Source organism: Apis laboriosa, unplaced genomic scaffold (genome assembly GCF_014066325.1).
Source record: "Apis laboriosa isolate Shangri-la unplaced genomic scaffold, ASM1406632v1 scaffold108_cov151, whole genome shotgun sequence".
Classification (NCBI taxonomy): Eukaryota; Metazoa; Arthropoda; class Insecta; order Hymenoptera; family Apidae; genus Apis; species Apis laboriosa.
The window spans coordinates 258,227-402,405 of record NW_025220781.1 but is presented as its reverse complement, the minus strand read 5'-3'; the positions used below and the strand labels follow the sequence as shown (position 1 = coordinate 402,405).

Here is a 144,179-nt window from a genome sequence, read left to right as displayed (position 1 = left end):
ACTACTTCAACGAATAAAGTAGGAATTAAACGTACTCGTAAGAGCAATTAGAATTTACAGAAAGAAACGTTTTCCCAATTTTTAATGAATTTTTTCAGAAGAAATATTAATCGATAAACCTGTTTTCACGAAATTTATCGTCGAAGCAAAATGGTACAAAGATATTTCACTTTTCACGGGGGAGGGGAGCAAAATTAATTCTGTAAAACATAAAATTCAATTTTAAACAAAGCAAACTTTTAGCAAAGTTAAACAACGTAAAGTAATTCCACAGAAGAGGGAAGAAGAGAGAGAAGGATAAAGATAGATATTTTTTTTTTTTTACTTTTATTCAACGATATATTTCAAAATCGTTCGTTTCCCTGGAAAAAGTGGTAATGATTTCCCTTTTATTTGCTTTCCAAAGAGTATTAATTTTTAAAGTAAAGAGGAATGTTATTTAATTGGTAGTTACAGTTATGATGAGTAATCACAAGTTGGCGCGACGAAACTTTGGATTTCCTTCGGGCAATAATTTTAACCTCATATTTCTCAATCTTCTTATTTCACTTGGCGGGAACTTGCCGCGAAAGTTTCACGATCTGTCCGTGGTTGGTGCAATGCAATATAGAGGGACGGAGACAGATAAATAGATCATTTATAAGAATGTCAGGATTGGAGCAGAAAGCATGGACAAAAGGAGAAAATTGAAAAAAAACGCGTAACTCTGTGGACGATTTTTCAAAGTTTTCAATTAATCATGGTGAATTGAACTCGCCATAGCTTTAATTCCCTTTTCGAATTTGATATTGTTGTATCATAAGTGATTGAAACTATTGTTACTTAATTTTTTTTATTATTTATATACTTTAAGATAAAGACGATTGATCATTTTCTTTTTATTTTTATCCATATAATTTAAATCCCCATAACATTTTTCTCGTAAATCAGAAAATGTGAATGAAAATTTTGAATTAATTACAATCCATTTAATTAAGAATTAAAATTAGAAATACTTTTCTTGAAAAATTTAAAAATTGTATCTAAAAATGAAATAAAAAAATTATTAATCTCTTTTTTATATAAAAGCCTATTATTCCTATAGATAAAAATATTATAAATAATAATGATCGATATTAAATTGCATAATATTAAAAACCAAAAGAGGAATAGTAAAAGTGAAATAGTGAAAAGATAATGTTCTACTTCGAATAAAAGAACATTTGATTTAGGACAAAAGAAAAATCGAATTCGATGTCGAAGTCACGGTTGGATACTAGTGTCGAGATATCGTGATTTAGGGTTGCGGCCCTGGTTCTGTGGAAGATGAGGGGTGGCCGTGAAACAGTATATTCAAACAACTATGGGATAAAACTAGGGGTTGTAGATATCCAGCAGCTAGCGTGTTTGATATTCAAAACCATCCCTCGATGCCAAGTAATACGCGTAAATTTTTCCATCCCTTATCAGACATTTATGAATCTCACTATTTTTTAGTAGAGACGTTTAGGATGTATTTATTAAAATCTTCATAGTAAATCTATAAAATTCGTAAAAATTAAATAAAATTATTTAAAAATTCTTTTTTCTTTACTTTTTAATAATAAATAATAAATTTATCAATACAATATCATTTTTATCGAGTCTAATTTTCAAAAAGTATAATATTAAAAATCTAGTTATAACTATAATTTTTTTTCTACGCTGTAAACATTTATTATTCTTTTCTTACGTTAAAAAAGGATTAAAAAAGAAGGAATTAATACAATTTTTCAGTCTTCGCGCGAATAGAATAATCGCGTTACTTATTAAGCGAATAGTAATTTCGCTCGTTGTCGAGCAAGCAACCAAGAAATGCTGAATCCCCCTTGCCCAGGCCGGCTCTCTCTCTCTTGTTACTCGTAAAAACGGAAGTTTCGTGTTATTAGAGAAGTTCGTGCTCTTGAATATTTTACTGGGACAGGGGCGAAAAAATGCTTTCGTCTGTTTACGAACGTACGAGAATATGTAGTCCCTGGATACGGTATGAAATATAACACGCCTCTGGGAACATACCCGCCGATGTTTCTTCAGCGTTCAAGAAAACAACACTTGCCTTTGCCAATTTTCTTTTATATACATATATATATATTTTCCCCTTCCTTAATTTTATAAGTCCTTATTCTCCTTTCGTTATTTTAATAATTTAATAATTTTTATATTCTTCTTTTTTCGATTTGAATGCTCGCTGTCATCCTTACGCATTAAAAAATCAATAAAAAATATTATCCCAAGATTCTATCCAAATCTACTCTCAAAAGATAAATAATTCTTAGAAATCTGAATTGCAAAATATTCACTGAAATGCCATTTAATGCTCGCTGTCATTTTTACACATTAAAAAATCAATACAAATTTTTCTTCAGATTCTTTCAAAATCTTATGCTATTCTCAAAAGATAAATAATTCTAACAAATAATTCTTAGAAATCTGAATTGCAAAACATTCACTGGAATGCCGTTTAATACTCGCTGTCATTCTTACACATTAAAAAATCAATACAAATTTTTCTTCAGATTCTTTTAAAATCTTATCCTATTCTCAAAAGATAAATAATTCTAACAAATAATTCTTGGAAATCTGAATTGCAAAACGTTCACACGTGAATGTGTTTCATCGGAAGAAAAAGAAACTGAGAAACAAAAAATACACATTGGAAGTGAAACGAAATTCGTGACGATTATCGGTACGATACACGCGCGTCAAACCGAGTGGCCGTAGCGAGGAAACAAAGAGACGTGACAACGTAACGGGACGAGAGACAAGTTGTTTAAGTTGGCGGTGAAGCGACGACGACGCCGGTCTCGTTATTAGTTACTGCCACTCGGGGTGGAACTCTTTTTGAAAGTGCGTCCCGCCACGTAGGAGTTGTGATTAACTCGGGAACTTTCGGTCTAATAACATGCGACACAGGACCCAACGATTTACGAGCGCGGTTGCGGTTTCGCGGTTCAACCTTCCTAGAAAACTAATTCCGTTCGGCATAAATTCCATTGCGTTTCATCTGCAACTTCGCTGCGGGATCTTTGGGAGCGGAAATTTCGGGAACTTGCCGACGATTCCGCTTCGACGCGTGCAACGCGCAAGAATAATCGTCCCCGTCCGTCGTTAATAATACTCGTCGATCCTCTTCTGCAAGGAGCATGCAGTGTTTCGTTAGTTTCTCTAGAAAATTTCAGGGGCACGATTTGTGACGCGAGAAGAGGAAATGCGTGGGAGATAGGCAGGAAAAATTGTACGGAAACGTAATATTTTTGGTGTTATCACTCGGTCTGACTAGCGTCGCTTCGATCCACTTGTTCGATTATAATTATTCTACGCTACTTGTTCGTCCATAACTATCCTGTTCCACTTATGTTGCTTGTTCGATTATCTATGCAGAAATTCGTTAATTAAATTATTTGTTTCACTCCTTCGTCAATCTATATACATAGAACTTATAACGAAATCGATATTCCATTCTTTCCAGTATTATTCTTATTACAATTACTTTCAGACAATCGTTCATTTTCATATATATATTTTTATATTTTTTATTATTATTTTTGCATATATATATTTTCGATATAAAATAGAAAACAATATAATATTCGTAAAAACGATTTATATATAATCCACTATAAAACAACAATTGAATTCGTTGGACGAGTTTGCGCAAACATCTCTCGCAACAGGAAACAAGAAAACATGGCAGAGGTTCAAAAATGATAGGGGAAGCAAACTATGAGCGAGCGCCGGTCGATTTCTCGAGACTTTTATTCTCGTCCCTTACACCGTGTCCACGAAGACACCCTGTCAAACCCGATTCCTTTTCCGGCGTATCATCTTTCGCCTGGAAAAAAGATGTCGCCAGACGATCATGGCCACCGGACGTGGAAAATGGAACGACGAAGGCAACATCCCACCGGGATTCCTTTTTACCACCGCGTGAAAGTCTCGTCTCGGGCAGGGCTTGCCAAGACGTTGTCGGGCACAACTGATCGAGGAGCGTGTCGATAAATCAAAATCATCGACGCCGTGGAAAAAAGGTCGCAGCGTTGGACCGTTTCAAGAAATAGTTTGACGCTCTGATGAAATATTGGCCGAAACTGATGCTCGTTTGATCGGTAATTAACGCGAGATTTTTTGCGAGGGATGAATTTTTACCTTTCAGAATTTTATCTTACGTAATTGATTCGAATTGAGGAAAGATATATGATGATAGATGTTTGATATTTTTCACTGTGAATCTTTACATCTTCGAATTTTTGGTTTTGAAAATTTTCCTCGTGGATCCATTAATATTTCTTTAAAATCCATTTTTAGCTTAACTTTCGTTAAATTCTTCGTTAATCGCAGAACAGCCAATTTTACGAATAATTGCTTCGAATCATCAATGTTAAAATTCGAGTAAAATCATTATACACGAATTCATAATAATCCTTGGGGAATTGGCCGACGCGGTTTATGCCAAATTAACCTGAAATCCACAGCAGTTGATCGGAGCATTAAATAAATCCGACAACAAAAGATCGGGTATTATCGAAATTTCGATAATCCAGGCGGGATAATGAGAGTCAGTTGCCAGACAAAAGAGAGATCTATATACTAAACACCGTATCGATCATTCACAGTTTTTCTCCCGGATTTATGAAAAATTATGAAAACGACCAATTGAAAAACCAATTTCTTTTTAACAATCCATCTTTCCTCTACAAAAAAAATCATTTAATAATTTTATTAATCATTCATGAGTAATAATAGTGGAGAAAGAATCGAAACGAAATATATCTCTGTGGTGACAAAAAAAAAAAAAAAAGAGAGAGGAACAAAAGAGGGTGAACTGGAAGGGTGATGTAAAGGGCCAGACTAATAAAATGTTATTAACCCTCGCCGTTGGACTTTAATATCGGTGTGCCTCGTTAATTCATCGAGCGTGGCGTATGATTTATTGTCGGCCGATTAGAATATTGGATTAGCGTGTTAAAACGATGATGAGGAGTGTTCGTAATGAACGTGGTCCGAACTTTTCGTAATACCCGCGATGAGATACTTTAATCCTCGGTTAATTAAAAGGAATAAAATACGAGGGAAACGAGTTGCATTTCACGAGACGGATATTAATTTCGACAGGTTCCCCGTGATCGTGGCCGACACCATCTTTGATCCGTGACGAATCGTCGAGGGGATTTTGGTCTTTCGAAAGATAGAATAGAGATTCGAGGATTCTTTTCTATTGAACGTTCTGAGTGAATTATAACAATTTCATGATTTTTTTGTTAGATGATCGCGAAAAAGTGTGAAAATTTCGAATGAAATTGATAAAAAAATTGATTAAAAATCTTACGAATCCTAATATTCTAATATAAACAATTTAACGATAGAAATTATAGGAATCATTAAAGTTGATATTTCTCGATGATCCAATAGATAAATATTAATTAATTAAACATAAATTTGTTCTTGAAAAATCAAACAATGGAAACATTTCACGATTCAATCTAAAAATAAAAAAAAATTCATTTACCTTAAAAAGCTTCAATTAGCCAAACAACCATCAAGAGATTGAAATCGATTCAATTATGCTAATTAAAGTTTCCATCGAACAAATACGACTTCCGGGCTACTCAACTGAAGCCAAGAAGGGAGGGGGGGGGGGAAAATCCACGTGGCCGTGAAAAACACTGGGCAAGTTTGCCGACCTTCGACGAGGGATGGTGGTGTTCAGGTGGCGTAACCAGGCTCGTGGCGAGGGTGGGTGGCTGGTGTGCGGTCGACCATTGGTTCAAGCCTGGAAAGTTCATCGTCGACGAGCGGCGACAAAACCGCGGGTGGCTTTTATTAAAATGTTGAATCCAGACCTCCCTCCCCTTCTCTCTTTCCGCCTGCTTGCCCTGACTTACGTTTCTCATCCGCCCCCGCAACGGGGAGAAATCAATTTGACCCCCCTCCCCCTTCTCTAGACGCGATATTACCGCGTCACACTCTTGAATATACTCCCCTCAGAGGGATTCGCGTGTGCCCCTTCCTTTTCTTTGAATTTCGATTTCGTTCGAACTGTGCCCTGACGTATAATATATAATATTTTAAATAACGCTTCGAAGTTATTAAGGTGAAAGTGAAGGGATTTTATGGGAAAAAATAAATTGAAATTGTGTGAATGAAAACTTTTTTCACTTCTGTAATATGCGTGCACTTACCCTTTAATCTTACTTTTTTTTATTTCTAAAGAATCTCATTTTCTGAATTAACATCATTTTAATCACGTTTTAAGATTTATTTCTCGAGATATGCTATTTTACTCTACTGATTTATTTAACCATTTAATCATGATTGTTTGACTCTACTTGTTCGATTAAAATTATTCTATTCTACTTTACAACGATCGTCTTTTTCTGCCTGTTAAATTATGAATATCTGATCAGTCCGACTATATCTTATATTTTTACATTACAACAAATAATTCACAAGTAATTTTAAGAATAGAATACAACTTACCAATCACTATCGATTGTATAAGCTTTATATAGAGAAAATATTACCTCCCCACTTTCACGCTATATTTTATATTTTTTACGTATCTCCAATCCCTTTCCGAATCACATCCTGTACGTACAGGATCCAGTAGCTATCGACTCGCACGATGGATTATCCAAGAACGAAAGCGAGGTATCGAGCGTAGGAGAAGGTAAGAAACACGTGGAAGGTCGAAATCGTAAAAGGAGCGAAATGGAAAGACATCGTGCACGAAGGGGTGGTGTGCTCACAAGAATCGAAAGGGTAATCCGCCGCGATCCTCGCTTGCACTCTGACACGGGGAGGGAGGGGGGAGAACACGCCCTTTATTTCCTTATCTATCCTCCACTACCTATTTCTCGAGATGTATTCGTAAATTGACTTCCATTCTGTCAGGTTTTACACTTCACGCCGTATTGCGCGCCGATGCTATCGCGAACCAAGGGGGCGCGGGAATAAAGAAGTTGGCTACGCCTACTTTATTTTCGTGATTTCACTTTTCCATTTTCGAGAAATCGCGATCCGATCGCGAAAGATCTTCGACGAGGATTTTCGTTGAAAATTTTTTCCCTTTCCGATGGAAAGGAAAGGAAATTCCCGATGAGATAGCCTGCCATTATTAATAATAATATTACATTTTAAGAAAAGGATAGAAGACGAAGAAAAATTAGGATAATTTGTTTGTAATAATATTAATAAATATATTATAATTTATAGATAATCATTTTCAATAATTGCTAAGGAATTCAATGCATCGTCAATCCTATTATTTTCCAGACTCATTGCACAAATATTGAAATACTTTTAGGGAGTTTAATATACCCGTTCCAACCAACATTGTAACTGCAACATTTGATGGAACATCAAATAAGAAAATTACACGAAATTTCTTCCACGAATCCGAACGCGAGTTCATTTCAATCTTGCGAGAGACTCACCTTCTCGGCGAATTTTCTTTACAAAGCTGTTCAAGTAAGTAAATAAGACGTAATTTCCGGCCGAGAACCACAAGAGGGGATACAATAATCCAGAACCGCGATTTACAACACGCTTGCCGCGGAATATTAATTCAAATTGGCCGCACTCTTCGAAGAAATTAGCCTCGCGAAAGCTCGATAAACGGAAGTCTCGTTGATTCGTTGTTGCATAATTGAACATTCTTTTCATGGGATGAAAAGAGCTGCCCTTTTTGGGGAACGGAAGGAAGTAGAAATCGGGATGTAGAGCGAGGGGTCGTTCGGTCGGAATAAAATTTTTCGCCGAATTTTTCGTACGAATTTCTTCCATCCCCTTGTCTCGTCGAGTTTCTCCCTTCCTTCCGGCGAGTTGGAAACCCGATGACTTTGGATAGTTGGATGGAGGTTTTTGAAAAACTGCCAAACGAGGCGAGGAAGAGGGGAGAAATTTCTTGTCGGTTATTTGGGAACCCAAGTTGGGAAAGATATTTTTAATTTTTAATTGTTTCGCAAGAGGGGTAAAGTTTGACGTCGATGAAGATTTTGGAGAAAGATTTTTATTCGAGGAATCGATCTAAAACTATCTAAAATTATTAAAATATTATAATACGTAATATGTATTCGTTATTTAAAGAATTTTTGTATAGTAATGAGGATAGAAATGTAATCTATCATACTACAAAAATTTTTTATTCTTTCATCTTTGAATTGCAAAATGTACGATTGAATGATAATCGAATAACTTGTTGAAAGACTTGGAAAAATATTTTAGAAGAAATTTCAAGATTAATCGTCGAGAGATTTTCAAATTTATGAACTGATACGTACTACTGATAATATATTACCTACATTCCCTGAAGAAACAAATTCCAAATATCTCATCTCTCGAAATCGATGTTAAACACATCCTCGTCTAATCGTCACGGGGCTCGATTCCCTCCCACGGAATTCCTATTCCTCTCGAAAAATTTCGCAATCTTCCACTAAGGGAACGCGTGGCCGACCGTAGAAACGTGAAACGAAAGCGGATGTCGCCCATCGCGGCTACCGCGACGCGGATGGTAGGAGGAGTTGAGATCGCTAAAAGGAATGCGCAGTCGAGCGAAAGAGGCCTCGGGGGGGCGGTAAAAGGGAGATAAAATAATGTAGGAAGAGGTTTAAAAAGGCTTGGAGGAAACGAAACGGAGCGGAGCGGAGGACCTCGAGGGGGCCACGTTTCCCTATTTTTTACTCGCCTTCATCGTTGCTTCGGCTCGATATCGATCGATTCAGGAAATGGAGGAGGGGCAGGGAAGAGGGGGGAGATGGGTCACGGGAATTTCACCGAGGAGGGCGGAGGCGGGGTGACGATTCCGTTTCTTTCGACGATTTACATTCGCCGGTCGAAAATCGCCGCTGATTCCATCGAATGCATTATGCATGACCGAAGTTTTGTCTTCTGGTGTCGTTGGTGAACTGTCAGAGTCCTGGCTCCAGAGGAATATTCTGTTGCCGAGACTTTGTTCAATCTTGGCTGATTGTGGGACGACGTTGTGGAAACGTTGTACACGTGTTCTTGTTTGACGTGTTCTTGCCGAGGTGATTTCGAGAATTGTGGGATAGTTTGTAAGATTGATGATGGATTGTTGTTGGAGTTCGAAGAATTTTAGTTAGAACGAGAGAGAGATTTGATTGGGAAATTTATTTTGTAAATCCATTAAACTTGGTGTAATTTATTATTGCTTTAAAAGTGATCGATGAAATGTGAACTCTGATAAAAAGTGCTCCACTTTTGAGTATTTTTGTGGAGCCATTGTAAATACGAAGAGAGAATATAATTTTGTTTCCCACACAGAAGGCAAAGTAATTAATTGAATCGTTAATTGATTTGATTTTTAGAAATTTTAATAATCACGTAATGAGATATTACTTGAAATATGAAAATTGAATTTAATAAATTATATTGGAGATGGATGCTTAAGATCGATAAGAAATTCAATAGTACGAACTACGAATGTGATTTCAACACTTTGATATCAGATAAAACAAAGTAATCATTATACATTATGCTAATTTTAATATATACTACAAAAATTAGTAACTCATTTCTAATTTAATCCTCTAATAAATAAACGAATAAATATTTCGTTGTAATTGAAATAATATTGGAATAAAAATCAATTCAGAAATAGAAATACAAACTTATAAATTATAAATTATAATTTTTCATGAAAAGGAAATTATATCTATGTTCATATCTCGTTAAAAATAAATTTAAATAAAATAATAGTTTAATAGAAAATAAAGTAGCAATAAACGACATCCTCCATTAATCAAATAATGAATGTTAACGAGGTTGTCGAATAACATGATAATGGGATACATAGTGTAGCAAACGCTTTGACGTTTTCTTTCCGGAACAGAGCGGAGGAACAAGCTTAGTTTGCGGGTTCTTTCTTGCCTCTGGGAATCGGAAGTTGTTTGACTAGTTGGAAAAGCTTCGTCGAGTATTAAGAGAGTGTTTAATCGGGAATTTACATCGCTTCCCGTCGAATGGTAAATTGTCGAAACGCCGGGAAAGCATATGTAAGCAGCAACTTGTTGCGCGTTGTTCATTTTGAATTTCGGCGCTTTCGTTTCGAATCTTTTGAAGATATTATAAAAAAGAAATTACGGTTGATTGATTTGCCGGAACAGAGAAGAATTTTCTAAACGAGTTTTAATATTAAATCACGATTTGAGAATCATATTTAATTTAGACGGCTTTTTGATCAGTAAGAAACATCAGTGACATAAATAATTGAGAATGGTCCGACATTGTGATAATTGTGATTTGTATTTATTTTTATATTTGTCTTTTTTTTATAAGAAGTTTAATTATTATTTAATCATAAGTCAAAGAGGAATTAGTATTAAAAGGATGACAAGAGATTAATAAAATTTTTCTTTAAATCTTAATCTTTTTCCATCAAAATTTAATAAGATGTAAATTCCTTTCAGAATTTAATAAGATGTTCCATCTAAAAGAAAAAGAAAGAATAAATTCTTCGCTGCTCCCTGTATTATAATTTAAACGATTGAATCGATTATATATTTTAATTCGCTTCAATTTTTCTCAATTATCCTCTATAAAATTTCTTGAACTATAATTATTTCAATCGAATTCCAAAATCATTGAAAAATTCCATCCAATCAATCGAATAATAAAACTTTTGTATTAATAATTTATAGACACGTTTCCTCAAACGATGGAAACGATTAAATTCCCTTCCATGATCGATTCACTCTCGTACGAACGCGTCAATTCTCGATTGTTTGTTAGCCTCGAGAAACGAGAATCACTCCTGTGGTCGTCAAGTTACTAGTATCGACCGCTCCAACTCTTAAGTAGGGTTTGAAGGTGTTCTCGAGAGGCTCGTCTTTGGTTTATTAAGGCCGTCTTGGATCTCCAAGAGGTCGAATCTCGCTTATTACCTCGGCCACCGCTCCAGGATGTGTGAAACCGCAACATCGTCCTCGATCCTTAATTGAAACGTTGTCTGAACCGTGTATAAAGATTCTTCGCGTCTTCGAAGGCGAGAACGCGGTATTCCTCAATTTTTCAATCACTGAATTTTTGAAATTTCTAAAAAATTAATAATTGAAGTTTCACTACGAGTTTCTAAATTTTCCAAGCTTCTAAAATTAAAAAGGAAAAACCAAAATTTATTTATATTATTTATTTATATTATTTCTTCAATTTCCAAAATTATTAAATGTTGTTAAATTGTTTTCACAAATTTCCTAACCTTAAAAATAAATTCCAAACTTACGAATTCGAAATATCGATTTTTCCAACCCAGTCACCAAATAAACCATAAGCTTGGTACCACTTGAAATCGTATTCTCATCGAAGCTTTGGCCTCCATTACAATCCCATCACACCATTATCTTACTGCGCAACAATCCAATCTTATCTCTATAGTTTCGATCAAAACCACGAAAAATCAAAGGCGCCGTGAAACTTATGAAACTTATGAAATGCGAAATTGTTCTTTGTTCTGTTCCATGATAGTTTCGCGTAGTAAAATCGTGTCCAGCATGATGGAATGGAAGGAAAAAGCGGCGTGAATTTCCGTCGAAACGAGGGGAGAGCCTCGTCGAAGGGTTTAGCGCCTGCAGCCGCGAACGAAAAGAAAAGCAGCCTCGTTAAGGTGACTGTTTCAACCCTTGAAAATTCTGCAAACGGAACGGGTGAACGAGAGGAAGAAACGTGAGCTTCGACGCGCCAAACTAAGCTCGTGTATTTATTTTAGACCGTTCTACCGCTCATTAATCGTTGCGTGTAACGTTTTAAGAGCTGGGAAGAGAAATGTATCTTTGAACGGCGAGTGAAGAAGAATAATAACGTTGATCGGGCGTTAATTAGGCCGTTTAATTAATAGGGAAAGAGTTGAAATTGTAGCAGATTTTTTTTTTAATAGTTGGATATCGAAAAGAAATGTGGGTTAAATAAAGATCTTAAAGAACTTAATTAAAATTTAGAGAAAAAAACTTTGAACTTATATAACTTCGAAGATAGTTACTTTTAATCGTACGAATGAAGGGTGGAACTTTACCCTTTAAAACGCTTTTTCATTCATTTCTCGATACGACTTCTAATTCCCGAGATATCATTGTGAATAAGGAAGAGGGTAATTTTTAATCGTTCGATATCTTCATCCTTTAGTTGCTTATTCGGATCCCTCGTTCGTAGTTTTCCCCCATTGATCTTCTATTCCAAACTTTAGATAAGTGACAGATTGTTGGAAAAACGTGGTACACGATTCCACAAGAAAAATATATAGGCCACTAAGTTGTGGACTTACTCGTAATCCTTGCACTTTTGTTTTAAGTATAGAGAATACTTTTAAGTTCTTATATCTCCGAGATAAAAGAAAAAGAGAATTTAATGGCACAGTTTCCTTTATTTCTTCTGAGTAGATATTGCTAATAAAACTTTTACAATCTTCTCACGTTTTTTCTATTAAAAATCCAAGTTTCATTTGTGATTGCATTGATCTGTTATAGTAGTACATAACAGAAGTATATAGAGTAGTTAGGAACAGTAAAATATGTATAATGTAAATATATCTTCCAAACGATAAGGTTAAAAAAGGAAGAGATAAAAATGAATTAAAAGTCATTTCCACAGGAATTGAGGATGAAAAAGAAAAATTCCATTTTAAGGCTTGTCAACGATAAAAGTAACGGGCATCACGAGGTTTAATATTGTGTTTCCACGAGGATGATAGACATTTTTGTCTCGTTTAGTTAATTTTACGGAAGTCGTTAGAAATTTTTTTGGGCCACCGTATTTTCAAACGCGGCTCGCGATTTTCAACGCGGTTTTTCGCAGTTTTAGTTTCGCTCGCTCGTTTCTTGGCGCGTTAAACTTGCTCGACACGAGATGCGCGTTAATTTTTTACGGGTCCATGAATAATAACACGCGCAGGAAAGTTTGAAGGATCGTCTGATTAACGAGCAACCGAAATTTTTTGGTAATTTTCGTGAACAATTTACAAATATTCTCGCTTCTTAATTTTCTTTGTTGTTTCTTTATAATAATTAATTCGAGTCCAATCTTTTTTTTTTCTTTTTTGATCGATGTTAAATTTTGTTTCTATATATTTATTTTTGATGAAATTTATCTTTATTATTAATCTGCATCTGAAAAAAATAAGGATAATTTGAAATGAAAGATATGAAAATAATTATGTTAATTAAAATTTGTTGAAATATAATCGAATGTGAAGGAAAAATGGTATGAGATATTAAATGATTAGGAAAATTTCGAGGAGAAAGTATTATTCTGTAGAAATTATTATTATTCGTAGAAGTTAGCACGTGAATGATAATATTTACATAGAATATTTGAAGAGAAACATTGAAATCATCGCTTTCATAAAAGTGTTTTCATAAAAAACAGTTGAGAAAATCCATGATATATATAATCGTATAATTTTCTTCTTTACACAAATTTTATTTGATATTGTTTTTATTGAATGTTGTTTAGTAACTAATATACATAGTTTTAGTTATACATCAAATTTCATCTCTATCATGTATTGTCAGGAACTGAAACAACATTAGAGATTAGAATATGGAAGACCACATGATTCAATTAAGATTTAATTTAATTTTTAAATTAAATCAGAATATTAGAAGAACTATATGAATAATAAAATAAATTATAATTTATCTCAACTTTTGAAAATTCAAATGTAATGATAATAAATAATAAACAAACAAGAAATTTCTATTCTAATTTATAACGAAACAATTTTTATTTTTACACGATCAAATTTATTTCTTATTATCTATGATCAAACAATTCATCTCTCTTTTTTATTCAGTTTATGTATAAAATGACTCACGTTTATTATTATTGGAAATTACGAAAGATTTAAATGAATAATAATTTTAAAATCGCAAATATCGGAAGGATGCAGAAAGAAAATTTCTTTTTCTCGATCGATCTCGAGGAAGGAAGTTTCTTCGTTCCATGTAATAGTAAGTAACCGGTAGTTTTGCCATATCCGTTCTTTACAGTTCTCTAATGATAAACACTGCCAGTAGTAATGCGCTTCTTGGTGCATTAACCTAGACCTGCACACAAGCTCGAACCAACACACGTTCACGAGTGTACAATAGAAGCTTTCTGGTTTCACTCAGAACCCTGAATTTGAAACCATCACGAAAGATCTTCCTCCTCGATGCACGTGTTAATTGGAATCATTAACACACATCTCGTGTGCATGTTCGAAATTAATTTTCGATTTTGCCCATCTAGATCTTGCGAATCTTTTGAATTATATAAATGCAAAATCTCGAGATCTTGATAATACAAATAGAGATTAGAATGGATTGATCGAGTTAAACAGATGTGTATTGGGTGTAAAGTGAATGAATTCCGGTTTGAAAATGATCGAAGTAGTCTCGTAGTCTTTTATATTGTATTCGTGGTTGTTTAAATATTTCCATGGAAACGATTTTATATCGGCAAAATACGAAGAAAGAACAGCAACTAAAAAAGAAGATGTGAATGTAAGATAAATTTGTTAATATCAAAATTAATTTTCAAAAAAAAAAAGAAAAATGTAAAATATCCATTAAACTTTGAATGTATATATATATATAATGGATAAAAAAACCAGCCAAAAAATTATTGTTTTCTAAAATATTATTCCATTAAACAATAGAAAAAAATATATGTTATCGAAGAAATGTCAAAACCATAAACTATTTCGGACCGATTAAAAGAGTTGACAGGAGTATTTCCACGAGAATGGACAACCGCTCAATTTCCGTCAACATTTTCGCGAGATTTAATGTTTAACAACGTTCACGATCGGTATTTGCTTTCACGGTGGATTCATGGCTTTCCTGGCTGCCTGTTCCCAACCTATAATTTCTCGTGTCGACTGACTAAGCATTTCCACCCAACGTGGGCACGGCCATCCAACGTGGCCGACCAAGCGTTCTCGGACACTGCCAGATCACTTAACCGACTTGTTCCGTTTCGTTCGCCGACAATCTGCTTCCGATTATCATTAGAAATTCTCGAATCTCTCTCGTTGCGTTCGATTTCTCCGTTCGCGCCTTTCGTTATGGAAATTTGTGCCACTCGCTTCGTTTCTCTCGCTTCTTCATCCAGCTGTACACGGTGTTCAGAGATAACGAGGATCACTAAATAATCAGATGAAGAAATTTTATGTATCTTATATTTCTTATTATTATTCCATAAAAAAGGATTAATAAATTCATTCTGGAAGGTTAAAATTAACTTTTGTGTCAGTATCCAAGAGTATTTTAATTCCAAGATTACAATTTTATTATTGAAATTTGCATGGAATTGCATTAAAACTTTAGACATGAAAATTTAGGCTTAGAATAAAATATTTTCGACAATATCTGCAATATCTGCCAATCATCAATCTCACTGTATCTACAATTTTCCAAAACAAAGCGAAGCTATTAGACAATTGACTTGCATTCTCAAAGTAACACAATTTCATTGTTGGAGAATTGGCACAATGCTTAAAATGAATCCTTACTTTGGCATCAATATCATTATACCTGTCATTCCCCCGGACCTCGAAAAATAATTCCAAAGCAAACTTCCCCATCCATTTCAGGATGAAGGATCCTTCAACTTTACCGTTTCAGAAAATAGAGAATAATCTTCTCTGGTGGGGAGGCAGCGTTTAAAGCGCATTCGCGCTAACGAAATGGAGGCTAAACTGTGGCCACCGCGCCTCCCCAACCCCCGCGTAGAAACGAAACAATTACAACTATTATCCCCCAACAATTTATAATTCCTCGCAATCCTTCGCCCTCTTTCGCCACGAAGGCGCAGTTAAACGTTATTACTTGAGCCGTTGCAGATAATTTCCCGCCGTTTATTCGCCGGGGCATTTAGCGCTATGCAAGCGTCCCCGCTGACGAATTCGCGCCACCTAGAAACGGGGACGATGAATGTAATTCGGCTTTAACTCGGTGGAAACGAGACACCGAGGTGAATGAAGGAATCACGAAGCGAGGAGGTGTGGGCTTGTTGTTTGATGGAAGGTAAATGGGGATGGCATGTTCGAGGAAGATTTGATAGACGAATGAATAAAATTATAGGGAGGATTGGGGAAGGATTATAGGAGATTGAGAAAAATAATTTTTAATGAAGAATTGAATAAAAAATATGATGATGTTAGGGAGGATAATTGGTATTGGATAATTGGAGGTTGATGGAGAAAATTAAAGATGTTGATAAAAATAAGTAAGTATTGGAGGAATGATGAGAAGAGAAAGAAAGAGATTAATAAGAAATGGGGGAAATTAGAAAATGATTGAACGAGAATGAAAGGAATTCATAGAAAAATTATGGAGAGAAAAAAACTAATAAAAAATCGTAAATAGCTCTGTTATTAATATTAATATTATTAACAATATTTTGATGGTATAAAAGTGATTTTATGAGAACATTATTAGTATCATTCGTATTTATTTTAATATTCATGTTTCTTTATGTATATTAAACAATATTTATGTTTTGAATGAAAATAAACGTGATTAAAAGAGAAGAAAGAATTTATTGATAAACACCTAAATGACTGAAAATGTAAATGATAAAATAAATAATACAAAGAGATTTAATTAAGCTCTCTTTACGTATGCATTTATACTTTCGTGTATGAAATTATATTTTTTTTTCTTTATGAATATTTTATTTATGAATAATTATTCAACATTTTTTTAAAGGAAAAAATTTATTTTAATATGAAGATTTAACTTACTGTATTTTTCATCTGCAATTATAATTGTCAGGGTATTCAAATGTGTAATAATAATAGATCAGATAAAAACTAAAACTTGATGATCATATTTGTGATAATTGTCGTTAATATCTTTCATTTTATATTCTTATTTTTTCAAAACTAATTATATATTTAGAAATTTTTTTAATAACATTTTTTCACTTCGTATCTTTCTCTGTCAATTCTTGATATTTTAAAACTTTTCCCTTTCAACTTTTATTATTCCGATTCTTTTCTATACGTTTTGATCCAATTTCCATTCTTTTCCTGTGAATTTCTATTATCTTTCCATTAGTTCTCTTGACTTTTATACTTTTTATTATCTTTCCCTTTCCAACTTTAAACTTTTTTCAATTTATATTATGACTTTGTCATTTATCTTTCAGTTCCTATTATTTTCTTCCTATTCTTTCTTTCTTTTTATCACTTTGTCTCATTTCGATACTTTAAAACTTTTTTCCTTCCAATTTCCATTATTTAAATTTCTTCCTGTCAAATTTCTCTTGTCAAATTTCTTCTATCTCTTTTCCATTAAATTTTCATATCTATAAATTTTTATTATCCTACCGTTATATCTTTTCGACTATATTATCTCTTGCACCACTACTTTCCCTTTCCTAATTTTAAAATTTTCTCCTAATAAAATTCCAATACTTGTATCTTAATTCAATTGTTAATTATTATTTGTTCGAAGTTGTTAAAATTTTTTCTAGATTACAAGTTTCAAGTTGTTTCAATATTTTGTGATCTCCTCTCTTTTCATCTCTAACTTTTTGATCGTTTAATTTTGTTTGTCTTTACTTTAGACGTAATCGTTTTGAAGTTTCAGAAGAAGAGTTTCAAGAACTTGGAGCAAGTGGAAGCGGATTAAGAAAGAAAGCGGGAAAGACGTCTTATCGATAAGTATTAAGTAGTTATCGCGCAGTTCGAAGTCGTAACTCTGCAGATCTTGTAACTCGCCATTCTATCTCTTGCAATATATCAAACATAATAAAAAAAAACCTGAAAAAGCATAGATATGAATAATATATCTATATACGAATGTGACAAATTAATTTAATATCCAAAAATTTTGAAGACAATTGTAAATAAATAAATATTACAAATTAAAATGTAAAACATATGAGCCCATCGATATTTCATTTCTGCCATTTTGTAAAATTTTCAAGTTGATCCGATGTATGATTGTACAAACTTCCACTAAAATATTACAGAATATTACATTAGAATTAAATATTTATTACAAATCTCAATCTCAAATCAATCATTTCATTAACCAAAACTCTAGAATCTTAATAATTAAGATAATTAAAAAATTCTCAACCTATATCAATGCCCATATCAAGTATACCATTTCACTTGACATAAAAATTGTTTACTATTTACATTTTTAAATACAAAATTTCATCACGAGACGAGGAATGCAAAGAAATGAAAAACTTTTCTCACGACAAAATTAAATCCGCAATTTCGAGAATCCAACACCTGCCGCCACCACTAAATCTCCATCAATGAAAAAGACATGCATCGTCTTGCCCCAGAAAAACCTAAGAAATTTTCCAAAAAGTTCGTCACGTACCCCGACCGATAAAACTGGAACCTTTGGCGGCTGTGGCCGGCCAAATTGCGACAAATAAATTCTTTCCAGGCGACACGATATATATATATATCGCGGCTGCACGGAAACCGATTGCTCCGTGCCTCCCCTGTTATTGGGGCTGGAGAAAATCGAGCTCGTATTGCTTTCGAGGGGTCGAGGCCCCCTTCGCTTTGATGTTCCGCAGAAGAACTTTTTCGGCACGGCAGAGTGTAAGGGAGTTCCGCGATATTGTATCGATTCCGCCAATAAAACGTCACGTCTGGTCGGGCACGCAACTCGCACTGGAACACGGACAAAAGCCACGTCGCTTCGGGTACCTGTTTTCATTTCGCAAAGTCAAACCAAAGTTAGACGAGGAGGGGGAGCCAACACCTGTCTGTCGGAAATTATCGCGTTGCAAATGGCTTTTGGCAATTTATAGTTCGGGATAGGGAGGATGGAAAGTGTCGAGAGGGATGAGATAGAATGGGAAAGTTGGAAAAAGGTAGGGGAATTTGGTTATTTTAAAAATAAATTGGTTATAAAAATTTTGATTATTTTCAGTTGATTGTTTCGGATTGAAAGTTTTTTCTTTTTTTTTTCTTCTTCTTCTTTTTCTTGTCATTAATTGTAATTAATCGAGGATCTTCAACATTCGATATTCTGATGAGTCTGATTCGTTCTGAATTGTTTTATTGTTATAGAAACAAAGCTGGCTAAAAAAAGAATTCTGGATGATAATAATAAGAACAAGATAAAGGTGATCTTAGAAGATAAAACATTGAAAATCGTATTATTATAAAAAAAGTACAAGAGTGTGTGTCAAAAAGAATAAGAATAAAAAAGTCCAAAATATTTCAGCAATTGTGAAAATCTTCGAACACGAGAAAAGACGCGAACGTGTCATCCAAGGTAATCCCACATGAAATTTAGGTAATAAACCCAGGGCCAGGTGGGCGTCTCTCAAAAAGATATGAATCACAATTCCCTGGGCGAAATAAGGGACATCGATCAAGCGGAGAATTCCATAGGATTCCAAAGAAATTTCTGATCCAAATTCCACGAGCTGCGAGAGGATTGCACGGCCCTCGAGAATCGAGAGGAACGAGATCGAGGTCCAGTAGTAAAGCTCGATATAAATCAGACCGATCCTTCGCTTTCGAGTTTCGACCACGTTTTACTCTCTCTCTCTCTCTCTCTCTTTCTCACTCTCTTTTGGGTTATCTCTCGCGTTCATCCTTTTTCTTCCCTCCACAGTGGCCGACCTGTACGCTACGGACATGTAATTACGAGCCCTTGCAGAAGAACTTCCGGCTTCCGCCGCTTTTACCTCCCCCAAGCGTGATTACCTGACGATCCACGAGGAAAGGAACGCACGAAATGAAAACGAGACTTTAGACAGCGAGGGTATCGCCTCTTTGTAAATTCTCCAAAATTCTTTGTCTTGAAACATGAAGAATGGAGAATTATATTCTTCGATGGCGGGTATTAATTGTTATTTTTTTTTTGTTTAATTCGAGGGTTAATTCGAGGACTCGAAGATCTCGCAAGACGAGAAGGGATAGTTTGCATTTTAATTAATTTTTCTGTTTTAGAGATAGATACTTTTCGATTATTGGAATTGGTTCAGAAAAAATAGTATATAGGGGAAAAAACGTGAAAATTAAAGCTTTAAGAGCGATACGTAAATTAAATTAATTCGCTCTGGGGATTAATCTTTATTGTGTAGTCGAAAATATGTACTGCCTTTGTGTAAAAATTATTAAAACAACGTATTAAAAAAAATATACTATATTTCGAAGAATAAAATTATATATATATATATATATGAATGATAAATTTAAGCACAGTATATTATTAAACACGATATATTCATAAAAACACGTATAAAATATTCCTTAATTTACGTATATCCATTAAATCCAATTCCAACGTTTTCCATATTTTAATACCCATTTCATTCGAAATCAAAAATGTATCGCCGGAATAACGCGGGAAATCGAGCGATTAAACGCAACGTAATAACACACAAAGTCTCCAAAAAGGGAAGAGAATTACATATTCGTATCCTCCCCCCCCCCCCTTTAAGCGCTGTACCTGATTAATCCATCTAATGGAAAAATTGAGTAGAGACTTTGAAACACGAGCACGGGGGGTAACACGAGTTAAATATTCACGGGTACAGGGAGAAAAAGTATTTTCCCGGGCGAGTTTCGAGGGCTTTTACATTTCGATTAAAATTTTGTTCGGAATACCGGTGGATTTTCAACGAAATTTATATACATATACAGCCACCGTGTATACGTATATTTCTCGCGTATGCTCGCTGTATGAAATTGCCGAGCTTTCCGCGTGCTTATATCTTCGAATTCACGGCGTGGAACGTACACGGGCTTCCTGCGAAATCCGCCGGCTGGTGTACACCACGAAAATAAGAGAAAGAATCGGGGAGGGAAAATGGAGGAAACGGATCCGCTGGCGTGTTCTGCATGACTTCATCACGCGTGTGTCCTCTGCACGGTTCGAAACAACAAGAGGAAATATTTCGCCGCCGATACACCCATGAAAAATTCCCGCAATCGCGACGACAATGATAAAATCGTTTCGATTTTTTCTCCCTCTATCGTACTTGAAACGATCGTTATTCCATGCGGTTCTTCGATTTTATTATTAATATTTGTTACGAGTCTGTTTGGATTTGTTCTTTTATTTGATGTTTCATTTAATATTGGAATTGTTCCAAGTTTTATTTTATATATGTAATGATTGTAACTATAAAGTTATATGAAAAAATAAATAAATAGATAATCATTATTTTAAAAGTATTTTTGCATAATTATTATTATAATTATGATATTAATTATAATAATAATATATTGTAAGAATATTTGAGAGAAGAATAGAATTATTAATGTATTATATGTAAATATGTAATGCAATTTTGTATATATTAAATATTGCTTAAATAATTGAATTAATTTTTGATCAATAATATCCACTTTTCAATATCCTTATCTTTGGAACTATATTGATGTGCTAGTTTACATTTGATTATCATAATTCATATTTGACTGCACATGGTATCTAATAATTAAATATGCAAATTGATTGACTAATCATTATATGTTAATATTCCTACAATATCCTTGTATATGGATGATTTTCATAATTCTATTTCTCATATTTTTATTATGAATATGAATATTTTTCAAATATTTTAATAACTTATAAAAAGATTCGTCAAAATTGGATCTTTCGTAATTCTAGATTTAATTTCCCATAAATATTTGACAAAATGACATCTTTAACAATTCCAATTCCAATATTCCGGATGTTTTAACCCAATTCTTCTGAGGAGAATTTTACATAAAACTAAACTATGTTTCCAACTCTCTAACTTGGCACAGAATAAAATCACTACGATAAAATTCTAAAAATTTTACAAAAGCTTAAATCCAAAGGCAGATTTCTCTGTTTGCTCTGTCTTATCAAACGGAAGTCGGAAGCTTCTCATGGAAAGAAGTCGGGAATCGATAAATTGGTCGCTAATTACAGCCGAGGCAGACGAATTATTTGGTAGGAAATCGAAGGGATGTCGCGTTTTATTCTTCCGCTCGAACGACGATCTCATCCGACCGATTTTTAATCGAGCCAGCTCAGATTCATCACGCGTTCAGGAACATCAGAGTTTTCCTGAATATCCTTTTTCTCGATTTTCCTTCTATCTTTCACGTTCCTCGTTCACGCATTAGATTTTATCCGAGTAGAAAGATTCATCGATACAGATTCGTCCATTTTGTTATATTTTTTACTATTTTTCGATCGATCGGATATCTGTGATCACGGAAATGTTTAATTCCATGATGCAATCTGAAAATGGAAAAGAAGAATTAAAAAAAAGACGTAGGATTTTTTAAAAATTCTTTGATTTGTTATAAATTCTTGTTACCATTCATCGTTAAAATATTATGTATTTACATAAATGAATAAATAATTTTATCAGAGACAATGCCTTTCTCTCTTCTTTTTAATGTTATATATAATTATATTATTTATCGAATTATTTATAATAATTAAATTTATACTTGTTCAAACTGTATGGTTTAATAAAATTATATATTATACTCACGTGATAATTGTAATTTTTATTCTTGAATTTTTATTCTTATATTTATAGATTAATTTTATCAGTTTATAATATTTTCAATTTTTTTACATTCTTATTTATACGTATCTATAAAAAATCATTTTTCTAAATTTTTTCGGTGAGGAATTTTGTAATATTTTCTTATCACCAAACAGAATTTTTTTTTATTTTTCTAACACTGTTCAATATTGCAGAATGATACACTTTCGTTGATCCCTTCACTTTCAACAATTAAATATATCAGTTCTGAAATAGAACTTATTCTTTAATTGAGAATTTTTCTATAGAAAATATCTATAGTTTTGAAACTCTTCCAATAATTATTATCATTGAAAAAAGCTGAAATATTACGCAAAAAACATATAACACTTTCGCGCATTTACATAAATACCATATCATAAATACTCTAATAGAAAACACAGATAAACAATTTACACCTTTCCTCGGATAATCTCGAAAAATTCCTCCCTAAAGAGAAGGGAACAAAACCGGAATAACCAAGTAATCCACTTTCATCGCAAAAGCCGCCCCTATCCCATTCAAAATGTACACGTTTTTATTTAATAAAGCGATTCATCTCCCGAGGAAACAGTCTCTTGAATATTAAGAAGCCGCATCATTGGCAAAGCTACAAACCTCCCCAAGGAACAAAGAAGCAACTTATATATATATATATATACATGAATATCCGATTCCAAAACGATTCATGAATTGTTCAGGCGCGATTCTCAGTTTGGAGGATCAAGGATGTTGACTTTTCAACAGGGGTTGAAAGTGAGATTGATACACCGTTGATATTTTTCACATCTCTCAGGAAAAGAAAGAAGGTTGCAAACTCGATACGTGACCGGTGAACGAACGACCTTCGGATTTCGGAAAATCATCCTCCATTCTTTTTCCACCGCCTCTCTTCCGCTCTCTCTCTTAGCGTGTTAATCATACACGTTTCGTGTAATTTTTCACCGGATTAGAAGGGAACATCATCTTTTTACTTAATAACACTTAGATGAGATTCTTCTTCTACGAACTTCGTGTTATTTTGAGAAAATTTTTACGAATCGCTGCTGCGATTTTTTCTCGGCTTTCTTTTTTCAAAAAAATTTGATTTGATTTCTTTCGTTCTTTTTTCTCTTTGAAGCGTTGAGGAGAACATTGGCGAAATTTGGGTGGAAAAAAAGATTGTGTTAATAATTTAAATTAATTAGCGTTTTCGTTTCGTTCTTTGCTTAAATGCTGAGATAAAATTGTTGAGAGAATGTGGAGCTTTTGGCGAAAGTTATGGAAATTCTTCACCTTTTAATTTGGAGGAGTTTTTTTTCTTGTGATTTTTTTTTTTTTTTTTGGAACTTTCGTACGAATTGTAAGAATTTTCTTACTTTTCTGTCCTGTCCTTTTTCAAGGGGTAAATTGTCGAGCCCATGAAAAGAAAATTACCGAGAAGAAGAATGGATCCTTTGCTAGGGATGAAAATAAAAAGATTTTGAAATGGCGTTAAATGTACATTAAGCTCAGAAAATTGCTCCCTTACTTTCTAATTTCAACGGATCCCAACATATTTCTTTCTTCAACCCGATTTTTTTCTCTTTCTTTAATAGTCTATCAAGAGGTGATTATTAAAGACAGATAGAACTAAAGAACTATTCAAATTTTCATGCAATATCGTATTAAATTTTGAAATAACTTTTTAAACGTTCAACTGCTCTATCTTTTTTCTTTATTCGTTTGTTTTTCAATTTTCGAAGGATTCCAACTTTGCAAAGTTCTTTCTTCCTAAAGTATACCTTTAACCTTGTTATCACGAAAGGATGATAAAAAAGATAAAACTTTGGACAAGCGTTTTCAAATTTTTCAACCTAAAACGCGGTAATAATTTCACGTTCGTAATAATGAGCCATTTAATGATATAATTTATAGAAATGGCCAACTTTGCTCGACTTTGATTTCGCATGAAAGCTTACCACTGAGGAGAAATAATCCACAGGCCACCAGAGTTCTATGATCCGAATAACAATGTCCAATTAAAGCTGAAATTGTAGCGGCGAGGACTAGAGCCACAGCAGCTACTTGAAACGGTGCTGAGATCCTGAAATGAATTCGTGTGTACCATTAGTCAATTACAATTAAAACGAAAGTTACATAATTGCAAGGGAAATTATATTTAATTAAATATCCCCAATAATAATCATGTTACAAAATTTTTAAATTTCTTATATTATATTTGATTTTATAATTGTTTTTTTTTCTTTTTTTACATTTCACAATATTACGAGAAATATATAACAAAGCATGACAAATGATATAACATCATTTTTCTCTTTTTTTTTAACGAAAAATGGTAATAACAGAACTGTTAAATTATTACTACCGTTGAATTTTTCATTTTATCTGAAATTTCTCTCTTCAATTGTAAAATATTTTCATCGAAAACAATGTCGTGAATTATTATATACATCGCGTAGAAAATGACATCTCTTTAAAAAAAAAATTGAAAAATACGAATACAAATGATTGCGCGCTTTTAAATACAATCGATATTAATCGCACGAGCGAAACACTTTATTTACTTCAAAAACCTGTTTATTGATTTGGAACAATCCCTGTTGTAAATAGCGCGATGCACAATGGATATTGAAACGCGATATGAAACAAGCGACTACAATGGTTACTGTGTGATTGGTCGACAACGGCACACGTCGACGTTGGAATCTTGAACATCTATTGTCGCCACGTTCGCATATTTCACGTGGTCCGCGGCGGGAAGTGAAATCGGACATAGTTGTCGGCCGATTTATTTATTAGAGGCGAATCGCGTAAGAATAACGTTGCCATTTCCATCCAATTCGGTTCTACGAAAAAATTTTTCGCGATAATAATCTTTGATCGAATGAATGATTTCGATTTATTTTTTCTTTTCTTTTCTTTTCTTTCTTTTCTTTTCTTTTCTTTCTTTTCTTTTCTTTTATCTCGATCGTTCATGACAATTTTATTTTGTTTTGGCGAATCAAAGTCAATATAGGAAACGCGAAACTGTCACTTGATTACACGCTGTGGCAAATATCTCTTCTGTTTTTAATTTAATGAAATTTAATTTTGCTGATGTTTAATTCGCGCTGTTTCCATTAAGTGAATTAAATACAAACGTTAAGCTATCACTCGATTGCTTGAAGTTGGCGATGGAAATATATATCTGCGTTGTGAAGTTAAATAAAACAAGTTTTGTGTATTTGGGTTGAAGAAAATTAAAACGAATTTTTGTTAAATTAAAAGAAAAGACATTATTTTTCTTTTTTTTTTAAATAAAATTAATGTGTTAACGAGGTTATTACCACGTCTCGTGCATTTTTAATCGACCAATATTTTAATGAAAATTTTCTAACGCCTTTTCTTACAATATAGTTTATAAAAAATTAAATTTTATTAATTCTACACACAAATGCAAAGCATTATATAATAATCTTTGTGTTCTTCAAAGTTGTATACAAAAAGTTGACTTAAAAATGATGTGCAACACACGTTTAATTATATTTTTTTCAGAAACACAAGTAGCAACAGTAAGTAAAAGCGTTGACAGAACCTATCATTGATTGAGTGCACGTAGATCCAATTTGGACTGTCACTAAAAACACATAACAAGAATAACAAGAAAACCTTTCTTTTTACGCTAAATACCCTAAAACTATTAATTATAAATCGTACAAATAATTAAAATTAAAATATCGTTGTGAAAATAATTGGATTCTTTTATCTCAATAAACTATTAACAATTTTACCTAACTTATGCATTTTTAACATTATAATTGTAAAAAGATAAAAATCCAAATTAAATATCCATAATAATTCGATAATTCTAACACTAGTGAAAATACCGTACATTCTAAATTCATAAAGAAATAACAATAAAGATCGTCTCGATATTTTTTTAAAATAATTTGAAATTTTTCTATAAAATTTTTTTCGAAAAAGAAAAGAAAAAAATGAAATTTCCAAACGAAATAAGTCAATATTTGTTTCGCGCGAGAGATATCTCCTCTCGTGAAGCTCGACGCAATTCTTTAAATGCGATCCTATTAAGCGACGAACGGCATTAAAGACTGAAATCGCATTTGCATTATTAAGCGATCAATTCGACGCAGCTCGGATCTCTACGCCACACACCTGACGCTCTTTTTCGCCGCCAATATCGACCCATTAGCTGTTTATGGACAGTGAACGAGTGGTTGGGGGAAAAAAAAAGAAAAAAAAAAAAAAAAGAAAAAAATAGGAAAACGAAACACAGAGCAGGGATATTCCAATTTGAAACTCTTAATTGACCCATCCTGATTGCACACGTGGTATTCTTATCTTTAAACTTCTGCACATTGCACGCGACCTATTATTTCCGCTCGATTTCGTAAGATGATGCATTTAATAACCGAGTGCTCCTATCACGAGATTCTATCATTGAGTACCTGAGAACTTCATTTTTCATCCACTTTTATGTTTCTTTGAAATATTGTGGATTGTGAACTGATCTGAATGATTTTAAATTAAAAAATTTTTCATAATCCACCTTTTATTATCTTAACTTTTTCCTTTCTTCGAAGTAATCTGAATTGTGAATAATTATAAATTTTGTGTAATATTTCCGTAATTTTTAAATTAAAGTTATTTTCTATCCTTTGTCTTAGCTTTTCCCCTCTTTTACATGTCTCTTTGAAATAATCTGAATCGTAAAAATAATGAGAACGTTTACGAATAATTGTGATTCTAATTTTGTTAAATTTTTATGAAAATTGAAGTGTTCGTTGTTTCTTATTTTCATTTATATATCTCTATAATTTTATTATCAGTCAATAGTATTAGCAATTGTATTAACAGTGTAACATTTTTACAATTGCAAATTTCATATATGCAATCTATACGATATAAAATTGAAATATCCATATTTTCCTTCTTTTAACTAATTTAAACGTTTTCTATTTTTTCCATTGTGCCTTTGAAATATTCTTCATTGTACCGAATTGTAGAAAATGTTTTAACAATTGCAAATTTCGAATTTTTACATTTACGAATTAAATAAAATACGGAGATTAAATTATGCCCAATTTTATTTTATTTTATTTTATTTTATTTTTTTTCCTTTCACATTTAAGCAAGAACATTGAAGAGCTCGATGAATGTACGATGAATTCACTCTGTGTAACCGCAAATAACCAAAACTGTTTGTAAAAAAAAAAAGAAAAAATTTACCCCCTATTTCACTCTTTCAAACGGCTACAAACGATTCCAGCAAGGATCGCCAGGAGCTAACATTCGTAATCGCAGACGGTGAAAAAAAGCTCGTGAACGGAATTTCGCACCTCCGAACTTTTCCTGATCTCTCTTTCTCTCTCTCAATAAAAAAATACCAGCAAAAAAAAGAAATGAAATAAAACGAGAAAGCAAAGACACAGAAAATGATTCAACGAAAATAAGAAACAAATCATGTATCCATTCAATAAATATACATATTAAAGAAGAATAATATAACGATATATACATAAATACATAATACGTCACAAAAAAATGATCGATCCACGAAAAATTTCCAAAATTCTCCAAGCGAAAGTACGAAATCTAGCAAAAATCTAAGTTTTTTTATCGTCTATAAAGAATTGTGGAACGATTAATCATAAAAGTCTTCTAGTATAGTATATAAGTTTTCTAATATAATATATTAAGTGAGAATGATAAAGGAACAAGTTTTATAAATATTGTGAATATAAATAGACGATAATGGGTTTTCAAGTTCGCACAATTTTTATCTCTCTAATTTCAAACGACAAAATCGCGAATAAAATTTTAAAATAGAAGAAAGGAGAACTGTCTGTCCACAGTTTTTCAAAAGTTGTATGAAATTTTCGCGATATTGTCTCGCAATCGAATCGTTTGTCGCGGATGGTTGTCGTTCCAGATAAAATGGCCGGAGTGCAAGGGTGGCGGAGGGCCACAGCGTGTTAGGGTGTGGAGGGAGGAGCGAATTTCGATACAGCGACTGTAATACACGTATTCGTAGCTATCGGGGTAAATGGAGCATGCCGGGTAACGGCACATCTCGCTCTAAGGGGTGCTGCTTGCCGGGATACGCAATCAACTCCCTCCCTCTCTCCCTCCCTCCTCCTCCCTCCCCCCTCACCAGAAGCTCGAGTTTTGAACCGATGCTCGTTTCACGCGGGTCATGTCGATCAAAAATTATCCGGGGATCGAAAAAAAAATGATTGTTCCAATCGAAACATTTTTTCTCTTTTTTCTTTCTTTTTTTTTTTTTTTTTCAAAAAATGGAGAGGATCGGAATTTGAAGAATTTGAAAAATATTCGCTGCTCGTGGAAGAAGAATTCTTTTAAGCATGCGATTATACGCGATTTTTTTAAATGGCAATGATTGAGATCGTTATAATTTGATATTTGTGCAAAAAACTAGAGATTCTTTTAATCATAAGTGATATAATCGTCTCTGTAATGAAATAAATCTAATTAATATAAAATTTATTAATTAAACGACTATCGATATGTCATACTTTCTTCTTAGAATATTTTAAAGCATTTAAAATATGATGATTGGAATGAATGATGGTTAAATTCTTATGCATAAAACTAGGAAAAAATTTTATTAGTTATACCGACAACATTATTAATTCTCATTCAATCACGCGACACCGTGATTACGCGTTAATCAACCCCACGTCTCATAAACGTCGTTTATAATGGCTCATTCTTCGTCATTCACAATGGCTGCCACATCTCGCTATAATGACACCGACGAGGCGATTGCACGCCCGTTTCATCGTCAATCTATCCATCTAATAGCCAGCATTTATTCCACTTAATGATCCCTGTTAACAATCATCAATGTTCAACGTCCAATCGTCTCGTTCTCGTTTATCTTTCCTCGTTTCAAATGTTTTGAAAAAAATCTTATCCATCCGATCTGAAACGATTCTCTCTTTCATGAATTAATAAATGTATATAAATACATCGGCGAGAAAAATTTTCAATAACTGTATCTCTTTATATATTGATCAATCAAATCAAACATTTTACTTGAAAACCCATTATCGTCTATTTATATTCACAATATTTCGTATGAAACTTGTTCCCTTATCATTCTCTTAATATACTATATTAAAATATACTAGAAGACTTCAGTGATTAATCGTACGTTCCTCAATTCTCTATAGACGATAAAAAAATGGTAGGAAATTTCGTTCCAAATTCGAAACAATTCTTTTAAAATCGAATATGACTAGAAATATCTGGCGCAGGATTAAAAAAAGAAAAAATGGAACGTTTCTCTAAGACCACACAGACCCACACATTTTTCACACTTCTCGTTTGAAAGTCACATCTCTACGCGTAAACGCGCCGATGTGCCTCTTTCTCGCATTTCCTCGTGCCACGAAAAAGGCCTTTTGTCATCGACCTATCGTGAAACGTATTCCGATACACTTTTTTATTCGAGAACTTTGTCGAGAAATCGGAAAAAGTGCGATTAGAAACGAGTTGTTTGGATAATTGAACGGGGAATATGGCGGGAAATTTGAACGACGTCGATTGCAAGGAATGGGATGGGACCACGTGGAAATATTAAACTGCGGAATTAATAACTAGTTTTTGCGGAAGCACCGTGAGATTGCACGGGATTGTACATAGTTAGAAATATATTGGAGATTGGATGTAGATTTTTCGATCGATTTCGAAGGAGATTGAAAGGGGGTTGGTTGATTTGATGAAGTTTTATATATGAGAATTAGAAATTGTAATAAAATTGTATCTAATAATTGATGAATATCTTTTTATATATTATATTTTTTTTATTTTATATTTTTTTTATTTTATATATTATATTTTTTCAATTAAAATAAAAGTTGTAAAAAGTAGAAGAATAATTTTCATGCCGATATTTTTTACGATTCTATTATTAGAAATCTATTATTATCTGAAAAAATTTGCAACGATACACAAATGTATATAGAAATTTCTTTTCAGAGACAACTTTCCAATATTAATTACGTTTCCTGATCGTATCTCGTAAATTCTAAAATCAGATATATGTATATAATATTCGTATAATTAATGAAATTCCAAATCTCTTTATCGAGTTTATTTCCCCTTTCAATCATCATTCTTCTGTCCTTCGTTGATCATCGTCCAAGCGAAACAATGTAAAATTGATTAAAATTTTTGGTCGATTGGTGGAACAGTTTCGCAAATTTACGCCTGTTCGTAAATTATTATTCAATTTTGTTGTTATCATGTGTCATCAGCTACCACGGCCGCTAATTACTGTCCGGTTTTAATGTTGTATTATGTTTTAACCGCGATACGTGCCCATTAAATCCAAAGGGGATGGAGGAGTATGCGTGTGCATAAAGGTATACGTTTTAACGAGCAACACTACCTGGCTGGCTTTTAATTAACAACGCGTGAAATGACCCCCCGTGTCTCCACGAGATTATTACGCCCTCGTTTTTCGCATCGTGTGCACCATGGAGAAGTTTGTTTCGAGTTTTCATTTCGATTGGAATGGTTTTTGGACTGCAGATTCAATTCGAGTTACGATCGTCTTGATATGTATTATCTGTAAAGGATTAAAATTAAATTTTGATCCGTTGGTTAATTTTTTTAATTGGAATAATATTTTGCCATCAGAATGATGAAGATCAAATATCATTCTTCTCATTTGGAATATTTCTATTCAAATTTCTTTCGATTACGATCGATATACGTGAAAATGAACGTATATCAGGATGGAATGGAAAATTGAATTTCCTATTTTATGATATGCAGGGAATGTAATTAAACTTGACGATGCAACTTTGATACGCATAATGAGACAATCTAATTGTCACTGACTCTTGTTTATGTTGCCCTAAATGGGACAACTTGCGTCGTACTAAACGATCTAGCTGTTTATATATGATTCTATTGAAGTTAACTTACCAAGATTCATTACGTCGAAGTAAATTCATCTCTGAACTTGTAATAATCTGTTTCTAATTACATTTATTTCAAAAGCATTTAGCAATTACCGAATCTTATTATATTCATTTCTGTAAATTTTCCTCATTACCAAAATTATATTCCTTCCATACATCTATAATAAAATATTTAATTCATTAACATTTTTCACGATATAATTCGTACAATGGAAAATATTTACACGAATATTTCAAATAATCAACATTCATCCAAAAAAAAGAAAAAAAAGATTCCTCCAACATTATTGTTTACCATCCTTCAATTTTCAAATTTTCTTCTAACTCCTCCCCCATTTCTCCCAAAGATAATTCATCAATCACCACGCTGCAGTGCTTCAAAAACACTCGAACCCCTCGGTCGATATCTCACCCCAGAAATTAGTCCAACCAACGGTACCAACGCGGTATACACCCTCTAGCAATCACCACAGCCCGATCCAACGCGATTTTACAAAGGCGTCGTGACGCCAATCACCTGCCAAAAGATCCAAAACTGCGCCTTGGTATCGAAACATTATTCAACCGCGACGTCATTTTCACTTGCACGCATTGCACGACAATACATTCGATCGTTTACAAATTAAGATAAAATTATTTCGAATCCTACAAAATATAAACATGGCGCTTTCGAAAAAATAAATAAAGATAAAGATGATAAAAAATAAATAAAGATAGACGCATAACTCACTATCACAAGAAATAAACTCTGGAAAAAGAAGGAACGATGGATCAAAGTTGACCAAGTAGTAGAGGAGGATCAACAATTCGGTCAGTGTCCAGGGGGTGGTCTCTCGTTAATAACGGGCCGTTGTCACGATAAATAACAATAAAACTCTATTAATGTGGTGGTAGCACTAGTTACCGGAGTTGGCTGCCGGCCAGAAACATACCGGGACGGGTATTCACCCCACGGTGAGGGTGGGCCTGGCCAGGCCTTCGGGATCCAGCTGCTGTTGTTGCAACTCGCATACCTCACTGGCCGTGTGTAATGCAGCACGGTTATATACAGTATTGCACGGGGTGGAATGGTCCCACCCTTTCGGTTCGATCGATGGTAAGATGCACAAGATGCTGAACGCGAAATTGTGGGAATCGATTCGAATACCTTTTGCTACTGCGGAGTGAAAGAGAATGGGGTGGATGTTGCGATGGAGACGTTGCGTGGAAGGGAGGAAGGAAGTCTTGGGATTAGATCTTGGGTTTAGTTTGGGCTATGAAAGAGCTGTGTTTGATGAGATAATGTTTTGCCTGTTAATAGACGATGATTTAGTTAGGGGTGGTTTTTGAGTTTTGTACAACCGTGGAGGTTAAGAAGATTGAAAGAAATGTAGAAAGCGAAGCATTGTCGATTGCTGACGTTGGATAATGATATTGATTAATTTCTATGGGGGTGAAAATATTATTTAGTTAATCGAATTTAATAAACCAAAACGATAATTAAAATTATATGATTATTGTAATGGAATATCGAATATTTTTAAAAAATAATATATTTTTACTGAAATTGAATATTATATAAATTGTGAAATATGCACACTCAAAATTTCTCATTGAACGAAGAATTAAATCGTAATCTTATTTTATTTGAGATACATAAATTAGCAATATCAAATGGAAATTATCGTTTAATAAATTAATGTTTATATAATAATAAGTATAATTTGATATAGTAATAATGAATCATTTTCATAAGCATGAACATTATTACATGCACAAATATGTTCACACATGTAATGATTAAAATATTTATTACAAATATTTAAAAAAAAATTAATGTGCAATAATTTTTTGCAACAAGGATCTTTTCACGATTTTAAATAAATGAGCACCTTGTTTGATGCGTGTTCAATCGCTAATGCATCAATTTGTCCTCAATAAACCGAATATAAGTTAGAAATTTGACTTTGAGTTCAAAGAAGCCAAGATGCAAAATCAAGAATATTTGCTGCTCTTAGCTTTCCTTTCATTTAAAAATTCCGTTTGCTATTTAAAAATAAAAATTATCCCTGCTAAGAAACGATTTACAGAATTCCATTGAAATTTAATCAAACAAATTTCGACTTTTTCTTATTCTCCTTTTTTACTATTAAATCTTCCTTTATATAAAATATTATTTTATACCTATAAATTAAATTTAATTTATACATGAATCATTCTGTATTATATACATATTCGTAGTGGAAAATAATTGAAAGGTTCGCAACAAAAAATAACTTAATAATCTCGATCATCTCCAAAGTTCCAACAACCACATCTTAAAAAGAATATCATCTTCTTGTAGCAACGAAATTACGTCTCAATATTCTTCTCGGCGAGACGAAATATCGTAAAAATATCCACGAAATAAAACTACAATCGTATCCACCATCCTCTTACACGACTCGTACATAAAACGAAATCTAATCAAGCTTTGATCGATACACGGTCCATTTTTTTTCTGCGCTCATCGTGGCCGAAAGTTAGCTCGAAGGGGCGCGATTTCGCAAGACGAAATGAGGAAACGTCGATTACCACTCCCTTACCCTCCCACTTTTAGCCGAGTTTATCGAGGTTGGAGATCGAGAGAGAACTCGAGGACGTGAAAAAGTTTCTTTCCCGGTGGGTGGCGCCGACGACAAATACCGTTTCCATCTCGATCCGATAGCAATCGAGAGAAAACAAACGCCTGTGCTCGAGCAGGCCCGTGATCTTGGACGACGGATTGCTCCAAGCCCTTTCCTTATTTCATCCCACTCGCCGACTTCCGCCGCTTCGGGGCTGGTTTTTTGCGGACGCTCGTTCTTTGCGCCCCCTTTTTTCGCTGGAAATTATTACTTTCGATGGCTTGCGTGGCGTGTTTGTTTCGTCGTGTTTGATGGAAGTTGAATGAAACGAAAATGAAGATCTTGCAATTTGGAAAAATATTTTATCCGTTGAAGAAGCGTTTGTCAAGAGAGAGAGAGAGGGGAAGTTTTTCTAATTTTTTTCAAGATTTTTGGCTTCTTTGAATCACCCCTTGTTTACTCTTTGAATTTATAAACGTGAATATTATAATTCAAAGGGAGGAAATTTAATAGGAAGATATACAGGTTCGAATGCGGGAAGAGAAGAATGAAAATTCGATGAAAAATTGGAAAATTTACGAATAACATTCGTAACATCACGTTCGCCGAATTATCATTTTGTTAAAAATCTCTTTGTGATATCTCAGAATCAAAGGGATCGAAATCTCTTACAATGATGATTTTGCAATTTTTCTGCATTGAATACGACCGATGTCAAAAGGCGCTGTACACGGAAAAATGAAAACTGTTGCGTTGGTTGGGCAGCCACGTGAAAAGGTTTTTCTTTCGTTGTAAAAGGATAAATGTGGATGAATGTATGTGCGGGCTTGGAAAGCAGGCTTTCGAGTGCACTAAACCATTGTTCGTGCCAAAATACAGCACGCTTAAGTAAAACACATTTTAAGGAAAGTCTCGGCTTTTAAGCTCCTTGAAATTGAAGTTTCTCCCGTGCATTTTTATTTCGTCCTTCAACAAAGTTTAATGAAAATATTCAAGATTCGCATTATTATTATAAAAAACAGATTTCCTATTCGTAAAAGATTTTTATTTTCTGAAAGATTGTACCGTTCTTTTTTTTTTTACAAATTAAAAATCATCCAGATTCTTTCTTTCTCCTCGCGTTTTATTAAAAATGAAATATATTAAGCACAAGGAATTAAACAAAAAAAAACTTCGTATCAATGATAATTTATGAAATAATCCTCTGCAATATGTTACAAAATCGTAATAAATCAAATGGATTAAGACAGTCAAGGCTAGACTTAATGGAACAGTGTCTTCACTCAAGTAGAATAAGATAATTCGAGCACCGAACGAGCAATATCAATCGATCGTGACGAATAAGATAATCGTAGACAACTGGCGTATGAAAATTACAAACAAACAAGTCAACCGCGGATATCTATTAAATTTTACAATATAAATTCGATACACATTCACGAAACTAAATTAAATCTAACATAAAATACACATTTCAGAGAGATTTCATTATAATAACGCTTACAAAATATCCATATTATTGTTAAACTATTATTTCTTTCAAATCACTATTTATTTCTATTTTCTTTTCTTTTCCTTCCAAACCTTTTTCCACTAAATATAAAGCACCACAATCTCGTTCTCATCGGCATGTACACGTCGTTTCCTGGGTCGGGAAGCGAGCTTTATTCTTTCGATACGGCAGAGAAGGGGTCGTTACAAGCGTTTCTCAATATTACATTATATATCAACCGACCTTTACACGTTTCGACTTTTAAAACTGCGGCAGCAGTTCCAGGGGGTGGAAGCATCGTGCGCGGGAAGATCAATGGCTCAATCTCGAGCCGCGAAGGCGCCTGAATTTTTAAACCGCGTAATCCTGTTTCTCGAGCTATGGACGAGCGAAAAGGGGAAGTAGCATGGCAGATAAGAAGAGGGAGGATAATTGATAAGCTTTGGTCGTTTCGAGATTATATCGAGCGTGACGCGTGGTTAAGCCCTTAATAAGAGATTTCGAATAAAAGATTCTTCTTTTATTATCTCCGATTTTCTTCGAATTTTCTTTTGATTAAAGAGAAAGAAAATGGAAAACTATTTAATGCTTCCGTTTGACGAAGACAAAATGAAAGAGGTGGAAAGAAAACTATGTTCTTGTGATTGAGAAAATTTTGTCGAATATAGGTAAAGAATATTTATAAAGATTTTTCGATGAAAGAAAATCTTTCCTTGTTTCTTGAAGATGAATTTCGACAAGATGAATGCATAGTATCGAAAAAATTTTTGTGAAAGATTATGAGGATAATGATATATTTTGTTGAAAACAATTAGAGAAAGATGTATTATTATCTTTAAAGCATTATTTAAAATATAAATATTTTCTTATCATCTTTCTAATATTTCTTTTGATAATTATCTTCTATTCATCTAATCGTGTATTCGACGTGAAACCAATCCACAAAACAATCATTTGCAAAAATCACCACTAAACATCTAATAACTCACGATAGAAAGCCACTTGTCAACGTAACATCCATTCTTTTCATGCTTGATTCGATAAAAAAAAAGTCATTTTGCGAAACATCTGTGGAAAAAAGTTCGCAACGAATCTCCCAGGTAACGGTGGACACAAAGGGGAAGGGGGGAGGGATTCACTCCGACAGGCTTTCGAAACGATGCGGCGTCCTCATCATCGCGCACCCTTTCGAACCACGGTTTTATTTCACGGTGCACTGCACCAGCGCGGCCTTTTCCAGAGTGTATTAATGGGCTTGGATGCAAGTTATACCGGCCACGAGGCGAAATACCCGTCCGTGAACCGTTTCGAAGTATTTATCGCTGGATTTGCAATTCTGTCGTCCGCACACCTCTCACGTTGAGAACAGCCTTGAGATTTAATGGAAAAAGTCGTAAGACGGGGGGCATCGATTTCAGAGAGGATGCCAACCGATTCCATTCACTTTGTTTTCCTTCCATTCCTCTCCTCTCCTTTTATTTATTTATTTTTTTTTTTCGATTATTCGGATCGAAGTTTCTTTTCGCCACGTTTGTATCGTGCGAAAGCTTTTTGGTTGGGGAGGAGTTTTTGTTTACTTTTGGAAAGAGATGAAGGGGAACGAGATGGTTGAGAAGAATATTTCTTTTTCGATAGTTTGATGAAATGAAACATATTTTAATTGAAACATGTTCACATATTTTATGATTTAAAAAAGGAATCATTTGTTCGTAGCGACACAAAAGGATGTAATGCTCCTATTTTTTTGCCAGGAATTTAATTAAAATGAAAAACATTAATTCGAAGAACTGGTTTTTGCGGTGGAGGGGAATGCTTGAATTACAAAAGAGCGAAGGCATTTACATTTGATCACTTCGGTTTTAATTAAGCTAGTAAATTTCACGTCTCTCTTTTTTTAAAGTAGAAGCTGAACTGTTTTAAAGTTGGATTAAATTCCATTTTAAATTTAATCGAAATGATGAAAAAGAAAAAAAAGAAACTGAGTAAGTAAAATTAAATATTTTAAAATTTATTTTAAAAAACTTCCTTTCGATTTTTATTTTAAAAATATCCGAATTATTCAATATTGGTTTATTTTATCGATCGATAAAATACACTTCTCTATTCAAATTTCAAACCGTTGAAATATTTTTAACAACAGAATAAATCGATATATTCGCATCATCTGTATGAAATACACCCTACCATCATTGCAACGGTTGGTAACCGAGTAAAGATACGACTGTAAGAAAGATTCGTGAAAATTCTCGAGGATAAACTCGATATTTATAATCTGAATATACATAAAATTCAGTGGTTGTCGTTGCCAAGATGCCTAGTCGAGGTTGTCGGCCGAGAGCAATGCGCTTTATTACTACTAAACAAGCCGCACTAGGCAGTATATTACTAGAGGACGGGTCTGATATATTACTAGGCAGGTCTGCCAACCCACTGGCCAATATCCATACCGAGGTCCCATCGGCGGCCAGCTCGTTGCCCCATCCTCTCCCCCCTCCTCTCCCAGAGCGTTGCCTTTCCTTCCAGGCCAAAACTATTAATTTTGGTTTCTCCTACGCTCTGTTCAACGGCTAATTCAATTTGCGGCTTGATCACCATGGATCAGTGGATTATACCGAATTTGTCGCCGCCTCGCTGCAATTTATCTTTAATGAAAAAAATGTAACAACAATTTTCTTACTGTTTCGTTGACTAAAAGTTTCAAAACTGTCTTTAATCATCGAATTTGAATCCAAAAATTCGTCTAGATATATTTATACAGCTCTGAACAAGTAGCTAAGAACAATGGATCGATTATAGTTAGAAATATTATAATGAATCAAGTAACGTTTGGTCGTAATCAAACTGTACGAATTAAGAATGGAGACGAAGTAGTATAACGCGATCATGGGTAGACGAGTAGCGAAGACTGATCGTATATTGGAATACATCACTTAAGATCAGACACGTGGAACAGGATAATTATGGCCGGACAAGTAGAACAGATCAATCGTAATGAAACAAGCGGAATGGAACGAGGGTAGCCAAATAATTCCTTTTCTATTTACACGTAAAATTCTAATGCGGATTAAGAAGAAACACGGATTGGAACTTTTCATACTTTAAGCCCCAAAACTAACGACAAGTTATTATTATTCGACCACTGAACGTGAAACGTCGAATCCTAGTAAAGCTCGATTTCGTTGAATTTCCTCCGGATTTCGTAATTGGAAGTCTTAAGAGGTTTTATTGAGAAAACGTTCTTTCATCCATTTACATTTCTCAATTATTCCACGATGCGAAATTCTCGAGTACGCGGCATCTTAATTACCGGCAAGTGGGCACCGTATAATTTAAACGCTTCAAAATTAGACTCCCTTTTCCAGTTTGAACCGCTTTTTCCCTTCATTTTTTCCCCTCTCTGTTTCCTCGGTTTCTCCAAGCGATCCTCCCCCTTCTGGTCTTCGTGGAGGAATTGCAACAGAACATTCGCCCCGCGAAAAATACGCTTAAACATTTTCAAAAACTCGGTGAACGCGCTCCAACCTCGCTTTAAGAATTTAATGAAATGCTTTCTTTAAAATCAAGCAGCTTGGGTTCAAGATAGAAGAGGCAATTAAAATAAACCGTGCAAGGGAAAAGTATTAATGCTTTCAACCCTTTAACTTTCAGAAGAAAGAAACTTCTTGAAGATAAATAATATTCTGTACAAACATTATTATAACAAATTTTGTTGAATTTGTTAATTCTGTTAATTTTAAAAATTGATTTCTGAAACGTTAGAGAATCGATCAACAATGGAGAATTGTATAAATGTATTACACGTTTTATATAAAAAAATATTTTCCTAAAAGAAACATCGTAAAAGAATAAATAAATGAAATCGCGTAACTACTGTATTTAAAAAAAAGAAAAGAAAAGAAACAAAAATATTTAAAAATGGAGAAACAAATACAAGAAAGGAAACACAATGCATTATACGTACATTAAAAACCTCAAGACGAAAAAGATCCTTTCATTCACACAGTGAAAGCAGATTATAAATCGATCGATTTCATACCCTCCTTAATTCTATCGTTTCATTTAATAATTCAGGAAACCGGTATAGATAGCACAAGGTATCGTGTAATACACAATTCGCGGTTCAACCGATAATTAATAATCTTAACTTTCATCAGACATTCAATCGAATGGATTCAGGGGTGGAACGATCGGAATGCCCCGGGATAATACAACGAATTCCACGGTCGAATTCTATTTACTTAAAATCACGAGTTATCGAATAACGGCCATAACCCGTTCAGCTTTCCAAACTGTTTTCCACTAATTACTCGCCGGCTGATCCAGTTTATTTCGGCTCGATTACAAGGGGAATTATCTTGGAAATTTTTATGCAACGCGGCCGCGTGATAAACGCGATTCATTTTTCTGCCGAATAAATTGCGAGCGCGATATCTCGTGTCCCTGATGAACGGGCCCAGTAACAAGTTGTTGGGCGAGTTCAAAAGCTGAAATTCCTGGTAGGTAACGATGGACGAATTTTTATTCTTTAATCTGGCTCCTATTTGCATGCCAATTTTTTTTTTTTTTTTTTTTTTAATACATTCGATTCGAGATAATTTTTGGGGAGAATAGGAATTTGAAACTTTATAAATCGATGTGTTAAAATTTGTGTTTACGTGTGCAATTTCTTTTGGCTCGATTTGTATTTGAAGTAAGGAGGTACGGATATTTTATTAAAAATGCTTTTTTACGTGAAATTATTTTTAATTGAAGCTCCTGTGCGTTAAAATTTCATGGTGGTGCGAGTGTCCTCTCAGAAATTGCGTTTTTAGGATGGAAATTCTTTCGTATTGCCAAATTGGAAAATATAAATTTTTATTTATTTTTAAAAAAAATGTACGCGAAGATGAATTTATAAAGTAATAAAAAGTATAATACGAATTCCAATAATTTTCTCATTCTGTGATAATTAAATAATTAACACAAATATAGATATATTTACTTTTAAGTTGGATTCAAAGATGAAAAAATTCTATCGCGAAAAAATATCAAAACTATCAAAATTAATCTAATTTAAAATTTTTTCTAACTAAAAGGAAAGTTTCAAATCGAATCAATTTTTCGAAAAAAAAAAAAGTTTCGAACAATCTAGTGTATTCAATATACTGTATCCTTTCAAAAACGAAACGAATTGTTAAATTAAAAAAGGTAAATTACGAAGGTGAAAGACTCCCTCCTTTCCAAACGATTTTTGTTCGTCGTGCAATGGAATCTCGTGTCTTCCAAATTTCATGGAATTTTTATGGATTGGGTTTTCGCGACACGAAATACAAGACACGCTCGCTTGTTCATGATAAAGTTACAGCTTCTGCAGCTGCTCGAACCCGCTTGCTATTCCGGTTTGTACGTAATCCGAGCACCGCCATGCATTTCCATTGGCCACTTGCTGCGGAGGCGTTCATCTTCCCGGAAGCTACTGAAAATGCATAGAGGCCTGGCGCGAGCTTTATTTTCGATTAAACAGAATGTTGCCTCCCTGGATGCAACTTTTTACTGCGCTCCATGTCGATATCACGTTATGTCGATAAGCTTCAAAGTGCATTTCGTAGCGAAAGCACTTCTTCTCTTCTCCTTTCTTCCTTTTCTTCTTTTTTTCTAAAAAGAATTTTTATTTTAATATTTATTGCGCCATTAACCCGATGTTCCAGTTTCAGTCGATCCTCGAAAGAAATTTATGACAGACGATTTAATTTACTCATAGATCATTGTTTTAATCCATGAACTCTTGATTAATTAAAATTGTATTTCAATAAATTTCCCAGCATCCCAGTTTCGTGAAATGAAATTGAATAATCTTCATTTTAAAATATTCAAATATTGTGATTCAATACATACAACGATACATCAAAATGAATCAAAATTTAATTAATCGCAACAAGCTTCGAATATTTGACTCACTCCAGTTTAATAATTTTTTCGGAAAATGTGAAGAATCAGAGGAACGCTGGACAAAATTTATATATCTCTGTTCCGTTTCTAATATATCAGGGACAAATGATCCAACCGAAGCGCGGATCTTTTTTTCCCAATTTGACGTCTCTATTTTCGCGCCCGTTCCAATTACACTTAAAGGCTCGAATCCCGGCATATTTCAACTTTCCCGGAAAATGGAACGTTTCGAAACGTTCACGGCGTACGCGAGTGGCTCGACGACAAGCTGTACACCGTTTATAATATACCGGACGAGCTCCATGGTAGGCCATTAGCGTCCCATGAAAGAGGGACGTCGAATAATTTACGCGCTTTGTCGGCAATTTCTGGCGATAAAGCTACCGGATATTGTTCACGTCGAAAGGAAAAAAAGAAGAAGAGAAAAAAAAAAAAAAAGAAAAGAGGGAAAAGAGAGTAAGTATGTTTTTATATAAAAGTGTGAAAGTCTTTATATCGGGATGGATCATTGAAGAGGAAACATAAATGAAACATTGATTTTTCTTAATAAAAAACGAGGGGAAAAAATTCTATCATCGAAATTCACTCGAAAAATAGAAAAAAATTATTGAAATAACTGATTGATTCATCATGATATCTCATCTCGGTTTAGAGATATAAGGATTCAAAAATGTTTATAATTAAAATAATATGAAAAATGGTATATTTTTGCTGGAAATTCGTATGTTTTCCCGAAAGAATCGTCACTTGTCTGGAATTTAGGATAGATCAGTGACACGAGATAACAAGAATGGTAAACGATTAAAAATTTTCTTTTTCTTTGCACGACGATACCTCGAGAACCGAAAGTGATATCGAGATAAATAAAAAAGCATTTTAAAATAACTTTCACGTTTTTAATAATCATTGGATAATGGTTTGAAATTTTTCTTAAAATAAATATATTTATCTCTAAAAAAGTATACCTCATAACGATCATACTAATCTATTTCATTGAAGACTCTGAATTGATTTAAAACTAATTTCGAACCGTTCGTTTGAAGTAGAACATGCTACTTCAAACTTGTTTAAACTTAAAAAAGCAAATATAACTTTAAACTTTCATATATTCTTAATCATTAAACATCCTCCTATCACACAGATCAAACAATTCATACATGATCAAAAATGATAAAAAATTTCAAACTATAAATATAATATCCAATAATATTTTCTATCCAACTCCTAAGTAATGTAAATATCGTCGTAATAAATATCAAGTTCGCGCAAAAGTTTCAGTCTTGTCGTAAAAAAAAAAAATGGACGAAACTTTATCTAGGGCTCGCATTAACGCTCCAGTCCCATCCAACCCCGGAAAAGGGAAAGTTAAATTTTAATTATCCCCTCCGACTTTACACCCCCTCCCCCGCCCCCGATTATACACGAGACAACAAGATACTCGACATTTGTCGGGAAATATATTTTTATCGAGGACGATAAAAGCAAGGAACGAAAGCACGGTGACACGTTTCAGAGGGATACTGGTAATGCTAAAATCCAGCGGAATGTTTCAATTGCCCGCGTGGTTTGCCGCTGTTCCACGTCCGATCCTTATAATCTATTACCACCCACCCCCGCCCTCCATGCAAATCTCCGTTATCCGTTACACGGGAAACTGTAACGAGCTTTCTAATTTCGAAAATATTCGAGAATGGATGGGCGTGCGATTTCCAGCAATTTCAATTTGTATTAATATTGTAATCGTCGTGTGCATCGTAATTTTTGAATAATAACGCGATATAAGACGAGTCGTAAATCGTATTTGTGCGAGAAAATAAACGACGAGGAGAAATTTATACGAATTTCTAAATTCGTATAAAAATTGAAGGGAATTGTTGAATTTTTACAACCATTAACAAAAGTCTTCGTGTATATTTTTTATTATTGGAATATTCCACATTCAAAAGATTAAGAATTGTTCTATTATTATGTCATTTTATTTGATTATACTAAGAAACAAATTTATAGTGCGTATATTAATATTATATATTGTTTTAATACAATTTTCTTTTTGTACGAAGACTTTTGTTTACGTATAATGATATGTAAAAATTCTATTATTGTAAATAATTGTAATTATTAAAATAATCAATTTTGTTCGATTAACTTTTGATCTTATCAAATTTGTACGATAAATTATTTTAAATTAAAAATATTATATTTTTTTTTTATCTCGAGTAGAATCTATACACACAGAAACACAAAAAAACACTTCAATATCGAAACTTTTACGTTTCACGAAATAGAATCGAATAAGTTTTCGCGAGCGTACTTTGTAAACATACCGCGCGAATCTCCGTTGGCATACTGATTCGTCTTTCTCGAATAACAGTAGTCTTAAACTAGACTATCCCCTCCACGTTCGATTGTTCCACGCGATAAATTAATTAAACCAATTCTTATCTTTGTCCTTTGTTTCGTTTTTTTTACGATTGTTTTAAAATAAAAATATTTTCCATTTTCTATATAAAATTCTTTTGCCTTAAATAAATATAAATATAAAAATACGTAATTTATACGTTTATGCAGTTTTCTTCTTATTCGAAATTTTCCTAAAAAAATAATTTATCGATTAAAAAATTAAACTTTTCCCGTATATGTATTTATAAAAAATAATCTTACCTTTTCATTAATTAAAAATATTTACTTTACTTTTTATACAAATTTTACAAATTTTAATTTATAGTTAATTTCATTAACAAATCGATGTGTAGAAGTGAAATTATAAGCTATTTGTTCCACGATTCTAATAAATCCTTGCTCGACGTGACATCATGTTACATGCAGATTTTCGTGCGTCAAAGATTTTACTTTAATGAGAATCACTCGTTCACGTTGTGAAGTTGGAACGTGCCCGTAAAACGCAATTATAATATCTCATTAATGAGTCGATCTGGAAATCATTATTTCAATCACTCATTACATCTATCGAAAATATATAAAAAGGAAAAGAAAATTTCATATTACACGTCTTAATTAAGAACTTTCTAATACACGTTTCGAATAGACGTTTTAATTCAATCAAATGTTCGTTTGTGTCAAAACCTGAGATCGATGATTTTTAATTCTTACTCTTCAACTTATTCATTAGCTTCACACTGTTAAATTATCAGGCCAAACCAGAACATCCTCGAACTCACCATCACCATCTACAATAAAACCAATCAGATCCAAATTCATTCCACTCCCGATCACGTCATATTAAATTATCAAACCAAATTATAGACAAACGCAATTAAACAAATTCCAACGGATTGAAACAGATCTGGAAAAAAAAAAACAAAGATTCCCTTAAATCTCTTAAATGCGACCACGTTTCACAATTTAATAATAATAACAACGTTTCGCGGCAGATTTCCGGGCGAGGGGTCCGCGGTTAATGAAAACACGAGCCTTTCTGGCCTCGTTTTTCGCGGATTTCTCCCGTTAATTCCCGCGTAAACCGTGACTTACTCGAATCGCAGCAGCAGCCGGGACTCGTTGATCAACGAGCAAAAACAGCGACGAGCCGCCACGCAACCGTAACCCATGGAGGAACGTTATACCTCCCCTCCTCCCTCCCCCTCCATCCACCCCATCCTGGGACAAGGAGAGAGGCTCGTAAACAAATAAAAGCGGCCGTTGAACGCCGCCATCCGGTTCTCGTCGGACGGCTGGGAAATGCTTTAATTTTCCGCCCCGTGTTTTCAACCCCCTACGTTCTCCATTCCCCCAGCGTCATCAACGGCTCGAGCTCGCGTCTCGCTGCGAAAATTTCGCGCGACAACAACGACCAGTCATACCGCCGCTATTCAAAAAAAAAAAAAAAAAAAAAAAAAGGGACGCGTGTGAGCTTCGGGAAACATCTGTCTGGGACGCCTTTTTGTTCTTCTGTCCGGGACACCTGTGTGTTGGGAGGGGAAACTGTGATAAAAAAGCGATAAGTCTGCAAATTGAATCGTAAATTGACGCCTCGATATGGTACGCTGCTACGTATCGAGAAAACTATGGGTATAAATCGTTGATCGTTCTTTTTTTTTTTTTTTTTTCGTTTTTTAAGAATGAAGTTTGGAAACGTGTACGATTTTAATTTGGATTGGTTGATGTCGGTTCCGTGAATTTATTTGATCGTTTATTTGATTGATAATTCTTAGTTTTTGTGTAATTGGAATGGCTCCTCGTGTGTGAAATGTGATAGGAAGGTATAATGCGAGAGACGAAAGTTTTGGATATTTTTAAAAATTTTTTAGAATTAATGGAGCAAAGTGGAGGATCGTAATATTTTTTTTGAGAAAGAGATTCTGTATTTATGAAATATTTTCAATCAGAATTGGTATGATCGAAAGCGATTGGATATTCGAGCTTTTCCATTCTCTTATATTGTTTTTTAAATATTCTGTTCTCGGATTTCATTCTACGAATCCAATTTCTTTTATCAATAGGCGATGAAATCTAACGTTACCTACGAAAGCCTTGTCAACCTCGTGTCGTATTCGCGAAAGAAGATAGGGTTACTCGGATCCAAATTTGATATTCCATCCCTCTCCTTTCCTATTATTTCTTTAAAAGATTTTCCTTCTATCGTATACATCCTCTTGTTCCACGAAAAATTCGGGAAATAACGTATTCATCACATTATTTGACTTCTTCTATTCTTAAACAATTATACATAATTCATAAAATGCATTGTAATGAAAAATTACCATTTTTCTCAAAAGTTTATCAAACAAGAAGTAAATTAATTCCTTTTAATATCAATTTTCATTAAATCATAAGTGCAAGAAAAGCCTCAGTATCCCAATATTGTAAATTCTTTTTACCAAAGTTCAATTACCAAGCGTAAAATCAAATTTCTTTGTCGATGTTCGAAATAATCGAGGAAAAAATGAATATTCGACAAATTTCGAGTATTGAACATACGTGATTGAGAATCATTCATCATATTACAGGAACAACGTTGTCTGTGGCCAAGAATTTGGAAAGAGCCTCGACGCTTGGCACGACTCGACACCAAGCAAAGTAGCACTCGCACGAAATCGGAACCGTAGTGTCTCTAGTGACACACTCCAGCAACAATCCCCCTCTTCTGAAATTCCACTCTAAGGTAAAAGGAGTTGCGAGGTACAGTTTATAAACAGATACTCGACAACAAGATCCTGAAAGATGTATATACTCACTCATCTTCCTGAAATAGATCTTACTCGTTGCGCTAATTAATTTCCATAATTAGTTTGCACACACGTTTGAAGGATCCTTGTCAATTTATTTCAACGTTTCAAGTTTTTACCATATTACGACGTATTTAAATTTTCTTCGACAAAATATTCATCGCATAACACGTTATACACGTGTTGTAAATCTTCCTTTGTAATTATTGCAAAGAAATCAAATTTCTTGAATTCTCCTAAAAAAATATTATAAATACAATTCTGAAACATTCTAATTTTTATAAATCAGAATTTAAGTATACTTACGTAACGCATTATTCCCTATATTAACGTTTTTTAACGAGAAAAATTATTACCAGAACTATCATTGATATTAACAACAAATTCGTTCTAGAATTCGAAATTAAATCACGCATAATGATCGTCGAAAATAATCGGATCGAAATTTCGCAACACGCGGAACAACAATCCTGCTAATGTAATTAATAACGAGTCGATAACTTCTATAACTAAGTCGATAATACGTAATTTGTCTTCATAATTTAGCGGCCAGTATTTCATAATTCGCTTGTCCCGATATCCACGCCAATGATCAAGTTAATGATAATTAGATTTTCGCGGCAACGTATCGAAAACCTTTCTAACGGTGATAATCGTATTCGGTGCGAATTTAACACGACCCCCGAACGAGATCATCGATGTAATATTCACGATTCGGCGAGATATATATATATATATATCCCTGTGCATAATTGTCACAAATTTATCGCGAGATACCGGGCGATGCATCGGTTGCATCTACTTATCTAGAGACGTTCGAGGGAACGTCTTAGCACACGAAATGCGCGGGTAAATTGCGCTCGCCGAGTTAAATGTTTCGGAATTCTCATTTATCATTTACGAAGCATGCGACGTTCCACTGAATTCATGAATCTAGATGCAACTATCCGGGAAGGGAATAATTACTCGTCAATGGAAGATCTCGAGATAAAGAAATTGCATCGCATAATTTCTCTGTGCTGTTGTAATTGGATGTGGTTAGTATATGATTAATATTCGAACGAAATATATTCGAGACAGATCTGGAGGAGGAAATGAGTATTTGAATTATATTAGGTTATTAATGTCATTTTAAAAAAGGATAACTTTTATAGATACACGATTTTTATTTGAAAGCAAATTTCCAATTCTCTTTTCAATCGAAAAACTTGTTCAATTTTATTTTTGGAAATAAAATTATATATTTTGTTGTTAATTCAATGCTGGTACAAATATATATTTGATTTTGATTCGATAAACGTATCATATGTTTTAATTATTTACGAGGTTGCTTTGGAAATTATTAATTAATCTAAACGCCTCTCTCAATATGAAATGTTTATTATTAATTTTAACGAGTAATATTCGTACGTTTAAGAATTTTTAATTAAATATAATTTCTATTTGTGCCGGCTTATTTATTATAATATATATTTACGTCATGTTTCAAATATTGGATATATAATACTTCAAATAAAAATTATGAATTTCAGTCTCGATAAAACAGTCATTATCAAACAAAATTAATCGAATTAAAAAGTTTTCGAATATTAATAAAACCTCTCGAAAATCCACTTCCTCTCAGCGTGCAGGCACATCCGCAATCGTACGTAAATTTAATTTCCACGAGGGTGCTTCGCAATCTCGATCTTCCTCCACAAAAAAGAAAAACCATCAAAAATTTTTCATTCCGCCTGTTTAGAAATTTATTCAATTTTCCGAGTGGCGGCCAATTTTCTCGCCTCGATTTCATCAAGAAAGGGAAATTCCCCGACCCCGCCGAATTCCACGAACGTTTCACACGGGAATGTATAATAATCTCATTGTTGCGGCCATGTTGCAACTCTGAATGCGCTTACCTTGAAAAGCAAGCCGCGGAAGCTGAAGATATCTTTTATCGACCGGAAGAAGCCGGAAGGCTTAGATGTTGCCTCGTGTTATCTGACTCTCGCAATTCTCCAGAACAAGAGAAATTCGCGCAGACTCCCGGCTCTCAGCTTTGTTCAAAGATGCAAAAGTTGATTTTCGAACGTACAATTGTTCATTTCGTGAAAATTTTTCAATTCTTTTTTATCATGGAAGAATTGTTGCTATTTATATTTAGTTTTATCTGCTTATTTATTAACACGTTTAATCCGTTTGTAATTAAACCGTTGTAAATTTTGTATTATTTCTAACGAAAATACAACCGATAAATCAATATTATTCTACAATACAGATTAAATTTCGAAAACATATAAAATTCAATAAACCAATTATCAAGATAAACAATTTGCCTATCTGCAATTTATCTTTGTTTAAATACATCCAAATTTCCTTTTAATTACAGATAAATAAAATTCTATCATCTCTAAAGGTTCTCTTCAACAATATCCTTCGATCCTAAAAAAAAAAAAAATAATCAATCTAAAACCAAACGAACAAAGAACCAACAGACTTGCCTAACAATAGAGCATCAAATCCTCATCAAACATCGTCACACTTAACAAATTAAAAACCGTCCACACACCTACAAGCCCAACCCAATCTTTCCAAAGTCTGTTCAACGTCCACCATAGAGCAGACCTTTCTACCATTCTTCCGGACCTGCTATTCACCTACACCACAGTCGTACGTCCAACAGGGTGTGTGTACACCTGCGTTCTACCGTTTCGAAAAGGTAGAGAGCCGGCTCGTCATTTGTCCCGTTTCAAGCATCCCTCTTTTCACAGGCCTGGTGGCTTGCCAGTGCCTACAGCCATCTTTTCCACCCCCCCTCCCTCGAGGCCATTGTTGGCCAAGCTTTCATTGTCTCCGCGGCGTTATCGGCCGTCCGCTGGAGGCTGGTCGTGGGCAGATTCGAAACCGTGTCTCTGACCCAGTCGCGCGCCTAGGATGCCGCGAGCCAACACCCGCGGCCCACGATTCATTCCCTGGCCCGCTTCATTCAACCGTGGAATGAATGGGGAACGAAAGGTGGCGCGTCGCCCTCGGCCGAGAATAACGGACGGGATTGGACGTGGGGATGAGTGGACGTAGCCCGCGGTTCCAATGGGCCGTCGATTGAAAAAGCGCGGAACGGGGATTCTGGTAATGGACGCGGCCAATGGGAATGGAAAGTGACGAGAGTAATTTGCTGGACGCGGTGGCGACTATCCTTGGATTAAGGGGGTGTTACTGGAATGCGTTGGGTTTTTTTTTTTGGAAAATTTGCGTTTGTTTTCTTTTATTTTTCTTTGTGTGTGTGTGTGTGTGTATTCGTTCGGTTTCCGTGTTGGTTTAAATGGATAAAAATGGATAAATCGTTTGGTCTTTTGTCGGTGAATTTATGGGTATGATTGTGAATGGAAGAGTGAATAGAAATATTGGTGTAGATTTACGAATCGATGGAATAAAAATTGATAAGGATGAGGGAATTAGTTTGTTCGATTTTGAAATAGATCTGGACAAACCTTGTCAAATGTTCCATTCGATATTTGCATGGAATAGGAAGATATTTTGGGATTAAAAGTTTTGATGAGAGCATCATAAATATATGCAGTAAGAATTGAATTTTTTTTCTTTTTTAATTAAGTCGAATGAAGATTTTGAATCTCTCAAGATTATTTATCACAGCGTAGCTCTGTGGAAAGGAAAAATGTAAAAAGTTTGATTTGTTTTCAAAGAAGTTTTTTCAGAAGCTTCATTTATTTTTATACAGAGTTTTACAACTACGTTTAATAAAAATAGCTACAAACCATCATATATATTGAATGGAATCCATTATTGGATGGAAACGATTTTCTAACGACGATTGATAATTTCGATATCAAAGTAATATCAAAGAATCGACGCAGTCGTGCAATATATTACACTTTCATTTCAATCCATTTCGAAATAACAGATAATTGTCGATATATAGTTGTAAAGATAAAAAAAAATATCTTTTAAATCGTATAAAAATTTCTCACAAGCAATTACAGATCTATCAAACTCGAGTTCTGTTCAGATAACTCGAAGAATATTGTTGAAAAATTGTCATACGTATCGTGTTGAAAATCCACAGTGCAATATTCTTGTTTATTGAAGCAATGCATAGTTGGCAGCGTGGTTGTCAACTTTTTATTCCTCTGGATATCGCGAAACTTTTTCGATAAGACATTGAATACAAAATGGAGTTCAAAGTTTACTCTTTGAGAATTGAGAAATTGTCAACACGAAATTTTCGTTGATAAGAAAATTTCCATATTTATATATAAAACAGTCGAACCTTATATCAGTACCGTACCTTCTTTGATTTAGAATCAAACTCAAAATTCGTCATCCTCCGATCAAAAGATTTTTAAATCTAGTTTCAAATTATTCTTCTTTCCCATGATCTTTAATTATCTTTAATATATTCCAGATTATTATAAGACTACTCAGATATTCTTTGATTTAGAACCAAAAAATTTAAAAAATTCAAAATTTTGATTTATTCAAAATTTATTATCTTTTATTATCTTATTATTCCCACTATCGTAATTAATTTTCCTCCTTAAGTGCATAATTTGGGTGCAAGTGCATTCATTGCACTGTAAATTTTAACGACTCTTTTGAAATTTTGTCTCCACCATTTGAAAGATATCTTTTTTTAGGAACAATCATCAAAAATTCATCGTGATGATGTTGATTGTTCAGAGTGTATGCTCGAGATGAAAAATACAATGGATACAAGTTTGAGCATTCGAGCCTTGCTTGAAAAAGTCAGCCTTGCTTGAATGTGAGTATGCATTTTAATTAAGATAGATATATAAAAGTAAATCCTTGGTAAAAAATTAAATATTTTTGATTGCTTCTCATCAAAATTTGCACGTTGAATTTAAAATATCCCTTGTAATCGAAAACTTGACAATTGAAAATTTTAATTTTATAATTGTTATTCCTTTAAGTGTTCCAATGATAATAAAAAAAGATTTATATAAATAAATATATAAGTTAAGAAATATCGTTCTAAAATAAAATGCATCTTTAAATTCGAAACATATAATTACAGTTTCAATTTATAATTATAATTATAGCTTCGTGAAATTTCAAACATCGAGCTAGTTTATAGACCAGAGATTGGTCAACCTCGAACCAAACGAAATAAACTGAATTTCCATAGAGGTAAACCGTTATGGTGAAATGATTATCAAACTTTGGATTCACGCAATGCGAAATATCAAGCACGTATAGATTTACATGAGAAATATAAATATAAATTTCAGCTTTCTTTCGATATTCGAGTGTCTTCCTTTCAATCAAGTTTATTTCGATAATAACTTAACATTTTATGAACCTGCAAAAATAAGTAAATAAGTAAAAGTTTTTGATATTTCAAATATAAGCAAAGAAATAATGAATAAAAATGTAATATAAAAAAAATTAGGATCAAGAAATGTAACAAAAGTAATATTATTTGATAACAATATTTCGAGAGTTCGTCTTGTTTTAAAACCGATGAACAGAATATCAGAAACGTGCACGATGAAAATTGCGCGACCCAAAAGTTCGCGGTTCGATTCAAAACGAGTTTTCACCGTGGTTAGTGGTACAAATAAATGGGCAGAGAAAGACTAGGTAAAACGACGATGGTGAATTGAAAACAGATCGATCAATACGATTGATATCTTCACCAACTATGATGTGAAACATACAACCTATTTTCTATTTCCATCACAGAATCTTTTCTTTTTTTCAAAAATAAGAAAATTTTAATATGTAAAAATTATTAAAAATGATTAATAAAATGATATTAATAACATTGATGAGAAATTCAATCCTTCTATTATGTTTGGGATTGTATGATTTAATTATATCTTTAGATATTTAAAATTTAAAAATTTATAACAAAAATTAAAAAAAAAAGAATCATAATTTAAAGAAAAACAAATCAAAATATATATTTCTACATATATCTTGCAAGAATTATACACGAATCCTTTGAAAACTAAAAATTTTAAATAAATTACCTTGATATATTAAAAATTCATTTTACATTTAAAATTTTCTAATTTTTTTCCTTTTCCTTCCTCTTTAAAAATAATCTCACAAACGTACGACCAATGATACCCCCGGTTCCACGACATTCGAAAGGTCTTGCATTTTCGCTTAATGGGAGGCCACCGATTTTTTCCACGTCGAATTTATTGCTCGCAGGATAATCCGATAGCGGCCAATTGCGGGGATATTTTGTCACCGATTAGATGCCGATTCGGCGCGGTAAATTTTTCCCTTGGACGCGTTGCCACCGATTAAAATGGAAATTCCTACCGCATTTGCATAAATAACGGAGAAGTGGCGAGCACCGTTCAATGAAACTGAGAACCGATCCTCCGAGAATTTATGTATTCGATTGTTTCCTTTCTTTTCTTTTTTATCGACGATCGGTATCGGTCACCCTTCGATGCAGGGATCTGATCATATTCCATTAATTCGCGCGCCCGCGATTTCGACCGGAAGTTTGCGCGCTGCTGGCAATTGTATCGTTGAATTGCAAATACGATAACTTAATTGAATTTCGACGGGCTGGAGTGGTGCGTGGACCGCACAGCGTTGGCGTTACGTGTTATTTTAATGGATGAAAATAAAAGCCCGGGAGTGATTTCGAATCAGTGATTTGTGTACGATTCCCTTTGTTTCCCACTGTTCGTATTTGATTTTCAACGTTCAAGCGTTGCACTTCTTTTTATTTTCGTTTCTTCGTTTCACCGAAGATTAAGAGAGATAAATCTTTCCAAGATTATATCGTTTCCTTCTTCCCGCAATTTAAAATTTTCCAATGCAAAAGATAAAAAGAATGGCTCTCCGTATAACCTATAAATTTTATCCTCTACGTATTATCGAATTTTCAATATCAAAACGATATTTATTTTCACAGATATTCGCGATTAAAAAATAATTTGAATATTACAAATTACAAATTTTTCTCCACCTCGTCAAGAAATCTCTCCTTTCTCCAAAGAATCGTCGAACAAAAAATCGAGAGAACAAGCAAAGGACAAACAAATCTCTGTTTCCAGGGTTATCGTTAACGGATAATCCGATCCGTGCCGGTCTTAATTAAAATACTGGTGTGGCGGGGCAGGAAGGGTGGGCTAAAATTCGCAACGCCGGTTGAAAATCGAACGCGACGCCGTCGAGGGGTCGGCTAATTCGAGTCTACCCTTTAATTATGGTTGTGCGGGCCGCGGGCGCATCACCAGGGCCCGGCCTAATTAGATCAAACGTTCACGACAATTTCATTTGCCCGTGATTCCCCAATTAACGTGGCACGATCTCCACTCGCCATACCCCTCCGATTTTCGCCCGCCTTCGCAGGCCCTTTCCACTTTGAGGACGCGCGCATCGTCGTTCATCTCGATTTCCACGTGTCCACTTTCGCGCTGGAAAATTGAGTGCTCGGTTTTGCGAGCATCGATAAGTGGCGTGAACGTGTTTCGCGCAATTAGAAGGGGGTTTCAAAGCTTTTCGAATGATCGATGGCGTCAGGAAAGTTGGGGTGGCGAATGCGCTCTTGGTCAAGGTGTTCAAGATCGATCGGCGAAATTCTGGTTAATTTGGGATGCTTGGGTCTCTCCGTTTTTGCGACAAGAGTTTTCGTGGTAATAATGCCTCGTTGGAATGTTCCTCGTAACTTTCGTGACAATACAATGAACAAGTTTCGACGTATTAGGAATTATTTTATCCGCGGGAAATTCTGTAAAAATTTCTTTTAAATAAAAAAGTTAACAATAACTTGTCGTGTCTTGCAAAATAATTCGAATTTATCGAGTTTTAATTTGTTTCTGATATGAATTAATTAATTGAGGAGACACTTTTTATTATGAAAGGAGTCCATGATTTTATAAATTATCAGAAATTTTGATACGAATTGTAGAATTGTAATTCTATATTTTTGTTTAACGATAAATCCTGTTATTTTATTCTCTCTCTCTCTCAATCATTGATTTCCTTTCGAAATAACCGAAATAACATTAAACGACAGATAGTAGATAGCGGAACGAGCCACATTAAATCAGAGGATCGATCTAAAGTGCAACTTTCAATTGGTCCGATTGCATTTTAATAGCTGCGGGCGCCATTAAGTTTCTATTGCATTTAACACGAGCATCCAGGCCACGGGACAATGCGGTTTACAGTTAATGGAAAACTGAACCCAGGAGAATTCTGGTCGCAATCAAAAGTCCACCGTAGCCGAGCTTTTTGTCCCGGCCGATGTTTGTTCCCCGCATTCGTCGCGCATCCTACTTTTTATCCTCGCTCGTGGCCGTGATTAAATGCGAAGATTTCAATCATTTTATCGTTCAATTTCGTTTTGAGAAACTTGTTCCCTCCTCGAACAAACTGAAAAGAACAAACGAGTGAGATTGAATTGAACTATCCGGTCTTTTATTGTCTATTACCTTTTATTTTATTTATTAAAATTATAATATAATTCCACATATTATTATTCATTGATAGTTCGAATTGTACGAATAATAATTTTTGCAGGAAACAATAATAAACGAAGCAAAATATCAAGAAAGATCTTTTCTTGACTTTGATTTTTCACCAGAAGACAATAACAGAATCATCAATTATTATTCCTCTTTTCAATTTTTGTGATTTACATTAAATTCCATTCCAAATAATTTTTCTTTTTCTTTTTGAAACGGATAATAATTTATCAACGATTTTATTAAATCGATCACAAATTTGGAAAGATAAAGTTCACGATATCAATTTCTCATTCCTCTTTCTTTTACGATAACATAACGATCATAAAGTGTAACGTGATCACAGCGAGATTACAAGGATGTGTAATAAATAGCCACATAAAATTTCATTCTCTATTATGGTTTGATGTTACATAACGAGGTTTCGTGTTACGGGGTCCTGGCTTCAACCGCGGGGGTGAATTTAAGTTACCCGGAAACTTTACTCGGAAGCTACCAGCAACAATTATTTCCAGACGTAGGCGTAGGTTCGATGGGGAACTTCGGTTCGAAACTCTTCTAATGGTTATCCCCAAACTCTTATCTCGTGTTTGATCTCGTTGATCTCAATAGCGATTACTTTTAATCCTCGTTTTACTACGAAAATTTTTCTGATGTCTTTGTTTACCTTTTTGTCTCTTTCTTCAACTCCACTTTTCTGATTTTTTTCAGTTGAATCTTTATGACGTTGCAAAATAGATCTAAATCAAATTTGTTTATGTCACAATTAGAATGTTTTCGATTGCTTTCTTTTGAATAATTTTTTTCTTTTTTATATCTTGTACTATAGCTTTATATTTTGTTGTATTTCATTTATCTTGCAGTTGTAAGATTTAAGATATCAAAGTATCACAATACATTCATATTATGTTAAAGATTGATCTTTCTTTATGTTTTTTTTTTTAAATTGTAATCTTCTGTAATAAAACTATCTTCAATCGTATAATTAAAAATATTGAAAATAGGTTTATAATGCTATCAATTGATCTACGTTCAAAAAATATTTTTAATAATGTAATAAGATATTAACGGACAAGAGGAGAAGTGTATAGAATTGAAAAATGTAAATGTATTTAGTGATTGGATCCACGTTCGTCGGAGTTTGGATATCGAATAACTATATGTCTGTGGTATTGAGCCATCTCGGATTCGTGGTAAATGAGATAGAAAGTTAGACGAGCCTGGAGAAGTTAGGGAACCGACTAGGAATTCAAGTTCAGAGGGCTCTCTCGTGATTATTATTACCGGGAAGAGCTTAGGTGAATCGATTTTAGACATTCAATCTTATTACACTGGCTTATGGTCGTAGCAAATATGTCGATAACGAATAATATAGATACACGATACATTTGTTGAAAAACCTATGGAACGTTGTTGCAAGTACTGCTTATAATAGAGATTCAATTTAAATATTAATTTCTATATTTATATTTTATTCTTTTTACTCTAAATTTGCAATCTAAAAAAGATATATCTTTTTAAAATTAAAAATATTACATTACCTATACATTATTTTCTCTACCAAATAGATTATATTACTTTTAATTTTATAATTCTCTATCTGGATTTTCTAATATTACAATAAATCTTGAAAAACGAAGAAATAAAAGATTAAAAATTACTTGATTGAATTATTTCATAAAAATAATTCAATTACGAGATAAAAGAAATCTCATTTCTCTCAATTTGTGTTTCGTTAAATAATTTCTATAGAAAATTAATTAAAAACATTAATTAAAAAGAAGAAAGAAAAGCATCGCAACAAACACATTTAATTAAATCAATTAAATTTCCAGCAATCGACACCTCAGCCACCCCTAATTCGAGGCTGTACAAGGTTCGCCCTAATGCAACCCCATCCTTCATCCCCCTCCTCCATTTTACGTCAAACTAATTGAAACGAATCGTAAGGGTTGTGAAAATTTTCCAATGCGCGCGACAATAACTCGGGGATTGGAACATCGATCGAAATCATTTGGCAGGGGGGGGAGGGAGAGGGACGGATGGAAAGGGTGGCCATTATCACCGTGATAATTAGTCCGGCGTGTGGAATTTACACGAATTCTCGATTACTCCCGACCTGCTAACAGCTTTTAACTTCCCTATCTAAAGCTCGGATCTGGAGAAATCGAGTAACAAACTTTGATGAAGCCGTGAAAGCGGCGAGGAAACAGGCGGTTCCGCAGCTTGTATTCAACCAACTTTCTATGACAAGAAGTTAGGGGGATGACTCTTGGTCTTTGGCAACTTATCCCACAAAACGCCCCATACGGAGTCCACTATGTTTCAATCGTGGCTACTTAATCTGGCAATTTATTGGATAATTGAAAATCAGAGGATGCCATGAGGATGCTATGATTATATATATATATATATATATATATATATTGATTTTTCGAAGAGTTTGATAAATTATCTTTTTGAAAAGTGTAAAATTTTTGGAGTTAATAAAAATTACAAGAATAAAATAATTCGTTGTTTTTTTTTTCTTTTCCTTTACAATTATTAAAAGAAGGCAGATTTTATAATATATTCTATTTTTAGAATGGAAATCAAATATTAAGATGAAACGTAAACTTATTATACTTTTAGTATTATAAAAATTACTTTTACTTATCTAGCATCTAGCTATATTAAGTAAAATGAAAACAGACGATTTTCATCGCGTTAAATTTTCATTATAAACACTCGCAATTAAAAATAGTACTTCGCAACCTCGTTACAAGGCACAAAATAAGATTATCAAGACTTTCCTGAAGGAAAGTTTCAATAAAATATAAATCACTTTTACGTATTACCGTTTTAAAATTGAATTGAAGTTTTAAGAGCACTCCAAGTTTCGAACATTTTAAATGTTTCGAGACATTGTAGGAATTAAGGAGGTAACTCTCTGTGGTGAACTATTAAAGTATTAATTATTATTATCGTCCCCTCTCGCATACTTTCGCGACAACATAATCATTTTACGCGGTATTAAGATCCCGAGAGACGTTCGGCAACTAAGTTTCAGCACCCTCGAAACTTTCAAAACGTTTCTCCGTTGTAGACGATTTTAAATACTTTTGACACTTTTCGTGTAATAGATAATATTTAATTATTTTTCGAACCTATTAAAAATAACATTTTATCTCGACTTGAGAAAAGAATGAAAAAGATAATGGATTTTCCAAACTTTTATATATCCTCGAGATCTACTTTAGAAAACGATCATTTCGTTCATTTGTTTATCACTATTTAACATATTCTAAGAATTCACAAATTTAATAAAAAATTAAATTAGAATTTTGTTACTTTTTGAAAAAATTTCTATCGATACGAATAAAATTATTGTTAATATTTTTCAATTTTTAAATTTTAAATTAGTCGAAGATTCAATGAATTCGACGATTGAAAAATTGAAAAATTATGATTCAAAATTGTACAAAAGTACACATGGAATATTTAGAATTTGTTTTCTATTATACAAAGAAATATGATAAAAGATAAATACTTTTCAGATATCTGTAAAACAAACAATCGATAAATAAAAATAAAAAGATACCAAATTGGATAATATAAAACGTATATTTTCCTTTTTTTTTTCTTTTTCTTGTCCATCCTTTTATGGAAAATATATTTCTCGTAAAATTCACGAATCCTGTTGTTCGTTTTACATAACAAATTTACCACAATTATAATGGAACGCATTGCACGAAAAAAAAAAGAATAAATAAATAAAAATAAAAATCCAATAAAACTTCTGTCACAACGTTAATGCAGTAAAACTGTACTCTGTGCAGCTACCATTTTCCAAATATTGTCAAACGAGAGCAAATGTAATAAATCTAGCGTTGAAACCAGTTACATTCAAATATTTAAAAAATATGAGAAACGACATTCAATTGACAAAATCGTTATAATAATATCTATTTCACACTGTGAAAAATTTTAACATTTATTCAATTTAGTGATTGAAAATAATTTCTAATTATTTAAAAAAAAAATAAAATATTCAATTATAATTTATTTATTGAATTCGACAAAACTTTTATGAAAGAAAATGAGAATTTCGAACAAAAATTATTAATTTTTTAAAATAAATTAATTAAATTGTATCGTATATATCTAATACAAAATGATAAATTAAACAAATGACGTTTAATTTTCAAATACGAACAATAATATATTAATTTTGCTTCTTTCTCTTCTCTTCAATTTATATTTCTTAAACCTTTATTTCAAAATCCTTCAGATAAAAACTAAATCTCTAGAAGCATCGTCTCTACCTGCCACAACGTCACAACTTCTTGTTGATGATGATATTGTTATAAATCACGTAAAAGTATGGGAATCATGGTGACAAGGGTGAATTTGGTAGGCAACCGAAGGCATTACGAGAGACAGGGCAAAGTTAAATCGTGTATCACTAATGTTGAATAAATGTACTGTAAGCAGAACAAGAGCGAACATCAACTTGTCTCGATGGCTGAAATTACTTGGTTTCGTAGATATCGTCATTAATCTTGATCAACCGATATCCTGCGCTTGGCCTCTGTGCGCGCATCACCTCGACATTGATAGAGAACTTTGTTCATAAATCTAAGTCCGTCACAAGTATTTTTATTTTCTTTTTATTATCAGGGGGGACGAATTTAATTGCAAAAAAAAAAGTGCTTCGTTATTGTAAAAATTATTAATATTCAGATGGGAAGTGGAAGAAATAACAAATTCGAATTTTCTTTCAATAATAATGGTAATAAATTAAAATGATTTAATAGGATGAAAGTAACACGATGAAGTAGAGAGTTTTTAAACGTAACAGGCTGTCGATCTAAAATTTAAAAAGAAAAATTGGGGAAAATATCGAATGATGCTTTTGAAAATAAGTAAAAGTATTATATTGTTGATATTTGTGTAAAAAATTAGCACGTAATTTATTATGTATCGTGTATAATTAGGGATTAATAAGATAATTTATACCAAGAATCTTTGTATTTACTTGGTAAATAGAAAGAGAAACACACCAGGAGCAAAAGTGTTTCTCGGTCGCTGTTTCTGACCAAAGTTGGAAGTTTCTACTTGCGCCCGCTTGAGGACTGTTTCAACTGAAAACAAATAAGCGCGGAAAGTGGAGACGTGCGAATAAGTTAATCTTCTTGTTAACTTTCTGCTCGCAACACTTTCAACATTTTGAAACGAGTTATTCAGTTTAATTTAACTGCTTTGTTAAGTTCTTCAAACTTGTAATTTCTTACACACTGCATTATTACTTTAATTATATTTTTTAAAAAATTTTATAGGGAAATTTAAATAAAATTTAATGCGATATATTTTTGCGTATAATTATCAAACTGATTGAATCTTCTCAAAATAATAATAAAAAAAAAAATTTTTACGAAATTGTTCGATTAATCTAACACTTTAAAATGGTTTAGTTATCAATATGATGAAAGTTATCCCTGATAATGTGGTAAATCGATAATTTGTGACAATTAAAATGGAAATCTTTCGATAAATTTGAGTTGCAATTTGAGTCTGGTCCTATTCCTCAGAAAACTCTCTTTGTCCAGCGATTGGAAATTTTATCAAAACTACGCGTCATCCATTCCAATTCCACTTTCTACGGAAACATCGATCAAATTTAAATTATTCTATAAACAACGTACAAGTTTTGAAGGATAAGAAAAATAATATCTCGATCGATTAATGGAAATATTGGATAAATAAAATTATAATAAATTATTATTACTTTAGATTAGATTTCTTTCTTTCTGATTATTTTAAAAATTTGTCATCAGTATTGAGAAGAAAATAATGCTTTAATGTATTAAAGAAGGATATAAAGAAAAGAAGGATTTGTTTGCGGGGTCGTTACGTTTCTCAACTTCACGACTTTCAGAATTCACGAAGTGTCGTAAATGGCAGACTTTCGAGTGTCAATTTATAGCAGTCCCAAATGTTCTGAACGACAATCACATTAATATGCGGCTGATTGCTCGATTCCTAAGTATTCTAAGATCTGACAGTTCTTCCAGACGTTTGAGTCCAACTCGCGATTAAGTTTTCGAGACGGAAGTTCGTCAAACTCAATTGAACTCGAAGACCAAACTTTCTTAAATGTCTCTTCTGACCAGACAATTAGCAATTGTGAAAAATGACGACGAAATAAAAATTGTAGAAAAATTATTTTTAAAAATTTTTGTTTTTTTTTAAATTATTATTTCTGATCACGATTCTTCTTCAATGGTTTATTATTAATCCCCTAGTAAAGAACATTTTGGAGAAGATAAAATGGAATCGTAATGCACAGAGTAAATTTCGATGCATTGGTAATTAAATGATACACCTTTCGAATAAGTAAGTTTCCACATTGAACCAATGAAAACAAAGAGAACCCTTTTCATGTAATGAAGGAAAACGACTAGAAACCTCTATATGGTTAAGACCGTACCGATTAATTAAATTATACAATGCCTAACTTCCTCCATTAATTAATGGAAGAAAAAATAAAATTAAATAAAATTAAATAATTTAAATAATTAAATAAAAATTAAATAAATTAAGTAAAAATAAAATAAAATAAAATTTAAATCGTTAAGAACATCTTTAAATTATTCTTTTTTTTTTAGTGCAAATTAATCTAATTCCTTTTCACGAGTTTAAACAATATTTTTTAAAAAAACTTTTAAATTTTACTTCTCAAAAATATTTTCTGTTTCCAGAATAAAATAATAAAGTAATCTGATAAAATATTTCTTCCATTGATACATTCAACCTTTGTTCGAACCTTACTGACATCCTATGAGATCGTACATTTCACTGTAGTACTTGAAACACAATGAACTCCCCAACTCTCGTCCATTCAAAGAATCGACAACCAAGTCTTCTCACAAAACCAGCATTCAAACTATATATATTGAATTCTGTCACTCTTATTTCTACCCCTAGAGAATCCCTTGATCGTTATAATGGAATAAATTATATGTAGGATATAATTTATACACGTACATGCATGTACATGCACAACTCATAACTCCTATCCAATTGCATATAATGTGACTCTATTGTGTCCATAACTCCTTGTATTCCAAAATGACCAAAACTCAATTTTAAAACATTATTATGCAATGGCAAACAGGGCAATTAACTATTGATAATATCATTTATTTAAAAAGGTAGAAATATAGACTCTTTTATCTCATTCATTCCTCTCAATATTTTTTGTCTCTTCTATCCTCAAACAGAAAATAATTCAATTCTTACATTAAATTCCTTGGCCCAAGAAGACAATGGTCAATATTAATCAGTCAAAAATAATTAACTAGCTTACAACTTCGCTCAATCAGCCTTTCCTTCATCTTACTATACCCCATCTAACCAAGTTTATCGTACAAATACTTACATCTTCCTCATCTTATCCAAATACACATAAATACATCCTTTTACTGTTCTCTTCCCACTTTCACCGAATATAATAACTAGATCCTTCCTTATCCCTTCGTTTCTCTCTCGCCAACAACGTTAAAACATTGCATAATAAATATAATAGAGAAAACATCCGATAGAATTTTCGCCTCGTCAGCGATACTCTCGAGGAATATTCTCTCTCTCTCTTTCTCTCTCTCTCTCTCTCTTTCTCTCCGTCCAATAACCGAGTTATCACCGATGGCCGGCGGACGATACACGAATAGGGCGGTTGCGCGTATCCAGTCGGCTACACGTCATATGGCGGATCCCTTTGTATCAGCCCATTCAAGGGAACATCGGCAATACCGGCGTCGCGTACATTCTCCTCCTGGCGTACAACGAGGCCGGCTCGCGCGTAATTCGTGATGGCTCGCTATGATGATGGTGGTGGTGGTGTGTGTCGAAACGTGAGCAGCCCTAACGATGCGGAACGCTGGAATAAACCGTGTCCCCTGCGTCTGGCAGCTCGTCGTTCCATTTCTCTCCCCCCACCCCCTTTGTGTCTCCGCAATTCCGCACCCCCCTCCCAAACAACCGTCATTTCTCGCCACGCGTCCTCTTTCTTTCGCCCTCGTTCGTTGTTAGCTTCTGGGAGGAGGGGAAGGGGTGTAAGAATTCGAAGATACGTCGAAGATAAATAGAGGCTTCTTTCTTGAGGTTTTGAGAAATAATGATAGAAATTATTATCGAATTCGATCGATTTGTAAATACTCGAGATTCTTTTTTTTTTTTTTTTTTTCAATCAAATGGCTGGAATGCGATACGATTCTTAAAGTTCGGCAAATTGTAAAAGATACAAAGAACAAATATCGAATGTATCAATATTCAAAGAAATGCTTTTGTATTTATCTACTCAACAAGAAAGCTCGTTCCAAAACCATTTGATTCGTGTTCTCAAAGTTTCAAGAATCCTGATATTTGTGTCACGAGATACTTTCGAGCATCGAACTCGAAATTTTCGAGTTCTGGCATACTTCTATCCTCTCTTGATTCCATCCCCCTTCCCCTGGCTGGGTAAAAATCATTATCGATGGGTCCTCGTCTGGCCGAGGAAACGATCGAGTCGAGTTCCACTTTCTACGAGGAATTGGGTTAAGCCCGAAACGAGTAGCCGAGGATCGCTCTTCCCGAAACATGCCAATGGAATCGGTCGAAGATACAAGTGCGACGTAGTTCGTTGCTACGGTTACCCGGGGATTCGTCGTTTTTCGTTTCGAGGAAGTTGGAAGTTGAACGACAATCGACAGAGATGGCAACCTCTCTCTTCTTCTTTTTTTTTTTTTTTTTTATTATCAAGGAAATATCCCCGTTTGGCGGGGAACGAAAGTTTCCAGAGTAAGATTTCTCGACGAAAAAGTTGCGAATGCGTCTCTACTTCTTCGATTGATCTTCGTTTTTTTGTTCTCTCCCCTCTCCCCTGTTGGAATGGGTATTGCTCCGATTCAAAATTATTTCTGGTTGAAGTGTGAAGTCGTAATTATTCCCTTGAATGGCTTGAAGGAGGATAATGGGCAATGACGAAAGTTTTCCAATTTCCATTAAAGAAGCTGGTAGATTCTTCCAACGAGACATTTAAAGTATTGCAACAACTGGAAGACTCGTCGAAGACCGAACTTCTTTCGTGAACGTTTTTTTTTTGAATGAGAAGGGGGAGGGGGAGAGTTTGTGGTGATAGCTATAAAATCTCACATCGATTTCCAGAATATAAAAATTCTTTTTTTTTTTTTTAAAAACTTTTTTCCCTCGAATATTGGTTCGCGCGCGCACGCGTGTTTTCGAACTTGTTGATTTTGTATTGGAAATGTTTTTTTTTTGTTTTTTGTAAATGGAAATTATTTACGAGCAATCGCAATGGTATCTCTGTATATCTTGATTTGATTTCGTAACGTTCTCGCTTATTTTGTATTGCATAAGATATCACAGAAAAAAATCTTGTTATCTAATAGAAATATATTGAAAACGATCATGTTTCAAGAGATAATTGAATCAACGTTCTGAAAAATATCGAAAGGAAGAAATATGATTGAAAATAAAACTAATTCTTTGTAAGAATTCTTAAAAAAAAATTACTTACATTAAATTATGTTCCATTGAAAAAATATATATATATTCCATTTAAAATTATTTTTTTCAAATAAAGAATAATTTCACACCCTCTTCAATGTTTCTTGATTATTAATACATTCTTAATTGCTCTATTATTCAACAAAGATAAGACAAACCACTAATTTTCTATCAAAAATGATAAAAGTATCGTCTCGAAACGCATATTGATCAAACATCATCCATCGTATCCAAAATCACAATATGTCATCGTTCAATTTAAGGGGGGTGTGTTTACTTGCTCGTTGCGTGGATTTTTTCGAATTTGCCCTCCTTGCAAATTTTATATCAAGCGCGGGAGACCGCAAATAAACGGGACAACGAACATTCTCCCTGATCTAATTTCGAAGGAAGCCACTCAATTTAAATGGCCACCTCTCTTCTCCTTTATCGTCCCCGCCGGGAGACGGAATTAATTGCTTCTTAAGAAATTGGAATTACGTTTTCAAAAGCCACATCCCGTTGGAATTTTCCACCGCCTCTTTCCCGCGGCTTGGACACGTTGGATGTTGCGGAAAATTGATGCTAAATAAGTCTGTCAAGCCGGTGTTTTCTCGGCAGAATAATTAGCCGTAATAATAATAAACAGCGTGGAATAAATTCGAGCTTGTTTCTTGCACAAAATCTGTTTACAATAAGAGAAGCCAGGATGAAAAGAGTCTTAAAAAGGTTCGAGAGGAAATGGCTATTTTCGAAAAATACCTGTTACGATGATTATGAAATAAATTACGAATACGAATTATTATAATTATAATTGTAATAAATAGCTTGGCTAATAAAATTAACGATAGAATTGACCAATTTCAGGTTTTTGTTTTTTCTTTTCTCTTTTTCGTTACTACTAAAAATTTCCAATATGTATTCTCGTTCGAAGAGAAAAATTATCCAATCGTTTTTATAATAATTCTTTTAACGACATTTTCTTCGTCTACAGATAAAGAAATTAGCTTTCGAACATAAAACGTACAATAAACAACGCAATATGTAATCCCGTATAATCCTTTACATGCCATTTATCCCGTTCAAACGCTTAAAGACGCTCCGAAATTGATTGGAATACGAAAAAGGATTGAAGGTATCCCGTAAAATTTCCCGTCATACCATCCTTTCCAGTTTTCTTTCCATTTCTCGCGCCTAATCTCTCGATTAAACCTTCTTTTTTCGCCCATTAACGTAGAACGTTATTAACGTTATCCGTATTTCCATTAGAAAATAAAAAAGGAAAAAAGACAAGAGAACTGTAGCTGGATACATCGAGGTGTTGAAAGGTATTCCTTCGAAGGGGTGAAAAGGTATTCGAGAGAATCGTGGAAGGAGGTGGCGCGAGAGAAGTGGGAGCAGAAACGGCGGAGAGGCTCTCTCGCATGGGAATTGCAAATGCAATCACTGGAATAAAAATTGGCTGTCATCTGACGTGAAACGGAGGGTGGGCGCGGGGGGGAGTGGAACAGTGGAAGAAGCAGAAGGAGACAGGAGGGAAAAATATACGTAACCGTTAGATGAATCGAGCGGAAATCGATTTCGGGTAGCGTGACGCCTCGACTGGATTGCAAATACGAAATTGCATATGTGTATCGCGTGAACGAAGTTTATCGGATTCCTGCCCGACCGACGTTTCATTCCTTTCGTAATTCAGCGGATGCTTTGAATGAAATCCGTGGGAAATTTATACGGACAAATGTCGCTTTGAATTATTTTTCTTTCTTTCCCTTTTCTTTTTTCATTTATTTTTTTTTTTTCCCTCGTACTTTTCTATCCGCATCACTTTAGAGAGATTACATTCGTGCAAATTGGAGATAAAATTTGTTGAGGTTATTCGGATTTGTGTGGAAATTGTGTGATAGACAATTTACAGCGGATATAAAAATGGCGATAAAAGAGAGATTGGAAAGAGTATATATATATATATCGATTCATTCGTCGTTTTACGCGGCAATACCCGTTTAAAATTCTTTCGAATCTATTTACGTTTTCAATTTTGCAATTCTAATTTCGCAATTCTGATGCAAAAGGGACAACTTCGAGATAATATTTCCCCGAAGAGTAAACAATTCGCACAATCACTTACATCAACGTACGAAATAAACTGCAACAACGGAAACCATTTACCTCGGATCCTCTAACTTATTATCTACGCTTACAACAATTTCACGATTAAAAAAACTAATGCAATTAATCGTGCAACGAGACAGGCAGAAATTCTCTAAGTGTGAATAATTAAGATACCCATAATTTACAAGGGATCCCAAGGAAAAGCCAAGAGAAAGAAACTCTTTTATTCTCATTTTCCACAAATCCTGCCCACCCCGTATCGTGTCCAACAATTTCCACTCTGTGCACCATCGTCGAACCGAGCAACAACCCTTTATTATTTAACCGGCGAAACAAATGTGGAGGAGAGAATGGCTGGTCCACAGGATTCGAAGCCAGCCAAAATCCGGCGTCTGATAAATCGCGTCGAAGGGGATAGGATCCGTCGAGCGAAGTCTTACGCCTCTGGTGGTCCACGAGGCGAGAGACATCCGATTTTTTCCCCCTCTCATCCTCTCCTACGCTTCTCTCACCTCCACGTGTGGAGGCGCGCCGATGAATCTTCCAAGTTTCCTCCGAAAACCGATAAGGTGCCGACTGCGCCAGCGAAAATGAGTACGTTAAAGCGGCGGGCGTAGTCCTCGATAAATTTCGTGGAAATCTTATCTTCCCGGTCGGATGCGGCATGGCCGACTCGTAGAATGGATGAACGGGGAGAGAGAGAGAGAGGGAGAGACACTCCCCCTCCCCGTGTATGGCTCTGCTCAATAAACTACGGGAGAGCCTCGTCGAAACGAGAGATCCGTAATAAAGACGAATCGCTGTTGGAAAGTTGTTAAGTGGGGTTATCGAGGTGTATGGTGTACGGAAGAGGGTGTGTTGAAGCGGAAAAAGTCGAAAAATTGATGGGAAAAGAAGGAGAAGCGAGAAGATTCGTCCGATATGACAATAAAATTTGTATTATGGCGAATTTATGAGATTGATCGTATTTTTTTTTTTTTTTTTTTTTTTTTGTATACGTTACGTTGTTCCATTGTTTGAAAATTGTTTGAAAATCATTTACGAGAGAATGGTATTTTTATTGGATATTAAAATTGAATTTAAAAAAGAAAAAAAAGAAAAAGAAACGAAAATTCAAATTTTCATATTTTATTTTGAGTTTATTTTTTTAATCACGTTATTCGTCACTTCGTATTTAACCATTTATTTTATTTAAATGATAATTTTGATATTTATTTTTATGAATAAAATACTATATATATTTAATGAAATTACTTAGTTATATAATTAAAATATAATTAACGATGATTGTTTAGAAAGAGATCGACAAAAAAAACAATTGAAAATGTTCATTAAACTAAAAAATAAGTAATCAAATAAATCGTCGTGAGAAATATATATGATCCTCGTTTCCGACTGATCCATCAGCTGTAAAACTATAATCGCGTGTTAGATCTCCTAACTTTACCATTACGCCTTTCAGTGGTTGTAAACGAATCGTTATAAGATTGTTTGACGAAGAAAAGTCGTATCCGGGATGATTTACTATTGGATCACACGCGGTTCAATGGTTCCTTTAAACGCGTTCTCATTTATATCGCGTTCATACGATTTTTAAAACCGATTTAATAAAAGAACGATCTATGAACCACAAAACGATTCAAGTATAGATAATAAATCGCACGCGGATCCTGCAAATTCCAAAATGATACACGTAAAAAGAATTTATATATATATATAAAAGAATAAAATTCGTCGAATTCTTTTATTTCAAAATTGAACCTATATAAGATAGAACCGATATTATTTAAAAAATAATTCAACCATAATTTATATGCGTCGATCTTATCATTCGAGAATTAAAAATTTTCCAAAAATTTCACAATTTCGTAAATATCATGTCGAATGAGTGAAGAACACGATCAGCAGTATCTCGTACAATCCAATCCTTTTTTCTTTTTTTTTTTCAACGCGCCGGTTTAAAACGTTCTTGACTGTTTGCATTTTAATATCGCATCCGAGGAGATGCATCGCATCCGCGCAACAGGTGACACGATTCAAAATTGTCAACATTTCGTTTGACGATCGAATCAGATCGAAGTTTGCATGTTACACACTCCTTCTTCCTGAGGAGGATCTTAGACAATTTCTCAAATCGTTCCACGTCGATCATCCGTGTTTCAACATCGCCGTTCACATATCATCGCGTGACGCGTTTGAATATCGCGCAATTCTTTCTTTTTGTTACTATTCGATAAAAACTTCAATAGAAGTTGTACAATTGGAGGAATTTCTTCTATTTATTTTTATATGATTGAATCATAAATTTATTTTATTTGATGGTACACTGTTATACTATGAAGGATGTTGTGACAATTAAATTGAAATGTCTGTAAATATTTCTAATTATTTATGGTTTTAATATGAAAAAAATATCGTTCACTTTCACATGTATTTTTTAATATATCAATCCATACAATTGCTGATCATAAATTTTTCTGATAGGATAAAAAAAAATATGGACCGAATTCTGTAATTTTATTAAACAACTATTAATAAAATTACGACTCTTTATTAATTTCTTCTGTACAATCAAAACGATTAAATCCAGACCCGAAATCGAGAATTTAAAAATTTCTCGAATTAACGAATAAAAGTAAGTTTTGATTATCAGCAAAAATGGAAAATTTCGCGATATAATAAGTAAGAATATATAAAAATTGCAAAATGTAAAGCACGCTGCGAAGCAAATAACGAATATTTAAAAAAATATTTGCAACGAGCAAACAACGAGAGTGTTTTGTAAAACAATGAAACGCAACATCCGCCTCGTGTACACGCTCATCTGTACATGCAGGTTGTGGGCAAAGAATGATTAAAAGGAAGGGGGAAAAATAGAGGGGGAGCGAGAAGATCGGCGAAAAGGTAAATGAGACTGACTCTGAAATATGTGGCCTCGCTATACGAAGACTATATACTATCCCGACCAACAAAACTTATCCTTAACTTATCCTTATCCTCCTCAATGATTTGTAATCGTGTTAAAAGCATTAAGTGTTCATCTCTGCGTTTAATATAGGAGAACTAAGAAGGATTCATTTTTTTCAAATGAATTTCCAATTATTTTTTAAAATTAAATTGAAGAAAAGAATTTTCTATTTTTACGCAATTTAAATATTTATATGCAAAATATATTGTGTAATTTAATTGAGCAAGATTTGTGCGCAAAATTTTTGCAACAAAATTGTTTTATAACTGTTATCAAGGTATATTAAAAACATCTAAAAATTATTAAGATAAATAAAAATCTGGAACACAACCTAAATTCAACCTCTTATATATCTCGACGCAAGTTTCGCGGAAAGATTTATAAAAATCCGTGATAAAAATTTCCAGTTGGTAAGTATTTCCCCGAGTTTTTCGGTAAATTAAATATTTTCCCGGTGTAACATACAGGTTTTCGCCTATATGTCTATGTGAAAGGATTTTCGGTGTAAGCGGGTCCGCGATGAATTATTGACGGGTCTGCGGTCGACTTCGTCTCGTTGGAAAAGTAATTTATAGCTGGGTGCAAGCTCTTAGCGAGGCTTGTAATAACAAGCGGGGCTACGATCGAATATTCTTGTGCAAAGTGTCACCGACAGCGTGAAAATATCGCGAATCTCTTCTCCAACGAATCGGTCAATTATTGAAAAGAGAAAGAGGAAAGGAGAGAAATTCTATCGAATTATTTTCGAGACGCGTCGAGATGGAGCGAAAATGAAATTTTTATCTGTATTCAAAAAAAAATTGGACGAATCAGATTTCAGTCAAAAAATTGTTTCATCAAAAATTGTTCAGTCAAAAATTTAATTGCTTTACCAAATTATTACCAACTTTCTTCTCACTCATCGTGCAAATAGTCAATCTCTGTCCAACTTTTCTCAATAATTCTCAATTCAATAATCAAAATTAATCCAAAAAAGGATAAGGATTTAATTGAAAAAAGCTATTTATAAAATTTCCCACATATCGACAACCCGCCTATTTTCTATTCGATTTATCATCTTCGATTCCCTAGGAAAAATATTCCACGAGCCAATATCAATTCCAAACCTTCCTTTTTTTCCCTCCTCCCCTTCCAAAAATCTATCACGATCGCTCAATCAGAAAACTGAACCTGTAGATATCGCGCTCGAGCGATCCAGCATGAATTCCAGATAGATTCAAGAACCTTCTGCCCTGTTAAATCCGTTTCAGATTTCCATCGGTCATCCGCCGCGTAACAAAAACGAAATACGGCCGACAAGAAAAGTATCTTCGGTTTGGTCGAGCTGGTAATATCCGGTGTTCATTCGACCCAGAAAATTCCCGAGTTCCAAAAGGAAGGGGGGGGGGAGATGAAGGAAAGCACGATCCTCTGACGCAAGAGGGACGAAGGAACGCCACCTTTCGTTCCAGGGTTTCGTGCACAATGGGGGTTGAGGCCATTCCAGGGGGTGAAATAACGGCTAGTGCGATTTCCAATCTTCGGTGGCCGAAAATCGCGCTTGATCCTCGAGTAGAGGAGGAGAAAGGGTGTTTGCAAAGCCTAGAAAACTTCTCGACTTCTGAACCACGAAGAAAGAAGAAGCTGAGTAGAGGTGGTGGTTCACTTGGATTAAAAATACGTAGAAATTCTTCTAATATCGATTTTCTTTCACGACTTCATATTGTTTCACTCTGGTACGATGGATTGGAAACTGATTTTGAGATTAACGTTGAGTTTAACGAAATTATTTTACGTTGTTATATTTTCATAAGGAAAATTGAAAATTTAAGCACGGAAGAAAGATTTCGAATTTACTAAGTTAAATAAATTTCCAAAACAATATAGAATCAAATAAGAATATAAAACCGAGTTCAAAGATTTCTTCGATCGCACAAAATTTAATTATCTATTTCCATGAGAGTTATCCAATTATACTCTCATCGATTGTTCTCGTTGAAGTAAGACAGTTAAAGCGATCGAAGTTGACAAAATAAACGGCTGAACAAACTAGCTATATTTCTAAGTGATCTGAAAAGCTAGCTACTCTTCAAGAACGCAACCACTGTTTTGCTTGCCACCACTTTCCCAGTTTTCCACCCTAACGAGGATAAACCTCCCTCGAGAGGATAAAGACGCGGCGAGGAAGAAGTTGAGAAATGAACACGGCCGGGGAGAGGAGAAAAGGAAAAAGAGGAAGGGTGGATAGTGGCGCACAAATGCAGCGGAGAAATAGATTATGGCCTGCGGCCGCGAGAGGGACTCCGTTATTCCTCGAGGAAAAGAGATTACAAGATGTATCATCGGCGATGCTTGCCAAGACTTTATGGAGTTGTAAGCGTTGCCACGATCGAGACGTTAATGCGATGTAATAACTTCGACCTGGTGAATTTAACTCGCCCATTATGCGGAGGAAAAATAATTCTTTTCGAGTAATATTTATCGATCAATCGAACGAAACACGATTTGGAGTGATCGGAAGAAAGGAAATTGATCTTGAAGAAGAATTTTACGAATTCTTATATTAATTACAACTAAAGTGTAACACTATAAATATATATTATAATTTCAAGAATAAAACGTACAGAATAGATATGGAATGCACAAAGCACAAGCTAAGACCCAAATTAATTATATAACTTTCTCGATTGGTGGTTCAATAAATCCAAGTAAAAAAAAAAAAAAAAAAAAAAATGAAAGAGCTTCAGCTTAAAAAAGGATTTAGAGCATAACTCCTTAATAAATGAGACTGTATATTTCATTTAAAAAATTACACGAATTCCTTTCTCTGGAAAATTCACTTGGAAATATATACGATGTACCAAATCCTCTTTAATTCAATTTCTCAGGATCATCGCATATTCCATGCATACGTAATACAAAAAAAAAAAAAAAAAAAAAAAAAGAAAAAAGAAAGGAAAGGAAAGAACAAATTATAAAATATTATAAAAACTATAAGCATCGGAATATAAGCCTGGAACCGGAGCATTATTTTCATGCCTCTCTAATACAATTTCGTTTCGAACACCAATGGCGCTTGACGTCCAACCCGATTCGAGAAAATAGGATTTCCAACGGGATTCTATTTTTGCTAGCGACAACACACTGGACAATGTACTCACGATTCGAAAAGCTGATCGTGTTTTCTGATAATGATTTACGGTATGTAATATTCGGGCTTCGACCACGGATTTTTGGTCGGATGTCGCCGAAATTGGTTCTGCTACTCTTCAGAGAAAGAGAGAGAGAATTTTCCCCGCGTCTGAACCGTGAATTTTTTTCCGATGTATTTTTTAGTAACGTCTAAAGTAAATATCAACCGCAAATAGTGGCTGTGGATGCGGCAGAGGTAACAGTAGACGATCGTCGATAACCTAAATAAAAGAGGTAAAGCTGCCGGTATATTTATTTTTCTTTAGTCGAAAACGTGGATACACACAACAAATAATTTAACATCTCTCGCTTTTTTCCACCCTGTATACTGTTTCATGTAAATTTGTTCTCTCTCTCTCTCTCTCTCTCTCTCTCTCTCTCTCTCTCTCTCTCTCTCTCCTTTTTTTTTGCAAAATGTTGGCAAAGACCCACCGATTTTAAAAGTTTAGTAGATCCATGAGAAAATGTTTTTCTTTCGAATTGTCTAGAAAATGAAATAAATTGATAATATAACATAATATATTGAATCTGAATTCACAGAATCACTTGCTCTTTTGAAAAAATTCACAGATACAGACCGTGTCTAAAATACTCACGATATTCTCCCAAATTGGAGGAAGAAAGATCCTCGAACGAATAATTCTATCGACTCGTGGAATCCACGTGGAATCGGTCTGAGACTTCGTACGGTATCTTCATCCACCCCCACCCCCGCTTAAATCATTAATCCCTCGCATCCATTCAACTTGGCAAACAAAAGAATCCAGAGTTGGCAGCGATGCCGGCAAGAAGCGACTTTTAATAACCAGACTCGGTTAAGACTTACTTAAACAGACCGAGAATGGAGTAGAAGAAAGAAGGGGCGAAGAAAGACATCGATCCTCGACGTTTGTTGCCAACGCGTATCCGAAGGGTTGAAAGGAGGCAGGGAGCGGATCCCTTTTGTTCTTGGCCGCCGTTTTGTTTCAGGATTACGAGCTTATGAAGTATTCGCGTTTATCTGCACCAACTACACGATACGTGGCGGCGGCAGGGTGGTGCGTGGTGGGTAAGTAGAGCGAGACAACTAAAAGCCGGGCTCGGCTGTCTGTTAATCTCCGGCTGGTTCTGCTGATTTCGAATTAATTATCGCGTTAAACCGATATTCGCGTTTAATTCATGTTCACGGAACTGGTGGATGGTTACCTTTGTCGTGAATAATCGATACATTGATTTGTTTCCTTTTTTTTTTTTATAACGTTTCCTCGAAAAAAAATTGGAAATTTTAAATTTGACGAGGAGTATTGGTCTCGAAGGGGTGAGAATAATAAATGAGAATCGGAGTAAAGATAAATGAATAAATGTAATATCGAAATTTCTTTTTTCTTCTATTTTTTAATTCCTCTTCTGATGGAATTATTGATTATTTTCATAAATGATTGCACGATATTTTATAGATTTTTTTAATGTTTCGTCAATGGGATTTTTGTGAAAAGAGAGGGAATCTTTTTGAGGGTGATATTGAAATATTTTTTGAGGGGTGGGAGAGAATTTTTTAACAAACCAAAGATTTGAAGGGATGAGGATGAATGAAAGAAAGGATAATGTGGATGGGAATCGTGGAATTATTTGAGAATGGAGATGTAAATGGTATTGGAAGATATTTTTATATTATATTTGTGAATAATCATATAGGGATTTTTCTGAAAAGAGGATTGGCAATTTTAAATTTGAAAGAGTTGGTTTCGAAGGATTGAAAATGAAAAAAAAAAAAGTAGTAATGTGGATTGGAATTATGGAATTATTTGAGAATGGAGATATAAATGATATCGAGGGAATTTTTTTCCTGTTTCTGCCGTTCGTTACTTTTATCGTGAATAACCACATTTCGCTGATTTTTCGTCGGTCTCGTTGATGGAATTTTCGCGAAAAGGGGATGAAATGTTTTCGGGAATTTTTAACTTGACAGACTAAGTTAAAAAAAAAAAAAAAAAAAAGAAAAAATAACGTATCGAAATTGTAGAATAATTTTGCGAACGATAATATAAATTGATATTGATTTTTCTTACAATTCGATTCGAATTGAATGGAAATTTTTCTCTACTCCTATAAATAATTCTTTAGCCTCAATTTAATTAGAACACGGCTCTAATGTCGATTATCATTTAATTAAACGCTGTAATAACGACACGCCACGTAATTTGTTCGCGGCAGTTGAGTAATTACGGGATTAAAGAAACTACAAAGAACGAAAATCCGTGACGTGAATACAATGAACACCCAGACACGCGAATTTCGAATTCGTGCTACCATCTAATCACAGAGACTCGACACGCGCTCTTTAATTAAATACCTCTTTTAATTTACATTTAATTAAATCCATCTCATTTTTCATACTCTAAATTACTCTATTTTTCTTACAACAGCTCTTCTTTCCTGCATAATAATCATATTGAAAAAACTCTGTAAGCTTATTTTTCAATTATATTATTACATATATTATTATTATTTCGTGTTCTACATTTATATATATACGATATAAAAAAAAAAAAGGGAAAAAAATACTATTATTAAATCTCTCATACACGTGTAAATAAAATGTAGAACAATCATTTTCCAATAAGTTTCATCTACAAAGAACTCGCCCTCTTTTAAAATAGATTTTCCATTAAACGTGTTTCAGAAAGCATCGTCATTATTCCAGTAACAAAAGGGTTATTCAATTCCGATAAAAATGCATCATGTAAAAAGGGTGTTATAATAGACCTGTTTACGGTGAATTAATTATTGCATACGTGTCATAGGTCAATCAACTCTTACCTTATTTTCGAAACGACGATGGGGGTGAACTCCAGTCGTTGAAATCCTAATTCCTGCGACCTTACATCCTCCAGGCTGCTGTATCTCACGTAAGTACAGGGAGGTGTAGAGATAGAAAATTCTGAAACAGAAAAAAAATTCCAATTTGTCAATAAATTTGTTGTCACAAATTTATTTTTACAACGCGATTAAAAAGACCACCGTCGCGATTTTTTCAAGTGGTCATCCATCGTGGTATTGAGCATTGATGCAGCTTTAAAAAAAAAAGAAAAACTTGTAACTCCATCATTCTTTGATGATTTGTAACATATAAATAATCATAACAATATATATTTTAATTGATATTCAAAAATATAGATACGAAAGGTGATTGAAATTGGAACTTTGTTCCAATAATCCATAACTTCGCGATACCTGGAATTTATTTTAACAAATATTGAAATGAATTTTCCATCGTTATTTGTTCTCCTCAGATGCTTTCAATTCCACTAAAATTTTGCATCGAATTTATTTAAAAATCGAACGAAATTATCCGCAATCTTTTATAAAACCGGGATTAAATTATTTTTATATCGAGGAAAATATAAACAAAATTTACTGCAATAGTTAAAATTCTATCCAATCTAAAAGTAAAGAATCTTAAAATAGAGAAGAATGAATTCAGGCAAATAACTATATCAATGAATATAAATCAATTAATAAAAAAACAAATAGTAAAAAAATATAATAAGAAACTTTACATCACACAAGAAACATAAATACGATCAGAAAAGTAATTTGACTGATAACTGGACTAAGATAAACTAGAAAAAGAATTTTTAAATGAGCATAAAACATATATATACTCAAGCAAATACAATCATTTACCATAATCACAAGTAGCATAAGTTAATCATAACCAAACCTCTTTTAATACGATCTTCCAACACGATCTTTTAATTTTTCTTCGTTCATCAAGTCCCGATTTCAAAAGTCCAAGGACAAGTCTCATTTCCATTGTTACACGAAGAATCAAAATTGATTTATTTTTATCACTTCGACGTGCAAAAATCCTCCCCACCATTCGCTAATTTCGTATTTGAATCATGGTCCACGGCCATGAAATTGATCATCACGCATTTTGGACTTTTGCCGGCTAGGCCCGCTTTGTTCGTCGGTGGAATCGCGTGAAAAGCTGAAAGGGGGCGCGCTCGAATAACGAGGCGGCGGCGTTAACGTCGAAAAATCAATAGGGTCGCGTACATTCCTCATAAATAAATATGAATATCTCGTATCCTTTCCCTCCATGGACGGGTGGTATCGAGGGTAAATTTATTATAACCACTGTGTTGCGCGCCATCATGCGCCGATCCTCGATCCCATTGTCGATCGATCGATTCGAATTTCGATTTCTCGATTCTGAAATCGATCACACGCACACCGACAATTCGTCCACGCCGAGCCGACGCTTTGGCGCTTTGACGCAAAAGTGAAAGCGGATAACTAAAATTTCAATCGATGTTTTTTTTTTGAAATTTAACAACGATGTCATCGGTCCATTTGTGGAATTTTCTTTAATTCGTATATCGACGATGTTACGTTTTTCATTAATGGGAATCGCGCGGCATTAATCTGGAATTGTTTCTCGACGAAACGAGATGTAATTCCGCGGGGATAAAAGTTCCATTTTATTTTTCTTTCGTGAAATGCGGAGGATGATGCGACGGTTCAACTTGAAAATTCGAAATTCAGAAACAATTGTATGGATAGAAGGTCGGAGAGTGGGGCAAGGATTCTCTTGCAAAGCTTCTTGTTCTTAAATTCCCAAATGGGAATTCGTGGAAGTAAATGCAAGGGAAAGAGATATCGATGAGGAAAAAGGATAGATTTTGATTCAGTACTTTCAATTTCTTTTTTATTTTGTACATGGAATTTTCATCGTTTTTCAATAAAATAGTGATGAAATTAAAGGATTTTTCATTCTTGGTATTTTGAGGTTATTACTTTGAATAATTTTTATCTTAAATAAATTCAATTGGTTTTTTAATTTTCTCGTAAATTTTTATCTGATGAAATCTTCTTTCGTTTTGACTTATTGTTTCCAATCTTCCTCATCTTGCAAGTTTTAAAGGAAATGAACACTCCCTTAGCACATAAATTTTTTTTTCGATACATAAATTTTTATCGAAGCGTGACGTTCCTTCCTTTAATAATAAAATTAAAACATTTCTTTCTTTTTTTCTTTTTATATATCTTCTGCAATGAAAAGAGCCACTGACGATGAGAAAGGGATGAAATGTTGATTGATGGAATGCTTCGTGATGAATAAATTTTCGTCAAAGCGTGGCATTTCTTTCTTTGATAATAAAATTAAACAATTTATTCGAGTTCTTTTTTAGTCTTCGAATGGAGCGACAAGAGTTACCGATGAGGAAACGTGCCGAACTTGAAACGAAATGAATTTTATTCATTTGTAACATTTCATCCGTGAAATTTTCGTGACGTTTCGAAACAAATAAAGCGATAAATTGGAAACAATTTATTCTTAATTTTCTTTCTTGTTTCGAATTGACGAGGAAAGGGAATAAAAATATCCATTGTTTAAAAGGATCCATCATTTCCTTAGATATACGCGAATTTATCAAAATCTTTTTTACACTTTTCACGGTTCAACGATCAAATTATTTTTCTTTTTTAAATAAACGTAAAAAATATTCCTTCCAATTTCAAACTCGATTCAATATCCATGAGATCCAGCAACGATAAATGGAAAGTACGAAAACCATTTTTGCTCGAACAAATAACTATTGAAACAAGGAAGAACGAGAAGAACGATAACTCGGTAAGAACGATGCAACTATATCATCGTTTCACGCATTGTTTAAGTATCTCATTGTTATTAAAGGATTACGTACAGAAGAGATAATTATTACAACAACAAGAATGAAATGAATTCTTTCACGATGAAATCGAATCTTACTTTTCCTTTCTTTTTTTTTTTTTTTTTTTTTGTTCAATTAAAAGTATCCTTAAATGTAAATTACTCGAAGCTTATAAATTTTACAACCTTTTCTGGATTCCATTAATCTGAAAAGTGCCTACAACACAATTCAACGAGGGAGAAGTTTTACGTAAATCTAGATGAAAAGTACTTAACGATAGTAATCCATTACGCGAGAATGAATTTCGTCTCACTGGCATCACGACTTCGTAATTATCATTACGAGAATCTCGTTATGAATTGTTCACCTGGTTTTACGTGAAGCACGATGAAATAACGAGGGAGGGAGAGAAAGAGAGAGAAAGAAAGAGAAAGAGAGAAAAAGAAAGGAGAAAAAGGGAAACAAAAGCTGCGACAACGAAGGAACAGCGAGCAGCTGCATCGGATTAAATCGCGATAAATCTGAAAGGATTCATCGACTGTACACTCGAACGGATTGAAACTTTTAATTATTTCGTGCATCGTGCTTGAAACCGATCCGTACCGTCCATTATTTTTCTTTCGAAATTCATCATTTATCCCGGGCAAACATTTATCTTGACGAACGTTAAACTGAAAGGAAAAAAATTGGTACACCTTTGAAACACCAATTTAACGCAATGATACTTCGAGAAAATGCAATTTTTCTTACTTAACGATTCTTAGATACTTAATCTTCTTAGATATTTCACATACAATTTGAAAAACAAGTGAAGGAATCGAAAGATTGGCTGAAAAAAAAAAAAGAAAATTAGTTACATAAATCCATAAATTTTAAAAAGATGAATTATAACATTTCTCTCAGAATAACCTGTCTTAAGCTTAAAAAAAAATTCCCCTCCCGTGAATATTCACCAATAATCCAAAAATGGATTTCGATCAACAACCAATTGATTCTTTATTCAGTACAAAAAAAATCCAATTCACTGGACCATCTTCGTACTCCATTCGTACAACATCCTCCCTGTAACCCAAAAATGTATCAGTTAATTGATCGATTATACTCTGACACAGAAATGATCAACATCCCTGATCTAAACTTGATCGATTCTTCTAAACCGAGTTTATTCCCATCTGTAGATCCGTCTCTCGTTTCGCAGCACGCGCGAAACAACTTCCCCCACCCCTCGAGTTCTTCTTTCTTCCAAGTAGACGAGAAGATCGGTTCCACGAGGAAATTTGTCGTGTTTTAAGCTGGCGAAAAAACGAAGCGATCCCTCGATTTCGATGGCCTCGAAAGAAACCTCGATGAACCTGGCTCGCGCCAGACTCGAAAGAACCTCATCGATTTTACAATCTACGCCCCCTTCCCTTCACAGGCTATTACCTCCTCCAAGTCCCTCACACCTGATAACTCCGTGTCCCGAAAATTCTCCTCTTTCCCCCCCCTCCTGTCGCTCCTCTCTGTCCCGCGCTTGTCCCGTCCTCTTCTTTTTCCATGCTCCTCCTCCTCCTCCTCCTCCTCCCTCGTCCTGTCCATCCCCCTTGGAAAGCTTCTTTTTTTCCATCCGCCCCTCTCTCTCTTTCTCTCTCTCTCTGTCTCTCTCTCTGTCGGCTCGGTATTATGTTCCGCTGATTCGCAGTTAATGAGGCGAGAACAGAGCCGTGAAGCTATCCTGCATAAACCGAGGGTGCTTGCAAATTATGAAAAAAAATTCCTGTCCCTCTTCCTCCCTCTCGAGCTTTTTCGCTCGAGAATACTACGCCTCGTTTTGCGAGGAGGTTTCTCACCGGAAAATCGGAGGAGAATGGTACAAGGGTGTATAGTTTTTTCTCGCGATTATTTTCCTTCTCTCTCTCTCTCTCTTTTTTTTTTTATGGTTCTTGAAGATTTTGTTTCCTCCTCTTTTTGTTGATGTTTTGATAGCAGTGTGGAATCTAGTGGAATTCTCGATATATATTTAATTATCGAATATAGTTTCTAATTTCTTTATTTTTAACCATGGAAAATTATTGATCGTTGAATTTTAGAATTTTTCCCGATTTTTAAATATCGGGTTGATCGAACGTATGCTTAAAAAATTTATATAAGAATATAAGTACTTTTTATCCGTATTTTTTGGAAATACAAATAATAATATTTAATAGAATAGTTGAAAGTTTATGTTAACGAGATTTCTCAAACTTATATATCGACGTATTAAATTTCACTTACTCGAAAATTATTGCCCATGAAGAAACAGAAATTTATGGTTACAATTCGAGCAGAAGAGTAGAAAAGTTTCTCTCTTTAAATTTCGCTTCATACTCGACGAAACGACTTGTCATTCATTCCCCGCGTGTTTCCGGGGATCCATTAATCCCGTCGCAAAAATGAAATAAACGGACAACAATTGAACGCGGGGCGAAGATTTTATTTGTTGAGCGGAATAAATTTCGTTAAGTAACTTAATATTATCGTGCACTGGCTGGAGAGAAATAAGCGGGCGGCCGGGCGAAATTACACATCCCTATCCCGTATTTTCGTGAAAAACTGCGTGATGCAATAAAACTTTATACGTTGTGTAAACGATCATGAAAACTACGTACACGTTCCGGCGCGTGTGAGGCAATTTAAAATTGTTTGCCCTGTAAACGCGTCAGAGTTCCAGACACGTATTTTGCCAGTGAAGTTAACAATGCGTTTCGGGCTACATGTTATTTTATGCAGTTTTCCGAAAACCCCGTCGAAAATTGACCGACCGACGCATTTCCCTTACCATCGATTCGAAGATCGAACCGATCAAATCTATGTCCTCGATCCTTTCGATGCAGTTCTTTAAACAAATTGAAGCGAAGTTATTTTATTCCTCGAGATGGAGGAAATAAATCGATCGATTGATCGTTCGAAAGACAGATACAGTGTGAGGAATTTTACTTCTGAATATTTTATTAAAGTAAAAATATTTATAGTTTTATAAAAAGAGGATGGAGATACAATAAATTGGAGATGATTTCCAGAAGTCGTGTAATTTTTTGATGTATACTTTAGGGGATTTAATTTCAATTTAACGAAATAATCTCTTTTATCCTTCGTACATATTAAATTTCACAAGTCTTAATGTAATTTCGTAATGTAAACTCTGATAATACTTTGTTAAACGTTACTAAAGATTTGATTAAAACTCCGTTAAAAACTCTCGTTAAACTTTATCAAACTTTCAGGACACTGATGATGTATACTTTAGTTTTAATTACGAGTTTTGTATCTTTCTTTCTTTGATAAAAACGGAAAAAAATATATTTTTCGATGACAAGTAAGAGATATTTCTAATTTGTAAGAAATTAAAATTCATGTGTCTGTGTTTCGCCAGGTGTTTAAATCTTGGATGTGAATCATGAGCGCATCTACATACGCGCATTTAATTATTTATTCATCGATCTACCACTGCCTCTTCCCGTATTTACTTCTCGTTAATGTTTCACACTCGACACGTTTCTATCTTATTCAAATTCGATTCCACCTGCTTTTTTGGCTTCAAATCCTTCATCCAATTCAAACGAGAGAGAGTTAGAATTATTCGAGTATCATCAGATATTAAGCTTGCAAAGATAACATTGATCAAGACGAATTTCGACAAAAATCCCTTTCGACTGACTTCATTCGTTACATAAGAGAGAGAGAGAGAGAGATCCTCTAGGAAGCATCGCCACGTGAAAACATCAGACAAGAAGACTTACCGCCTTTCACGACCAGGTGACGACGTTTTATTAATTACAAACTAAATCACCACTACGTCTCCTGGTTGAATTAAACATAAGTAAAATCTGTAAAAATTATTTATAGATTATTCTAGAAAAGAATCGAAAAGTTCTTAATAAATTTAGTCTAATAATTTAATAAAAATCTATACTCTACTAATCTGTTTAAAATAAATTTCATATTAAAGTTATTATTGAAGTTGATAAAAAATTATTATTTAAACTGTCATAATTAAATCTTAAAACTGAAGAGGGAATATTTTCAGGCAAAATCTATTAATTAATTAAAATTGCCATCGATATTTGTAACATTAACTTCCAATTAATTAACAAAAAGTTTGATATAATTAGAATTATTATTAGAAAAAATGATTTCAAATATTCTTTTCCATATTGATTATAATCAAAAGCAAAGTGATGATAATATTAATTAAATATATAATACCTGAAACAGTAAGAAATTAAAAACGAAATTTTTGAAAATATTCGTTAAAGTTGATCGAATTTCCACGAATAGTTCAACGTCTGATTTTAAGGGCGAACATTATACCAGCGAAACTAGCCAAAATACACTTCTCCCCTGCACAACTTCTATCTCTGCACGATCGTGAATCATGTTAACAATTAATTGAATACGTTGCACCCATGAGACGAGGCGTGCACGGTGGACGAAATTTCCTCGCCGACATTTCAGGCGTGTAACGCGACACACGTGCGTTACAGCGTGACATCCTGGCCGAGGGTAGATTTTCATGAAGCTTTTGAAAATCCAAATTAGCTAGACCGGTGACAGGTGCGTCATCCAGCGTAATTTAAAACGTGGACCGGCCCTGTTCCATGGAATAGCTGGTAATCACATGAAACTGGTACATCTCAGCGCGAATGGAACAAGAAAACAAAAAGTGTTTGGATCAATTTCTAACTTTTATACGATAATACCTAAAATTCCTACAAATTTTTAAAAAAATTAATAAATACGTGACAGATAAATTTTAAACGCTGCAAAGGATTTTGAATTCGTTTCAGCAATTTTTTAAAGAGAGATCCGTTCATCTAAAGATTATTCGATTAATTCAACGAAAGGTATATAATTTTGCTCATGAAATATAAAATCAATTTAATACGACGTTACACGAATCACAATTAAACCGCAATACCTACAAAGAATAAAATATTGTGTTAAAAAAAGCGAACTGTTCGTCAAATCAAATTTCGTACTTATCATTGTACTTATGGAAAAGAAAAAAAATACTGCAATTTTCACGATCAAGCACTCGAACCAGTCGATCCATCGATTCAAATTCAAAGACAAAATCTCCGAAGAGAGGAGCTGTTTTCTAGCCAAGTTGCTGGCGATCTGGCATCAAAGGACGGTCTGCTGCTTTCAAGAGCGACGTTTGGAAAAGGCGCAACACGCCACCGAAAAGGGGTGGCGCGGCAAACGATCCCCTTGAAGGCGGACAAGCCACTGCGCGCCAGGCCAGCCAATTTTTGTGAGTGCACCTTGAAATAATCATAGCTTTTCGAGCTAAGTGGAGTCTCTGGTACCCTTCTACACACGTAGAAACGTGGGGTCTACACGTGGAGGAGGGGTCTGTGCGGCGAGAGAACCGAGGTGGAAACACGTATATTTCGTCTTTGCGCAACCAGGCTACGTGGACCGCACCGCGAGACTACTACTCTACCCTCTGAGACGGTTGTAAAGATCGAGTATCTGGCAGGATGATGGTCGTGCGGATGCCATATAATATTCATGCAACGATATTGCATCTTGAGTGGTGCTATTAGAACGGGGGGGAGTCAGGCATCGCGGTCTCATGGCGGTTTGTTGTTCTCCTGGCGCCTTACTCGCTATTCAACCACCCCTTTCCACGGCTCGTCCCTCTTCCAACCGTCGTCGTCAGAGTTCCTCGAGTCTCTTTGGCATTCGTGAAAATGCCCCTGGAATTAAATTTATTACCGAAGGGAATTACCAAGCATCGTTCCCCCTGTGAATATTATTTCTTATTTAAAAAATTGCATCCCTCGTAATGCTTTGGATTCAGAAATTTTATCTCTGAATTTCTTTTTATCGCGTTATGAGACGAGGTATTTTCGAAAGTTGACGATAAGGGTTGGTATTCTTGATAACTGCATTTTTGGTATTTTTATTACACGATACATCGATAGTGGTACGATTAACTTAAAAATTTCGTAACGATTCATCAGAAACATCGTTAAATGATTGTTCAAGTTTTATACATAAGATAATATCGAAACAGCGGTATGATAAAGTCTCCAATATTTTTCTTCATTGAATTCGAACGTTTCGCATAAAAATTTCAAACTAGATCCACGCGACAAGAGAAATTATTCTCGAAATTATTCTCGAACGTTGCGTTAAAATTACGCGGTAACGAGGGGGCATTAACGCGTCGCGTGACGAAATCCGCGTTAACGACGAAAAATCGTTTCTTATTTTTCGCGTTGGCGTGGAAGAGGAGGGGCGCTTCCGGGGATCAAAAGCGTTTTCGTCCCGCGCAGTTCTTTTTTAGGGGGGAGGGCGTTTAAGCATTCATCGGGCGTTTTCGCGTCTTCGTGCCTTCTCGTCACTCGCCGCGTCGTCGTGTCTTCGAAAGTGGGATCTCAGAGGCACTCCGCCCCTATAACCGCCATTATCGCTCGCTTTCCACCCTCGATTCTCGCTTCCTCACCCTTCGACTTAACGCCTCCTCGTCCGTTTTCAACCGTCGTCGCGTCACCGGCTCGATATTACTTATGATGTTATTATTCTCGAACACATTAATTCCAAATATTTTCATATATATATTGCAACAAGTTTTTGCGAAATTCTTAATGTAGATTCATAATGTAGATTTTTCACAAAGTTATGAATATCGAACATTGTTATCAATATATGGAATACGATATTTAAATGGAACAATAACTATTTCAATACGTTATAATATATATAGATTATATTAGGATAAAATTGATTCGATTTCTTTTTTTCTTTGTATTGATTTGAAGAAACTGATTTAATCATATCGCGATAATTTCCATACAAAAGATATGAATATAATATAAATTTTTCCAAATCAAATGATTGAAATGGAACAATGGAACAAAATAATCGGAATTAATTTTATCCTTTCATTCTTCGTGAAAAATACGAATAATTTTTAAACCTATTTTGGAATTTTTCGATACGTAACCAATTTTCGTCGTATTCCTTCAATTAAAAGTAATATTAATAAAAGTTTAAACACATCGAATAACAAGTATTATATATTTCCCTATAAATAAAACAAAAATACAGTCAAATAACCAAGAAACAATTTAATCGCGACAGCTCATATTTTTTTACAAAAAAAAAAAATCAAAATCAAAAGTTTTCATTAAATCTACTCACACGCAACATGTCGACGTTGTTTCACAGTAATTGCAATCTCTACTCTCAACCTTTTTTCCATCTTCAGCTACAGCAGACGACGTATCGCAACAAATAATTACGTTTTCACTCGGCCCTCTTAAATCGTCCAGCTCCATTTGCCGTCCGCCAGATAACGCTGGATTGTAACGGATGCCGACATGCTAAGAGCTTTTCATTCCACCGCCTACTCTTTCCAGGTTTATAGGATTTCGTGGCTTTTTACGCCGGCTCCTGGGTTACAAGGAAGGAGGAGGCGGTGGATGGATGCTGGAAAGCTTCCACAACGAAATGGATTGCGGGGACGAAAATCGTACTACTGGCAAGTAGCGTCAGAAGGAGCCTCGTCTGTCAAGTCCAAATACTCTTCTACGAGTACCCGCGCATTCTGTATCTGACGTCCTTCGAAATTCCTGGAAACTCGTGGAATAAGAAGTTGGCCGAAAATCTGACGAAAATTGGTTACGTATCGAGCGTACGTTTCGTTCCGAATTTTATCCCAATAATTGAACGTGTCGACGTTTTAATTACGCACGTGATTTCTTTTTACAACGATTGAAAACTGTATCGAATTTTTATTATAACATTCGTTTTAATATCATTTAGTTTGATATTGAAACCACTAACGTGTTCCAACAACGGAAAGTTGTTAGGTTAGGATTTCATAACCTCAAAAAATTCTCTCGCGAAAAATTTATAAATATATATAAACGAGATTATTTGGCCGCTAATTCAATATTTTCAAAATTCCACAAAACACCGAAATTCTGTTTTATTTAACCAAAAAAAAAGAATAATAACTATTCCAACAAATCTGCCATCAAACGTAATTACTCTCCTCCCGTCGACCAAAAATCACCAGCTACGAAGAGAAAGAACGGACCCTTTTCGTCCAGAAACAACCTCGCCAGGGACGCATTATTCGAAGCATCATCCCAGTAAAAATAATCGCAAGCTAGAGAGGAACGTTCACCGGGAGAAGAGTTCCCTAGTCGTTCCCTATCCCTGAAGCGGCAAGATGGCTGGCCGAAACAAAGAGCTGGGAATGACGTTGTTTACGAGGCACGATTGTTTTAAAAAGGGACGAAGGTCGAGCATCGCTCCCAGTTGGCCCCTGTGGGGCAACGAGGGCGAGGAAGAGGGCGAGAGAAGAAAGAACGAGAAGAATCGTGGATAGCGGGCGGTCGAAGAGGGTTGAAACTAGGAGGAGGAGGAGGAGGAGAAGAAGGAGGATTTTTCTCCGACCTCATCGACTTGAAGACACTGCAGTCGCGAGGAAGGCAAAAGAAAAAGGGGTGGAAAAGATCTCGAGGGGTGGTCGATTGTTTTATTGGGTCGGATTAAAAAGCATACTCGGGACCGATTGTTTGTAATTCTGATGAAAAAGCTGGCCGATAAAGGAATCGTTGCCCGAGGGCTGCACCTGGTTGCATCAGGATCTCTCTCTCTTTCTGTACAGCGTGGCCGCGAATAAAACGCGCGGATTTAAAGCCGATCTATCGGGACGTGGAGCTCCTCGAGGGCGGATTGAAAAGAGGCGTTATTGGTAGAGAGATTTTGAGGGAAATTTAATGGAAGATGATGTGCTTTTATTTTTTCGATTAATATCTTGAGAATATATATCATTTCGTTTTGTAATAAAAAATGTAATAAATTTTATGTATATGTTGAAATTTTGTGTGGTTTTTAAGAGATTAATAATGAAAGGGATAATACTATTTTTAGAACTGCTTTGTAAGATTATTATTACAAGCGAATTGTATAATTTTTTTTTTAATATTTTTCGTGGATTCATTGAAAATTTTGCGAAAGACAAGTGATGAAAAATTGAGAAGAGATATCATTCTTCTTTTTTTAAAATGTTTTAAGTTCCATTTTAACTTCCTTTAATTTCTGAATGAAATTAGAAAGATTTATGTAGTTTTTAGAAATTTTTCTAAAAATCAACTCTATTATTTGTTCATAAAGAAAAAACAAAGTTATAAAAAGAAAAATAAAACCTTTACGTTTTCACGTACAGTTTTGAAATACTAGATAAGATATTTTAAGTAAGGAGGTCAGGATACACCTTCGGTGACTTCTATACGACTTGGTTTAAACCAGGCTATAGTCTGTAAATCGTTGAGAGGAAGAGAAAGGTAGCAAAAAAGCACGAGTTATAAATCAGAGCTTTGCTCTCTCTCTCTCTCCTCGCGACTACTGTTCTTGGTTTACGACATTATCTAATTTATTATCTCGCGTTAAATACTTCTCTGGAATTGTTCCTGCAGTTCAAATTAAATCGTTTTGAAATTAAATTCCGTTTAAAAGGAAATTTTAAAAGTACTCCGTAGAGATAATTTTTTACATTATTTCCTATCATAATCTATGAGATAAATTTAAATATAAAAAAAAGAATATAAAAATTTTCGATCCATTTCCATCATTTATTAATTCGACAAATTACGGATGCAATTTGTAATTTTGCACAACGAAAACGTTTTCTTCGACCATGGACGAGACCATCATCGAGGTCGACGCCCCGTGAGACATTTATTACCGCAATGAAGGATCGTCCAAGATTATTATGCGCCGTGCTGCATTCTTATGCAACGCTTAATCGCCTTTGTTCAACACTCTTGCGCCCCGCCAATTCATTTTGGAGCACGATCGTTGGAGAAGAAGCTTGGCATCGTAAAAATTTCACAAAGCGAGATTAAACATTAACGCCTTTCCTCCCTTTCTATTCTCTCACTGGGAGATGAGATACAAGTCGAAATATTGTTACAACTCGAATATCGAATAATTCAAAAACCCGTTGAAAAATTTCTCTGTCTATTTCCGAATCTACTGAAGTTTCGTCGTCGAAATGGATGTTCAACCATGTGTTATGATCCTCTTATCGGGGAAACTTCGTCCGATTTATCCGCCATTTCTCTAATGAAAAATTTTGCACTCGGGAAAATTGGAACAGTGCACTCTTTCCAAGGGTATGTATTTCCAAGTATCTGCCACGGATCGGAATTATATATATATATATATGTACATCGGTGATTTGACGATTTCACGAGAACGAGTTTAAATGCCTTCCTTATTAATCTGCAAGTTTCACAATTCGAGACGAGCTTATGAATACATGTTGCAATCACTGAATGTGGCACAGCAGCAGGTGAATTTTTATGCCGCATTTAAATGTCGTGGCTCGCTACTACCGTGCTATTAATCCCCCGGATCGTTCCGCTTCGAGCTACGCGAAAAAGAAATGGCAAAAAAAGAAAAAAAAAAAAAAAAAGGAAAAAAAAAAGAGACGCGACGTTGGAATTAAAAACGCTGAAATATCTGTTATAAAAGCTGCCAACGAAATGACGCCCTGTATACATTTGATGGATCAATTTATTCGCGACTGGACTCGAATTGAATTCCACGAAACGTTTCGATTCGAGACAATTTAATAAATCATATTACTATGATTAATTTAATTTACGATAATTAACGGGAATATTAAAATATATGGAATTAACGTTGTAATTTATAACAATAATTGAGAGTGTAAAAGTGTAAAAAATATAAGTGTAAAAAAATTTTTAAATTTATAAATAAAATGTTGTCCACATTTTCTTTTTTTTTTTTCCTTTTGATAATTTATACACGTGGAACAACTGTACGATGTTTAAAGAATTCTACATTTTGTCAAAACTTTATAACTCGCAAAACTATTAAAATCTCTAAATCATATTGCCCAAAATATTTGTGCAAATAAACACTCTCTATTTAATTTCATAATATTTAAAAATTAGAAATACACTGTTGAAAATTTTACAAATTAGATAGATTATAATATAATCTTTATATTTCAACCACAAACGAAACCCACTACCGACCAGTGAACAAACAGAGAATCGCGGAAAATTCCCAGCAATTAAAATCCCTCGAAATGGACGCAAATAATTTATGAAAACGTCCACATCCAAACTTCCTACGAGCGCATAAACTCGCAATACATTTAACTCGGCTTCGTATTTCGAAGTTTCCTTCGAATTAAACACGGATGATGTCCCGATATAGGCATTAAAATCGAGGCTAACTCGCGAGGGGGTGACCACCGCCAATCCATCGACGAAAAGAGAGAGAGAGAGAGAGAGAGATTTCAGCAAAGCGTGAAATTTCCAGTAATTTCGCCCGAACAATGAATAATAATTCAGGAGTCATCCACTTGTCGAACAATTCACGACGACCGTATGGCGCCACCAGCGTCCCGCCAATACATCGCAGGGGCTCTCGATAAAAAGCAACGACTCTCTTTCCCCTCTCCTCGCGCGTGTATCTGCAGACAGGGCATACCGTTCCGCAATCACGCACACGTGGAATCAAGCCCCCCATTGAAACGGCCAGTCATTATTCACTGTGTGCCACGACTCTGTTTCCGCTCCCCATTAAAGACAGAAAATTCACCGAAACGCACTCTTTTTCCCCACCGATGCACCTTCGAAACGAGAGTTATATTCGCGCCACCCCTTCCGCCCAGCCGGAACCATCGATCACCCGGAAAGCATTAATTAAATCTTGTTAATTGATCAATCGATGCAGTAACCTGAAATTACACCGGTGTGATCTAACACTTGATCATTGTGTCTCGTATCTCGTCCGACACACTATTTTAATTGGCTGTGTATGCGTGTGTGTATGTGTGTTTTTCCTATCAAATATTCCTCTAATTTTTCTTTTTCTTTTCTTCTCGCGTTCCAGTTTCTATCTTTATTCGTTCGATTCGTCGATTAATCTGATTTTTCGAAACGAGTTGTAATGGATCGAGTTGTAAGACAAAGAAGGATTAAAAATATCCTTGTTCTCCAAGTCTCGTTGTTGTCACGATGTGTATCGATAAAACTTGAGCGATGAACTCGTGGCACCATTATTTATGATTACGCCGATAATTATGGATATTCTCCGTTGTTCCATCTTCTTAAGATTACGGTCTTTGTTCAATGAATATGTAGGTATCGGTTGATCCACTTTCTATGGAATTTAATTATACACGTTTCGTAAGTTTTCTTTCGTTTTTATCAGAACAACGCGAATGATTATTAATAATAGTATGAGATTGAAATCTCGAATAGATATTTATATATACGTATTTTTATTAACCTAAATTAATTTTGAAATTTTATACAAATTCATCGATTTTCAATTTTTTGTTTTCTTCTTTTTCACGAGACGTAAAATTAATCCATCTGATGTTTCTATTCTATTGACGAAGAAAGGCTTGAAATACTTCAACTCTCAAGCGCAGATGTTGGAAAAAAATGAATTTCTTACTATTCAAAAAAACCTCGTTTTCTCTTTACGCAGAAAGAAATTACTTCTTCGTCCAACAGAGATTGAAACATCAAATCGAAAACCAAATCAATGCTTCAAAAAATATATAAAGCAAGAAAAATAAAATTTTCTAAGATCAAGGAACGTATCCACGATATCTGGAATAACGTCTAAACGCTCAATTCTGTTGTCAAAAAAAAAAAAAGAAGAAAGAAAAGGAAAAAAAAAATCACGGGAATGCGTGCATCGCGTTATCGATGCACTTTTTGATTCTATCCTTGACACGGGTGACCCGGTTCAGGGAAGTCAATAACTCAATAACCGGACGGGCCTGGCAAACAAGTAATGGATCGATATGTTTGTTCGTCATCCGCGTGATTGATGATGACCAACATGGAACGATGGAGAGACACGAGAATCTGGCCGGTCGCACGTGACAGACCGATAAATTTCAACCTTTCGCTAATTCCACTTTTTCCCCTCCCGGCTTTTCCACGAAATTGCCTAACTTTTCACGCGTTCATCCACCACAGATACATCCAGCCCCGACTTCTTTGATCGTCACGATGAGGGATTACGGTTTGCGGTTCAATCTCGTTTATTCCCTTTTTCTTCCGATTCGCCGAAGGAGAACGTAATTGGATTAGCGAATCTTCGAGGATCGAGTAAATTTTTTCTTTTCTCTTCCATTTCACGAATGATGAATGTTTACTCTTTACCTTCTAACGAATAAATCGGGAAAAACGGTTTTAATCTTCGCGCGCGATGAGCGTGGATTATTAAATTTTACCGCGTTACAGTACTCTCTTCTCTTTCTCTTTTTTAATAAACCGAAGAATTGTTGAATCTGAGATACGAAATATCCTTCAAGATCGAACGAGACGCCATCTGGAAGTGGAATAATTAATATTCACGTATTTAAAATCCCCTCCTAACTCGATTATCCAATTATGAATTAACAGCTCGTCAACGACTGTTTCAGAAATTAAATCAATCGATGAAGACCGACGTGGCGATCGCCTCCTCCTGGATCCAAACCATCCCCGAACCCCCATCAATTCCTCGTAGATGGTGGAACAAGGAAGGAGCCGATCCAATCGGGATCCACGCGTGCCCAGGAATTTCTCCGGGTACGTGGACAGCGGATTATGGCAGCTGGCATCTCGGTGGACTCGTAAAAGTCGTCGTTCAAGGTGGCAGTAAATTCAAAGTGCGGAGAAAGATTGCTGAGCTGGCCGAGAAGGGGGAATCGTCCCGATTCAGCGATCGGGGAATAGAAGGTGGATTATTACTCTCGTCTACTTCCGGCCTATCTTCACCCGACATTACCGAGCCGCGTTTCGGTTAATCCGGTGACGGTGACACTGATTCGTTTTGGATTAACTCTTCTTCAAGGAGGCGTCACATCTCGGCTGATGGTGTTCCCGTGTCAGGTTAAATAACACAACGGGGTGCGGCCTCGTATCTCGAATAAACCAATTTTAGAGTCTTGGTGTTTGTGAGAGGAGATACTTCTCGTGATTCGCATAGGAAGTTGAGATTAATATATTTCGTAAGTGATTCTCAAAATTATAATTTAGAATCATCGTGATCTTAGCAATATGATAATATTATAAGGTAAGTCACTTTGAAAAAGAAATTTCTGAAAAAGAAAAGGATCATTATGTATTTATTCTCAGTTATGTTAAATTATAGAAGAATGTTCGACGCGAATATAAATCGTGTATTATATGTTATTATTATTATTATTATTATTATTATTGATTTTAAACGTATAGATAAGCATAAACACGGTGAAAGCACTTCATCATGCGATATTGTGTTACGTGGGAAGCATCCTGAGATTCATTGGTAAATAAACCACGGGCCGGAAGATAAGTTCTCCGGTAATCATCAATTATATACGTCGGGGAGAAAAATCGATACCGTGCAATGCGACCTACAACAGCGCTGGACATCTGAAACTTACCACTTGCAATTACTAAACTTCGGTATTCGGTTTCTAAAATATGCCGCTACACGCTTCTGATGTCTCTGATGTCTTTTTTTAATATTCTACCCATAAAAAAGTATGCATATTCCGCGATAATAGAACAGCATCACAGAAATATACATATCGCAAATAATAAATGAATTTATTTTTATTCCTCCAAGACTTCGATTTTATTCTTTACTTGATAGTCCAGCACTTGTAATACTGAGAAATTTATAATGTTATAATATTATAAATTATTTATATATATAATATTATAAATTATTTATAAATATTGTACGTAACTTTTTAAATAAATCGTAATATAAAAGATAATACGATTGTCACGTGATAATTTGCGGGCCACGTCATCGCCTTTCGTCACCGTATGAATCCGGGGCGAATAACGCTAATCCCGGCCTAACTTGTTAAACTAACAAGTGTACCGGTAACAGAGACGCGGGGATCTTCTTCTCGTGGGAAAGCCGATTAAAGTAAAACGCACAAATAGTCGAGGAATCAGAGAGTTACACGGGGGATTGTACGAAGCGATGAGTCGTGAAGGTAACCGAGCGGAAGCGCGTTGGATGAGCGCCAAAGATCGAACACGAGTGTCTCGGTTGTTGATACCGCCCGATGCCCCCGACAAAAGGGATTACAACCCGAGTTATCCCGAAAAGAAGCGTCGTCGCGACGATATTCGCAATTTATTCCCGTTATACCGCGGATACGAACAGATGGCCGGGTGCTCGATCACGGATCGGATCGAGCCTCTCCCGGATTTGCCAGATTTTATGCAGATTTAACAGATAAATAGACCCCCGCCCGATTGCGCCCGATCGTTCGTGCGTGTTTTACGCGGATCTACCGTTCATGCGTCTGGCAATATTTTAATTTGCCGTTGCAAATATTGTTTCGAAAATCTGCTGTGGAATGGGGTATTTATCGATTTTATTTTTTTTTCTCTTGTTAATTGTGGATGTGTAAAATCAGTTCCTTATTTCTCTCTATAATAAATTGGATTGATCAAAGTTAAGTGGAAGATTAAGTATTAACCCTCTATTATTTTAAAAAATAAGAATGTTATTATTTCATGATTATTTTTTATTTTAGATAGACTATTATTTTAGACACGATTATTTTAGATAGATTAATATATATTTTTTTCAACTTGTTGTAAAAATTTATGCAATAGAGGGTTAAGATATTTATTTTTTGTACACAATCTGTTATAGGGAAATTGAAATTCGTTAAAAAAGGAAAAGGTAGATAACGGATCGAAATTTTCGAAAATTCTTCCACAAAACAATTGATATATAATTTTGCAGATCAAACTTATCAGAACATTCTGCTATATACTTTTCTCTATTATACATATTTTTTACTACATACCTTGAGATATAAATCTGGATACAGGAGGAAAGGAATTTTCTTTCTCAGTTAATATTCGCTCGATCGATGGATCGATCGATCAATCAGTAAAAAGCAAAGCATTGCCGTGCATTCTGTCACTCTATTTTGAATGGAACGAATCGACGGAACTCTTGATGGATATCTCCATCAAGCTTTTGTAAGAAGAAAAATAAATAACGCGCATAAAACTGTGCTTCTCTTTGATCCTTCGATGTGTAGCAAGTATGTACATTAATCTTACATTGGTGGCGATCCTTTGAAGAGAGCGTTCCGCATATTTTAAAATACAAAAGGGATTTCAGACCTCGTCCTCGCTCTCAAAGGATTAACATTTTTATAGCGTCCGGTATATTCTATACTGGTAAATTCGTCCTGTTAATTTGCGCGGCCAAAGGACACCAGCTGGACGTCCACTTTTTTTCGGTAGCAAACGTTTTTTCATACCTATGAAATCACTGTCTCTCCCCCTTTCCTTCCTCTTCTTTTTTTTTTTCCTTTTCGTTCACTCGCTTTCCAAAAAACTTGATCGAGCCAATTACGAACAAATAATCCATTTATAATTCCAACTCTTCAATTCCAATCAAATCAAAATTAAACCTTCATTAAACCTTCTTAACATTCCTTATCCCAATTCTCCTCCTCTTTGTAATCTCTAGATCACGAGTATCTCGCCGATGTCTCGAGTCGGCGAAGGGAAGCGCTGCTCACGAGTTTCGAGACGGATAGTCTAAACAACCGGAAACGGAAGGAGACGACGCGGATAACGATCAGAAGGTTCATTAAGAGTAGATCGATGGATAGGCAAGCGGACATTAGCCAGCGGGCACGTGGCTATTGCGCTGAGAACACACCATCTCTCCCGGCTTCATCGATTTCCGGATTTGCCGACGACGGTAACGACTCAAAGCTCGCCGCCATTTCTCTTCTCTTCTCTTCGAGAAAGAGAGAGAGAGAGATGCTCATAAATTCTTTGAGCGGGAGGAGGGATTCGTTCGAAGGACATCGGCATGAATAAGACCCGCGCCTCTATCAAAGGATGATCAAAGGATGACCGCGTGTACACACAATGAGCAACCCTTGGTCTGGTTACGTACACGGCCGTGGCTGTCGTTATGGGCCATATTTGAGGTGAACAAAAGGCGAGGAGAGGTAATTGGCTGCGTCAAGAGTACGAGCAATAAAGTCTGGTTACTGTTGATGGCCGGTTAACCGGGATCCTCGAGGATGTTCGCATGGGTGTTTAGATGGAAATGAACCAATTTGCTGCTCACGAGGGCTGCAATTATTACGCTGTTATAGAATTTTTCAAGCTTTTCGCTAGTCGTCGAGTATTGATTTTGCCCCTCTCGGTCTACGCGCGGTCTGATAAGATTTTCGTTTAATTGGAACTTGGTGAATGGGTCGTGATTGAATTAGAGGGGTTTGAGCTGAGAGTGAAGGGTGTTCAAGGGATGCTCGTTGGTCACGTATCGCGGTACGCGGTTATGGGGTTTTGCCCGGTATGTATCTATACGCGTGTCGTTTGCAAAAACAAGTTTAAATCATTTTTTAAAGTTATATTATCTGTTTAATAATGAATTGAGAATTTTTTAATTTCGCAGATACGTGTGTATATATATATATACGTTCATTCATCTACGAAGAAAAATTGTTGATTTAACATGTATGAATCTCTTTATACTTTTGTAGGAGTATTATTTTTTTACATAACATAATTCTGGAAAGGTATCGGCAAATTAATACTCCGTAAAAGAGATCGATTCGAAAAATTCCGTCGGAATTACGGGAAAGTGGCGCGTTTTCTATTTTTATATCGTGGAAAATAAAAAAAAGGAAAGAAAGAAAAAAGGAAGAAAAGAGATCCCTCAATCGCAGGCGGGAAAATACGGGCAGCAATCGTCAAAGGCGGATGCAACGGGCAAAAATATTCCTTTTCTCGTGTCTATCCATTATTTCGGCACAGAACGTAGCTATCCATTAGTCTGAAAATGGATTTTATAAAATGCTTTCACGTCATCAACTACGGGATATTAACAAAATGGACGTCTAGGCACCCTGCCACGTGATAGAGAATTCGAATTTAAACTAAACTAGGATTGCGCTTTCTAAAATTTTACGCGGCATTAATTTATATCGAAACTTCGTATTCGATGTGAACCTCGATGAACGATCATAATAATTTTTTCGAAATTTATTCAAAAATGAGAATCGCGACTCGAGTTTTATCGAGTTTATAATAAATTTTCTATCGAGTTTAAGAGGATATCAAATTGGTTTGTTGCACGATAGATTTGAGAATCGAGGGTCGACATCGAAGGGAGACATTGTCGGCTTTACAAGGGATACTAACGCTAATGAGACTTGCCCTCTTGACAAGAGAGAGAGAGAGAGAGAGAGAGAGAGAGAGAGAGAGAGAGAGAGAGAGAGAGGGAGGGACAAGATCCTTGCCAATATCCTTGTGTTTGCGTTAAACAGACAATCTGTATACTTTGAAGTATAACGCTTTCTCTTAATACGTAGTAAATGAATTCATTTCCAAAAACAGGATGTCTCTTCACCAACGATTTTTAATTTAAATCGTTGGTGGATTAATTCGACGTTTTTATTAATTTTTTCATCGTGATAAAATGATGAAATATTTGATAATATTTAATTCGTTCGTGTATTTTGTTCGTATCTTCTTTGAGCAATAACAATTTAATTAGGGGAAAATTATTGAATCGAAATATTTCCTCTGTAGTTTCATTCTAAAATCGAATATTCCAAAATGATTTTAACAGTGATATCGTTTCGGAATTTGACCCGAAAGGGGCGCAAAGATGATAATGGAATAAAGGATATTTCGATCAAAGGAAATTTTGATAAAAGGGATAAAATCGGCTCAACGGTTGAAGGAAATGCTTAATCACAGAGGATTTAATCCGGTTAGACATCCCGTGTTAATGCTAATAATTTTGGCATTCGACTCGGAAATCTCGCTTAATGTAATCTCTGTATTAGCTACCAATCCCCCATTTTATCCCATTCGATCCTCAATCCTCGACTGCCTATCTCAGAGTACAGCCATTGGTGGATCTTACTTGAATTTTCCCACGATAGCTGTTAATATCGTTAAATTGCAGAGACGATATCAATCATTCATTTCTTTTTTCACTTATTATATTCTTCTTTTTAAATTTTTTATTATCACAAAATGTGCAATAAATGACATATCTCCATATGATGAGAAAAATTTTTCTAATATGTGTATTATGCCATATCTAAAAAAAAAAAAAATAATAAAATTTTAATTTAATTTTAAGATCTATTTCTTCTAAAAATATTGTTTTGTGATTTTCATTTTTCTCCTGAAACTGTTAATCATAAAAATATAAATTTATAGATAAATTGAAAACATTTTCTCTTTTTCTCCAAATTATCTGTTAAAAATATCGATTCCAGCCAGACCGTTCCTTCTATTTCCACCATACGTGTCGTGAAAATTTGCCATTTCCTGTGCAACGCAGGAATATTTGCAATAAATTACTCCAGAATACCGCGTGACAAGCAAGTAAAATATTTCTAATCGTGCAGAAATCCACGTGAATCGTGTATCCGTCGACCTGTAAAGTTCGATAAGAAGGCAAGTGATAAAACTAGACCTTAAGGACACTAGACTAAGATGGTTTATAGTCTTCTTAAATCGCAACCACTGCCATCTTGAGGGAAGTTCATCGAAGATGCGTCCAAAAGTTTTGCGAAAATTTCCCCTCAAGAAATACGAACATTTTAAAACGATCTATCATCATTCGTTGTTGAAAATATATATTCTCGAATTATTTCCCAAAAATCCAGAAGAACTAAAGAAGGAAAAGAATTCTCTTTTTTAACTCAACTTTCGTGGACAAATTTCCTAAAAAATCGATACACGAATTTATCGAAAATACGAATCATGAAAAAATTAATTCGCATAATATTTCGATTATGCAAACGAAATCGAACGAATATCAACGCCTCAAAAAATTTTCAACAATCGTTTTATCGCGTTATAAAACGTAATAAATATAAAATAATCCAAACAAATATGATATACAAGGATTTTATGATATACATGGATTTTATGATAAAATCCATTTTCAGACTAATGGATAGCTACGTTCTGTGCCGAAATAATGGATAGACAGGAGAAAAGGAATATTTTTGCCCGTTGCATCCGCCTTTGACGATTGCTGCCCGTATTTTCCCGCCTGCGATTGAGGGATCTCTTTTCTTATATATGAATAAAAATTAAATAAAAAAAAAAAAAAATTAAAAAAAACCCTCCCACTTCTTCTTACATTAATCCCCCCTCCATTTTCCACGATACAGTCTCGTTAAGGTTTAATTGCGTCGCGCATCCTGTTTCGATAAAAGTGTTCCGGAGAAGGAGGCGCGCGAGGACAAGTTCGTGACAAGGACCAAGCCTCGTTGGACGGAGCGGGGAACAACGACTCCGTCGGTTGACGGAGAGAAAGAGGGAGAGTCAAGAAGGGACGTGGGTGGCCGGGGTGATATTGATTTTGCAGCAACAAACCAGAGGGGGGGAGAAGGGGGGAGCCGCATTTCATAGCTCACGGCCTAGGGCCGGGTTTGCAGGGAGAGCAGAAGCACTCGCAAAACAGCAGAAGTTAGCGAAAAGTTCCGAATTTTCGTGATAAATGCAACGATGCGACCAGCTGCGCCGAGTAAACCAGTTATCGACCATAAAACACACACACGCGCGCGCGCTGCGTTCCGCTTTCTTTTTTCCCTTAATCGATTTATTTTCTGATGTTGCGACACAGCTCGTTACTGTTCCACGTTATTAATCGTGGACAGTTGGAGATTGGACCAAATTTTTTGGACCCCGAAGAGAGATATCGATATCGAACGGAATCGCGAGGAACGATCGCGCAATATTTTCGAATCGAAGATATTCTTCGGATTCTACGTTCTGAAGTTATGTATATTTTTTTCTTCGAATGAATATTAACGTTATGCGAATTAGTTTTTTCATGACAAAATGGAGATTTTTCAAATAAGTTTAATTCTCTAAACTCTGGATATTTTTATAAATGTTGCATCGTTGGAACTGATTTTATTATCGGCGAAAATTTGTGAGAAATTTTACGTTCGTGATATTCCAATTTTAGAATCAGACTTTTAATCGAAACGATATAAAACATTATGGCCGATAAAAATATCCAGAAATTTACTTAAAATTTTCAAGAGACGCACCAGTTTCATTTAATGACATTCTTTCGTTGATTAAAATATTTAAAGGCAGTATTACTCGCATGGCTCTGAGACTCCAAACAATAGTCTCTTTGTACCTCTTTCAATTTCATAAAGATGTTGGTAAAGATGTTTCGTAAAGATGTTCATGTATAAAATAAGCGAAATAAATTTGGATAAAATTGACAATTAATTTTTCAACGACTAATTTTCCCGTCCCCCTTAATGATATTATTACAATCGGAACAAATCAAATAGATACCGATCGCTAAAGGTTTCTTCACAACTCTGAATCCTTATGAGGTACATTTTTTATCCCCGTATCTGATTCTCCACCCTATTCCCGCCGCCATTTATCAAGAGGAAAAAGTCAGCGAAAAGAAAATATCTTGTACGCGCTTTCGTGTACAGGGAAAGGTTTTGATGTTTAAAGGTTTGCATACTTGGCGTCCAATTTATTTCTTCAATCCATTTCGCTCTTTCATCCCCGCCAGAAGGATATTTTTACCTTTTTATCAATACCAATTTGTCTCTTCATTATTTATCACGACGAAACGCTTTTTCGTACTTTATTCCCCTCCTTGTAAAGCGCTCTTTTCATTATTCATCGCGACGAAACATTTCATATTCCTTCTTTCGTAGAGATCAAAGCATATATATATTCGAAAAAAAATTTAAATCAAAAAATATCAATGAGTATCTCAATTCATCACTTTCTCTCTTCACTTGTTCTCAACTTGAACATTAATATATTTTATATTAAATTTTGAAATTACAGAATTAATTTTGGACTTTCCATTTTTCAAATTCAATCCACTTTCCAAATTCGATAATCAAGTTGTGATTGTGTGATTCAAAATCGAGTTCAAAGGTTAATAAAAAAGGTAAAAAAATTCCAAGTTCCGGTTTGCGTAAACAACGAGGCCAAGAATCCGTGAAATCTTCCTTCGGAAAGGCGTCCATCTCGTCCGTAAACTTGGGCCAAGATGTCGAATCCGCAGACAAGTTGGTGAATTGTCGCGGAATACGGGCTTTCAAAGTTTTCGTCGATAAGGAAGAAGATATAGAGGGGGGGGAGGGAGGAAAAAATGAAGCGAAGCCAGCCTCGTCGACAAGAAAACTGCATTAGCAGAAATACAACCGGCTTCTGTCAGTTGCCCTGTAAAAAGTTTTAGGTTAGACAAAAGCTAGGGGTGGAAAAGCTTCTTTGACCATGGTGGCCAATTCGAGGTATTTGCTCCTCATCCTTCTTCGTCTCTTTTTCCGTGTCTCTATCTATGGCCCCGTCCACTTTCTATCCGGCCACCTTCCTACTAGGCTAGATTGGATTTCACGGGTAAAATGAATTACTAATAAACTTTGGTCGGTCGGATCTATCGATCGATTGCTGTTACTTGATACAGTCACTTGAGTTTGGCGGGCGAATAAAAGAAAATTGTGTTTCTACCGCACAATTCTTACTCTATTTTGTCTTCTTCTTTTTTTCTTCTTTTTTTTTTTTTTTTTTTTTGATTACTTCCTTGAGAGGCGACTTTGAGCTATGTTTCTCCTTTCGTTACATTGAAGTGAATGCGAAGCGTGATCATTTATTTTATCTTTGTAATTAGATATATTCGATAAAGAGATAACCATCCAGAGGAAAGAGTTATTCGTCCAATGGAGATTATATTGGAGAGAAAGAAATTTTATATATGCATTATTATAGATCAATAAGAATAAATAGAGTATAATCAATTATTCGATGAATCAATCAAGCTGAAAATATTTCGAATAACATTATCCTGATGGAATATCATTTACTCGATGCAAATAATTAACTGTTGAAGAATTAACTGTCTGACGAGGGTGCTAACGTATCGAAAATATGGTTTTCATTTCTCGTTGGCCACAGAATGCCTTTTCTTTTCTTTTTTTTTTTTTTCTATTCGAGGACAGTGGGTTTTTTTTCCTTGGCTCTGCCCACAATGCTTTTCCATTTCCAGCATTGGCCGGTTTTGGCAGCGGAGTTCGTTAACCCGTTTACCGAAATCCCACGGAATGAGAGACGGACGATCGGGCTATTTTTAAATGGAACTGGAAACGACAGTGGAATTAGCCACGGATCGTCGAAAAACCGTCGAGAGAACTTCCTTTCCCTTTAATTAATTAACATCTCTGCTATATTTTAATAATTAACGCTGATTACAATACCAATTTCTTTTTAATACCTGCCAAGATGATTAAGACAAATACGAATATTTATTTTATTTCTCGCCCACTTCGATGATATTTTGTATTTGTCTCGATTTACATCGCTCTAATAATCGGATATTCGAATAATATCGAAGAAAATCGAACAATCCACATTATTATCTCTGCATAAAATATACAGGAATCAGGGAAGATAGAAAGTCAATCCGAGACAGCTTTTCTGTAAAAAAAAAAAAAAAAAAGAAAATTATGAAATCATAGTTCTTAAAAATGTATTGCGTTCAATTCGAATTTATTATACATTTCACACTCCTGTGCGATCCAAGTAAACTCCTTCAAACGAGACAAAGCCTCACGATTCGATTATCGATTATCTTGAATCGCGTCGTTTCTCACAGTCGGCCATCACTTTTTCGAGAGGGGGTTGCAAGTGTAAAACAGGCGAATCCATTCCCGCGGGCGAACGGCTTTTAGCGATTTTCAACGCGGGATCGATCCGTGGGATAAAGGGGGAGGGGCGGCAATTTGCAAAACAAATTTAACAGCCGACAAAAGGTTCATTGTCAGTCACACAGCGGTGCTCGAGTCTACTTATTCAGTCAGGATCACTTAACCCACTTCTTCCACAGGGCAGACATTACCTCTTAACCCCGTGCCCGGCATCTCCCGGTCCCTCAAAGAAACTCGGAGGCGAGGAGAGAACGCATTGAATTGCAGAATCACGCGGCTGTTCCTCCTCGAGGCTTGATGAAATTTCGCGGCAAATTCTCTCCATGTCGGTCGATTTGAATAAACGCGTGTACAGTTACTAAATATAACGAGTTAATTAATCTTCCTTTTACTCCAATATATATTTTTATTATTCGTATGGGTTTTGAAAAGCCAGAATTTGAACAATTTTTGAACTTTATTTTTGTAATTTTCTTTTCTATTTTTTCGTTTCGTTGAATTTGTCGGTGGTTGAAAGGATCTTAATGACTCGAGAAAAATATATTGCTTGTAATCCTATTGATAAGTTAAAAGAATCCGTTATATTGAAATGAAACTGCAGTTCAATATCGACCAATTAAGATTTTAAACGATGTAAGATTTTAAATGAATCTGTAGAAGCAAATAATTCGAAGCAAGAAATTCTCAAAAAAGGAAAACATTAACTAGAACATTTCTAAAGGCATGTTCTCTAGATTATAATTAGTCAGTAGATTTATCAGAGAGAATCAAGAGTAAAAATATTCGTTGCAACCAGAGGATTATCAACGAATCATTAAATTTATCCCATTGATTCTTTCAGGACAAATTTTTCTTTTAATTATTGTTAATATTAAACTGACACAACGTGCTAAATATTAAAAAAGTAAGCATAACAATAATTAAATAACGAAATATTAATCAATTAAATATGCATAACTTCTTCTAAAGAAAAAATCCAACCCGATAGAAGAAGCAGAAATGGCTAATGAACTTCGAGAACGAAATTCTTCATCAAATATTCCATTTTTTTAAAGTCGCGTTATTCCAAGTTCGTTCCAAGGTAAAAAGGAATTTCTTTCTGGTCAAGAGGATGCGATATCCTCCGTCAAAATTAGGTTTGCATCGCAATTTCAAAGACCCTTTTGACTTTTCTCAAAGATCCCACCAGGTTCAGGCTGACACGGAAGCATAACACGACTACCTGATGGGAATCTTCTTCGATCCCCAGGAGAGATTCCCTCCATTCCGTGTATCCGGAAACGCCTCACTCTTCGCTATTTACCCAACTTTTCAACGGCTACGTAGAAGGCGAAAGTAAAATCGAGTCGGCCTTACGTACGGGATAAGAAGAAGAAAACTTGTTACGAGTAAATGGAATAAAATAGCAACACTCTTGATATACGAGATATTATCACAACGTGAAATTACAAATATCTTATTCGCCAAAATAAGTGATACAAATGACGATAAAAAGAAATCTTTCAAATAGCGTATTGGAAAAAAGATATTTTTGAAAAATTCCTAGGATGAAAGATTCGATAAATTTCAACGCAAATTTCAAATAATAAAAATAAACTATCTCAAATATTCTCTGAAGAATTATTTCTAACGCGTTAAATCATTAATTTAGGTTCATCAATTTTACAGAAATAACAACATCTTAATCTCGCGATTAACGAGAAACAGAGTCCCCAAAACAGGATCCTTTGAGAGGCTCGAGAGAAAGGCACATCTCTCGAATTTCTTCGCAGCCCGATTAATTTAAATCGAACAGTTTCAAGCACGTTTCTTGGGCGTGCCGCGAAAATGGTTGGCCACAACTCTAGCAGCTAACTTAACGAGCATAATACGTGTCAAAGTTCTCTCAAAGCGGTCGCACCTGCAACACGGGCCCGTGTTATACGAGGGCAACAGGATTTGAGCACGCTCCAACTCGGCTTCAACTTGCCCCCAACTTGCCGGCAAAGTGCGTGATCCAAAGACGATTCTAAGCTACGCGAAGAAACCAGAGCACCCCCCTCCTCCCCTCTCTTCGACGTAAAATCACTCGCTGAACCAGCTTTCCCGCTTCTTACGAACTTCTAAGAGCTTTGGTTAAAGAGATTCGCGAATTGCTTCGAGAATTCGATTCGAGAAATTTTGTTGTTGTTGATTTCTTCATTTTGCCTCGTTTTGACAAATTTTTTTTATGAAATAATGCAATAATATTTTCTTTGGGTGTGTATTTATTTAGAGAATGGGGAGATTCGTTTAATCTGTCATTTGAAGATGAAGTGGAAAATTAATCAAGCTCGATAAATTAGAATTCATTGTATATATATGCAAATGAAGAATTTCAAGTTACATTTCTAATGAGAAATGTTAAGAAAATTGTCGAGATTCGAAGAGGACAATTTATTATATTTCTGAGCCGCGAAACAAGTTCGAAATCTTCGAAATAACGAGAGAAATCGACGAAAATTGTTCTCGATACATCTTCTGAATTATGGGAATAACAACGAACGAAGAAATATATCTACAGGATATCTTTTAAGATGCTTTCAAAAAAAAGAACACGAACATTAAATAACATTTTTCCACGACCTCAATTTTCACAGGAATCTTCAAACTCTTTTCCATCGAAAAAATTTCTATCATCCCCTTTTTTAAACTTCAAAATCAAAACCTTACTTTTCACTGCAGTTAATTCACCACGAAAGAAATTACCCACATATTCTTTTTCCATCGTAAAGGAATTCCTTAACGATGATTCGATCATGGAATCACGAGAGAAACGAAACGAAACGAAAAGAAACGAGATGGAGTTCAAGATTCGAATCGATAAAATTCCACGGAGATATATAACCCGTATGGGAATGAGACGATGAAAACGTTTACAGATATACACGCTCCTCTCTCTCTCTCTCTCTCTCTCTCTCTCTCGATGCCACGGTTCGATGAACTTTATGGTAATGGATCGCGAAAGAAGGTTCGGTTCAGATGAGCGAATACGATCTCTTGGCATTTTCTAGACACGGCCAGTTAATCCTGGCCGGCTCGATAAGTCTCGAAGCCTCGTCGACGTTCGATTTATCGTCTGGCACAATACGTCGTCGTAGTTGCGAGGGAAGCACGCGAGCGGTTGCATTCCTACGGAGGAGAGAAGGGAGGGCAAGATCGATTGGCAAGGCGGGCCGGTGAAATTTGTTGGCATAATTCAAGCTACCTAGATCCTGTGTATAAAGGCACGAGATTTCGCGGATCATCTGCCTTGGGTGCCTCGGTAATTACGAAACTTCTCTATTATCTCAATTAAACGCAGCATCCCAAGATGGAATTATTACTTGGGCCGAGGCGATTAATCAAACATTTGTCAGCTCCAATCGATCGATTTGATCCAAATATCGATAACTCGATGTACAGCTTTATTTGTATCGTGTAATTGTAATAATTAAACGTATCAAAAGCAATTATTAATAGAAAGATTTTATTATTAACTTTGAAATATAATAATTTTGGGTATAATCGATCTCGTTTCAGATATATGAAACATGTATATTTAACGTAATTTGTTTCGAATAATTTTCCAGCAGAGATTGAAATATGATATTGATATCACGTGTAATAATAATTAAATTTACCTTAATCATCCTTTCTATTCGTAACTCGATAATCTAATCTAATCTGTCTCGAATCTATTTCACGATGAGTTTGACAAAATAATTATTCTCGTAACGTTGAATAAATATATTGTCTAATGTACAAGTAAATCGTGTAGTTATAACCTCTTTCCTTTTTTTTTTTTTAATGTATTCCTGATTCAACAGAGAGGAAACACGCTGAAAGAAATTCTGACACGCACACCAATTTCATCTTTACATACATCCACGTTGAAAAACTCCGTGGAGAGATTTCCTCTCGGCTATGCAGAAACTTCTCGAGCGAAAATAATCTATGAAAGAAACGCTAAGCGGTCTCGCATTTAGACATCATTCCTCTGCAACTCGCATTTTTCCCTCTCCCCTCATCCAGAAACTTTTCCTCTCGCTCGTAGGAAACGTCGATGCACGTAACTATCGTGTCCGTGTACGTAACTTTTAAAGTGTCGTTTACGGAAAGAAGGACGAGCCATCTCCCGTTTATTTCTCAACCACCTTTCTAAACGCGAGAAAGGGGTGCAAAAGTCGATGACCAAATTCTTCCGAAACAAGAAACTTCGAAAGAACGCGTTTCCTCGTTGTTCTATTATCCATGAGAGAGAGAGAGAGAGAGAGAGGGAGGGAGGGGAAAAAATGAATCGACAATCAGAATTTGATTTCGAGGTTGATTGTAGAGGAAGAAGAATGGGGTTGTTTTCAAAAATAATCGAGTTGAATATTATTTTTGGAAGAGAGAAGAATTATGATAAGTAAGAGAGGAGTAGGTTTCTCTCTGGTATCTTCTTCGATTATGATGATCACTTTTTTCTCGACAGTTCATCTTTTTTCCAATCGTTTCACTGTCGATCGTCGCGTATCCTACGTAGCCTCGTTACCGGAGGGGTTTCGAAGCTTCGATAACGTTGCAATTTACGATGGATTTTCCTCTTGGCTGTGCATTTTATCTCCAGTTATCCGTTGACTCCTCTTTCTTTCGATCGTCTCACTCGAACGTGTCTGCGAGAATCATTGATATCTAGGCCTTGTGGAATAGCTCTGATCTTATCCGATTGGTTCATAATGGAGGATCGTTTTTTAACGGTGATTTAAATTCGCGGATACTGCAATTTTCATTAAGGATATACTTTAGAGTTATACTTTTAGTGATGTAGATCTTATTAAAATTGGTAATGAAAATTGAAAATTCTTCCTCTAAAATTGTAGATGTTTTCTACCTTCGTTCGAGTAAAATTAAAGTTAATTTAAACTTTATTCGAGAAGCTCTTAAACAATTATATGAGAAAGTTACCAACATTATTATTCGAAGGTACGAAATTCTTCCTTTTGCATCGTTATATTACGTAAAATTCAACTGTCATCCTCTTCCGTTCAATTCTCTCCAAGGAGAAGATTCGAAAGTTCGTAAATTTTCCATGAAACGAAAGACAAATTGTCTGAGAAACTTTTTTAGAAAAATATGGCCAACATCAATACGAAGTTTCACAAGCGACAACTCTTCATTTTTTTCACTTCAAGATTTCAACCTTCACTTTTACTCGATAAATGCTATATTACACATCGACAAATTTCAAATATTTAAAAGAGATTGAACAAAAAAATTTTTCGGATCAAGACACAACGCAAATATTTTTTCAACCCATTCATAATACATTCTCATCTTGCTATAATATTTCGTGGCAACTATGCCACGAAGCTTCGAAAGCGAAATTTATTCATAACTCCGAAAACGTGTTTCGCCAAGCGTGTTTTCACGAGGAGGAACATTTTCAAACTTGGTCAGACTGCCGAGGGAAAATGTTTCGTTCAACCAGTTAAATACGTCTTTGTACACGATCGAATCGATTAGAATAAATTTAGACGTACATTCAGACACGTACATTCAATCCTCGAACTATTAATCGTTGATTAATTTACTGTCCTCCTGATCATAGGAATCGTTTTGACAACCAACCACTTCGTCATCCATTTTTATAATTTCAAATCGATATATAATATATCTATTTTGCAATGTACACCATTATCGAATATATTTGATCATACGTGTCGTTTTACTGTTAGCAAATGCACTAGATCATCGATTTTTCTATTTGATTATCTATAACGTATAAATTATACAACAATATTATTTATTATATATTATGGATATATAATTACCGATTTTTCTACACGATGAACCGATCAGAATATTTCATTTCAACTCGTGCGTGGAATATTTATTTTGCAACGTATATCGTTGTCAAGCGGTAACCACATTTCACATTGTTCCACTGCCGTCTGTCCATAAACGCCGTCTTACTACTGACAATCGACGTCGTAGTCCATCACCCACGGCCCAGCATGACGTATAGCTATTTAGCGAGGGTTAACCGCAGTTCTGTTTGTCTCTACTGTCTGCAGTACTCTGGCAGCTTTTACTTTGTGTACACTCCTGACTCTATGCTGGACATACGCTGACCTACAACCCCGTGGTCCGCATACAAACTTCCGGAATATGTAATGCAGATTCCAAGCGATTTTCGCCGGTGAAAAACGTCGGGGAATGGAGAGCACGAAACGAAAATCTACCGAGAAAATAGGGAAGTTTGTGTACGCAAGGTTCCATGATTTCAGTGAATGAAATGTGTATCCAACATCTTCTGCAGTAGAATTACTGGAATGACCATATTATGGTCCGTCTCTTTTAAAAAAGTAATTTAAGAATAGTAAATAAAGTAAATAAGTAATTTAAGAATAGTAAAATAAATAGTAAATAAGTAATTTAAGAATAATTTAAGTATTTTTAATTTTATCTGAAAATATTATAGAGAAGGATTATAATCCAATTTAAAAACTTCGTATAAAAGGTATTCCAATCTTCATTACCTATTTTATACAACTCCCATCGATATTCATTATCGTTAATTAAAATTACCCTCAACTCATATCTCTAACTTTTTGTTTTTTATTACAGAATATTTCTCGTATAAAAGTATATTATAAAAGTGTCGAAAAATTGTTATATCTTCGAAAAAGTAGAGCGATTCGTTCAAAAATATAGCTTGGCTATAAATTCGACGATTGATACGATGTTTTTTTTTTTTTTTTTTTTTTTTATACGAGATTCAGCAATCGAAACATTTTTATATTTCTCACCACATTGATTTCACGAGCATCCCGTATCTCTGAAATAACTGTACCCAATATCGATACGAAGTATACACGGGGTGGAATAACTTTAAAAAAGATAAGCATAAAAAAACGTTATACCCATTCACAAACACGAAATACGTTTTAACGTAAATATCAATCGAGCTATTGATTTCCTCTTTCGATCACGCCCCGTTCATCCTTCCTTTCGGTCCTTCCCTTCCCTTGCTTCTTGCTTCTCTGCCGATGTCTCGTCGCGTGGACGTGTGGAACTTTCACGGATTCGCGCGCTCGTAAAGCTGAATTTGCCGGCAGGCAAGGATAAAAAGTGGCGGGCGAAAAGGCGAGAGAAGGTGGGCGAGAAGGAAAAAAGGAACGAGGATGAGAGGGAGAGGGAGGGGAGGGATGAAAGTTTCCCTTCTTCCTTCTCTCGTAGCCGTGAAAAAAGCGGTTGGAGAAGGAGGAGAGTAGCAAGGAATTGCGTGGAATCGCGGCAGCCAAGGTAGCTGTTTTCCTCTTGTTGGAATAATTCCAAATTATTCGAAAGTGATGAAACAATGCGCGAATATTAATTGTTTGTTTCAGAAAGATATTTCAAGAAGTCGTTTGGAATTGTTTGTGGAATTCAAAGAATGTTTCTTGACAATGCTTTTTTTCTTTTTCTTTTTTTTCTCTCGGACACTTTAAGTCTTGGAAAAGAATTATTTGCTTGATCTTGTCCCCAAAAAAAGATTTTCTTCGAGAGAATATTCGATTAATTGCTTCATAAGTAATTAACACAGTATGAAATCCAGCAGTGATGAAACAATTTTCCCTAAATTGAAAATATTATAAATTTTAATTTTTCGATTAAGATTTTTAAATCTCTAAAGATATGCTTACCGTGAAACTACCGTTCATGATGCGCAATTACTTGTGAATTCTATAAAATGCATTACGAATAATGCTCTTATCTCAACAACAAATATTATTTAATTGAAAATATTTCTACTGTTTTATATCGAACTAATTAAATTTTATTGCGAAATACCGAGAAGAGGAAAGCGTCCACAAACAAGTCAAAATTTTCCATACCGATGTGACGCATGTTCGTACAGTTGAAGAACACAGGGGTAGCATTTAATTAAACGCTTGTTTCATTATGCGCGTTTTCTGTGCATTCTATTAGCGCGTGAATTTCCGGACAACGTACAAATATAGAGTACAATTAAACAAGAATTTAAATACCTGAAATTCTACTTCCTATAAAGAAAAAAAAGAAACCAAAAATTTCAAAAGCCAATCATCGAATAGAAATCCGAACGTTGAATCAAAATCCAAGGCGAAGACTTCTCGTTCGAGAACGCTCGATGATTCGCAAATTTGCTCGACCAACATTCGCCACCCTTTCGAGAAAAAAACGAATCGACCCTCGAAGAAAGTTGCACACTGGTCACGATTACGAAACGCAAATAGAACGCGTGCAAATTCGAGCTCGATGAAATTCAATTCCCTTTCGTCGAGATCGATGGACGATCGTCTCGAGCCGCGGGTTCCGGCTTAATTGCCGCGATACATAAATTCTTAAACGCGGCTCCTGTTGCGGCCTTTTTCAAATATAATATTATTATTAATTCAAGCCTGGTTGGCGGTCGCCGGTTAAACGAGTCGCGTGCACGGTTTACTAATAGAGGGGGCGGCGGGCTATTGTTATCGCGGCAAAAAAGCGCCCTCTCGTGGCGATTAAAAGGCCGCCTCTAAGTGGATTAAGAGACGTGACGAAACGAGAGAGCGTGCACCATCCGTTCGGCTTACGATTATTTCTCGGTTTTTTCGAATCTTTTATCGAGGGAGAAAAGGTGTTCGAGAGGTGCTTTTTTCCAAAGAGGGGTCGAAACATGTAATTTTGTCTACGACTTGCGATTAAACTTTATTAAAAGTGGGAAAAATTTAACGATTTCTTTTTGTTGGTTAAAGGTAAAAAATTTCCATCGTTAGAGTCTTTCATTTCACTTTTTACATTATGCTTTTTCCAAGATATCGTCGTGCGAAGAGGATAATTTTTATCCTCCATCCTTATTTGAATAATATATTTATTTCTAGTTTATTTATATAGCACGAACAATATTAATCTGTCTAAATATTATTTTAATATCGAACACTATATATATGAAAAATTTCGATTGTACGTATATATCGTATCAGAGATATATAATGCTACGATAAGATAATTTCTATTAATTAAAAAAAAAAAAAGGAAGAAATACATGGAACGTTAGATTCTCCAAGACGCGGCGGCTTGCATGTTAAAAGTTGTTCATTTTTTACGAGCAATTTCAACGTTGCATTGTTGCCATCGTCAAAGGTAAATGCGCGTTATTAAACAGTTTCCATTATGCCTTGAAGATGCCCCACCAAAAGAAACATCTACCTGTTCTGCGCTAGCCGGATAAAAATGTAAGGAGCACGAAGTTTGAAAGTAGTTTTCATGCAACTGAAGTCCCTTATTACATACAAAGTGACTTTAGATGAACAGTAACAAGACTGACGGCCATTTTCTTTCCCGGCGCAATTTATGGAAGTTTGCGATTCAAAATCTTCTTATAACGAGGTCCTTCGAATCATGAAATAATTTCACGAAAAAAAAATCGAACGAATCATAAATTGTTGCATTTATTATTAATATCATCAATCGAATCATTCGAGGAACATTCGTTGGATTCTTGGAACCCCTCTGTTTGCAAGGTAAAAGTTTATGCTTTAATTTTTATTAAAAATGCATCGTTTCGTAAAAAGATACGTGAAAATTAAACGTAACATCATAAATTCCAACTTGAAATTTTAAAGGGACTTGGTCTCAGCTAAATTGCGAAACGCTCGATATTCGCGAATCTTTATATATGAAAGAAAGAAAAAAAATCTCTCGAGTACCGTGTTTTAAAAGCTGAATATCTCTCTCTCTCTCTCTTTCTCTCTTTCTCTCTCCGTAATATTTTTCTCGTTAAAACGTTTTTTAACTAGATGTACATCACTTTGATACAGTTTCCTACCCGCGAAACTTAAAATTACGTTAATCATTTAAGAATATTATACTGTATGAAGCAAGATTCAATTAATTCGGTCATATTTCTCTGGAATGGGGGGGAGCGAAGAGGAGGGAGGATCTGAAGTTCTTAAATAATCGCATCGTTAATTATATCGAGTTTCATACGCTCGGGATACTTAAACCCCCGTTAAATTTTCATCCTCCGTTCAAGTTTAAATATAATTTTAACACCGATTAAACAGATTTAACGACATCCCGTTTAATTTACACGCGTTATAAATATTCAAACGATTTCCGTCAAACACATTGTTCGTTTTCATTTACTTAAAAATTGATTTAAACTTCGCGAGCAGAAGCTTTTAAATTTACTTTAGAATTATTTACCTTGCCGATCGTACTTCGATTTCATTCAATTGTTATCACCTGATCGAAACTCATCGTAATATGAAAATAATTTAGAGAAATTACTAAGATTAAAAAACGTTATCTTTATTGCAAGAAAATCTGACGAATATCGTTGTTCGATATTTCTATCATAAATTTCTTTACCAAACCAGACTTCAAAGATCGTGATTTTAAATTTTCGAATACAAATACAATTAATGCTAATGGAATTTCCTAATTTCTAAGATTCTCAAGAAGACCTCTTGAGAAGAATTTCTCGTAAAAAGTGTGATAAAACTATATCTGCATCCATATATATATATATATATCATCTACACCCACAACTTAAAAGCAAACACGTACTTTTTCCGTTTTCTGTCCGGAAATAACAAGAGATGCCTTTCTCCGACGACACAAGCAACTCGCATTCCTATCGCGTGTCTCGAGTTAAATTCGATTCGAGACATCGCGTCTGCTTTTGAATGAGGTTAACTAACCGGAATTGACGCATAGACAGCCGCGTTTCAATGGGCCACGAATCAGATCGAGAAGGAAGCACGCGTTGTCCCTTTTCGATCTTTCGATTCCGCGTGGTCGGGCGGAAATGATGCGAGCACTATCTTTAATCGATTGCGAGACGACGCTTTTCAGAAACGACCTCCAAACGGCTTTTGATCCTTTTATGAACGACTCGCGTGCCTGCAAATTCAGGGAATAGAATTCCACGTGGGGAACGTCGATTAGAATCTAGGTCCTGCGATTTTGAAAAACTCTGATTGTTCGTGGATGATGATAAACTATCGAATATAACGAATTAATTTTTAATTGTGAGTGGCAGTGATGATAATTAACAATGATGAAAAATCTTTTAAATATATATATATAGAGTAGATCGTGGATAAATAGATCTCTCTTTGTTCGATTTTGTAATCTTTGATAAAGATAAAAGTGAAAATAATACAATAACACAAAAGATAAAAATAATAACAAAATAACACAAAAGATAAAAACTACTATTTACGTAATTGAACGATTAATATCATGTTCTTATTCTTATTTACACGTGAAGATTATATATTATTTTATTAGAAGACGAAAGATTTTTCATCCTTGATAAAAAGATTATATAAATTGGAGGAAACTGGACTGCTGCCAGATCAAAGTGAAGAAAAGAAAACAAACAGAGCAAGCGTATGAACAAAGATTTCCTTAAAATTTATTTCTATACCTCAATGTTTTCATTCAAACGAAAGAAACGCAATCGTCAAATGATAAAAGGAAATCGTGTCAACAATCCCTTTAATACCTATAATTCGAAATATTAACATAATAACACGAAACTAATTATATCTTTGTTTGAATAAAAATTATTATACTACATACCTTTCTTCCTATTACAAAAAATAAAAAAAATGCAATTGCATTTTCACTAATCCGATTCACTTCACCGATTACAATAATAAAAATCTTAAAAATACTTTTCGAACACTCTCCATCGAAACCCTGCTGCAAATTAACGACACGAGGCGTGACAAATCGCGCGAACACGGCCGACAAACCGAGAAGAAACTCGGGAAATCAATTTTCCCTCGCCACGACGGAAACGTGAAAAATTATCGCGTTAAGAAAAAAAGAAACGGAAGGGGTTGTTCGAGGTGGAGACTCGAGTTACCAGCCTCGCCTCGCGTGCAAGAGAACGAGCTCACGAAATTGATCGTCCTTGGTCGTGGGGTGGAGGAAAAGTTTGGGAACCATGCGTCATCTTAATTGGCTTAATGCCGACAAGTTACAACACTACACACAGTCGCCCTTTCCCTCTATTTTCCATCCTTCTCCATGCCTCCGTTTTCTTTTCTCACCCGTGTTGATTACGACCATTGGGCGCAACCACAGTGACTCTCTCGCGCGGAGGTTCAAACGAGAGAATCGAATCATCTGGAAGATTTTTTTACGCCATCGCGAAACTTTCCTCTGAGCCTTTCGTGAAAACGATCTCTTGTCGCGCGTGCAAAAGCTTCGTCTGGCACATTCGTGCACAGGTCGAGTATCTATTTCTGTCTCGTGGCTGTATTCTCCTTTCTTCTGATCTCTCCAATTTTTTCTCTTGGCGAGAAAGAAGGGTGTATCTAGTTCGTTCCTGTTCACGTGTGAACAGGAAGCTGAGAAATTGAGAATATTATTTTGCGAGATCTATTTCGTGCATCTGCATGAGAGAGAACGTGTAAAGAATTTCTCAAAAGATTGTGCGAGAAGGAAGAGTAAAATTCGTGATTTCTCAAGTCACGGTTTCCTAACGTTACGATATCGCATCACTAATTAATCCCTATAATTATTAAACTTAATTAATCAAAATATCCCATCGATTTATCTAAAACTAATCCAAACTTTTCAAACCTTATCTCGACGATCAATCGCACGTTTCCCCCAATATCTACGTTATCAATATGATACACGAGCGTGATACAACGTGTGCGTGCGAACGTAGCAGTCGTAACGCTGATAGAACACGAGGCGACGAGTAAATTACACGGCTCTTTTGATCTCAACCCTCACGAACTTGGTCGGACGACTTCGGCCGAAGCCTTGGATATCTTTTTCTATCGTCTCCCTCCTCTCACAATTACTCTCTCTCTCTCTCTATCTATCTAGGCTTTCGCGCGTCAAAGAGCGCCCCGACCCTTCCCTTTTTCAGGGGACACCCATTACACGAGGGTGGAGAGTGGTTTTATTAGGCGCGACGTTAGAAAGAGAGAGAGAGAGGCACTCCTTGGATTAATTGCTGACTTTCGATGCTTGATGTATATTTAGAAGAAAGCGGAAGAACGAATAATGCAGGATGATTTTTAATATTTCGAGGTATTTTTTTTTCAACCTTTGCCAAAAATTATTTATTTATGTATAATATATATGGAGTGGTAGATGACGATATTGGAAGAAACGTGAACGAGTTTAATGGAGGATGATTTTTAATATTTCGAGGTATTTTTTTTTCAACCTTTGCCAAAAATTATTTATTTATGTATAATATATATGGAGTGGTAGATGACGATATTGGAAGAAACGTTGGATTCGCGAGAAATGCATTTTACAATATAGAGGAGAAATTAAGGGATGGATATCGATAATTAAGTTTTTTTTATAAATTATGGTAACATAAATATCAAGATACGGTGAACGGTTATATACGTGAGTGAGGCTGTTAAAGCAATAACTCTAGTCAAGAGAAATTCTTTTTCGAGAGAGGGTATAAATCCTCGAAATATATTACGCCTTCTCCGACACTTTCCCTTACTAGCTTTTTATTATTAACTCTTAAGATACGGTTATTGGTTTTCCGAATTTAACTATGATATCGGGAAAAATAAATTTTCAGTGATAAAAATGAAGAAGTAGAAGGAAAAGAATAAATTCGATCTATTGTTTGCTATGCTACGCAGCTCCACCATCACTTGATCTGTAACGACAGATTCTGAGAAATTAATTATGCATGCATCCAATCAACAATGTCATTATGAACGTTGCTGGTGTATCGAGAAATATCGAAAAGGTAAACTGCTTCATCGGTTAAAATGCATCGATGATATTACGTTATCGTTAACGTACAAAAAGCGATGCTATCAATTTCTCTTCACAAGATTTTTTTACAAAAATTTATTATCAGAGCTCTTCTACAATTGAACTAATATTATTAGTACAATTGTCTTCTCTGTTATTGGTATTGATTCAAATAAAAATCGAAGCTTTAACATTCAAACGAATAAAATATAAATTCGATATAAAAATCACCTATTTCATCATTATTAATCGATAAATTATTATAAAAGAAAACCTACAAATAAAATAAAAATTATTCAATCCAATGTTTCCACAAAAATGCATCAACAGATAATTACGTACCAATTTAAGATGATCTCGAGTCGAAAGGATAAATTTAGAATCGTCCACCACCACAGTTGTCGTTATCGCGACATCGTTTTCAGTCCAGAGAGATTTCGACGGGGAATTACGGATGACGAGCTCATTATGGCGCTAACGAAGCCGGAAAATTAATTTATCGGCCGAGTGGAATCACGGATTGCGTTGTTTAATAGCCGCAGCGCGAGGGAAACTAGAAAGCCGGAAGCGTGGTGCGACCGGAAGGTTGAAACTTGATTACCGCTCCGAGCAAAGATATCGTGGCTGATAACGAACCTGCTTTATCGCTTTCCAGTTGAATGCATCTCGTGGATCGATGAAAAAAGTAATTTCGCTCGATCGCGCCAACTATCTGACTACGATCTCGGCGAAAATAGGGGGTGGAAATAATTTTTCGATCGCACCGTGAATTGTACCGTGCTATTAGTACCATTAACTTGATCAGAAACGGCTTCTTTCTACTAAATAATTTTTTCCACTATTTGGATTAAGTTCGAAAATAATCAATTTTTTCCAAGCATCAAAATTTTAATCAAAAATTCGATGGAAACGAATTCAATGTATTAATCTTGTTGTGATTGCAAGGATTAATATTTTTTTCCACTCACATGAACAATATTTGTTCTCAAAAATATCCTCGATTCCTCGAAAAGTCAAAAATGGTAGTGAAACGAAATCCCGAAAGCTGCAATAGTAGACCAAAGTCGTTAAAATTGATGGGATATGCTATCAAAAATGGCACTTTATCTTTATTTCTACAAAAGTAATCTTGGAAAAAGATTTTCTTGCTATTCATTTTATTACTTCTACCTAAACTGTGTCATAAAAATATATTCCTCGCAAAAATTGCTTTTTCGAAACTAATTTCATCCAATTTCTCGCCTATCTGTAACTCAAAGATTCGATAAATTTCGAAAATTTTTCTCTGAAAAATCAGGACTGGAGAAAATTTAAAATAGCTTAAGAGATATTTATTAAATATACTTCAAAGCGAAATAACTTGACATTAAAATTTGATTTTGAAAAACTTTTTTTCTTTAAATTTCGAAGAAAAATTCCAAAAATTTTCCCTTAATCCTGTTCGATTCACGATTAATAACACGCGCAATAATCTAAAAACAAGCACTCTCCTTTCCTTTTTTTTTTTTTTTTTTTTTTTACAATCAAGAACGAGAAAAATATCGCTACGTCTCCACGAAATAAATCCATAATCTTCGTAACCGAGTATCGAGATTTCTCGAAACGATTCGAGAGCAGGACTATAAAAGGAGAGCGCGGTTCTTTTTCCTCTACAACCCTCTCGAAACAAATAACTGTCGAAAATGGCGATAGGCGACTGTCGAACGGTCAAAGCGCAATAAACGCTCGAAAGTTTGGCATTCGATAGCTTCGTACCCACCAAACGATGCGATCCGTATCGACAAGAAACACGTCTGTGTTCGTGGTTATTCGCGTGCACGTATGTGCATACAGGGTGTGTGTATATGTTTTTTTTTTTTTCTTCTTTAATCTAACGTAATAAAAGCGAAACATCTTGCGGGGAAAAAGGTGTCACGAAAAAAAAAAAATATCCTTGAAAAAGTTTTGATGGGGGATGCGTTTTCTATAAATGGGTCGTACGACAAAGTTTCAATTTTTGATCTCTTCTTAAATGGGATAGTACAATTTTTTCTTCATAAGCGTTCTTGTAATATTACTTATATACTTCTTAATATACTTTTCTTACAAGATTTTTTTTACTGTAAACGTTTCAGATAAAACAAACACCCTGTATACTTGTGCGAGAGTGAGCTCGGAAAATTGACCGATAAAGATCGAATTCCGATATCCGAATTGGTTGATTGGCAACCAAAATATTGACGAAGATTCGACATTTTGATGAAATTCCCTCTTACTTCTTTTAATTATCATGTTTGTCCCTTTAGAGATTGGCCGGATAAAAAAGGGTAAATCTCGTGGAGAATTAAAATTTAATTTAAAAAAAATAATAATAATAATTCGTTCGATGGCAACGTTCCATTTTTAAATTTTTAAATAAGCGTTTACCTTGGAAATAAACGAATGAAACTTTTTAATTTCCGCGAAAATAAAAGTTTGATAAAAAATTTTGGCGAATTTAATTTAGGGAAAAATTAATATAATGCCAACCCAATTTTTAATATTGTTTCCGTTAAAGATAAGTTATTCCAAATTTTAATTTCAACTTTGTTTCTTGGAGAAAAGGAGAAAACAAGAAAATTGATGAAAAATTCTTGTTTTTTTTTTTCTCTCTAACCCTTAATACTTATCGTTATATCAACACACAATATTCCTGTACAAAAAGAAAAAAAGATGTAATACAACAGTAACTTCTTACTTATTTTTATAATTTCGTCCGCTTCGAAAATAAGTGGTTGCAACTTTCATTTGATCGGAATTAAATCGTTGAGTGAAGCATTTGCGAGTGGTTTCACCTTATAAGTTAAACAGTCATCGTATAAATTTAATCTTGTTTCAAGACCAGCAAGACTAGCAGGGTTATCCTCGTTTGAAGATGCATTAAAATAAACCGAACACTGTCAGCAAAGTACACCCTGCAAATGAATGTTTACCAACGGTCTATACTACGACTGGCGTTTCACATCCATTCTAATGAATTTAACGTATCTTGATCACGAGATAAATTTTCCTTGATCAATCTTTAACGAATATCGACCTGAAAATATACATGGAACAATCTTCGAACAGCCTCATTAATCTAATAAAATAAAATAAAAATCAATAATAACAACTTTTAGAAAAATATTAATTTGATTCCAATAAAATATACAAAATTACCTTTCTCGAATATCTAAAAATATAAGAAATAATATTTTTCATAATATATTATTTGAAAATATTATTCTAAAAATAATTAGAATTAAAGAAAAAAATTATTCTCTCTTGATCTTGATAAATTCCCTCAAGAAACAAAGAAATATATATACATATAAGATAAAAATATTCATAAAATTTCCTCGTTCAATATTCACGGTTGTTAAATACACATCCGTTTAATTTTCATTTATCCATATCATCGCATAATCTCGCACTCGTAACTTCCACTCAAACGAATCTAGCCTATTTAACTCACAACTAGACAATCCTATTCATGAATGAATTAAAACTTACGATCCTCCTATTCGAGATACATGGACACTGATTTCACAGTGCTAATATTTGAACGAAAAACGTAGATGGGTCCATCGTCGAAATTTGACTGACCTGGCCGTTTCAGTGGATATCCTTTTTCAAATTAATAAGTAGAGAGCGTTTATGGAAAATCTATACGGTGTATTAATCCTTGGTTGGATCTTTCCTGCAACATGGAACGAAAGTTAATATAGAAATTTAATTTTTTCCGAATGGAAAATAATTTTTCGTTGATTCTGAGATACACAAATTTGTTCACAATCGAGTATGGAAATGTTTGTGTGAACATGGGAGACAATGGAAAGGAAATTTTGAAAGTTTGATATATCGTTTTGTACGATTTTTGGAATCGATTCATATTTCACGTTTTGCAGAAATTTTACCTCGAAAACTGGAAACTCGATTTTTGTTTCGTCCAAGTTTAATTCTAAAAACTGCGACTGGAAAGTTCCCTTTGTGGAATCAAACTGGTGGAGCTATATGAAACGACAGGAGTTTTTAAGTCGGGAATTAATGAGAAAAGTTTTGAATACGGAATATTCATGTAGAAATTGGATTGATTTATCGATCGTGGCTTTTGCCCGAAACTTGCCAATTTATGCAAAATGCTTTACAGCGGTTCGTACTTAGCCACTACATTTTATATTCACTTGAAAAAGTTACGATTTAACTGCCAAAAATCACGAGGAAATCTTCCGCGTTTTTGTGATCAATTTTCAATTCCCAAACAGATCCATTTATTTCTAAAAATACTAGATATTTTATAAACCATCCGAAACTGTAATTGCAAAAATTGAAATATAATAATCTAATTCATAAAATACGAATAGATTATTCTTAACTATGAATATATTGTAAAAAGAATATGCGTATCTTCTGCCATATAATACATAGAGCTTATTTTCTACCCAAAATTACGTCTTTTATTTCTCCCTCAGGTCTCGATTATCCGCAGGGCCTCGAGGTTATCGAGATTTCATTGTAACGAGATTTTCCCTAATAAGAATTTCCCTCAATAAGAACATCTTTATTTACCTATTATACCTGAAACGAAATAAAAAGAAAAATGAAATTTCGCGATGTTCATGGAATAATTATTATCCTAATTAATAACTTTTGTCTCTCTCTCTCTCAATTCAAATTTTGAAACGACTTCAATTAAAAAATTAAAGATCACTAATCTTTTTCCTCCAAGCGTGACGACAATACACAAACAATTTCCGTCAAAAATATCGAAAATTTCTAGAAATCTATCCTCGATGGCCTTCCTCCTAAAAATTAAAACAAATCGAGAAATATGGCGATCGCACAAAGACGTAAAAATTTCTTTTTTTACCAAAACGTCGAAAGAAGTTGGCAGAGGCTTAACCCTGGACGGCCATTACGCTAAAAGCTTTCGAAAATTGTAAATCAAGTAGAGGATAGAAGGGATCAGGTGGTAAGTCGAAAAAAGTTTTCCCGTGTCGAGAGGTTGTCGATTCACGAATCGACGAGAACCACATCGAACATCTGCTACATGGGGCACCGACCCATCACCCACTCGATCCGAGTTTCTTGCTGCTTACTCTGCCGCCACCCCCTCCGTCCTCCTATGCCCACGACATTCTTTCCCTTTTTCCCCGGGTGTCTGCGACAATGCCGCAAGAAAATCCCACAGATTTTCCTGGATTTCTCGAAACCACCGACCGAAAGGAGGTCTCCAACCCTCCTCCAACACCGTCGATCCTGAAAACGTCAAGTGTGTTAAGCTCGATCCAGAATTACCCCCATTGACTACCGTTTGAATCCAATTTCGCTCTGACTTCGCCTCTGATTTCGCTCCAACGTGTTCGCCCCGTTTATCTAAATTATATGGCGGATGAGGCACTTATGTTTCCTTTTTTTAAGCTTCTTTTTTTTTTTCATTCTTATTTGATATTCGATATACTCGCACAAATTTGAATAGTTTTCATTTCACAATAATTAGGACGAGTATCTCTGTATCGTGGTAATAATTAATTGAGTTGAAGTAATTTGAATATTTTATAAAATGTTTGATATTGTGAAAATAAAATCTAATTAATTAGGGTTTAAATGTTAACAATTACGACATGCAAGTAGCTTACCGCAAAAGGAATAATTCTGAGCAGAGGTTATTCTACGTCGTACAAAAACGAGCAAAAAAATGTAGAATAAAATTTTTCCCATTAGAATATAAATCTTCGTAAAAAGAATATTTTTTTTCGTGAATTTTTTCACAGGTTGCTGCGAGAAGTAATAATAATTCTTTAATACCACTTTTTCATTGATTTCTACGAAAGCGAAATTAATTAAAATTCTTAATAGTTTCTTAAAGAGTTATATATATAAAGATCCACTCGAAATCGATTCGTAAGATTTATATCGTCTCGATATAAAATTGTTTCCAAAAATAAGTTGTGAAGATGGGGAAAGAAGAGTTGGGATTAGATTTTTCACGTAAGTAAACTTCCCCACATCTGATTTATAGCGAGAATTGTCCACGAGGAGGGTAAATGTGACGGAAATGAAATAAAGTTTTTTCAAACGAACGGTCAAACAACGCGATGTTTATCCTAGAGGAAATGTGTCAATAACAATGCGTTTCGACGTTAACGGTGGAGGTAAGTGACAGACGCACCTTTAGAAACGATATTTAACGAAGAAAGCTTTTAAGATGAAGGTCCGAGAAAAGCTTTTAGTTCTATTGCGGCCAGAAATTGCTTTAATTTATCCTGGAGGTGGATAATCTCATAAATGAAAAACAACAATCAACACGAGTCGTCCAATTTCGTAAATTGTACTTTCGCCTCCTTTTCTTAATTAACGACGATTTCGATTCATCGCCTGAATCATTGGTGACACGTTGGTAATCTTTTTCAGAAATATATATATTATTAATTTAAAATTTGGAAAACTGAAATCAAATGAAAAAAAAAAAAACGTATATATCGAATTTGTTCGAATATTTTTCACGGATTCACGTGAAAAAATGAAAGATTGGTTATATATAATATTTATTTTTCTCTTTTTTTGCTTTTTTTTTTATTAGTACATTTAAAATTCATTCCGTTTGAAAATATTGGACTTATGTGTGTTACACGTGTATAAGGAAATCAAAGCGACAGGGGGAAAAATTGGAAAGCAACGAAAAGGGAAATTTTTCATGTTCATGCGTGTAATTGATGAGCATCCTTGCCCGAATTTTACATATGCAAATGTAAAACCTCAATGAAATTGTGCATGCATACTTTTATCCGACATTTCACGTGAAATAGAAAAATCAAGCATTTTTGAACAGTTCGCTTAAAATTTCATTTTTTTTTTTTTCTTTTTGATATTATCCGGTATAACGCCTACCTTCAATAAAATACGGATATAATTTTACATGGAATTACAAAACATTTTTCTACGTTCTCTCTTTCATCACAAAAAGCTTCAGATGAAAGGATCATACCATCTTAACCAAATTTCAAAAATGAAAATTTTATTTTTCTCGCAAAATTCTGCACTATATATATTTTTAACACTTTAATTTTCGTACTCTGCTGCCAATATATTTTTCCATGTAAGTAATATGCAATTAAAATTTATTTAAATTTTGTTTTTGCTCATCAAAAATTATACGCATTCACACCAATCTCTTTACCCCTTTATCTTAACCAATTTTCACAGAAAAGAGAAACTATTATCAAATGCCCAAAATCCCCAAGGAATTTTTCAACTACTGTCGCAATCCTAAAAATTTTCCATATAATCCCTCGTTTTTTTTAAATATTCCAATTCCAAAACGGAATAAGTAAAAAGAAAAAAAGAAAAAGATTCGGCGAACAAAATTAATTTCACACTTTCGTCCACGAAATTTCTCTCATCCCCTATTTTTTCTCCACCACGCGTATCCAATAATTGAATAATCCGAACAACTGCAATCGCGTAATTGCAATGACTAACATATTGCGCGCTGTCCACGATCAACATCAAATTTCATTTTTAAGCCGGCATTTAACGACGGCTTATGGACAGGATTATTCAAATTTCCGTTTGTCCAGAGTAACAACTAGCCAGGAGGCGGGGATCGAGGCCGCAAGCTCGAGCGCAAATAAAAGAAAAGCCTCGGCTGGTGAGAGACCGATAGGGAGGACACGGAACAGGGATAGACTTTGATTAAATCGCGGGGGAGGGGGAGTGAGAAAGAGGATTTCGCGACAGAGACACCGGATGGATCGGAGATAACGAGAAACAACGGGAGAGGAAAGTGAAAAAATCGAGGGGGGAGGAGAGAAAAAACAATGAAGATAAGGGAGGAACACTATTTTCTCGATTTAAAGAGAAGTTCAAGAGGGTATCGTGTCATTGGAAGAGGGAGGAGGGAGAAAGATTGGTGAATGAGGGGGAACAAAAAAATGTAAGCTCGAAAAACTCTTCTAGAGGAAAAAAAAAAAAAAGAAAGAAAGAAAACTGAGGACTTTTCAGGAAGTTTTTATCATCTATACACCGATTTAATTTTGCGAGCAACAAGAAAAGTTTGTTGCAAGTTGCCTATTGTTCCTCTGGTGTATTACAAAGGAAGAAACTTGACAGAACTTTGCGGTTGTTTCTTGAGCAAAGAGCTTGTTAGTTTTCATATATTATGTATACGGAATGAGAAAGAATGAATAAGTTGAATTTTGATATTTGAGTTATCTTTACGATCATGTAAAGTGAAATGTTTTTTTTTTTAATATTCGAACCAAACATTTATTATTCAAAAAATATGTAAATTATCGATTATCGAATTTATTAATAATAAACAAAACTAATAACGAAACCGAATCTAATCTTGAAATCAAATGTGCAATAATTGATTTCCAATAATTATATTAATTAAGTTCTGAATAATAGATTATTTTACACGAACTCTAAACTAATTTAATAAACGCAATATACTTACATCATACAACGAAATTCGATATTACAATTTTACAATATAATTATTACTATGTAATTAATACTATGCCTAGAAAATCAAATTTACAAATATTGTTGATATTATAACTTTACATCGCGCAATTATTTACAAATTGAAATAATTTGAAACGAATTTTTATTCTAATTTAACGAACACATTTACAACGCGAAAATTTCAATGAAAACGATATATCAAAAATTATCATTGCAATAATAACAATGAAATTAGAAAATTTCTTCAAATTATTATAAACCTAATATACTGATATATATTATCGAGCGATATCTTTTACAAAAAAAAAGAAACAAAAATTTCACGATTTACACAAACGAAATTTGAATAATAAATAAGAAAAATATAGTGAAACTATCCTCTCCCCAACTTCGAGAAAAATAAACAAAAACCTTACCATCTACAAACTTCTACCAAACGGAATTATTCCTCCCCAAAATTATCTGCCAAAGGAAAGGAGATCTAAATCCGGGACTAAGGTTCAATTTTACTCGAATCCGCGAATTCTCAGCAGCTCAACGATTTAATTTAGAGTATTCAGAGCACTCGTTAGAAGTTAATGCGGCCCCGTTAGCGTTTTGCGCGTTTATTTTCAATTTTCCTCCCTCTTAAGCCCTCCCTCCCTCCCCTTCTCTATTCTTTATTTCTCTCTCTCCACTCTTGGCAACGAAAAGCTTTCTTCTGCAACAGTTCTACCTAGTCCTAGGTAGAGTCGTTTCGGTTGGGCGCGTTTCCCCTCCCCCCAAGAGAAGGCGGACACCGTTCCGCGAGCGGAATTTTAAGCGGGTAAGATCCAGGAAATTAGGAAGATTTGATCAGTCGGCGCTGGAATTACAAATAATCTCATTATTGTGGTGGAACAGTGTCGAGACAGTCGCGATTTATATTGTCGAATTTTCTTTTCGTCCGCAGAGAGAAGGAGAAAGAGAGAGAGATAGTCATTAGACGATTTAAATTGAGCTCCAATGGGTCTACAGTCAATAACTCTTTTCGAAAGGGTTATTTCTTTTCTTGAGCGAAGAAAAAGAGGATGAAAGATTGAAGATAGCAGTGGGGCAAATATTTTTTTTTTTAAAGAGAAAACGAGAGCAGTGATGAGACTGATAATTGTAAAAATGTCTTCTTCTGAAGAAAAGAATTGCTGGCATCTTTTTACATTTGCAATGAAAAATTTGTATCAGAGAAAATAACGTGTACAGGGTGGATATGTTTGAATATGCCGATGATTATGTGAAAAGATTATATCCGTTCTAAAACTAAAAGAAATGAAAAAATGAAAAAAACCTACACAACTTATATCCTTTAATAAATATCATAAAAAGACGAAAAGAAAAAGAAAATTTTTTCTAAATAATATTTTATACATATCTGTATGCATATACTTGGTAAAGTTGATGCATTAAATAGAACGCTATAATCTTTATTCTGTTGCACCCTGTTTGCTCACCTAACCTAACTTAACCACCAATGAATCTACTAAATAAATTAAAGACTCTTTGCCCGCTTGGGTATTCAACGACATATACTTTCCCTGACAGAATACCATTAGAAACTTACAGACAAATGGTTTCATAGTTTGAACAGTTCGTGAATCAAACACGAGTTCAATTTTAGTTCAAATCTAAAATATTGCAAAACTTTTTTCGACAGACTGCATTTACTATTCGGGCTTTCTTCTTGCTAGTTCCATTTTACCAAATAAAAGTTTCTTCATTCTACTTCAATATAAATGCAAATTGTAATTTTACCTTAATTCTCGTTGTATTCTTCTAAATGTCATAAATACAAAGTAGAATAATTCACACACGTAATCTGACATTTTAGAAATGAATTTTGTCTTTTTGATTTTTCCAAGAGAATCGAGACTGATAAAAATCGTAAAATAAACGAATAATAATAATTGGATTAACATATTTTTTGACGGTAGATACAAAGATTTAAGGTAAAACTTATTTTACAGCTCAACTCGATATTCTACAATTATTTTTTACTTTTAATGTACATTTAACAGTAAAAAAAATTAAATATAAAATATCAAATTGAGCTGTTTGACTCTCAAAGGATTGCCAATATACCAAATTTATACTGCTTGAAATTTGTACTCACAAAATTTGCTCTACCAAGAAATTACCATCTGCTACCCTTAAATTCCACGATCAAAGCAATCTAAAGTCAAAACGAATTTTTAATGACCATGTCCTTTTGCTCACGTCCCCATTCTCGTACTCGAACGATTAACAATTTAACCATTAATCCGTCTAGCTCAAAGAATAATCTAATTATCCCATTTTACCAAAATTTTTCTTTTTCCCTTCACCTCAATTCATCTTCCAAAAAAATGAAAATTTCACGAAACGCAATTGTAACTGGTTTTCTCTGATGAAACCAACATCAGATTCGAATAAAAAGATTTAAACATCCATTATTCAACTCGAGCTCACGTTAAATAAGTAATATACGTCAATTGTCGAGAATTGTTAGACGATTAATTAGATCATAAAACTATGGGGACGTCGAGCGATTTGTCTTGATCGAAGAGGCGACTTATCAGATTGGCACGAAGAAGAAGGCACGCGCCAAGAAGAAAGATCGGTTGATAAAAGAAGAAACGAAAATGAAAAGGAAAGACAAAGGATTTGCTACGAGCGATGGAAAGAAACACGCGCTATATTTCACCACTATCCGTTTGGCTATCGAGCCATTCATCAATTGTTTTATAATATCACGACGTCGTTTGTCAATGTTTTTGTCCCTGATCCCTGAGAAACGATATCGGAAGCCGTTTACGTTTCGAGTAAAAGGGGAAACAAATGCTGAGAAAGCTATTTTTTTGGAAACCAATCGTTAACTGTCCATGTAGAAAATTATAGAAATTTCTCTTCTCTATCGAAATTCTAAATTGGATGACGAAATTAAGTGGATTTTTTTTTTTTTTATTGTTACATTGATTTCCTTTTGAAAATTCTGTCAAGAATAAAAATCATTCTTGATTTTTTTGAATGAAATCTTTACAAAATTCATCGATCAGTTTAATTTTTGAATAATTTATGTATTCGAATGAAAGATTTTTTGTGACTGAGATTATTATCTAACAAATAAAAAAAAAGAAAAAGAAAAGAATGAAGAAATAAATTAAATGATTGATAAGTGTTCAAATTATCTGCAATTCAACTTTGGTTCAAAATAAAATCTTGTAAAAATTAAAAACCTCTCATATAGATTCGATTGCTTGCCCGTTAAACAGTTTAATTTAGAAATTTCTATGGAACAACAAAGAAAATAATGAATCGCATGTTATCCACGATATTAATCTCCAGCTATGCGATTTTCACGCGAAACGTAGGTAAACCGATATGTAGCTTAGTTACTTGTTCATGACGTAATTTGATTACTTTAAAGACTACCATTACGCTAGTTGACACGAAATTGCGGTAATCGGTCAATTAGCGTGGTTTAATCATTCGCAGGTCTGCCAATCAGTGCACCCTTGTATCCGATTTAGATCAATACGTGACATAGAATTCGGTTTAACAGTCAGCAACATATAATACACCGATCATTAATACGAATAACGCTGTATAATCAGAGACATCAAAGTACCCTATACACTTTCTATTTTAACCAAATGTATAATTTTAACGCGAAATATATCTCTTGTACGCAAAAATCCCTCAAATACCAGATGTTTCGCTCAATTAGGCTCACTCTTTAAATGCTCGAAGATAGAAAAATATCTCTTGTTGAACAGAATTAAACGATATCGGATGATGATGCGTGATCTTTCAGAAATGAACAGAGATTGAAGTAATTTCTATATATTTTCTTTAACTTCAATTTTGAAACAAAAAAGATTAAAATATTTAGAAAAAAAATATTTTAATTCTAAATTCGTAAAACTATTTAGCGCGCGAAGAAAAACTATTGCAAATCTAAATCAAAATTGAAATATTTTATAATCATTGTACTTGTGTTGTAATCATTTTACAACGATATATATATTTTATATATATATAGTGAAAAAATAAGAAAACGTATCGATCGGTCTATAAAAAAATATTTACTTTAATTTATTACAAAAATTACTAAAGAATTGAATTTTGAAATCTTCGAACCTTTATCATTAATCAAATTTAATTATATTAAATTAATAATTAAATTATCAAATCTCTAAATCCTTAAATTATTTTTCTAAGAACTATGTCTAATGGAATAACATAAATCTTCGTTCGAGACCTACAATTTTCCACGCACGTAAGTATCAAAATCTATCGCCAATATAATTAAATCCATCGTAATTACCAATCCATCGATCATTAAATCGCGCTAACGCGTATTCTACACCTTGTCCCCCAATAACACGTTGTCCCAATTTCGATCACCAGTAGCAGCACTACGAGCTGAACTGGTCAGACCAAAAACTAGTAATGTCTCGCCATTTTCGAAACGATCTCCGGAACCACCGCGATTCGAAATCAACGAGTTAATACCGCGGATACCAACGGATTCGTTGAACCACGATTCTTGGAAGAAGAATTGATCGGTGGAAGGAAAAGGCGAAACGATGACGGGGATAATAAGAACTCGTTAGACCCGGTAGATTTTGCGGAAGAACGAGTTCCTGGCCAAATTCCGCCAACTTTTTCCACCCTGTTCCACACGCTCTGTGAGATCAGCTTTTTAAAATGCCGGTAATTTCCATTTTTAACGAGCCGGGATGAAATCCCCAGGCGCCACGTCAGATTTATCTTCCTCGGTCTAACGACTCTGATCGCATAAGGGAAATTAATCGTGTGAAACTGGAGGGAAAAGCCCCAGCTAGACTTTTCTCGCTTGTTTGAGGAGAGAGAGAGAGAGAGAGAGAGAGATATATATAAGAGGAAGGAAAGAAGGAATTTTGTTGAAAACATGGGGAAAAAAGGAAGGCATCGAGGGATACTTTCGTAAAATGCAAATGGTGAGTAGTGTTCAAAATAATAATTTTTTATCCTAATTCTAAGTCTAACTTGTATTTCCCTTTTTTTAGATTATATATATAATGAAATGATTTGTAGTATTATGAATGATTCGATGAAGAATTGTATCCGATATTAATCCGTTTACACATATCTGTAGCCCGTCATTTATAATGCTTCGATATTATCAATTGAATTAATCTATATAAATGCGTTTGATGTTGTTATATATAGATATTATTCAATCATTGATTTTAATTTAACTAATTAATTTCTAATATAATAATGGAGGATTAATAAAAGAGAAGAATTGTCATCTCGAAATCTCGATTTACATTAAAATTACACTACAATTATTATCTCGTGCATGATACATCACGATTCCAATATATTTAACCCTATTAACCAACGAAAACAAGTGTTACAAGAAAATATAAGAATCTACGATATTATATAATTTATTATGAAAATCTTTTTACGTCCAATCTCCAATTTACCATCGTTCCTCTCGATTGTATTTAATTTCCCCCCCGCGTTCGATTTCGATAAATGAATTTTTCTTACAGTTGCGCCATCCGTGTTGGTACGTCGGATCGTCGAGACGAGGAGAAAACAAAAAAAAAAAGAAATCGAGGAAGAAAATAATATCGAGCAAGACAAGACCTCAAGGGAATACATACACGAAGAAAGGATGAAGGGGATCTCCGCTTGTGCAACTTTCACGAACTGACCCTTCCCGTTTCCCTTCCATTCATCGAAACTCAAGATCCGAGTTTCCTTCCCCACTCGGTGAAGAAGAAAATAACGAACGAACTGAAACGCGAAACTTGGGCTATCCGGCTTAAAAGATTAACCGAAGTTTGTTACATCATTGTGGCACAGGAATGCCCTCGCATGGAGCGTTAACGAGACGAAAGCTCAAAGCAGTGTCGTTTTTAATTAGAAAGAGAATCTTTCGAGGACGATGGAGGAATGTATTAAAAATATTTGCACAAGGAAAAATCTGTTCTCAAAGACTGTACAATCCTATTTGTTTACTAACGCGAGAGGCAGAAAGTTTGTTGAGACAGGAGGATTGAAATATTTCTTACGACAAATTTTAACTCGAAGAATTCATAAGAAGATAATTTAAGATTTTTATCTCACCTCATCTGTTCATAATCTACATTAGATTTTGGAAAAATTTCTAATTTAAAATAACAATAATAACTGTATCTACGTGAAATAATAATAAAATTAAAAAAATAAAATTTGCATTTATTTATTTATTTATAATCTAATCATACGCCCTTTCAAACGCCAAACCAAATTATCTCCACGATTATTTTTTGTATAGAATAAAAATAACAAAACTCGTTCGTCCATTTTATCAAGCCTATTCTTGCGCACCATTATTAATCACGATCGCGAAAAACAAGATCGACACGTTCCACGAAAGATACACAAAACGATCTCTGCACAGATGGAACAAAAAAAAAAAAAATCTTAGGAAGCAAGGAGAGAAGAAAAGACCGGAGAGATCCGGAGGAAAGAGGACAAGATCCAAGTCGGGAGAAGAGAAGGGAAGGGGCAAAGGGAAAGGATGAAAGTGGAGAGCCCCTTCCCCCTTCGGACGAACGAAAGGGGATGGAACGAAAATAAAAAGAAATTGTCATCGTCCGGGTGGTTGCAACCACCCTTGTAACCGCGTGCCCCCCTCCCTCCCCCATGCTTTTCCTCGAGACCCCGCTTTACAGCCACTATCATTTGTTTTTACGTTCGTTCCACGCCCGTTCCTGAAAATCCTTTCGCCTGTCGCGCACGCCCCCACCCTCCCTCCCTCCCTGTCCTACGAGATTTCCTCTCGTGGAGACATCGCGCGTCCTCTCCTCTTCCCCCCCGTGAAAAGTTCAAACGCGGTGGCAATCTTCGGGATTCCCTCCCCCCTCCTCCTTCTCCTCGTGGAATAAGAAGGGAAGGGCGCAAAGCCGACAGAAAATTTCGAAGTCTTTGGATAAAGGTGTTCTCGAAACTCCCCTCGCCTCCCTCGCCACCCCTATCTTCCTCTATCAGTCCAAGTTGCGATTGCGGAGGGGCTTCGAGGAAACGGAAGAGGAGGAACTTTGGACGATGTTTTCTATATTTGTCGTGGTGTTGAACTTACCGAAAGGGGGAGGGGGAGAGGCAAGTTTTCGGGAATGAAATTCTGTTGAAGACTGCAAGATCAACCGGGAGAGATCTCCGGGATTAACTCTGGACTGGATATTGACTTTGTGAAAATGCCTGATAGACATCATCTCCGTACGGATGGAGAGTTTACAGGGGAGAAGGGGGATGGTTGGATGATTTACTAGGGATTGACGTCGTCGCGTTTTATTCCCTCCCCCTCTGCTCTTGGAAATGTGTGTCGGGATTCAATGTTTGGCTTTCCTCCAATGGTTGAACAAAAAATTTGTCTGTAGGACGATGGTGGTAATTTTGCGATATGTTTTTCCTTAAAAAAAATTGAATTACAGTGAGCAAAAGTGAATTTTTAATTTTGAATAATATCGTTGAAACATTAGAAATGATATTAAAATTTAAATTTATCACGACATGATTGATCGATAATGATGGTATTGGATTGTTTGTTTAATTTTTATTTAAAAGAATTTGGATTGTAAAGATTATTTCATTCGAAAAATAAAAATTCTTACGAAAAATCAAAGAATTGGGGACAAAGAGTTTCGAATGGATGTTTTATGCTTAAACTTCACGGACAGTTGACGCAGAAAATAAAAAAGTTTTGATTTGAGTAATGTTCGCGGAAAGGATGAAATGTTGAAAACGAGAAAATATCGCGTTGTCATGCAATCCTGTCAAACTATTAACAAGATCTAAGTAGAGAAGATAAGAGTTTAATGAATGCAGATAGTCTTGTAATCCTAACAATTTTCCTCTTATCCTATCCTTTGTTCCTTAAGGAAATGAAGTGAAAATTTCGTCGTGCGAATAAAATTGTTACTCACACCTTTTTTAATTTCTAATCAATGTTCTATGAATTTAATCTAACTGTAAATCTCCCTTGCTTCTAACTTAAGAATTGAACAATTGGCATAGAATATCATTGATATAGAATTAATCCTCGTTACAGGATTAATTCTTAATTCAAGATTCTTAATTCTAAAAGTTGTAACAATATAAAAAGAAAAAAAAGAAAAAAAGAAACTCACGGACTGTCAGATTGGCAGGCTTCACGATCATAGGGCAGACCCTGAATAGACCCAACTTGAAACGCACACTCACACCATTGGCCAAATTATGGGATAATTGAGGAATATTCAACTTCTCCTCGGTGTGAAGCCAAGCAGGGCCCAAAAGCGCTGTGCTCAGTGCTGCAAGCGCTGCAATTCCGCATACGACACCACACCTGGTCAATCTGATACCACCAGGGCCGGCCGAGCAGCACATCTTCGTCTATAAGATTCCTCGTTCTCTTCAGGAAGACATTCTATTATCCCCAAGGAATCACCTCGCCGATTTCAACGATCCTCTCCTTTCTTTTCCACTGGAAACTTCTCCCGAACTTCGACACATTCTTATACGATTTGTCCACAAATCTATCGATATACGCTTGTCCTATTTTACCGGCATCACTGTCGCACTCAAACTTTCACGTATCCATCATCGTGTGTCCTTGGACGAAGGAATGCTGCTCTCCAGCCATTCCATCGTTGGTATATTAAGCACTCTGGAAAAATACAATGAAGATTTAATTGTAATTATTTAATTGTAATTGTAATCAAAGTTTTTGATTTTAATAATTTTCTGATAACGATATTCTAATCGAATTGAATTTGGAAATCTTTTCAAAGAGATTGGTTAGTAAAATTACGTTATCCAATAATTTTTAATATCCAATAATTTTTAATATAAAATAATTATCAAATCAATCGTGTTTAATGCTCGTTTCTCTTTATAAAATTTTGAGATTGTAAAAAAAGGAAAATCATCGAAACGCATAATAGTCAAAGTGTCTTATCTAATCTCGATTTTCACGTTTATACTTAGGATATTTCACTGATGATTAGTCGTGCTCGTTTGACGAAAGCGAATAATCCAACTCTGATAAAGCGAGTTATCGAGGTACCGTCGAGTTTGACTTTATCGTGTTTCTCTTGGGAGTTGCAGTGACCATCACGTGCCACCACCCCATAAGTGCCATTTAATACGCAATGAGAATTTTCGGGATTCCCTGCACTGATTCCCACCAATGAAATCGCGAATAAACAATTGAATGGAGGAAAGTTTTGAAAACTTTGTCAAAGTGAAAGTAACATTCGTTCAGGATCAAATAATAAATAATCTTCTTTCACAAAGGACAAAGAGAAAAAGATTTTGACGTAATATTTATCGTTAAATAAAAATAGAAAAAGTAGAAACTCAAAATAAAAATTGGATAAAAATACCAGAGGATTTAGATCTTAGAAGAATCTATATTCTAAAATGTAGGATTTTAAAATATTCTAAAAGAAAATCAAGATAAAAAAGAAATTAAATTAATTGAACCTAAGACTTTATGAACAAAATTAGAATAAAATAGAATTTGAATGAAAATACCAAAGATTTAGCTTTTGAAATTTAGGATTGCAAATACAAACTAAGTTATAAATTCCAAGATCTAATTCTTCAAACTATTCTAAAATTACAATTAAATAAAATTTAAATTAAAATATCAAAAATATTTAATTCCTAGAAATACATCTTTCTCAAATAATAAAATAACTGAACATCATTTTTCCAAATAAAGATATCTCTACAACAAACATTAGAATTCATTTCCTAACATCCGACAGCCGCATTTCAATGGAATCGTTCTTACAAAAAGAAAAAAGAAAGAAAGAAAGAAAGAAAGAAAGAAAAAAGAAAAAAATAAAGTAAAACTGATCGATGCCAGAGCACTGATGGGACACGGCCGTTCATCGTTTTCGAAACTGGCATTTGGTTGAACAAAGAATAGTGCCAGCCAGTTGTTTACCGGATCAGAAACGTCACTGAGCTAGTTTTATCGATGCTGGTGTCGGAACACCGGATGTTCCAACACGGACGCGTACGGAATTCGTTGACTGCGAAACAGATCAGACCGACAACGATCTGGCTAGATACGAAAAGGGGGAAAAAAGCAGAGATGAAAAACCACGGCGTGAATTTGTTTTAAATGGCCAGCGGCGCTAACGATCATGGCCGACCACTTTATGGATGACATATGCACGCCAGATTTCATTCGATTCTTATGTTTTCCGGAGGGGTAACGGGATCCAATTAAAATAATCTGCAAATTATCCTGCTCGCGTTCTAACTCTTTCTTTTTGACGCGAAATTCAAAAACGAGAGAAACTGATGAAATTTTTTGAAGTTAACGATCGAATGATAAATTAATTTTGATAATTGAATTGAATTAAATAATTTTGAAGAGTTAGATAATATTTTTTTAAAATGTCCATTTTGTTAATACTCTGTTATTCTATTAAATTGTTATTATTTTTGAAGCAGTATAATTATTTTAGAAAAATGAAATGAGCGTTTAAAAATTTATATTCGAATCGTAGACGTGAAATTTCTATCTATACTTTTATGAATGATAGAATAAAGTTTCATATGTGCTTTTTTCTTTTAGTAATATCCATTACTTGCGCCATAATTCTTGTTTCTCAAATTTCTTTAATTAATGCCTGTAATAATCCCAGTCCCCTGATGTATTAACCCACATTACTCCCACGTATATAAAGTTATATTTTACTCTGAAAAACTAATTTTCAGATTCCATTGGTAAGCTACGTTAATCATTTATTTATAATAAATAATTGTGTATTATACATTATTACTAGGAAACATATCATGATCTTATTTTACAATAACAAATTCAAAGAAATGAAATAATAAATGATCAAATAAATAAATGATTAAATCGTAACTGATTAAATTAAAAAAGTGTGTCCCTTTAAGAAAAATATTTCTCAACAACAATCTACACCAGCTCACTAAATATATACAAATGATACACGAGCAAAGTATCGAAAATCCTAGGATTCCTCCACCTTCTCCTCATCGAATATGGCAGAGATAAATCATGCCATAAAACTCTCTCTCTCTCTCTCTTTCTCTCTCTCTCTCTCTCTCTCTCTCTCTCTCTCTCCATCCCTTTACCCATCTTCGATTCTGATCTTAAGCACGAATGTTTGATGTTCGCTGCCTCGTACATCTCGCATTCGGTTTAATTTTACGATACGATGAAACCGCAAGCTTGTAAGGGAGTTTCCCTAGCGGAGGTGACGTTTGAGGGACGCGCATGTAAGGTGAAATGAAGCTTTTTCGAAGTGGGCGACGTAAACGGGCGAATTTACTTGCGCGAGAATATATTTCCGTCTTCGTAAATATAGACCTCTCTCCCACGACACTACTTCCTGTTGTCACGCGAATTTCCGCCCGTAGAGAAGTTTACATCGTTCGCTCGTTCTAAGCAGCTGTGGCGCTCATTGAAATCCTAGGATTTTCGAAAGTAGCGCCTCGCAAATTGCCTCGTACCCCCCTTCTCCTTCATTGATCCGTCGACCCATAACTTTTCGATCGTGTTGGCCTACTTTTCCTTTATTTTCTCTCTCTCTCTCTCTCTCTCTTTTTCTCATTCATTCGGTTACAATTCGTATCCCCCTTTTCAAGCATCGTTTGATCCATCGATCAACGATTTTTCTTTATTTTTTTTTTTTTTGTAGCTTGGTTATAATTTGTATCCCCCTTTTCAACATCGTTGATTCATCGATGAACTTTTCGATCGTTAACCTACTTTTCTTTGTATCTTTTTTCCGTTTCTCTTTCCCTTCTTGTTTATAATTTGGTTATAATTTGGAATCTTGGAGGGATCGTCGAAGCTTCGTTAGCAAAGAGGTCGATTTATTCAAGAATATTTTAATGAGCTCCTTTTAGAGGGCCATTTTATTCCTTTAACTGGGTCACAGGGAGAGAAGGAATGAGAAAGAGAGGATAACAATGAAAGATCTTTATTTCTCGAAGCATGGACGAGATGAGAAGGATAATATCAGGGATTCAAGATATTAAAGACTTAGACGGGGGAAATAGAGATCGTATCGATCGAGAATATGGCGTAAACTATGTAAAAATTACTGTTCCATGGAACAAAGAGAAGCGTACTGTGTATAAAAGGTGTCGACACGCTCTCGTACTCATTTTCCAGTTCGAACGTTTATTATTTTTATCTTCCACCGGTGTAAAAATGAATATTTACGATCGATTATAAAAATATCGGGGCACGTTTGTCGAGCATGTAGTCGAGCCGTTTATTAAATTCGAATATCAACAATCGAAAACAATTTCGCGTTGAAAAACGATCGATATATTTTATGAAAAATATTCAGAAAATTTGAATACCTAATTAATAATTAATTTATCAATTACATACAATAATAACTACAAAAAGTATTCAAATTTTCGATTGACTATAAAAATTAAATATATGGAAATAAAATATAAAATCTCTACGTCTATATATATGTATGTAACTAACTCTAAGAATAATATATTTTTGAAAAAGATAATTCATAACCTGAAGAATAAACTCGTTTCACAGCGAACGTAATATCTACCATATTAACATTTCTCCTATGTCATTCATTCATAAAAATCTAATTGGAACGGACATCAATGACATTAGAATAGGAATCGTATTGCTTCCCATTATTCGATTATTCCATAAGTACGCGAGAATGCCAAGTACGAAAAAAGAATTCGCGATTTCTCCGAGGTAGAAAATGCGGTGGCGATAATGGTATCCCTTCCCACACACCGTGATCACTAGCTAGATGGTAGGCACCCTTTTTCAACCTAGCCGCGATAATAGCAATTGGAATTAATTTCTTCGAGTGGTGGAAAACGTTTTAATGGTTTTTCCACATAACTAGAAACCCATTAACGCATCCCCCACTTATCCAGAGGGCAATGCTCCAATGAAGAATGCCACGTTTTTCAACCCTCTTTCAAACCCTCTTTCCAACTTCCCCGCATATTTTATCAGATATCCTTACTATTATTATCTCATTAATATTCGAAAATTATACGTCGAATTACGATGATATAACAATTAAATGTTCTAAGTTAATTTTGCATCACGAGAATCATGACATTAATCGCTACTATTAAAAATATTTAAACAAAAATTTCTCTAAGAAAAAGAAAAAATCGAAATGATCGAATCATAAATTATAACGACACCACGCATATTTATATGTACTAGGTCAAAAGGAACGAACTAACCTAGAAATCACGTCTGAAAGAAGTAATTAAATCCCTCGCCATGCTCCGCGCTGCTTTCATCTCTTTCAGTCGAAATTCATTGGTAACCGCCGAGGGAGAAGTTTTCCCCGTTTTAAAAGCGGGACGACAGTTTTTCCGGGGTCCCGGGTGAAGAGCATTCGAAGAAGGCGAGAGAACATCAAAGAACGTTGTGGGACAACCGTAGGCATTCGCTCAGAAACCGCGGTTGGAATTTTTCAACTTTTCTCGTCGGGCCGTCGAACCTGTCGCGACCTCGGGCGCAGGGTGGAAACTTTCTCGGCAAAAAGCTCGATCGGTAAAAAAGGGAAACAAGAGGGTGGCCGAGAAAAAGTCACGAGCTATCGCCACTATCCTCGGCGTCACTCGTCAACGAGGGGAGGAGGAAGCGCCGATCCTTCCACCCCCGTTGAATCGTGGTTGGTTCGAACTTTTAATTACCCGCTACTTAAGAAACGATCCGTGAAAGGAAGGAAGGAAGAGAGAAATAATGGAGGAAGAAAGAGAAGAAAAGGGGAGAGAGTAAAATGGAACGTGAAGGCCTAGCGTTTGCGGAACGGACTTAAACAACCACTCGAAACTGCTTCCTAACAAGAAAAATCTTTCGAGTATCCTTTCTGGGCCATTCCAACTTCTAACAACACTTTTTCCTTCTTTTTTTTCCCTTTTTTTTTTTCAATTAATTAAAGCTGAGCATTGAGAAAGATTCGTATAAAATGGCGGATGGGAAAATGATCTTGTAATTGGAATCGGTTGGAGGGGGAGGGAAAAAAGGAAACTGTTGATTCACGAAAGGTAAACACGTTATTGGAAAAATGCCAATACAGAGAGACGAGAAGGAAAAATGAATTGGAAAATATATATTCAACGTTTCATTCCACGATGTATGATTTTCCCTCTCGTTAGTTGAATTTCGTAATATGTAGATATTACTGTGGATTTCGTCCACGTGAAATTCTGATTTTTCGTGGAAATCAAGTTGTATTTTTAAAACGGATTTTCTATCGTTTCTTAAAAAATTATCGGGGGAATTTGAAAGATCTGCAATATTTTTATCCGATTTCGATACAACTCGCACAACTCTCGTGAGTAATGGAATGGCAATTTATCCTTGGACAAATTCAATAAGAGTCGGTGATCAATCATGGTGTAATACCCATCGTGAAATCATTTGTATCGTTTTATCATTAAAAATAATCTATTACGATGGATGTAATCCGTTTTACAATGTAAGATTAATCTTCGCGAAGGAAAAAAGAATAAACTGAATCAATTATTTTCCTATACAGTTCTCTTTAGACACAATGTAGATAGTGAATTTCCATTGTCGCGAAAATATTGTAAAAACGTATAATTGTTGCCAATTCCAATAAATAATCTTCCTATTCTAAAACTAATATATTATAAATTATATAAATTAATTACTAAATCCCAAAACAACCAACGAAAGAATATTTCCGATAATTTTACAAAATGAAATTAATTTCTGAATCGTATAAATATGAAAAAAAAAAAAAAATTCACTCTAAACACAAATAATTTTATCTCCATCCCAATTTTATTTTAAGAACATAATTAATCGAAAACAACGAAAAAAAATACTTTCAATATTCTATAAAAATATTGAAAATATATATAATCTTTTTTAAGAACCCTACAAACAAGCTGTAATTCGATCAACGCCCATATAATTTCCATTATTTCACAAAACTAATTACTTTTATTCTCAAAAAAATCTAAATTAATAAAATATATATTAAATTCAATGTACGTAATTAAAAATAAACTGCTTTCCCTTTCGATATCGATATCGAATTTAATAAAATTTAATAAAATTACTACGAAATTCTCGATCAACGAGTAAACACGAATCTCGCGGCTGATTTTTCGTCACCCCTCTCGGCGTACAACGTCTGTATTTCCCCATGGACGAGTCTCGGTATATTTAATTGAAAAACATGTAATTCGTAATTTCCCAAGGGAGTCGGTTGCACGTCTCCTCCTGATAGTTAAGCTACGCGGCGGGAAATCCACGGAACAATTTCGAATAAACGACCAGCATTCTTCCATTCGTTTCCCCGTTTCTTTCAAATTCCTCGATTTCCGTAGATACCGGTTAAAATAAATTAATGCGTACCTCCTTATGATTATTTCTGTTAAAACTCGTCGATCTCATTGTGCCAAGTTTGTTTAGGATAGTTCGATTTAAATGTACAATTAAAAAATATTTAATTAAACGAATTGGAGGGAAATGAATAAAATTTTTTTAATGAAAAGTTAATTTCCATTGATAAATTTTATATTTATCAATATTAATGGAATCAAAAAATTTTGTGAATATAAAAATTTGTCGAAATAATTTAATTCTTTTTCATTTTTAACTTTGAATCTATTTTATAAATATAATTAAATTGTTATAAACGAAATTTCTAATCTAAGAGATTAGAAATTATCGTTCTCTGACTATTGGCATTTATCAAAATTTTTTGAATTTTTGAAAATTTGCTTCTGAGAAAAATATTTATTATGTTTTGTACATTTAATTGTTAAAAATGAAATTTTTAATACAATGAAAATTTATAATTCCCTGGAATCTTAGCATTTGTTACTAAAAGAAGAAAACTTTTGGAAAAATTCTATGAATAAAAATAAAGATAATTTTTTTTTAATAATTCATTTAAAACGAACTATAAATATATTTTTCATCGTAAATACAATTTTTAAGCCTCCAACTGTTTTTTTTATTTTTTATTATTTATTTTTTTTTTGAAAAAGCTATAATAAATAACGCGGTGGAAACGAATAGCTTTGTCCTGACGATTCGCTGAATTCTAAAAGAGGTTTAAACGCAACCCAGTTTTCAAAAGCTTTTTCAAGTCACAATATTCTAGGTATTTTTTTTTTTGCAACCAACGACAATCGAAACGTTCATTAACATAAAAAAAAAAAGATCATAGACGTTTTTAAATTTTACATAAAATATTATAACACAAATGAAAGTGAGCTTGAAGAATAATCAAAACGAATAATAATACATAAAAATATTTTTTCAAAAGAAATCCTTTGAAAAAACATTTTCTTCTTCCTCTAACTATTAAAATTTCTAAAATATCTAAAATAAAGATAATTAATTAACGTTCATTAAAATAATGTACTATCTCGTTTGCCTTTATCCGCGTTTCATTGATCCAAATTTCTCAACAAACATAATTTCGAAACATCTCGTGTATCTAACTAATAAGAATTAAAATTCAAAATTATTCAATTAAAATTTCCCCAAGACGTAAGATTTTCACGTTATCACGTTATCAATTATTCCAACGCTATCATTTATCAATTCTCTACGAGCATACTGACAGGATCGTGACAGTATGAACAGTAACAGCGTAGCTCACTTTCCGGAAATAAAAGACGTAAACAATTTGTGGGGAAAATGTGGCGTACCACGACTCGCGAATACACAAGGGAATATCGAGCCGTTTATTTCTCCGCTCTGTGAATCATCTAGACAGAGATAATAGTTCACCTATCGCGAATTTTTACGATTTATCTAAATCTTATAATATTTATTACCTCAGAATTCACGAAATCGGAAGTTCCTTGTTATCCGATAATTAATTTTCGATAGAGTTACAGAATTTTATTTAAAATAATTAACAAATTTGACCATCGCGTTTGAAAATATATCTAATTTCTTGCCCAATTAATAATATTCGGGGAATTAAATATGAATTGGATAAGATGAATGAAGATACAGATACGTTAACGGAATTATTAATTATAGATGAATAATTTGATCATTCTGTAAGTTCTATTAATCATAGGATAATTAAGTATCTGTCAAATTTCGTGAACGATTAATTTTATAGAAAAGATTTTATACAAAGATTATTACTTTTCTAAATTTTAATTTATGTAATTTGTAATTTAATTTCAAATAGAATTAGATTGAAAAAGGAAACAAATAATTGCAAATTAATTAATATTTCCAATTAATTTCTGATTGTAAATCTAATTGTAAAAGTTAAATCGTACTCTACTAAAAATGAGAATGAAAAAGAAAGATATAACTTTCTTCAGAAAAGAAAAATATTACCTTCGTATTGCGATATGAATAATAAACAAAAACTAAATACAATTCTAATCGACTTCCAAGAATTAGAATGTTTATCTACACCGTTTTTGCTATAGCCACCGAATAGTCTTAGGTTTTTATGTTTATGTTTAGGTCTTTGAATGAAAATGTTATCGTACACGAAGAAGAATATTGCGTTTCATTATTATTAAATGAATAATTTTGTTAAATCAACGCTCGTGTTACATTTACGCATATTATAAAAATTTCGATGCAAAGAAAAAATTCAATATTGGTTTCTGCCAAATTTAGAATCACAATAATAAAAATTATGTTTCTAATTTTGATAGAAAAAAAATATTGAATTCATTAACTCAAATAAATATAACAAATTATGCATTAACAATGCATATTTTACAAGTTATTCAAACCAATATTCAAATATAACCAATTTTCATTATTTAATTTTGAAATCTAATTACTATAACCTCTTTAATTCGAAATACATGCACTATCAATGATATAAATAATGAATAAACAAAAAATAATTCTAAATTCTATCCATATTATTAATAAAGACTACCATTTAACAATATTGTATTATAATTTCGCTTTTTTAACTAATTAAAAATATTTAATTATCTATGGTACATACCTATACTTCAAACGATTCGTAAAAATCCAGACACACGTCGACTGTACTGATGACTCCACCATTCGATCACTATTCTTCACGAATTGTCACGTTGAACAGCGTATAAATGATACTGTAAAAAAAATAATAATCAATAACACATTTATACACTAAACTTTCACGAAAATATAACACAGCTGTAATAAAGGCTCGCGTTACTCGAAAAATATATTAAACGTTCGTACTCCACGACGGCCGGAGGCGAACTGCCCTTCGTAACGTGCGCGCCACCATCTAAAGCGTGCGTGCCACCGAACTTATCCGAACGCCGCAAAGACGAAACGAACCTGCCCGAAGTTTTCGCAACTAATTTCGCGCAATAAACGCGTATAAAATCAGAATGTTTTTTCAGATATACGATGTTTACGACTAATTACCTTCTATGATTATTCGTAATTATTCAAAAAATTAAATATCATGTCAATTACGTGTCATAATTATACATCGAATATTTCGATTGTTTCGAATATTTCGATCGTTTCGATATCTTTACGAAACTTTATGATATTTCTGATTAAGATTATAGAATTGAAATATTTGACAATAATGAGTTATTTTAATAAAAATTGAATAAAAATTGAAGCGTTAAACATAATTTTATAGATAAAATGAAGTCGTATATATGTGAAAAGCATTCTGGACATACCGTGGTTATACACGCAACGAATTTTTATTTCAAATGATATATAAAGGATTAGAATTATTAAATACCTTGAATATTTCGATGATTGGATCTTGTGTGAACACTTTTAAGAACATGTGGCGATGGAAATTACACGAACCACTTATGTAACACGAAAAATCACAGAGCTTGGTACACTGTTCGTCGATTGCATCTGGCGCGAAGCGTAATGGCGTCAATTGAAAGATATAAAATGTCGTTTCATATTATTTTCGCGCGCCACCGATAGAGAGCAGTAATGCCACCCTAAAAATTACTGCGAATTAAACCGCGGAATATGAAACAAAACATTTAAAACATTTATTAACATTCTGTAAATTTATTGTGTTTAATATATTATAACATGAACTTCCAAGCATTTAATAAATTTTAATGTATCAAAGATCATAATAATGAATAAAAAATTTTTGAAAAGTAATAAATTAAATAATATTTATAATAAAATTTCGCAACAAAAATTTCCAAATAATTAAACTTTTATGATAAAATAATTATTTTCTTAACTATTACAAAATAATCGTGTAATTTGAAAGCGCTCTAATATTGTTTTACATTTAATTAATATATACCTGAATAATCTAAAGCTAATGTTAAACTGATTAAACCATTAAAATGCTTGAAATGATTATATCAAAATATATTAAAAGCATTAAATTATTAATTATTTAATAATTAAAACAAGTCTTGAAAATGACATCGCAATATAATAATTATTATATATAATATATATATATATAATATATATACTATACGTAAATTATAAATTGTACGGGCAATATTCTGCAATATTTAACAAACTTAATTTAAATTTCCTTCGTTCTTTTATTCTTCATACCTATTACATGCTACGTGCAGTAAAAATTTAATTATCCAACATTCACATCGACTAGGAAGATTCGCAACGTGGAGGCAGATATTTTAACTCGCTCCCAGATTTTTCATTTATGATTTA

General features: G+C 34.4%; 1 protein-coding gene across 1 annotated transcript; it reads right to left on the bottom strand.

Moving 5' to 3' along the window:
• Positions 1-24,461: 24,461 nt before the first annotated feature.
• LOC122710570 lies at positions 24,462-142,682 on the bottom strand (the record flags this gene model as incomplete). Its single annotated transcript, XM_043928495.1, has 4 exons — positions 142,507-142,682; positions 132,664-133,181; positions 75,683-75,803; positions 24,462-24,586 (listed from the first exon to the last, which is right to left on the bottom strand). Coding segments are annotated over exons 2-4 (484 nt in total), but the record flags the coding sequence as incomplete, so codon positions are not given.
• Between the last annotated feature and the right edge of the window lie 1,497 nt (positions 142,683-144,179).